Source organism: Dama dama, chromosome 8 (genome assembly GCF_033118175.1).
Source record: "Dama dama isolate Ldn47 chromosome 8, ASM3311817v1, whole genome shotgun sequence".
In the NCBI taxonomy this organism is placed as follows: domain Eukaryota; kingdom Metazoa; phylum Chordata; class Mammalia; order Artiodactyla; family Cervidae; genus Dama; species Dama dama.
In genome coordinates this window covers 27,484,327-27,624,441 of record NC_083688.1, presented here as the reverse complement: position 1 = coordinate 27,624,441, position 140,115 = coordinate 27,484,327, and the positions used below count along the sequence as shown (strand labels likewise).

At 52.4% G+C, this 140,115-nt stretch overlaps 3 protein-coding genes and 1 long non-coding RNA gene across 8 annotated transcripts; 3 read left to right on the top strand and 1 right to left on the bottom strand.

Moving 5' to 3' along the window:
- Positions 1-25,738: 25,738 nt before the first annotated feature.
- On the bottom strand, positions 25,739-35,717 carry DNPEP (aspartyl aminopeptidase). Of its 5 annotated transcripts, none has more exons than XM_061148674.1 (15): positions 35,680-35,717; positions 34,771-34,864; positions 34,596-34,684; positions 34,387-34,500; positions 34,088-34,213; positions 33,738-33,868; positions 33,351-33,426; positions 33,131-33,238; positions 32,068-32,145; positions 31,036-31,119; positions 30,175-30,335; positions 29,739-29,778; positions 29,513-29,614; positions 26,251-26,418; positions 25,739-25,877 (listed from the first exon to the last, which is right to left on the bottom strand). In XM_061148674.1, the coding sequence occupies exons 2-15, from the start codon at positions 34,856-34,858 to the stop codon at positions 25,827-25,829; spliced, it is 1,416 nt and encodes a 471-aa protein (XP_061004657.1). In that variant the 5' UTR covers positions 34,859-34,864; positions 35,680-35,717; the 3' UTR covers positions 25,739-25,826. The 5 variants fall into 5 exon arrangements, with proteins under 5 accessions (XP_061004657.1, XP_061004652.1, XP_061004654.1 ...); XM_061148669.1 differs by lacking the exon at positions 35,680-35,717 and adding an exon at positions 35,429-35,567; XM_061148671.1 differs by lacking the exon at positions 35,680-35,717 and adding an exon at positions 35,261-35,408.
- Positions 35,718-55,842: 20,125 nt separating this feature from the next.
- Positions 55,843-60,116, top strand: LOC133060427 (uncharacterized). The gene is made up of 3 exons (XR_009693766.1): positions 55,843-55,942; positions 56,068-56,153; positions 59,732-60,116. It is a non-coding gene; the product is annotated as an uncharacterized LOC133060427 (long non-coding RNA).
- A 5,557-nt stretch (positions 60,117-65,673) lies between these two features.
- Positions 65,674-72,745, top strand: DES (desmin). The gene is made up of 9 exons (XM_061148668.1): positions 65,674-66,329; positions 67,304-67,364; positions 67,485-67,580; positions 67,700-67,861; positions 68,033-68,158; positions 68,578-68,798; positions 70,078-70,121; positions 71,650-71,732; positions 71,951-72,745. Exons 1-9 carry the CDS (start codon positions 65,752-65,754, stop codon positions 71,990-71,992), a joined length of 1,413 nt encoding a protein of 470 aa, XP_061004651.1. The 5' UTR covers positions 65,674-65,751; the 3' UTR covers positions 71,993-72,745.
- A 13,940-nt stretch (positions 72,746-86,685) lies between these two features.
- Positions 86,686-138,045, top strand: SPEG (striated muscle enriched protein kinase). Its single transcript, XM_061148667.1, has 43 exons — positions 86,686-86,724; positions 87,718-87,760; positions 88,688-88,717; positions 89,287-89,376; positions 89,459-89,795; positions 92,601-93,901; positions 95,931-96,074; positions 96,456-96,638; positions 106,669-106,844; positions 107,078-107,166; positions 108,208-108,383; positions 110,864-111,124; positions 112,245-112,403; positions 112,505-112,694; positions 112,804-113,027; positions 115,440-115,559; positions 115,773-115,877; positions 116,736-116,942; positions 117,345-117,468; positions 117,582-117,757; positions 120,283-120,395; positions 120,686-120,854; positions 121,088-121,184; positions 121,286-121,486; positions 122,828-122,885; positions 123,459-123,536; positions 123,643-123,821; positions 124,325-124,351; positions 124,972-125,124; positions 125,301-125,343; positions 126,622-126,690; positions 126,933-128,934; positions 129,439-129,570; positions 132,586-132,702; positions 132,852-133,019; positions 133,118-133,240; positions 133,393-133,560; positions 133,688-134,303; positions 134,738-134,977; positions 135,060-135,283; positions 136,123-136,198; positions 136,457-136,606; positions 136,982-138,045. Exons 1-43 carry the CDS (start codon positions 86,692-86,694, stop codon positions 137,172-137,174), a joined length of 9,564 nt encoding a protein of 3,187 aa, XP_061004650.1. The 5' UTR covers positions 86,686-86,691; the 3' UTR covers positions 137,175-138,045.
- Positions 138,046-140,115: the final 2,070 nt, after the last annotated feature.

Here is a 140,115-nt window from a genome sequence, read left to right as displayed (position 1 = left end):
TATTCACAATATTTAAGCTATCATATTTGTTAGCATAAACATATTCATATTTCTTTATTATCCTTTAAGTAGCTATAGATATTTGAAGTAATTTCACTTTTTAAATTCCTGATTTTGATACTTTGTATTTTTCTGTCTTTTTATTCATCAATGTAGCTACAGATAAATATTATTGATCATTTTCAAGAACTGACTTTTGGCCTTATTGCTTTTTCTCTATGGTTTGCCCATTTTATTGATATCCATTCTTTATTATTATTTCCTTCTATTTTTTTGAGTTTCATTTATTATTTCCTAACTTCTTGAGTTGGTAGCTAAGATCATTGATTTAAATGTTTTCTTCTTTGCAATAAAGGCATGTAGATCTATACATTTCCCTTTAACCATTAGTTTTTCATGTTTTGACTATCAATAATTAATGTTTTCTGATTTTCCTTGTGACTCCTTGGACCCATGGATTATTTAGAAGGATGTTGCTATCGGGGATTTTTAAAGGTTTTTTGGCTATTTGTTTATTTTTTAATTAAATGTGGCCTGAGAACATGCTTCATATGACTTAAAAATTTCAAAAACAGGCTGTCCTGGAACTGCCCCTGTAGATAGCAAAGTGGCTGGCGGGGAGGACAGAAATGCTTCAACTAGCTGCAAAGTTTTGCTTGGAGAAGGAAATAGTTCAAAGAAACCCTACAGTGGTAGGAAACATGGGGTTCTCAATTCGTGTGTGTGTGTGCTATATCACCCCCTCTGAAATGTAAATTCCTCCTCCCCCAATAAAGGACAGGTTCTAATAACAGTCCTGATTTGCACAAGCCCTGAGGCACAGTGAGTCAGCACCTGCCCCACAAACTGGCCTCACCTTGGCGTCTGTGTTTGATCTTCTCTCCAGCCCCTTGATTTCCACTCCCCCCCCTTTTTTTTATAGCCAGTCAAGGACCCTCACCTGGAAAACAGCAGATTCTTGCTTGCAGACTTTACACCATGGTAACCAATTCTTATCATGGGGCTCAGTCACTCAGAGCTGATGTGTTACCCTAGCAACCGATCTGGGCGAAGGAAGCACAGTTGCCATGGTGAAAGGAGTCAGAAGCTGCTCCCTAGGTGATTGTGCAGGTCTGGATTCCCCCTGAGGCTCAAGCTCCTCTGGGTAGAGTTCTCGGCCAGCTGGAGGTGCTCAGCCTTGTGCAGTTGCCCAGTCCAAGCCTCCAGAGCATCCCTTGAGCTGAGACAATACTTCTAGCAGATCTATCTGTTCTACTCTTGCCGTCTCTCAGTACATTCTCCAACAGTGCCAAGATAGTCTTTTAAAATTTTTACATCATTATTCTATTCATTTCCTTAAAACCTCTGGTGATTTTCTTCTGCCCTTTGTGTAAGAACTAGTATTCTTTACTATGACATACAGGGACAAGAGAAAATGGACATCTTAGCTCAAGCAGAGAGAGAAAATTTGCCCTTCCTCCGTCTTTTTATTCTATTAAGATCCTCTCTGAATTGGATGATGCCTACCTGCATGGGTGGTCTTCTTTACTTTTTCTCTTTTTTTTTTGACTGTACAGGGTCTTCATTGCAGTGCTCAGGCTTCTCTTGTTGCAGGGCATGGGCTCTAGAGCATGCAGGCTCAGTAGTTGCAATACTAGGACTCTCTAGTTGCCAGGCACAGGCTTAGTTGTCTCAGGGCATGTGGGATCTTAGTTCCCTGACCAGGAATTGAACTTGAATCCCCTACATTGGCATTTCAGAGAAGGCAATGGCACCCCACTCCAGTACTCTTGCCTGGAAAATCCCATGGATGGAGGAGCCTGGTGGGCTGCCGTCTATGGGGTCGCACAGAGTCGGACACGACTGAAGCGACTTAGCAGCAGCAGCATTGGCATTCTTTACTCAATCTACTGATTTCAAATTCAGTCTCTTCCAGAGACACTTTCACAAGCACACTTAGAAATAACACTTTCCTAGCTGTCTGGGCATCCCTTAGCCCAGTTGAATTGACGCAGAAAATTAATCATCATAGTGAGCAACTGGAGTGAACCTTGCTGGGGACCCCTGAGGGTCTGTGTAGAACTTATTTCAGATCGACTCCCACCAAGGGAAGGATATACTAGAGCATTTATCAACCAAATTAAGTCCTTAATTGGTTGACGGCAGCCTCAGAGGGTGTTAATCCCTAAATATTTCAAGCCTGTCTTGAGCATAGGTAGGCAACTTCCCCAGGCATTCCAGAAAATCCACTGGATGAGAAGAAGCCCATGCAGACACCCTCCACCTGCAGCTACATGTAAGCACAGAGATGGGTCAGGGGACAGGAAACAGGGCTTCTCCGGGGTCAGCTACATAACTATTGTATGAATCTAAGACTCTCTTCACTGACTAGCCTTCAACTGCCTTGAGGCAGGAACCATGCATTGCAGTGGCCAGGCACAGTGAATATATGATGGGAAAAAGCAAGGTGGGTGATTGGGGTCAACCTAGTTAATAAGAACTAGATATAGAGAAACAGGCTGAGGGTTATGTTTAGCTATGTCCTTAGATGCGAAGATAAGATGGGAGGACGTGGTTGGCAGCATGTTTAAGCCTGTATTACAGAGTCACCTGGACTGCAGGGAGATCAAACCTGAATATTCACTGGAGGGACTGATGCTGAAGCTGAAGCTCCAATACTTTGGTCACCTGATGCAAAGGCGACTCAGTGGAAAAGACCCTGATGCTGGGAAAGATTGAGGTCAAGAGGAGAAGGGGGCAACAGAGGATGAGATGGTTGGATGGCATCATCGACTCAATGGATATGAGTTTGAGCAAACTCTGGGAGATGGTGAAGGACAAGGAAGCCTGGAGTGCTGCAGTCCACGGCGTCACAAAGAGTCGGACACGACCAAGAGACTGAGCAACAGCAGCAACAAGAGGAGTGTCCCTTAATTTCCTGGGCTATGTAAGTGGGCGAGTTCTATGGTCTGAAATCCTAACCCCAAAGGTGATAGTACTTGGAAGTGGGGCCTTTGGGAGGTGATTAGGTCCTGAGAGTTGAGATCTCATGAATGGAATTAGTGCCCTTATAAAAGGGACCCTAGAGAGACCCCTTGCCCTTCTACTACGTGAGGTTATAGCAAGATGGAGCCGTCTATAAACCAGGAAGCAGGCCCTCACCAGTCACCTGACCTGCCAGTGCCTTAAGCTTAGTCTCCACAGCCTCGAGAACTGTGGGAAATAATTTCCATTGTTTGTAAGCCACCAAGTTTATGGTGTTTTGGCATAGAAGCCTGAACAGAGTAAAACAGTGGGCTTGATACTTTCCAGTGTGCTACCATTTGTGAGGATCGAATGAACGGAGTATGAAGGTGCTTTGAGAAATTATAAAGCCCAAGGCATAAGACAGCTGGAGTTTGGTTGGGCTGATCTCTCCGCTCCCAGGGGCAAACTGGCCATAGGTATCAACCTGCTGAATGTGCAAAGCCTTGGCCATGTTATTCCCTGCGTGATTTCTCAGGGTCTAGAGGGAAGACTTTCCCTCCACAGAAGGAGGGCTGTGGGTGGGGATGGCGGCTGTTCCAGCTACTCTTCTACCTTGCCTTTTACCCGCCTCAGAAATGGTCTGTGGGAGGAGGAAGCGATCTGAAACCAGGCCTTCAGTGCTCTCCACACCCCATGCCCTGTGTTTGGATCCCACTTCTCTCACCTCGGAGACTCTGATCAATTCTAAACCCCACTTCCTGCCTCCAGACAAGCCTGTAGGAAGAGTTTGCTTGAAAATCGGCATGAATAATCCAAATTTGGGTCAGCCTGAAACTGCTTCTTGAAAGCATCAGGGAAGGTGTGGGGGTGGGAGTCTTCCCCTGAGGCTTTAATCAGCTGCAAAGTTGTGACTCAGAGTAGGGAACAGCTCAAAGACATCCTAAAATGGGAAGAAACTAGGGATTTTCAATGAATGTCATGAGGCAGGTGTTGCCACTTCCTCCCTCAGCCCCCCTCACCCCCAACCAAATTCAGAAAAAGTCTCAACAGTCGTCTAGATCTGAATAAGCTCTAGGACTAGTGACTCAGGAACTGTCAGACTGCAGCCCCTTCCCTTGTCCCCATATCTAATCCCACTTCCTTCTGGGGATTTTCCATTAGACACAGGGCTGGTCCATCCCCTGAGCCCAGAGGAGATTGGCAGCTCCTTGTATACCAACTTGGTGGAACCATGGTGACCAGTCTCCACCACAGGGTCAGTCACAGAACCACTGATGAGGTGCAGCAGCCAATCCAAGCTAAAGAGGCCCAGCTGCCGTGATGACAGGGATGGAGATCAATGTCTTTGAAAAGGGTGAGGGGCTGGAGCCCCTCTGAGGTGCTGGCTGCCTCCAGATGGAGCCCAGCTAGGACACGCCCAGCAATGCTGCCAAGGTACCAATAGATTCCACCTGGATAATTCACTAGCCCCACACAGGTTACTTGTCCCTACTCTTCTCTGTTTCATAATCTGTTTTCCACCAGCATCAATGTATCTTTAGAAAATGCTTGTATTTTCCTATGCCTTTCCTTTGAAATCCCCTGATGATTTCCCACTGCATTGTGAATAAAGCCCAAAAGCTGACTGAGCAGTCCTGGGCCTCATGTCAAGCTGTTTTCCTAAGAGCCCTACCATCATCACAAACCTAAAGGCAACTGTACTTGCAGTTCTCCCTGGCTTAGGGGCTCTTCCTCCAAATCTCCACTCTCTACTGAAAGTGCTATTCTTTCAGTACACACGAGGGCTGTTTCTTTGTGTCATTTAAGTCAAACTTTAAAGAGTCACCTTCTCAGGCTGTCCTTAGTGTGAAGATATCTGAGGTGTGAAGCAGCCCAACCTCTACGGAGGGGTCTTTTTGAGGAAGGGTGCAGCAGCACGGGGGAAGGCTGGGACTTGGCCTGGTCCTGCCCCACGCTTGCCCGCTCAGCTTCTCAGCTATGAAGATGGATGGATACCTGCTGGATGGGCAGGTATCTGAGCTCCAGAGAGCTCAAGGGTCCCAGGGAGATGTCTGAAAGCCTTGCTCGGTGGACTTCCTCCACACCACAGAGGAGAGCAAAGGGGAAGCCGAATGCGAGGGGCTCTGGGTACTTCGCTCCCATTTAAGGACAAAAACTTCTGGTATAGTCACACAATGTTTATGGATGGAGGGAGGAGGGGAGGATTAGGGTCATGTCATACTCAAGATTTTCTTAGAAAAGCAGAACCTGTATGTATATATATTTTTTAATTTAGGAAAGCTCTGAAGTAGATTTCTGCACGCGCTTCAGGCTCTGTTCCTATGCTTGATTTTACAGAGCCCTGGGCTGTTGGAGGCCCAGAGCCCCAGCATCCCACCGTTGATGAAATCTGTGTGAAGGTGTGTGAGACGAGGAACACGGGGCGCCCTCTAGTGGGGAGGGGCAGAATCTCCCTTAGAATCCGGCCACCCTGGCAGGCATTTTTCATCGTGGTTCAGTCGCTCAGTCATGTCCAGCTCTTTGGGACCGTGTGGACTGCAGCACGCCAGGCTTCCCTGTCCTTCACCATCTACACATTTTTCACACATCGTCTTTAATCCTCACAGCCACCTCTGTGAGGGTTGCCGTTACTACCATCCCCATTTCACAGCTGTGGAAGAAGGGACTTGAAGAGTTTAGATAATGGGTCCCAGGTCACAGCTGGCAGCGGCAGAACCAGGACTGGGTTGGCTCTGTCTGTACTGAAAGTGCTATTCTTTCCCATTCTCCAGGCCCTCTCTTTCAGAAGGCTCTCCATCAGGCTCAGAGGAGTCCTGTCTCTCCTTATCAACCAACATTCACCCCCTCCTGCCCCCTGCCTCCCTCCTTAAATGGGCTCTTGATGGGCTCAACCTTCCTGGTAAGGTTAGGCCGTCACCTGCAGTGAGGCCTTGGGTGGGGCCGGTCATCTCTTGGTTCAGGACCTCCATCCGAAACCACTTCTGAGTTCATGCTGCTCCCAGTTCACCCTGGTCCCTGGGGTCTGAGGGGAGGCAAACCCGGAGTCAAGGGTGAAGATAAAATGGTCAAAGAGCTCAGAGAAAAAGACAGGAGGCTCAAATGAAGAATTTCAAGATCCCTGAGTAAACCTCACCATAAAGAACAGCAGTAAATGGGTGCCAGGCTTCCCCAACCCCTCCCTTTGCCAAGATCACTAATGGCTCACAGAGTTGCCTCTGACTGAAATCAGACAAGCCTTCTCTTCATTCTGCTCACTGGATTTCTGACAGCGCCTACCTGCAGCCCTAACCCTCATCCCCTTCCCAGTGCTCTGCCTACCATTCATGTACAGCGCGGACAGAGCGCAGCCCTTCCCACACCTCAGCCTGGTGGTTTTGGTGGGAAAGGCTGCCGGCTCATCCCTTGAGCAGGACTCTGGGGCAGGGAGCTGGGTATGCGCTCCATCTTCTGAGTCTTCGCATATTGAGTGACATCATGGTGGAAGGATGGAATGAGCTGACACTTAGGATAGATAGTCTGATGGGCCCAGCCCCAAAGCCAGAGTGTGATAAGAATTTCTGCCTTCCCCAAAGTGCATCGGAACCTGAGGGCACTGGAGACTGGCTGGGGTACAGGAGTTTGCCTTCTGTCCACCTCAGTGTTTGAGTCCCTGTTCTTAGTATTGAATAGCTCTGTGATCCTGGAAAGCTTAAACTTTCCCAGCTTCAGTTTTCTCATCCATGAAATGACTAACCTCATAGGGTTGTTAAGAGTGGCAGGAAGTAGTGTGTTGACGTTTCTTAGCACAGTACTTGACACGTAATAAGTGATCACATGGCAAATTACTAGTGATGCTGTGAGAAGCAAATGAGGCTGAGGATGTAAAGAGTGCTTTGAAAACACTAAACATTACTTACACACTAGACACAGTGGTTATCAGCAGTAGTAATTCGAACTCAAAACAGAGCTCCCTTCTGAACCCTGCAACATGAAACTCTGCTTCCAGGAAGGCTTGTCACCCACTCTCCATGTCCATCTTTCATGTCTTCTATTTGCTATACACTCAGAGCTGCCCAATCCCCAATTCTGAGTCCAGGATATGTGCATGGTGTGGGGGAGAAGTTCTGGCTGGGGACCCCATGGTTTCTGGCTCTGGAGCACTTGGACAGCACTGCAGACTGGGCTAGTCCCAAGGAGATGGATGCAGGCCTCTTCCAGGGACTTCTAGTTGCCTCTACCATGCTTCTGTAAGGAGTCCAAGTAAAAGCAGCTGCCCCGTGAAGGCTGGGAGAACACTACCCCCATTTTGCCCAGGGTCTGGGCAGGTGAGGCTCCAGGGGTGGGTGTGATGAGCAACCTGGGAAAGGAGCTTTTAATCTTAGGTTGGAAGTTCCCTCCCTGCCTCTATAGCTAACAGGTCCAGCCTCCCTCCTCTAGCTCTTTCGGTCTCTCCTTGAGGCACCAGCTGCCGGGGCACACCTTGCCAGTATTAGATGGTCAGGTTGGCAACCTCTTGGTGGGGTCTGGCCAGCTGCACGTCCACCTGGCTCTGTCCCTCTAAGGGCACAAGAATGGCATCAGCAGAGACCTTGGTCAAAAGCCTTCCAAAGGTCCAGGTTGCACAGGAGAAGCATGTTCTCTACTGTCACTCCCAGATCACCTCCCCCTCCCCCCATCCATGCTCTCCCTTCACATCCATCCTTTGTCTCTTCATCCTCTGGCTCTCACTCACCCTTGGCACAGACTTGCAGGTGAGAGCAGTCTTTGGACAAACTGCCTGTAGACCTGTGGATGGACAGATGAGCAGAGCCCCAGATGGCTACAAAAACTGAATAGACAGACCAAAACAAAACAAAACAAAACAGGGTAGGGATAGGAGGAGAAATTAAGCTGCTTCCTGGGAGGAGAGCTGGAAAGAGTTCTGGAATCCTTCGAAGAATAAAAACATAGAACTTGGTTTCACACAGGTAGGGCTGGCAAGTCCAGGTTCTTTTCCTCAAAGCCACAGTACATCCAGCTACACAACGTGTGGTATGAGCTTCTACTACACAGACCCTCTTCAGTCCAGGTAGGTGAAGTGGAGTAGAGAAGCCTTTTTTTTTTTCCTTTTTATCCTGACTCTCTCTCCTTCTCCAGTTCACAAGCATATCCTAACACTGATACAGAAAGGTGAAGACCTCCATAAAAAGACAACCCAGTTGTTGTTTTTTTTGACAACCCAGTTTTAAAACAGAAAGAATCTGAACAGACATCTCTCCAAAGAAAATATTCAAATGGCTAATATGCACGTGAAAAGATGCTAATATCATTAGCCATCAGGGAACTGCAAATCACACCCATGATGACGTACCACTTCACACCCAAACGGGTGGCAAGAAGCAGAAAGACAGATAATAACAAGTGCCAGTGAGGATATGGAGAAACTGGAAGCTTTATACACTTCTGGTGGGAATGTAAAGGGCTGCAGTTGCTGTGGAAAACAGTCTGGTACTTCATCAAAAGATTAAATACAGAGTTACTGTTTAATCCAGCAATTCCCCTCCTAAGTACACCCACAAGAGAAATGAGAGCATATGTCCACACAGAAACCTCTACATGAATGTTCACAGCAGCATTATTCATAATAGCCCCAAAATGGAAACCTAAGTGTCCATCAACTGATGAATGGACAAATAAAATGTGGTATATCCACATAATGGAATATTATTCATTAATAAAAAGAAATGAAGTTCTGACACACGCTACAACATAGATGAACCTTGAAAACATTATCCTAAGTTTAAAAAAAAAAATGCCAATCACAAAAGGTTGCATATTGTGGGATTCCATTTACATGAAATATCCAGCATAAGCAAATCCAAAGAGACAGAAAGTCAGTTGGTAGTTGCCTAGGGCCGGAGGATGGGGGCTGAGAGAAGAGAATGGATAGTAACTGCTAAAAGTTACAGGTTTCTTCAAGAAAGGGATGATGAAAATGTTACAAAATTGATTGTAGTGATGGTTGCACAACTCCATGAATATGGTAAAACTATTTAAGTGGGTAGATTATATCTCCATAAAGTTATTATTTACAAGTCATCCTTAAATTTAGTTTAACAAAATGGAAGCGTTATAGCTTAAAACAACTTTTCCCAAACTTATCTTCTTGGCTTTCTCTTTTAGGTTGATTCATGTTTTTTATCTAAGTAAAATGATTTTAAAAAGAAACTTTGCCACTGTAAATGGAAAACCAGTATCCACTGACATAGATCGGAGGTGATTACAGAACAAAGAAAAAATTAAAAATGAAAGAGAGGGAGCCGTAAGGTGGCAACAGAAGGGGCTTGGGGAGGGGAGTTGGGCCTTTGAGGTAGAGGTCCCAGGGCTTACAGGTAAAGGAGGCACCCCAGGGCACAGTCCCTGCTCTCACCAGCACTGAAACCCTGGGCCAGGTGCGGCGGGGACTGGTCTGGAGGTGGCTGCAAGTTGGGAACAAGATCCCACCTGCGGGAAACAAAGAGTTCCTATGCAGCAACTAAGGATCCCACAGGGGCAGTGAAGAAGGAAGATCCCAAGTGCTGCAGCTAAGAGCCAGAGCAGAGAAATAAACAAGCAAATTAATTAATTTAATTAAATTTTAAAAACCTGTTACTGAACTTGCATCTTAGCTGGTTGCTTGGAGTACCTGACAACTTGCGCTGTGTTGCAGGAGCCTAGAATCGTGTCTGATACACTGTAGTTCTCGGTGAGTATACTCTTACCTCCTTAAAAGCTCTTAATAAGGCCCAGGGGAGCTTTCTAAAATTCAACTTGAAGCTCCTCACTCCCAGGTTTAATATTCCTCCATGGCTCTCCATTACACTTTCCAGTAAACACTAAACCCGGTATGGCCGGCAGTATCTAGCCTTGCCTTCCTCTCCAGACAGTTCTCTCCTCTCCTTCTCTGTGTTCCAGCCTCAGCAGCCTCCTCTCCATTCTTTGAATGCCTGAGCTCTTCTCAAAAGTGACCTCCCCATCCTCCATACTCTTTGTTTCCCTGTAGATCCCACCTTCTCAGAGAAGCCCTTGAATGTTTCTTCTCCCTATAATCCATTATTATTTCATTTCCTTAGACACTAATCACTATTAATAATGACTAATTCCTTTGTTTCCTTGTTTGTTGTTTTGTCTCCATTGGAGTGTAAGTCCCAAGAGGGCAGAGGACATGTTTGTTTCATTGATACATCCTCAGTGTCTACCTACCGGAGTGAATGAATATTCAATAATATTTGTTGAATAAATGAAAGATTTTGGGTCCAGAGACCCCTATGAAACTTCTCTGCCTCAATGTTCTCATCTGTTCATTGGGTACCTCATGGTGGTGACTGTGAACATGAATTGAAACGACCCTGTGAAAACAGCCTCTTGTTGTAAGAATACAAGGTGAGTCGATTTCTGCTTCACTTCAGCTTCACCCTCCCTGGGATTCTCAGACCTCAGCCCAAGCCCCATTAGTGGGTGAACAAACTGGAAGCCAAGAAGGTCAGGCGCGGTGTGGTGGAGAATCAGGAGCAGAACTCAGGAGTTTGGCTTCACAGCTCACCAGGGAGAAGCAGTGGGAGACGCCAGCTCATCCAGGAGAAGAGAGGCTGCCTCCTTCCCTGGTGGCTCAGATGGTAATGTATCTGCCTGCAACACAGGAGACTCAGGTTAAACCCCTGGGTGGGAAAGATCCCCTGGAGAAGGGAATGGCTATCCACTCAGTACTCTTGCCTGGAGAACTCCATGAACAGAGGAGCCTGGTGGGCTACAGTCCGTGGGACTCACAAAGAGCCAGACACACCTGAGTGACTAACACTTTCACTTTCACCCTGATGGGGCAAGGAGCCCCTGAATGAGTTGCACCAAAGCTGGACTGAAGCAGGCCTCAGCTTTGGAGGCTCCTGGGAGCTTCCTGCCTGTGGGTCAGTTTGGCTGAGAGGCGGTGAGTGACGCATGGGCCGCTGATATCCTCTTGGATACCTCAGTGGGAGATACTACCGTTGTGTTGAGGTCTGCAAGACCCAGGCCATGCCCTTTGTCAGGGAACAGGGTCTTCCTTCAAGGACATGATCATGTCTGATGGAGATCTCCTGAAAAAGAAGCAGCTTCTCAGAGCTGGATCAGAATTAGGAGGGTATCTGGATGATGAATAGCCCGAAGACTCTTTAAGGGGGCTTCTCAGAGACTTCCCTACGGTCCAGTGGTTTAGAATATGCCTGCCAATGCAAGGGACACCGGTTCAATCCCTGGTCAAGGAAGATCCCACACACCACGGAGCAGTTAAGCCCATGCATCACAACTACTGAGCCTGTGCTCTAGAGCCTGTGAGTCACAACTACTGAAGCCTGCATGTCTAGAGCCCATGCTCTGCAACAAGAGAAGCCACCGAGATGAGAAGCCTGAGCACTACAACACAGAATAGCCCCCGGAAAGCAACGAAGACCCAGTGCAGCCAAAAAAAGGAGAGAAAGGAGTACGTCAGGGCTGTCCACCGTCATCCTGTTTATTTAACCTACGCGCTGAGCACATTATGAGAAATGCCGGCCTGGATGAGTTCCAAGCTGGAGTCAAGATAGGCAGGAGAGAAACTATAAGCAAGGTGAAAAGACAGCCCTCAGATTGGGAGAAAATAATAGCAAATGAAGCAACAAAGGATTAATCTCAAAAATATACAAGCAACTCCTGCAGCTCAATTCCAGAAAAATAAATGACCCAATCAAAAAGTGGGCCAAAGAACTAAACAGACATTTCTCCAAAGAAGACATACAGATGGCTAACAAACACATGAAAAGATGCTCAACATCACTCATTATCAGAGAAATGCAAATCAAAACCACAATGAGGTACCATTACACGCCAGTCAGGATGGCTGCTATCCAAAAGTCTACAAGCAATAAATGCTGGAGAGGGTGTGGAGAAAAGGGAACCCTCTTACACTGTTGGTGGGAATGCAAACTAGTACAGCCACTATGGAGAACAGTGTGGAGATTTCTTAAAAAATTGGAAATAGAACTGCCATATGACCCAGCAATACCACTTCTGGGCATACACACTGAGGAAACCAGATCTGAAAGAGACACGTGCACCCCAATGTTCATCGCAGCACTGTTTATAATAGCCAGGACATGGAAGCAACCTAGATGCCATCAGCAGACGAATGGATAAGGAAGCTGTGGTACATATACACCATGGAATATTACTCAGCCATTAAAAAGAATTCATTTGAATCCGTTCTAATGAGATGGATGAAACTGGAGCCCATTATACAGAGTGAAGTAAGCCAGAAAGATAAAGAACATTAGAGCATACTAACACATATATATGGAATTTAGAAAGATGGTAATGATAACCCTATATGCAAAACAGAAAAAGAGACACAGATGTACAGAACAGACTTTTGGACTCTGTGGGAGAAGGCAAGGATGGGATGTTTCGAGAGAACAGCATCGAAACATGTATATTATCTATGGTGAAACAGATCACCAGCCCAGGTTGGATGCATGAGACAAGTGCTCGGGCCTGGTGCACTGGGAAGACCCAGAGGGATCAGGTAGAAAGGGAGGTGGGAGGGGGGATCGGGATGGGGAATACATGTATCTCCATGGCTGATTCATGTCAATGTATGACAAAACCCACTACAATATTGTAAAGTAATTAGCCTCCAACTAATAAAAATAAATGAAAAAAAAAGATAGGCAGGAGAAACATCAACAACCTCAGATGTGCATATGATACCACACCAATAGCAGAAAGCAAAGAGGATCTAAAGAGCCTCTTGGTGAGGCTGAAGGAGAGTGAAAGAGCAGGCTTAAAACTAAATATTAAAAAAAAAAACTAAGATCATGGCATCCACCCCTATTGCTGCATGGCAAATAGAAGGAGAAAAAGTGGAAGTAGTGACAGATTTCTTCTTCTCTGGCTCTAAAATCACTGCACATGGTGACTGCAGCCATGAAATCAGAAGATGATTGCTTCTTGGCAGGAAAGCGATGGCAAACCTAGACAGTTGAAAAGCAGAGACATTACTCTGCTGACAAAGGTCCATATAGTCAAGGCTATGGTCTTCCCAGTGGTCATGTACGGTTGTGAGAGCTGGACAATAAAGAAAGCAGAATGCCAAAGAATTGATGCCTTCAAACTGTGATGCTGGAGAAGACTCCTGAGAGTCCCTTGGACAGCAAGGAGATCAAACCAGTCAATCTTAAGGGAGATCAACTCTGCATATTCACTGAAAGAACTGAAGCTGAAGCTCCAGGATTTTGGCATCTGATGTGAACAGGTGATTCATTGGAAAAGTCACTAATGCTGGGAAAGATTGAAGGCACAAGGAGAAGAGGGCATCAGAGGATGAGATGGCTGGACGGCATCACTGATGCAATGAACATGAACTTGGGCAAACTTCAGGAGGTGGTCAGGGACAGGGAAGTCTGGCATGGTGCAGTCCATGGAGTCGCAAAGAGTTGGACACAGCTGGGCGACTGAACGAAAACAACAACCATATGCCAATGTATGTGCATGTGCAGTGTATTTATTTGCATTCACTATTTATTGCTCTATTACTGTGTAACAAAATCACCTCAAAGTTTAGTAGCTATGACAATAAACATCTGTCTCACACAGTTTCTGTGAACTGAGAATCTGAGAGAAGATTAGCTGGGTATTTCTGGCTCAGAGTCACTCATGAAAGTATAGTCAAGATGTCAGCCAGGGCTATATTCACCTAAAGGCCTGACTGGGCCTGATTCCCTCTCAATGGGGCTCACTCACCCGCTGGCAACTTGGTGCTGGCTGTTGGCCGGAGGCCTCAGTTCCTAGCCATGTCAGCCGCTCTGTATGACTGCTTGAGTGTCTTTACAAGACAGCAGTTGCCTTCCTCTAGGAGTGACTCGAGAAAGAGGGAACAGGCAGAAGCCACTGTGTTTTTATAACCTAGCCTCAGAAGTCACATACTATCATTCTATCACATTCTACTGGCCACACAGACCAACCCCAATACATCGTGGAAGAAGAGGGCACAGTGGCCCAAATAATAGGAAGTAGGATCCTTGGAAGAATCCTATCACTCCATCCATCCATTGCACCGGGTACCAAGTGCAATGTGTGCATGCAGGATTGTGTATGGCGTTGTGTGTGTTTGTGTGTGTATGTGGGCTTGTATATATACGTATATAAGTTTTGTGTGTATGTGGATGGATGAGTATATTTAGACATGCTTTATGGCAAATAGATGGGGGAAAAGTGGAAACAGTGACAGATTTTATTCTTTGACTCCAAAATCACTGTGGACAGTGACTGCAGTCATGAATTTAAAAGACATTTACTTGCTCCTTGGAAAAAAAGCTATGGCCAACCTAGACAACATAGTAAAAGGCAGAGACATTACTTTGCTGACAAAGGTCTGTCTAGTCAAAGCTATGGTTTTTCCAGTAGTTGTGTACATATGTGAGAGTTGGATCATAAAGAAGACTGCGCACTGAAGAACTGATGTTTTCAAACTGTGGTGCTAGAGAAGACTCTTGAGAGTCCCTTGGACAGCAAGGAGATCAAACCTGTCAATCCGAAAAGAAATAAACCCTGAATATTCATCAGAAGGACTGATGCTAATGCTGAAGCTCCAATACTTGGGCCACCTGATGAAAAGAGCTGACTCATTTTAAAAGACCCTGATGCTGGGAAAGATTGAGGGCAAGAGGATAAGGAGGCAACAGAGGATGAGATGGTTGGATGGCATCACCGACCTAATGGACATGAGTTTGAGCAAGCTCCAGGAATAGTGGACAGAGGAGCTTGGCATGCTGCGGTTCATGGAGTTGCAAAGAGTCGGACAAGACTTAGGGACTGAATGACAACAAGGGTGTGTGTATTTATTTGTGTATGTGTGTGCCGATGAGTATTCATTGTGCCTATGTGTGCATATGGTTGTGTATGTGCATTTGTATGTGTATATGTATGTCCGTGTATGTGTATACTTGTGCATGTGTTATGTTCATGTATGTGTGTGAGGTATGTACATGTGTGTGTACATGAAGGTGTGCATGAGCATGTACATGTTGCACTTGTGTGTATAAAGGTGTGCTGGCACACGTGCAAACAGAAATGTCACCCGTGTGGAGGAAAGCAGGAGCCAGGAGTGGGGGCACTAGGGAAGGAGTGCCTTTTACTGCTGAGACAGTACATGGACTGAAGGCATCCAGAGCCTGGAGAACAGGCTCTCGCTTGCTTCCAGAGTGTGCAGACTCTCTGTCCTCTCTGCCTTTGGATCCCTCTGCCAAGGCTTTATTTCTGGTTCATTTTTGTTTGAACATTTCAGTCTTCCCTGAGCGGTGCCCTAGGGAAGCAAAGGAAGGGCTGGCTCTCCTCCCTGGAAGCTGAGTTCAGTGGAGAGCAGCGCCCCCTGGGGGAAGCCAGAGAGAAGGGCCGGGGAAGGAGGTTTTCCTGACCCTAATTGCCCAGCTTGACTCTTCTCTGTCCAGGGCTGATCTTGAGTTTCGCAGGTTTATTAGGCAAAAAGAGGGCGTTTCATTACTTCTAATAATCCAGGCTTCCCTGACTGCTCAGTTGGTAAGGAATCCACCTGCAATGCAGGAGACCCTAGTTCAATCCCTGGGTTGGGAAGTTCCCCTGGAGAAGGGATAGGCTATCCACTTCAGTATTCTTGGGCTTCTCTGGTGGCTCAGCAGATAAAGAATCCGCCTGCAATGCAGGAGACCTGGGTTCGAGATCCCTAGGTTGGGAAGATCCCCTGGAGAAGGAAAAGGCTTCCCATTCCAGTATTCTGGCCTGAAGAATTCCATGGAATCCATGGGGTCACAAAGAGTTGGACACGACTGAGCAACTTTCACTTCACTTCACTTCTTCTTAGAAGCAACTCCTCTCCTCTTTCAATTTAGAATGTTTCTGATGCTAACTTTTGTGTTTAGAGGACTTTATGCTTTTTTCCCCCTTTTTAAGTAAGTATTTTACTTTATGATTGTGAAAGTACATATAAAGAAAAATGGGTAAAATATAAATGTGAGGCTCAACAGATTATTAGAGTGTGAATAACCATGTCAAAGTCTCCAGGCAAGAGAACATTGTCCATAACCCCAGAAACATCTTGTCCCTTCCAGATTACAACTCTTTCTTCTTTCCTTCATCCCAAAGTTAATCACTCTCTTGACTTTATGGGCATAACGTCCTTCCTTATCTTTGCTGTAATGTAACATAAATAAGTACACATTTCTAAAGAGTGCTGCTGCTGTTGCTGCTGCTAGGTCACTTCAGTCATGTCTGACTCTGTGTGACCCCCTCAGGCTCCCCCGTCCCTGGGATTCTCCAGGCAAGAACACTGGAGTGGGTTGCCAATTCCTTTCCAATGCATGCATGCATGCTAAGTCGCTTCATTTGTGTCCGACTCTGTGCGATCCCATCGACAGCAGGCCCACCAGGCTCCTCTGTCCACAGAATTCTCTAGGCAAGAATACTGGATTGCATATAGGGTTATCGTTGAGGGGGGATCGGAATGGGGAATACATGTAAATCCATGGCTGATTCATGTCAATGTATGACCAAAAACCACTACAATATTGTAAAGTAATTAGTCTCTGACTAATAAAAATAAATGAAAAAAAAAAAAAAAGAATACTGGAGTGGGTTGCCATTTCCTTCTCCATTTCTAAAGAGTAGTGTTTACAAACACGATTTTAAGATGTATTAGCTTCCTGTGGTGACTGAAACAAATTACCACAATCTTGATGGCTTAAAACAACAGAAATTTATTCTCTCACAGTTCTAGAGTCCAGAAGCAGGAAACCAAGGTGTTGGAAGGACTGAGCTTCCTCCAAAGGCTCTCTGGAGTAACATTTTTTTCCTTTTATACCTTCTGGGGACCCCCCTGGCATTCCTTGGCTTGTGGAAGCATAACTCCAATTTCCGCCTCTGTCTTCACATGGGCTTCTTCTCTGTGTTCAAACCTCTCTTTTTTCTTATAAAGACACTAAGCATTGGATTTAAGTGAAAGTTGTTCAGTCGTGTCTGACTCTTTGTGACCCCCATGGACTGGTCCATGGAATTCTCCAGGCCAGAATACTGGAGTGGGTAGCCTTTCCCTTCTCCAGCGAATCTTCCCAACCCAGGGATCAAACCCAGGTCTCCCGCATTGCAGGCAGATTCTTTACCAGCTGAGCCACAGGGAAGTCCAATTGGATTTAAGTGAAAGTGAAAGTGAAGTCACTCAGTCATGTCTGACTCTTTGCGACCCCATGGCCTGTAGCCTACCAGCCTTCTCCGTCCATTGGATTTTCTAGGCAAGAATACTGGAGTGGGTTACCATTGGATTTAAGGCCCACTCTAAATCTAGGATAATTTCATCTCAAGATTCTCAACTAATTACATCTGCAAGACCCTATTTCCAAAATAGGGCATATTCTAAGGTTCCAGGTAGGTATGAATTTGGGGGGAGACACTATTCAACTCACTAAATACAATATGTATTATCTTGTGCTGACTTTTTTTTCAACATTATGTTATAAAGAATCACCCATGTTGTTGACTATAACTATATTGAGTATAATAAATATACATTGTATTCATTTTCATTGCCTTCCACTATGTGATATCATTACATTGCAATTCAGAGTAGGATGTACTGTGAGGCTAACAGAGCTTCAGCTTTGGAAGTCTTCACCTTCATGGACTCTTTCCAAGGCTCTGGAAGAAGCCCCAGCTATGTGTTCACATGATCAGATCTTTATGTGTGATTTACAAAAGTAATACATTACATTTTCTCATTCCATTTACATCTTTTTCTTGCCTAATTGCCCAGGATAGAAGCTCCAATACAATGTTGACTAAAAGTGGGGAGAAAAGACACCCCTGTCTTGTGCCTGATCTTAGGAAGGAAGATTTCAGCCTTTCATCATTGAATATAAGGTTATCTGTGGATATCTCAAGATACCCTTTATCAGGTTGAGGATGTTCCCTTCTGTTTCTGGGTGCTGAATATTTTTATCATGAAAGAATGTTGGATTTTATTAAATTCTTTTTCTGCATCTGTTGAGATGATCATGTGATTTTTGTCCTTAATTCTACTAACATAGTGTGTTTCAGATGGCTTTTCATAAGTTGAACCAAGCTTGCATTCCTGGGATAAATCTCACTTTGTCATGTGTATAGTACTTTTACTTGTTGCTGAATTCAGTTTGCTGTTTTGCTGAAAATTTTTGCATCTCATTCATAAGGGATGACTTTCTTCCCTTTTCATGTGGTGTCTTTGTCTAACTTTGGTATCAGGATTGTACTCGTGTTGTCTTCTCTTTCACTTTTTGAGAGAGTTTGTGAGAATTGGTGTTAACTCTTCCTTAAATGCTCATTCCTTGTTCTAATTAAACATTTTCTTTCATACTAAAATTTTATTTGTAATTTTTTTCTGCTACTTAAAGAGGGTCCTCAAATTTTATATGTTTCAACTCCTACAAAACTAACATCTCTCCTATAATCTGCTGTGCTGTTTACGGGCCCTTGGGTTATTCCCAGTTTGGGATTCTCATAAACAGTGCTGCTATGAACATCCTTGCACATGTCTCCTGGTGCCCATGCAAATACATTTACTGAGGGTGTATGCCTAGAGTAGAATAGCTGGGTCAGAGAGGGCAATGCTCGTGTCCTAAGCTGTTGGCAAGTTACACTCCAACTAACCTTGGTCGAGAGTTTCTATTGCTCCACAGCCTCACCAGCACTTGGAATTGTCAGGTGAAAAAATTTCAGTTTATTATAATGAGTGTAGTGGTGTCTCAGCTTGGTTTCAGTTTGTGTTAGGTTAAACCAAATGACATTGCCACTTTGCAGGTCAAAATGGTCAACCACAGTTTATTTCACATTATTTAATCTAATATTTCTCTGATGACTTATGAAGTAGAGCATGTTTTCATGTATTTAATGCCCATTTAATGGATTGCCTCTTCTTTTATGAAATGCCTGTTCAAGTAGTTTGCTCATTTTTCTTTTGGATGTCTGATGTTTCCTACCTACCTGTAGGTCTTTATATACTCTGAATATGAGCTCTATGTCAATTATATGTCTTTCAAATGTCTGTCTCACTTCCCAACTTGTCATCTAATTCTCTTAATGATGTCTTCATTTTAATGAAGCAAAATTTGCCAATGTTTTCTTTTTGTTTAGTGTTCTTTGTATCCTGTTTAAACCTTCCCCTAACCAAGGTGGTAAAGATATTCTCCTGAAAGAGGAGAATGAAAAAGCTGGTTTAAAACTCAACATTCAAGAAACTAAGATCATGGCATCCATAACATCGCTTCACGGCAAATAGATGGGAAACAATGGAGACAATGAGAGACTGTTTTCTTGGGCTCCAAAACCACTGCAAATGGTGACTGCAGCCATGAAATTAAAAGACACTTGCTCCTTGGAAGAAAAGCTATGACCAACCTAGACAGCATATTAAAAAGCAGACATTACTTTGTCAACAAAGGTCCATCTAGTCAAGGCTATGGTTTTTCCAGTAGTCATGTATGCATGTGAGAGTTGGACTATAAAGAAAGCTGAGCACTGAAGAATTGATGCTTTTGAACTGTGGTGTTGGAGAAGATTCTTGAGAGTCCCTTGGACTGCAAGGAGATCCAACCAGTCCATCCTAAAGGAAATCAGTCCTGAATATTCACTGGAAGGACTGATGTTGAGGCTGAAACTCCAACACTTTGGCCACCTGATGCAATGAACTGACTCATTGGAAAAGACCCTGATGCTGGGAAATATTGAAGGCAGGAGGAGAAGGGGATGACAGAAGATGAAATGGTTGGATGGCATCACTGAATCAATGGCCATGAGTTTGAGCAAGCTCCAGGAGTTGGTGATGGACCAGGAAGCCTGGCATGCTGCAGTCCATGGGGTTGCAAACAGTCAGACACGACTGAGCAACTGAACTGAACTGAACTGAATGTTTTCTAAAAGTTCTATTAGTTTGTCATCTATATTTAGATGTAATGCCTACTTGCAATTGATTTTGTGTATTGTGGGAGAGAGGGTTCCAATTTAATTTTTGCACATGGACATCCAATTTTCACAGCACAATTTATTGAAAAGACCCATCTGAATTGTCACTTTTATCACAAATCAAATATCAGATATTCAATTGTCTCTCTTAGTTTTATTGGTCAGTCTATTGTTGAACCAACAATACACTGTCTTAATTACTACAGCTTTGCAACAAGCTTCAATAACTGGTAAGGCAGCCACCTTCAAAGATGTCTTAGCTGTTTCCATATTGTGCTTAGTAGCTCAGCTGTGTCCAACTCTTTGCGACTCTTTGGACTGGAGCCCTCCAGGCTCCTCTGATCATGGGATTTTTCAGGCAAGAATACTGGGTTGGGTTGCCATTTCCTTCTCCAGGGGATCTTCCTGACCCAGGCATTGAACCTGCATCTCCTGCATTTCAGGCAGATTCTTTACCCGCTGAGTTGTTGGGAAAGCCCTAGCTATTTCCATATAGTATATTATATATATTATAGAATCGGCTTGTCAACTCACACAAAAGAACAAGAAAAGCAAGGAGGAGGAGGAGAACCCATGACAGTTTTATTAGGGTTGCCTTGAATCTGTATATCAATTTGGAGGATAACTGATATTTTTACAGTATTGAGTTGCACATCCACAAATAACACATATCTTCCAAATTGTTTGGACCTAGTTTCATTTAATTTTCACTGTAGAGATCTCACATATTTTTGTGTTTATTCATAGGTTCTTGATTTGTATGCTTTGTAGGAGGAATTCTTTGAAAATTTCATTTTCTAACCATTCATGACTGGTATATAGAAATAGAATTGATTTTATATATTGAGTGTTCAGCCAGCTATCTTGATAAACTCTTACTAATTCAAATAATAGCGCTTTTGGATTTTTCTATGTAACAAATCATATCGAAAGGAAGTTTACTCCTCCCTTTCCAGCCCGTCTATCTTTTATTACTTTCCTCACTTTATCACCTCCCTAGGGACCTGCATACAGTACAGTGTGAAATAGAAATAGAATAGTACGCTGCTGCTGCTAAGTCACCTTAGTCGTGTCTGCCTCTTTGTGACCCTATGAATCATAGCCCACCAGGCTCCTCTGTCCATGGGATTCTCCAGGCAAGACTACTGGAGCGGATTGCCATTTCCTCCTCCAGGGGATCTTCCAGATGCAGGGATCTAATCCGCATCTCTTATGTCTCCTGCATTGGCAGGCAGATTCTTTACCACTAGCGCCACCTGCACCTGGGAAGCCCAGAGTAGGAGACTGCCTTATTCTTAATCTCAAAGGAATTCTAATTTAGTTTGTGTTTCCCCAGAAGCAGACCCTAGACAAGAATCTGAGGGCAAGAAGTATACTTGGGAGGTGAAGGAGAACATTGGGAGGGGTGGGAGACAAGGAAAGGAGGGTGGCTGATGAAGGGGTTTGTTATCAGGCTTCATTCTGGAGCTTAATTTTGCTGGAGAGACTCTGGGAGCCAGTATAAACCACACACATCAGAGTTACTTTACCCAAGACATGTGGAGCTGGGTATCCACACACAAAATCTCACCAGTCACTGGTTAAACTGCTCTGGGGTAAACTGTATTAGCTCCCTGGCATTTCCAACTGCCATGTGAGTGGAAAACTAGTTAAGCAGCAAAGGAAAGCCTGCAGGTAAAGAAGATCAGATACTGGTGGCTGGAAGTGGGGCCAAATGCACTGAAATGGGAAAAGTGAGACCCAGAGGTGGGTTACCCACAGTGTCTTTTACAAAAACCTTCAACTTTTTATTTCATTAAAAAAAAAATGATCTATGGTTCCAAATGTCCTCTATTTAATTCAACATTTTATTATCACAAGTAACAGTTGCAGTCCCCATAGGATATCAGCAGCTGCCTAAGTCCAAATGTCTCTGTGCATCCCTCAAAAGTCATACAGTTAAACAGAAAGAAGGAAATAAAATTACTCATTACTGGGGAATTCCCTGGTGGCCCAGTGGTTAAGGATCCACCTTCCAATGCAGAGGACACAGGTTCAATCTCTGGTCAGGGAAATAAGAGTCCACAGGCCAAGCAGCCAAAGGAAAAAACAAAAAACAAAAAAACAGTCATCACTCTAGCTGACAGCCTAATTAAGAGGCAGAAAATACTACAAACTTGGGCGGTAAAGTGCTGCCACCTGGTCTCTGCTGTTCTGAAACCCCGTTATCACATCCACACTAGGGAGTGACCCCTCTCATTGATACTGCCTGCCTCAGCCAGGGAGAGGCTTGGTAACTGTGATACAAGAGCAGGCAGCGCTCACCACCAACACTTAGCACTAACAAATATAAACAACTGCTGGTAGTTAGGAAAAAAATCTACGCTATTGGGAAACTACTGGCTAACTTAAGAGAAAAAAAGGAGAACGAACAAACACAAGAAAAAGAAGAAAGAGGAAGAAGAAAGGGAGAAAAAAAGGAGAGCGGGAAGAGAGGAGAGAGAAATTAAAGGGGAAATGATTAACCAGAGGGTGGGGGGAAATAGTAATGAGACCGCTTTAAACTAGGCAAATAAATGCAAACGGATAACTTGACTAATTTCTAAAAACATAAAATTCACAAAAATTAGTGCATAAATAAATAAAACCAGGAAAATGTCAAAAAAATTTTTATGAAGCAAGAGTAACATTAATAGCTAAACTTAACACACCAACAAACCCTGCAAATAAATCTTATTTATGAATATACATGTCAAAATCCCAAATAAAGTGAAATAAAATGTCAAATACAATTAATGATCCCTTAAAAAAGAACATGACATGACCAAGTGGGACTTGTTCTGGGAATATAAGTATGGCTTGATATTAGGAAAATCCATCAGCATAATTGCCTACATTAATTGTTCTAAGGAGAAACTATCAGCTGATGATACACCAGACACAAAAAGCATGTACTGCATGGTTCCTTTTAGGAAAAATTCCAAAAAATGCAAACCAACCTATAGTGACAGAGCAACTTCACATGAGGTTATCCAAATGGCCGATGAGGACGTGCTCAATATTACTTACCAGGAAAACGCAAACTAAAATCCACCACACACTTAACAGAATGGCTAAAATTAAAGAGACTGACAATATCAAGTGTTGGTGAGGGTGCAGAGCAACTGGAACTTTTCTGGTGGGTGTGTAAAATGGCACAGCCACTCTGTAAAATAGTTTAGAAGTTTCTTATAAGACAAGTAGACACCTACCCTATAACCTGTAATTCTATTCCTAGGTATATATCCAAGAGTAATGAGTATTTGTCCACAAATATACTTGCGTAAGAATGCTCACAAGAGCTTTCTTCATCATAGACAAACACTGGAAGCAACTCAAATACCATCAATAGGAAAATGAAGAAAGACACCATGGTATATGGTATATTTTGCTGAATATGGTGTTTATTATTTTATTATTCAGCAAAATATGGTATGTGTAAAATATTCAGCAAAAAAGGACTACTTCCACATGCAACTACATAGATAAATCTCAAAAATATTATGCTATACCTTTCTAAGAATTTGTCCATTTCTTCCAAGTTATCCATTTTATTGGCATAATCAAAATCTTGTTAATCAAAAGCCAGACAAGTTAAAAAAGAAATCTGAGAATTTGTACAAAAAGAGTATGGTTTCACATATGAAATTTGTGGAATTAAAAAAGCAACAAATCCATAGGGTTTTGTCAATCTTCTGTATCCTTTTATTTTGGCTGTGTCTCTTATAAACAGCTATAATTTTTTGAGTCTGACAATCTTTGTATTTTGACTAAAATAGTTTACTTGTTTTTTTAAATAAAAACTTTGAGATATGATACAATTAGTCAACTTATTAATGTTTTAAGTAGAGATACTGGGTTTCAGTCTACCATCTTAAATGGTTTCTACTGCTTTTTTCATTTCTCCTTTTAAATTTTTAAAAAACTTCCCCACATTTTTAGTATAAAAATGTTCAAACATACAAAATTTGAAAAAAAAAAAAATAGTACAATGAACACCCCCAGTCTCTCCACTTAGAGGCAATGCTTTTAAACTTAGAGCCAACCTATTTTACTATTTGATAGCACACACACACATATACATAATATGGTTTTGCTGAACCATTTGAAGCGAAGTTGCAGAATAGACCGATTATTTTTTATTATCCCATTTTCCTCACTCAATTAGTTTGAAGTTGCATTTGTTTCCTCGGGCTGCTGTAACAAAGTACCATGAACTGGTTGGCTTAACACAATGGAAATTGGTTCTCTTACAGTCTGGAGGCTTGGGAGTCTGAAATCCGGGTGTTGGCAAGGCCACGCTCCCTCTGAAACCTGTAGGGGAATCCTTCCTTGCCTCTTCCTAGTTTCCTGTGGTTTGCTGGTCATCTCTGACATGCCTTGGTTTGTACATGCAATACTCTGATCCTCCATTTTCACATGGCACTCTTGCTGTCTCCGCATCTCTTTCACTCTCTACATCTCTGTGTCCAAATTTCCCCTTTTTATAAGGACACAGTCCTGTTGGATAAGGGACCCCTATAATGACTTCATCTTAACTTGATCATCGGCAAGACCCTTTTCCCAAATAACACTGCATTGACAGATCCTGGGGGCTTAGGATTTCAGCATCTTTCAGGGGACAATTCAACCCCTAATAGAAGCTACAGACTCAAACTCTTTTAGTATCTTTCCTAAAAACTACAATATGTATCCTTGACTTCTAGTATTGAATTGATTCCTTCACTCTCCTCCTGAACATAACAAGACACTTAACAGTAAGTTTAAACACACTTAAGTTAGCACGCTTTAACATGTTTCTCTCTCCTGAGTTTTATGCTATTGTGGTTATACAGTTTAATCATATGTATTTTAAATCCTACAGGCATCATTATTGTTTTATGCATCGTACTGTTTTTTAAAACCTAATGGTCATATTTATATAAAAATTAATTTTTGCATCGGTAACCAAAAAGTTGGAAAGACACCAACTAGCACAATTATTTTGATAGAAGAGTTTACAAGCAGACTTGTGGACTTTTCCTATTTTGGCTTTTTTCAGTGATAATAGTTTCTTGGTCATATGTTAACAATCAAGTAACAGCTGCTGCTAAGTCACTTCAGTTGTGTCCGACTCTGTGCGACCCCATAGACGGCAGCCCACCAGGCTCCCCCGTCCCTGGGATTCTCCAGGCAAGAATATTGGAGTGGGTTGCCATTTCCTTCTCCAATGCATGAAAGTGAAAAGTGAAAGTGAAGTCACTCAGTTGTGTCCGACTTGTAGTGACCCCATGGACTGCAGCCTACCAGGCTCCTCCGTCCATGGGATTTTCCAGGCAAGAATACTGGAGTGGGGTGCCATTCCCTTCTCTGCAAGTAACAGCAGCGGCTGCTAAGTGAAGTGGTTGATGAAGGGCAAAGCTGAAGCCCAGATTCTGTCCCTCTCCTGGCAGTGCCTGGGAGGGGTGGGAAAGGGATGGGTAGAAAGGGGAACAGCCTGAGCTGCCCAGGGAGGCTCTGGGGGCATCTAATGCTGAGCACTCGGACCCAAGGGCCAGGCTGGGCTCCCAAACTATTCTGGGAATGGAAGGACTGGGGATCGGAGAAGATGTAACCTTCCCATTGTGAACTCACCCACCTCCATCCACTTAGGCATGAGCTTAAGAAAAAAGAAAAAGAGACTTGAAATCCAGTCTCCATGAGCTCTCCCAGGATCTGCAGCCTCCTCTACCTGTACCCCAACTTCCCCGCCTATTCTGCTTTCAGAGGTTTAAGCCAGGCCCGAACCCCCCCACCCCTCCAACCTCCAAATAAGTACAATGGAATGAGCTTGAGTGAAAAATCCACTTTAATAATCCAGCTTCAGCTCGGCTGAGAACTTCCCCTCTCACGTGTAAGAGAAGTCTCTCCAATAGGTCTCAGTCTACCAGGAGGTTACGGCTCAGAGAAGGGAACAGCTCAAAGAAGCCCTAAAAGAGAAGGCAACATGGGATTTGGGGTTAGTGGAGACCAGGTCGGGGGTGCCCCACTGCTCACTGGCCACCAACACGGCCCAGCAAGAGAGGAAGGCGTAGTTGCTTCACCCTCACTTGACCGCTGTCAAAGCCTTCTCATCCCCAATCTCCTCTCCAACCCTTTACTATCCTCTGGGAGCTGATGAGGGCCCCTGAGCTTTGAGAAGAAGAGGGACCCTTCCTTTCCTACATGGTATGAGGTAGCTGGTATGAGGCTCTAAGCCAGCCAGCCCCATGCACGGGCCAGATGGTGCCCCAGGACTGATGTGGGTACCAGATGGGGAGGGAGCCTGGCTCCCACAGTGACGGGGAGGGGGGTCAGAGTCACCTTAAAGAGAGTGAGGGTCTGGAGGACTCCTGTGGTGCAGGCTGTCTCCCGGATGGAGTGCATGGCCAGCTGGGGGCTGCCCAAATCCAGCACCCGCAGACCTAGCCGAGAAGCCAAGATAGGTCCAATGGTGGTGCCGCAGGGCGAGTCATTCCGAACCATGAGATCCTGCGGGGAGGAAGAGCCATTCATGAGCAACATGTAACACTTGTTTCTTAAGACCCAGGAGGAAGTACCTTAGAACTGCAGGGCTGAAAGGAGCCTGGTACCTCACCCACTCCGACCTCCCCAAAGAGTGGATGTGACCGGTGTAAAATCACAAGGCTGACACTACGGCAGGCCCAAAGGGCAGGATATTCTGAACTGGTCCCATTCTCTCCATCTGCACTACCACCACCTCAGTTCCAGCTACCTCATACTGCCTTTCACACAATCCGTTCCCCACACAGTGGGCAGGGGGACTGGAAATATACATGCACCCTTTATGTCCCCTTGCTTCATAACATGCACCCCCCACCCCACCCACACACAAAGAAAAATCACTCAATAATCTTAGTGGATTTAAAAATATGGCTATGGGCAGTTTTAAACTACTTGATTTGTATTCTGGTAAACAAAAGTAAATATATGATGGTAAATATACCATCATAATATGATGGTGGACATCAAGATTTTTCACATAAAAGAGAATTACAAAACCAAGTAAAGTAAGCAGTAACTGCTCTGTTTTTAAAAATGAGAGTCGCAGTATTAACTCACGGTTTTTAAAATATGTGCATTTTTTCCTAGCTATGTCCTTAGAAATGACCCCAAAGCATTCCTCCCCGCCACCCCCACAATAACAATGAACACTTATGACGCTAGACTAGCCTCTAACATCAATATCCATCAAAAGCCACCAAGTCTGGGGAGAGAAATGAGCAAGATGAGCCTGCAATTTCCTTTTGGGCCAAAAAGCAAGACAACTTCCCAGAGTCATGACAAAGAACACAGGAGTCACATGGAAAGGACTCCTGCTGGTCAAAGTCATGACAAATTGAGCGTGAAATGACACGACTATGGGGACCAGATCTACACTGAACCAACAAAAATCTATGATTCTAAATATACAATGATCATCAAAAAGAGAACCTTTTATTTGTTAGCACTTGAGGCAGCCATTAAAACACTTCACCTTGAAAGCTGGTTATTAAAGGGAACAGTAAGTATTTATCCTGACTTTCCAGGAGGAATCATACTTCACAATAACCAGATGGCCCTACTGGATGGGAGAAAGTTCTACTTCACAGAAGAATGATAGCTAATAAATGTAAAAGGAATAAAAAAAATGGAGGGGGGGCATTTTTTCAGTAAACACTAATGAAATTATGGATTTAGGCAAAGATTATCAATTGGTGCTAAAACTCAGCACTTGTCTGATTGATGGGAAGCTTATCACCTGTACAGGTTACTGTCCAGTCAAAGGAGGAATACCTCCATGAGGTGGAGGGACCGAGGGCAGCCCTCCCTTTGTGGCGATCAATCTTATTATCACTAAGGGTGAATTACCCAGAGTATGTGGATGATGCAAAATGAAGGACACACCTGTCACGATGTCTTCTGGCCCAAACGGTTTAACCTGAATCCATCAAGCCTTTAGATATGAATTCGAGATTACAGGAAATACACAGGCTAGAGGCTTAAACTCAACGATACCATGAGGAAGCACCCAGGAAAATCCAAAAAGGAAGACAACATCATATGGGATGATAAGCCTGGTTTCTTCAATAAGTCAACGTTATTTAAAAAAGAACAACAACAACAAAAGTAGGTGGGGTAGCTGTGCTAGATAAACAACCAGATATAACACATGGTCCTGAACTGGAAACCAAAGTGGGACAAACTGTAAAGAATGTTTTGGGGATCACTGAAAATGATCTGTGTATGAAATGAGACAAATTTACTGAAACTAAAATTTTCTGAAATAGAAAGATGGAGAATACTGAGTGAAAAGAGGAAACAAAAGATATATCCAAGATGATTTCATTTTTTAAACAAGACGTGTGTTAAGTATATACATAGAAAAAAATCTGGAAGAGTACGTACAAATCTCTCGGGATTAATGTTTTATTTTCTCACTTCCATTTATATTTTCTAAAGCACACATGCCCTGCTTCTGCTGTAAGCTGTTAAAGAGAAATCCCCCAATGTCCTCCTACTGCCTTAGAAGAAGATCCAAACACCCTTCCTGCCTAGGAGGCCCAGCAGGGCTGGCTCCTCCCCCTCATACTCAGCCTGGCTCTGCCACTGCGGCTCCAGCTGCTCCTAATGGACCAAGGTCACTCCTGCCCACTGGGGGCTTTTGCCTTGGGGCTTCGCTGGTGGCTCAGACAGTAAATAATGTGCCTGCAGTGCGGGAGACTCAGGTTCAATCCCTGGATCAGAAAGATCCCCTGGAGAAGGGAATGGCAAGCCACTCCAGTATTCTTGCCTGGAGAATTCCCATGGACAGCAGAGCCAGGCGGGCTATAGTCCATGGGGTCACAAAGACTCGGACACAACTGAGTGACTAATGCTCACCCTCGGGCAGGGATGCTATTTGCTCATAGCAGCCTCATTCTCAATGCTTAGGTCTCAGAAAGGCCTTACTGAGAATGAAACAATTCAGTTCTACAATGTGAGGTGGGGGAAGCTATACGGGCAGAGAGAGCCTGAGGCTGGAGTTCAGGATGCCAGGGTCCTAGTCGTGACTTATCAGGAACTCCCTGCTATGTCTATCACCAGACCACCTGGGCTCCAGCCCTTGAAACATATATTATCCTAACACAGATCTTAATCACTGCATATTTCTTCCTCCCTCCTTCTCTCTCTGACTAGATGGGCCGTGGCCAAGGCCAGAATGACAATGAGTTCCAGGTTTCCTGGCCCTGAACGTCCCTTGTGGAAGCCCCCAGGGAGTGTAAGAGAGACACAGGGGAACTGGAGGTGCTGGGAGGGAGAGTGGTAGGACTAACTCTCTATGTGCCATGAGGACACTGCACCTTTAACCCCATTTTCCAGGAGTGGAAACAAAGTCAAAGGAAATTAGGAGACGAGTCCAGGGTCACAGGACTAGCATCCTGTCAGAACCAGAACTGTTCCCGGCTCTGCCTATATCCAACCCCACCGCTCCTCACTCGACTAGGACCCTCCTCCTCTAAAGCCTGTCTATCAGGCCCCCCTTACTGGGGGACCACCTGCCTGTGCCCCCCACCCCACCTTCCCAGGCAGGGTCCACCCTCACCTGCAGGGGCACCCCGACATTGCTGGCCACCTCTCGGATCAGGGCCTCTGAAACCGCATTCGAGGCGTAGCGTTGCTTGCTGTTCACCTTGATCACAGGGCCCTGGGGAGAGGGAAACCAGGAGTCTAGAGGGAGGCAGAGATGCCTAACAGGTCCACAGGGAAGAGGACGGGGCCTGGAGCCAGCCAGGCCTCCAGATACCAGAGGAGAAGCAGGAGCGCCTCACCTTGTGGAATAGGGGCCTGTGGTTCTCCTCATGCTTGTCCCTGTAAGAGACCGAAAAAGGCCAGGGATGGCCAACAGCAGCTGTCAACACACACCAGTCGCTCATGGCAGACATCACCAATACAGCATTCTTTCCCACCCAGCCTGCAGGACCTCAAAGTCAAGCTAAACACCGGGCTCCAGGCAGCCTCTTACAACGAGGGGTGGGGGAAGTAAGTCTGTAGACAGAACCTATTTGGATGGGTTAGGCATGATGTGACTTTGACCAAGTCAGGCTACAGAGCAGTCAAAAGGAAGTCCCCATGGAACCTCCTGGCAGAATGAGGAGGAAGGGGAAGGGGAGAGGCGGAGCCCCAAGGCCAGGGCTGAGCCTGAAGCCAGGTCACGCTCCAGTCCCTGGCTGTGTGAGGCCTGTGTGCCCGGCGCAGGAGACTCACAGGTAGTTGGGGTGCACGGCATGGGCCATGTCTGCGCTGATCATGTAGGACTTGGGGATGGCTTCCTCAAAGGCCGTCAGGTGCTGGGGCGAAGCCGAGATCCGCCGCAGCACCAGCTCCGTCAGCAGTGACTGTGCCCCCTGTGCGCTCTCCGACCCCACCTGGTGATGACAGGGGCCTGGCTCTGGGGGTCTGGTCTGGGGGGCTGGAGCTGGAGGCCAGGAAATGGGGCCCACTGCCCAGACTGGCTCAGGATCCCCACTGAATCAGTGGGTGGGAATGCGGACTGTTATCAGCCACTTCCCCAACCCTATCCCACCAAAAAGCTGATGGTGAGCTGGGGCCACCGTCTAATGCTTGGCCATCTCCAGGGCAGAAAGAGAACTGTCCAGTCCACTTCCATTCCTGGCTGGCCTTCCTTCTCCCTGACCATCTGGGGTGCAGCCCAGGTGCCCCATCTCCCTGGTCAATCTTCTTTGGTGCATGTGACAGGAGCTGCTAACTCTGACCTGTGCGGTTACAGGAAGCTGTGTAGTTGTGCAGGCGTCTCAGCCAGCACCCTAACCCAAACACGCAGGGTGAGGATCCAGCCTGCACTGGGCCCTGGGGCTGCCAGTGTGAAAGGGCAAAGTCCCTGTCCTCCAGGAGCTCACCACGTGGCACCCGGAGACGTGGGAGGTGTCATCACACCAGGAGCAGGTACAAGCTGAGCCGGAGGGGACACCCAGAGCTGAGGAAGCACAGGCAGTGTCTGGCTCATCCTTGGAGCCTCCAGAGGAGCCCTGGCCTGTGGCAGCTGCTGGACACCACTGGCTGCAGAAGACTCCCCAGAAGAGACCCTCCCCAGAGCTCCCCACACACCTCTTCATTGTCGTAGAGGGCGATCATGCGCACGTGGGGATCTGCGGCCAGGGAGGCAGGGGCTGAGCAGGAATCGATCAAGGCCTGTTTGGGGAGGGGGCAAAAGCATCATCCTCCCCAGTCCACCTCCCATAACTCAGCCCACCAACACCTGGGAGGCTCACTTGCCCACCTCCCGCCATCACAGCCGGAGTGAAGCAGGTTCCAGTGGTCACCGGTCTGCATCTCTCAAGGTGCTGCCGGGTGGGAGGACACGTGGGGGGCCTTTTCGATGAGCTGAGGGAAAAGCTCCCTCTCCTCCCTCACATGCCTTCCCACACAAAAGGCAGGAGGGTGTGTAAGACGGAGGGGAAGGGCTGAGAATCCTGGCAAGTCAAAAGGACTGCACAGGTCACGTAAACTAGTTGGTCTCGGCATCGACACTGAGGTCCAAAGAGGTGACTGTGACTCCATTGAGGTGATGCGACTGGCTGGCTGGATGCGTAAGTGGCTCTGAGTCCAAGGTCTGGCTCTGGCCTCAGTTACAGCCCAAAGCCTGTCTCTGAGAACAGGACGGGGTGCAAACGGGGGAGTATGGAAACAACAGAGGGAGGAGCAGGGGTGAGAGGTGAGGAACAGGGGGAAGTGACCAGGATAGAAAGAAGGTGGGGAATATCAATGCAACCACCCAATGAGATGCCAAGGCTCAAAGGCAGCTGGGTGAGCTTAAGCCAGGGTTTGGGGGGGAAGGCTAGAGGAGGGGGATGATACTGCTATACAGGATACTAGGGTCTTTCCTTTAAGGCATAGCTTAACTTAAAGGAGAAGCAGGACAAGACTCTGTGAGGCCCTGAACAACTTCTCGGCCTTCTGCCGACCTCATCCCCCGCCCCGGCCCAGCCGGTGCAAAGACGGGGCCCGGAGGAGCGATGCTGAGGCTGCAGCATTTAGGCCTCTCCCCATGGTCCACCCGCATCAGGGGTCTTCTCATGACCCGTAGGACTCCAGGTGGTCCTCCTGCCCCGTGCTCCTGGGAGTGCCCCGGCTCCTCACCTGCAGGGCACAGAAGCAGCTGTGCAGGTTGTCCAGCCGAGGGGCAAAGATGAACTCCTCGTAGGCACCACCCAGGACCTAGACAGACAGGACGGTCATCCTGATCTTCATCCCGGCCCCGGGACTCAGCCTCTTCTCCCTGCTCCTTAGGGGCTGTGTCTGAACTCGTCTCCTTGGTTCCTTGCCCAACCTCTCCCAGCCTCTGGCCTAGAGCACTCAGCCCGCTATGCCGAGCTGAGTGGAGAACGGAGAAGGGCCAGGCTGGAGCTGAGGGACAGGAGGGTGCAGGCCTGCGGCCTATGGGGCAGGGCAAGGCAGAGACCAAACAAGAAGAGAAGAAAGCCGAGGAACTAAACAGAGGAGACTAGGCGAGAAATAGAAAGTTAGCACATGTTCAAATATGGGCGAGCATCCAAAGACATGGCCGTCTCCTACGGTCAGCAACTGGGAGAGATACAAGGACAGGCTCCAGGAAGGCGGGGTGGGGCACATCCAGGCCTCCTGTCCTCGGAGGTTGGGAGCCAGCACAGGTCAAAGTGGACAGGGACCCCAGTAGCAGAAACTCCTCCTGAAATTGTGGAAAGCTTACGCCCCCACCCCAGACAGCCCAAGCAGGCAGACCTGGCATGGGAAACCTGCCATTTTTGAGAACCACTGCCCTAGAAGCAGAGTGGGTTGGTATCTACTGGGAAAACAGTGAAGTGAAAGTGAAAGCCGCTCAGTCGTGTCCAACTCTTTGCAACACCATGGACTATACAGTCCATGGTATTCTCTAGGCCAGAATACTGGAGTGGGTAGCCATTCCCTTCTCCTGGGGATCTTCCCAACCCAGGAATCGAACCCAGGTATCCCGCACTGCAGGCAGATTCTTTACTAGCTGAGCCACAGGGAAGCCTAAGAATACTGACGTGGGTTGCTGATCCCTTCTCCAGCACATTTCCCTGACCCAGGAATTGTACTGGGGTCTTCTGAAGTGCAGGCAGATTCTTTACCAACTGAGCTATGAGGGAAAATATGTTGGGGCCAGCTAGGATCCCAGGGTCCCCACCCATGAGTTCCTCACCGCAGGTTGAGTGTCAGCGAGACACAGCTCCATCTCCAAGATGTCCTCAGGGCTCAGCCCCAGGTGGGCGCAGAGTAGGGACATGAGGACGGAGTGGTGACGCTCATCCTGCAGGGCAGGGGGTTGCTGAGAGGCGGGTCCACTCCCCGCTCTCTCCCCTTCTCTGGGAACCAGTCTCTTCCCCTCTGTGCACCCCTCCCCACGAGCAGGTGGCTCTTACTGCAGCATTGAGGGGGCCTGGCTCTGGAGTCCCCTTCTCCAGCTCCTCCTGGATGGATGTGGCAAGAATGGGGACCCTGTGGGGAGACACGTGAGGGGGGCGTGGGGGGAGGGCTGGAGGGCACAGCCAGGTGGGACACCCTGCATTAGGACCCTGGGCTCAGGCATCCCCTGATGGGGAACTTCCCCGGTCCCACAATTCCCAGGTCCCTCTCCAAAAAGCAGAGCTCTCAGGGCCCCTGGACATCTGCTGGGTCCCTGGGATAGAACCTGACTGTGGCCACTGTTAGGGAGTGGTCTCCCAGATCCCAGCAGGCCCCCCGCCTCCAATCACCCATGCCACACCCTCCCCAGCTCCGGGTCACCACCGCCTTCACCCCCATCTCACAAGTGCATCTCCATGTTGGGCCCAAAGTTCTCATTGACATTTCTCTGCAGATGGATGGCCAGGTGCGGAATGCGAAGAATGGGCCTGTCCACGTGCACCAGCCGCTGCTCCAGCCGGCCTGAGGTAGGGCACTATGGCCAAACAGACAGGGTCAGCCCAGGCTGGGGGGCCCTGCATCCGCAGCTGGTTAAATCCCCCACTTCGCCCAGACTAACCAAGGTGGGCCTCTGACCTGGGCTGCCCCTTCCCCCCTTCCCTGGGGGGCTCTCCAGGTTCCCTGAAGGGAGGTGACAGTCAGCCTTCAGGCAGCTGAAAGCTCAGGGCCTCCCAGATCCAATCCCAGGCCCCACCTTGACAATGACACGTCCAGCCAAGGTCAGGTCACGGTCAAACCAGGTGCTCCAGATGCCACCACCGTAGGTCTCCACACCAACCTGCTGGAAGCCCACCTGGCTGCGGCGAGACCGCCGCTTCACCTGAGAGGGACAGCGGGGAACAAGCATTCAGAAAAGGCCAGGTGGCAGGATTTGGCGCTGAGAGGACGGGTAGTGTGACCCAGAAGGGCCCCAAGTGGGGAGGAAGGAACTGACAAGTCTTCTCTGCACACCCCCTGATGCCTCCCCTCTCCCAGGCAGCCCCACTTCCTTACCCGGAGGCAGGGGCTGTCCGTGTGGGCCCCAATGAGGCTGAAACCATTGCCGGGAACGTACTGGCCCCCCACAGCAAATGCGATGATGGTGGAGGAGTTCCTGGTCAGGAAGTACTGGGGTGGGGGTTTAGAGCTGGATTAGCCAGAGCACGGGACTTCAAGCCCCAGCCCAGGTTCCTACCTCTCCGCCCCCGCCCCACCCCCAGTACCTTGCTCTCCGGCTTGATATCCCAGCTCTCGGTCTCCTTGAGTTCATGGAAGCCGGCCTGGAGGAGGCGGCTGCGGCACTCGGCCACCGCTGTAGGGAAAGAACCCTCTCACGGTTGATGGAAGCCGGGAGGAGGCACACCCGCTCCCTACCCGCCCCCTGCCCTGGTCACTCACCGTGGAAAGGAGAGGGGCTCCGGTTGACGAACTTGAGCAGTTCCCGGGCCGCGGCCTGCACCGCCTCTTTGCGGGCCCTGCCGCTCATGGCCACCTAGGGGACGGGGGGCGCTCATACGCCTACGAGGTCTAGGACGCCTGACCCATCTCGGCTTCGGGAACCTCCCCAGCCAATCCCCACCGAGTGAGGGATCGCCGCTCAGATCTCGGCTTCCGCCCCTTTCCCCCCACCAAGAGACGCAGAAGGCCGGGCTCCAACCCACCGGGAAGTATCACAACCCTCCCGCTGAGCTCCCGGCCCAGCTGGTCCCACACGGCCCGCCCCCTAATCCGAGTTTCAGTCCGGCCCCACCAAGTCCATCCCCACGTGACTGACCAGCTGGAAATCCCGGTCAGTTCCCAAACTCTGAGCCGGCCCGTACACCACGTCCGCGACCCCACCCCTCAACCAAAGCCCTGTCCCCTAGGGAACACCCCACCTGGGTCTCACCCCTGAACAACCCGGGAAAGTAAAGTCACTTGAGATCAGACTTTCGGTTTCGTTTAGGGTCGAGGGGAGCCCCCCACGTCAGCAAGCGCGCTGCTGAGCTTGGACCCGAGCGGGCACCTGGCCGGGTCTAAGATCGAAGTTCGTCCGGGACGAACAGAGGCCACCTACCTGCATGGCCGTACGCGTGGGCCTGCGTCCCGGTGTCCGGCCCCTGCGCACAGCCCGCCCCTACTCCCTCCGCTGTAGCCCCGCCCCGGGCCTGCGGCTCGCCCCGCCCCGCCCTCCGCCCCTTCCACGGGGGTGGCGGACGCCCTCTGCCGACCCGGAGGTGCTAGGACAGCCTGGAACCGCCTGCCCCGATTCTTGCACCCTCACTCCCAAGTTAGGGAGTACAGGAGAAAACGCCTCCGCCAGCTCACCTGGTCACCTGGGTGTTGTACAAAGTGCTCTCTCTCTCCACAGGCACTCTGGTGATAATAAAAGCAACATGGTTAATGTTCATGATAAGTTTTAGCTTTATAATAAAGCTTAATGAGCTAGGTAGTTTAATCTTCATTGCCCTTTCAACTTTATATCTTTACTGTCCCTGGTCAGGGAACTAGATCTCGAAAGCAGCTGTGAAGGAAAAAAAAAAAAAAAAAAAGACAGAGAAAGACAAACTCCATATGTTCTTGGAGGCAATTCCAATATTCCTATGTCAAGAGTAAGTAAGTAGTAATTTTTAAAACCCAGAAACACATTTGGTCATAATGGCCATCATTTTAAAATCTACAATCAATGCTGCAGAGGGTGTGGAGAAAAGGGAATCCTCTTACCGTTGGTGGGAATGTAAATTGGTCTATCCACTAGGGAGAACAGTATGGAGGTTCCTTAGAAAACTAAAAGTAGAGCTAACATATGGTATATGCCCAGCAATCCCACTCCTGGGCATATATCTGGTGAAAATCATATTTCAAAAGATACATGGGACTTCCCTGGTGCTTCAGTGCTTAACCAGCCTCAGCCTTCCAATGCAGCGGATCTGGTTTTGATCCCTGGTGGGAACTAAGATCCCACATGTTGCAGACAACTAAGCCTGTGCCACTACTCAGCAACAAAAAGATTCCACATGCCGCAACTAAGACCCAGCACAGCCAAATCAGTATTTAAAAGAGAGAGAGAGAGAAAAGATGCATGCACCCCAATGTTCACTGCAGCCCTGTTTCCAATAGCTGGGACATGGATGCTACCTAAATGTCCATCCATGGATAAATAAAATGGATAAAGAAGATGTGGTACATTACCCAGTCATTAAAAAAAACCAATAATATAATACCATTTGCAATGAAAAGGATGGACCCAGAGATTGTCATATTTAGTGAGGTAAGACAGAGAAAGACAAATATATGATACCACTTATATGTGGAATCTAAAAATATGCTACAAATCAACTTACTTACAAAACAGAACTAGAGTCACAAATGTAGAAAACAAAGTTATGGTTCCCAAGGGTGAAGGAGGGGAAGGGGAAGTTTGGAGATTGGGACTGACATGTAAACACTACTGTATATAAAATAGATAATAAGCACCTACTGTGTAGCACAGGGAACTCTACTCAGTACTCTGTAGTGATCTATATGGGAAAAGAATCTTAAAAAGGAGTGTATATATGTATATGTATAACTGATTCACTTTGCTCTACAGCAGAAAGTAACACAACATTGTAAATTGTACTACAATTTTTATTGAAGTATAGTTAATATTTAAAAACAAAACAAAAATCCAGGTGCTTGCCTAGCCATTGATTCTGATCAGGACTCTTGGTGGCTCCTAGGTTCAACACAGGGGCCCATTACCAGGGGTGTTATAAACATTCCAGGGATCACAGGTTGATGGAGCAATCTGCTGTTTATGTACTGGAGTAGGAATGTCCAGGGAGTGAGGAGTAGTTGGAAAGATCCTGCGGCCCTCAACTCAAAGGAATAGATATTATAATGTCGTATTCAGGAATATGGGCTTCCCTGGTGGCTCAGGTGGTAAAGAATCCACCTGCAATGCAGGAGACCACGGTTCAATTCATGGGTCGGGAAGATCCCCTGGAGCAGGGCATGGAAACCCACTCCAGTGTTCTTGCCTGGAGAATCCCCACGGACAGAGGAGCCTGGTGGGCTACAGTCTGTGGGGTTGCAAAGAGTCGGACCCAACAGAGCGACTAAGCACATTCAGGAATATACACACGAGGTGATGGGTTAAATTCATGGCGTTCCCTCATCATTCCCTGGAATGCCATTATGTATGAAGATTCACTGCTGAGTGGGACATGAAGGGAACATTCTTCCTCTCTGAGGAGCCAGAGGCTGGCTACTGGTGAAGGAACACATTCAAGGACAGTGACAAGAGCAAAATCAGGGATGCAAACAGGGTCAGGGAGGGAGCCTTAGCTCAAAACTCTTTAATGTTCTGATCACAAAAAAGAGTACTTGTTCACAATTGCAAATCAACTATACTTGAATAAAAATAAATAAATGAAACAATTCAAATAAAAAGTAAAACGTATCATGTTTTTTAAAAAAAGTACATGTTAATGTGAGCAATTCAAACATCAATAAAATGCAAAACTTAAAAAGTGAAAGTAAATGTTTGAAAAATTGAACATCCAGTCTTAATAAAAACAAAACCAGGGAATTCCCTAGCAGTCCAGTGGTTAGGACTCCACACTTTCACTGCCAGGAGTGCAGTTTCAAGCACAGCCAAAAGAAAAAAAAAGGAACCACCAAAAAACAAAAACAAAATCCTCTTAAGAAACGAGAAGAGAAAGGATAAAGGCTGTTTTCCAGAAATCTACAGCAGACATTAGTAAGGAAATATAGAAGTATCCCTGTTCAAATCAGAAGCTGATTAGCTGTTATCACTGGTAATCAATGTGGATCTGAAGTCAGAGCCAGTGCCAGAAAACAGTTTTATATGTAAAAGCACAATCTGTCCCTATTTGTAGGTTACATAATTACCAAGGGCTTCCCTTGTGACTCAGCTGGTAAAGAATCCGCCTGCAACACGGGAGGATCTTGCTTTGATCCCTGGGTTGGGAAGATCCCCTGGAGAAGGGAATGGCTACCCACTCCAGTGTTCTGGCCTGGAGAACTCCATGAACTATATGGGGTTGCAAAAGTCGGTCAGGACTCAGCAACTTCCACTTTCACAATTACCAAGACAATAAACTTAGAACTGTTAGAAGTGGAAGAAGAGGTGGCCTGATTTGAAAAATCATCGGCTTTCCTGTACAATAATCAACCAGAAAATATAATCATAGAAAGGTCCTATTTACCAGAACAAGAGAAACTGTTAAATTACTAGGAACGAGCATCTGTGTGACCCAATCTCAAGTAGACAGGGAAATGCATGTTAAAAGTGAAATAGCATTTTTGATTTGTCAGATTAGCAAAAATGAAAAAGATTGGTAATATCAAATGCAGGAGAAAGCCTGGGGTCATGTATGTCTTTCTACCCAATTTTTGTGGTATAAACACTCCCTATGGCTGATTCTAGACAGCCAACATGAACTGAAAGTAGAGTTGAGAAGGAATTTGGGAAAGCAAACCACTGTGTAGATATCTACCAAACGGATACAAGTAGACACAAATAACCTCAGGAACATAGATTTGTAGTAAAATAATTAAGAAAGTGATGATTTTTGAGTATTTATAACCTCTGTTTTAATATAATTTATTTGGTTGTAACTTTATACAATTTCATTTTTAGTGACTGCTGTGTTTAACAATATGATCACAAAATTCCTAGAAATTTGATGATCACTTCTCATGAGCTGGTCCAAGCCGATTCTAACACACCACTTCACCCATATTCTACACCTCTGTTCTGCAAGGTGTGATTGGTTGACTTGGGAATTTTTCAGAAATTCAGAATCTCAGGGCTTAACCCAGATCTACCAAATCAGAGCTGCATGTTAACGAGACCCCTTGATGATTTGTATTCTCATTAAAGTTTGAGACACAATGTTTCAGAGTACCATGTGGCATTAAGAAATAATGTAAGGGCAATCTTTATGTATTATGATAGGAAAAAAGGTGCCAAATATACTGTTGAGGGAGGAAAAGAGCAATTTCCAGAATAATGTTTATAGGACAAGAATATTTTGGTAAAACTCACACAATGAGCTAAATTTCTAGATTTTAAATAAATATGTAAGTAAATTCATGGCAATGTGTTTGGAAGGACAGTGGCCATCTCTGGATAAGGAAATGGCAATGGCTGTGAAGTGAAGAGTCAAGAAGGGACCTCATCTATCCAAAAAATGTCTCTGGGAATCATTCTTGCCTTCAGCCGCCTCAAGAAAATCTTCCCCACCAGCCCTTATCTGGTGTTTACAATGCTACCATTTATTATTTATCCTTTTGGTTGAACAACTGTTAAAGTGCAAATGCCTGTGTGTTAACACAGCAATCTATTACACATTTCAGTGTGAGTTGATTTGAAATGTGTGTCCTTTCTGAGCAGTTTATGAGAGACGGTTCCTAAGTCGTAATTTGTCACATAATGCATTTGGGATAGAAAAGACCAAAGCAATGCTGTAGGGAGGAGAAGGCATTTAGTGTGTGTGTGTGTGTGTGTGTGTGTGTGTGTGTGTGTGTGTTAGCCCTGGGTATCTCATAGCTGGTAGATATCTTGGTTGTTTAACTAAGTAAATAATTCACTTCCAGGTCTTGCATAACACGGTACAATTTGTTCTCTCATGTTGTTGTTGGACGGGCACTTAAGTTTCCAACACGTGTTTTCTGCTCAAGTCTTGTTTTCCGAGCAAGTGTAAGAACTTGCAAGAACTTTCCGAGCAAGCTGTGTAAGAACTACAAATCCCAGACTGCCTGGAGGAGAGTTGCTCATGCAAGATTATTATTTTCAACCAAGGTTGCAGGAGGGAGGTTTGAAAAAGCATTGTATTTAGTTAAAAAGAATGAAGTGCCTGTACAGGTACAATTTCCAAGATATATTATTAAGTGGAAAAAAAATGGTACAGAATAGCAGTTATGGTATGCTGTCATTCATGTGTATAAATATATGACTACATATCCTTATGTGTTTAATACATGTCAAGAAACACAAAAAATGGTAACTGACTCTGGGAAGGAGAAAAGTGATAGCTGAGAGTTGAGGGTAGAGGGACACTTCCTTTATCCTATAAAAAGGATTCCTATAAATCTTTTTGCACTTTTTGAATTTTTTTCTATGTGTGTACATAGTAAAGCTTTTAAAAAGTAAATAAGAAAAAGTGTTTTAAAAAACTAAAGCTGAAACTAAAAAGTAACAGGTGGCAAAATAATCTTTGAGTACTTTCTGTGACTAAATTTTTGTTGTCTTCTGCACCGTGATTGAGTAGGTAAGCATTTGTTGGTTGAGGTTTAACCCTACACCTTTCAGTTTAAAAAAGCCCCACTTGGGGCTTCCCTGGTGATCCAGTGGCCAAGACTCTGCACTCTCAATGTAGGGGGCCTGGATTCGATCCCTGATCAGGGAACTAGATCTCACATGTCACAATTAAGAGTTCCCAGGTCCCAACTAAAGATCCTGCATGCCACAACAGAGACTGAAGGTTTCACACGGTGCAACTAAGACCTGGCACACTGTAATAAATAAATAAATATTTTAAAAAATAAAAAAACACCCCCCCAAAGCTGTATTACCCTCTGATATGGAAATGGTTGTCTTTTGATACTGATATTTTAAACAAAAAATAAATTGGGAATGAGACAGGAAAACCTTCAGAAAAATGTACTCAACTCTGTCAATTCCTCACCTGCACAGGAGCTAAAAACTATTGATCCTACCTCTTCCCTTTTCCTCACTCCCCTCCTCTTCACTCCCCTCCAACTCAGTACAACTCATCTGCTCCATCATTGTAATCACGCCCTTGCACACGCCTCCAGTCCTTGGTTCACTCTAGGTTTGCTTACTTGCCTGGTGAAAACTCTGACTGACTCAGCCAGTTCCCCATGCCTCATGTCTGTACCTGGCACATAGTAGATGAATAATGAATATTTATTAGGTGAATTAATTTTTTTTTCTCTACACTATATGGCTTGTGGGATCTTAGTTCCCTGACCAGGGATTGAACCCTGGTGCCAGGAGTGAAAGTGTGGAGTCTTAACCACTGGATATTGATAACTGTGTGCATGCTCAGTCGTGTCTGACTCTCTTTAACCCCATGGGCTGTAGCCTGCCAGGCTCCTCTGTCTGTGGAATTCTCCAGGCAAGAATACTGGTGTGGTTTGCCATGCCCTTCTCCAGGGGATCGTCCTGACCCGGGGATCTAACCCAGGCCTCCTGTATTTCAGGCAGATTCTTTACTGTCTAAGCCATCAGGGCCTCTATCCTGTTATACAACAACTCAATCCTTAACACTTATCTTCAGGATTGAAATGGAGGTACACAAATTCAGATGTAAACTACTTTTTCAGCGTGGTGTCATTCAGAATAGTGAACAACTGAAATAACTTGTGTCCAACTACAAATGACTGGCAAAATTATTATATAGCCATGTGAGAAAATATTCCTCAGTCTTCTAATTATTGTTGTTGTTTAGTCACTCAGTTGTGTCCAACACTTTTGCAACCACATGAACTATAGTCCGCCAGGCTCCTCTGTCCATGGGATTTCCCAGGCAAAGATACTGGAGTGGGTAGCCATTCCCTTCTCCAAGGAATCTTCCTGACCCAGGGATCAAACCCTTGTCTCTTGCGTCTCCTGCAATGGCTGGTGGATTCTTTACTAACTGCACCACCTGGAAAGCCCCTTAACCACTGGACTGTTGGGGAATAAAATTTTTGTTATTTGCAAGAGATGCCTCTCATCCCACCACATGGAGAAGTCCTTGGGCCACAGCTAGAGTAAGCCTTCGCACCCCAATGAAGCACCCACAGCCTGCAACTAAGACCCAGCGCAGCCAAAAAGTACTAACAAGAATTGGTCCTCATAGAATAATCCCCAGCAATAAAAAGGAACAAACTACTGCTAACCACAGCAACTTGAATGGATCGCACAGGCAATACGCTAAGCAAAGAAAATGACAAAATTATAGACTTAAAGAACAAAGGAGTGGTTGCCAAGGGCCAGGGAAGGTGGAGAAAGGGATGGGCGTGACTCTCAAAGAGCACCACAGGGAACACCTTGATGGTGGTGGAATGGTTCCACACCTTGATTATGATAGTGGTTGCATGATTACACATGTGATAAAGTTAGAGAGATACCTGTTAAAACACAGGACACCCGGTGAAGTTTGAATTCCAGATAAACAAAGGATAACTTCTTAATCTAAGTGTGTCCCAAAGAGTGCATGGGATTCCCTGGGGGCTCAGACAGTGAAGAATCTGCCTGCAATTCAGGAGAGCTGGGTTCATCTCTGGGTTGGGAAGATCCCCTGGGGGAGGGCATGGCAACCCACTCCAGTATTCTTGCCTGGAGAATTCTATGGACAGAGGAGCCTGGTGGGCTACAGTCCATGGGGTCACAAAGAGTCGGACACAATCAAGCAACTAACACTTGCATTTTCATATTTTCACCAAAAACAAGTTTTTAACTGAGTGTCCTGTATTTGTATTTGCTATATCTGGTAATCCTGGATAACATGGCATAGAAATATACACACACACACTTCACCAACGTCACTGGCCCAGTTGTGGTATTGTACTGCAGTTGTGTAACATGGAACCACTGGGGGATATCTGGTGAAGGGTACATGGGGCCTCTCTGACTATTTCTGCGAATGTATAATTACTTCAAGATAAAAAGGTTTTTTTTCATGACCCTCCAAAGAAAACCAACTGTTTCTGTTGGTGATTAAAACAAAGAGATACAGGGAAGCGCTGCTTATTAACCTTGGGAGCTTTATGGGGCACTGTAAAACCAGAACTTCACAAAGGTCTTGAGGTGTTTCCCTCTCAAATGTCAGTGATCTTGTGTAGTTATTGACAGTATAACAGTGGTTATGTGCGAGGGCTCAGGATCAGACACCCCTAGATTCAAGTTCTGGCTCCTCTGTCGACTGGCCATTTGCAGGGCTGTGCTGGAGGCAGCTCATGCTCCCACCCCTTCCAACTCCACATTCAGTGACAGCAGGCTGGTGGCTTGAGACTGGCCTAGGAGTATCCACACTACAGTGATTGGCACATCCTACAAATCAGGGCTTTGTTTTTTCCTCCAGAAAGCAAGCTGTTAAACATTTACCATCATACCAACATCAACAGATGTTGAACCCCAATTTCCACATCTGTAAAATGGGAGAAAGTGAAAGTGAAAGTCATTCAGTCATGCCCGACTCTTTGTGACCCCGTGAACTGTAGCCTACCAGGCTCCTCCATCCATGGGATTTTACAGGCAAGAGTACTGGAGTGGGTTGCCATTTCCTTACCCTACTATATAGAAAGTAGGTAACAATAAGGACCTAGTGTATAGCACAGGGAGCTATATTCAATATCTTGTAATAACCTATCATGGAAAAGAATCTGAAAAGGAATATATATATTCCTTTTATATGCCTGCCTGCCAATGCAGGAGACATAAGAGACGCGGGTTCGATCCCCAGGTTGGGAAGATTCCCAGAGGAGGGCATGGCAGCCCACTCCAGTATTCTTGCCTGGAGAATCCCATGGACAGAGGAGCCTGGCGGGCTATAGTCCATAGGGAATTCAGTCCATGGAATATATACAGTCCATATATTATATATACTATATATATATATATATAACTGAATCATTTTGCTATACACCTGAAACTAACACAGCATTGTAAATTAATTATATTTCAATAGAAAAAAGATTAAGAAAAAGTTGCGTGCATACTAAATCACTTGAGTTGTGCCCAACTCTTTGTGACGCTATGGACTATAGCCCACCAGGCTCCTCTGTCCATGGGATTCTCCAGGCAAGAATACTGGAGTGGGCCGCCATGCCCTCCTCTGGGAATCTTCCCAACCTGGGGATCGAACCCGCCTCTCTTATGTCTCCTGCATTGGCAGGCAGGTTCTTTAACACTAGGACCAACTAGGAAGCCCAAGAAAAAGTTAGCTATTATTATTTCCTCAGTCTTATCTCTCATATTAAACTGTGAGCAACTTGAGAGCAGGTTTATGCCTTACTCACCCTGATATCTTTAGTGACTGGCACAGGGCCTGAAACACAGTAAGTGTTAAACAAATGTTTGGGAAATTAATGAACAAACCACAAATAGTAGTGACTTGAGGTGCTATACCTCCAGAAAATGTACATTTTACCAGAGGCCTTTAATCTTGGAGGTTTCAGGCCCTGTGGCAGGCTGCCAGGAAGTTCTGGGAAGCACTCACACCCCCCAAGACTACTGTCTGCCCTTGGAGACCTGGCCCTGACCTCCTAATGTCCCACCCTGCCCCCCACTGCCCCAGCTGATGCCCCCAGGTGGCGGGGACAGGCCCTTAGCTCCCCTTCTTCTAGGAGCCAAGATGGAGTGAGCATTGCTGGCTCTGAGCCTCTCTGACTAGAGGTCATTTAATCCTTGCTGGATTTGTCCTGTTTATTTTAGTGAACAGGGCTGTTTACTTTCAGTTCGTATTTCTAGGGGTGCTGCTCATTTTGCTTCCCTATTATTTACTCTTTGCAAGCACTTGGGTTTGAGTAAATATGTCTATAAAGTCCCAGGGACTGGCTTATTCTGTGTCTGGTATTTTAATGGCCTTTAAACAGGGTCTGCTCAGGTAAGCATTTTATAGATGAGTCGAAAAGATAGAGAATTCTGTTCTCAGTGGCCGCTGATTCCTTCCAAGTGACGGCTGGCCGCCAGTAGCCTCTGAATCATGGCTTTTCATCAGTAATACAATATCAAAAGCTGACACCCATCTCTGGACAGAGAAACTAGCCAACCCTGGTCAGTCAGATATGGGACTCGGGGGCTCTGGTAGGTATTTCCACCCAAGGACAGTGCTTAAGGTAAGAATTACTGAGAGTGTTTTTTAAAATGCAGATTCACGAGCCCTACCCTTGAAAATTCTGCTTTGGAAGATTTACGCGAAGGCCCAGTGATATGCATTTTTAACCATGCTGCAAATAATTCTATCTTTAGACCATTCTGAGAAACACTAGATTCTCCAAACCAAGAGTGTCAAGGGCAGCCCTTGAGCACAGTGTCATGCTCAGGGATGACATGGGAGAAACCAAGGGAACAGATCGGGCTGTATGGAGTTATTTCCGTTTTTTTGGCCATGCTATGAGGCTTTTGGGACCTTAGTTTCCCAACCAGGGATTGAACCCACACCCTCAGCAGTGAAAGCGCTGAGTCCTAACCACTGGACTGGAGTGATTTTCATCACCACTTAGCACACTGCTCCGCCCAGGTTAGCCAAGAGGACAGTGATTATGTTGTGGTAAGCCACTTGCTCAAGGTCTAGTTTGTCAGCAACTTGAGGGTCCCTGCCCGAAGTCCTGGTCATCTTTTTATCCCCCGGGGCAATGCATGGCTCACAGCTTGGCGCTCTGCACTGGCTGGGGCGCTCCCACCAAGACAGCCCTAGAACACAGGCCTGGTTACCTCAGGGTAGCCTGGGAGCCAGTTGTTGGGAATGGACGTGGCAGAGAGGCTGAGTGCCATGGTCACCTGCTGCCTCCTCTGGAGCTGAAGCTAGGTCTGTCGGAGGTCGAATGGACACCACCAGCTGCTTCTCCTGCCTTGGCTCCTCTGCTCCGACCTGCAGGGTCCTCGGTCCATCCCACAGGGCCCATTATGACATCATCAATGCAATCTGAAATAGTAAGGGCCTCACAGCACCCGGGCTTCAGGGGGTAGCCTACTGTGGCCCAGGGTCTAAAGGATAACCCTTGACCTGGAGGAGGCTGTCCTGTATTCCAGGGGGCTCCATAGGTCTGTATCCAACCCCCCTACCTGCAGAATGTGAGCTCCAGGAGGGCACAGCCCACATCCACTTTGTTCAGGCTGAGTTCTTAGTATCTACTGACACATAGTAAGCACTCAAAGATTTTTCTGGGTACAAGAGTATATGAATGAGAGGACTGGCTGGCTCCAGCCATCCACTCTTTTATTCACCCGACAAGCATGTTCTGTGGCATCTGTTGGAGGTCAGGCTCTTGTCTATCTGAATAAAACTCCTTTCCTGCCCAGAGGAGCTCCCAGCCCGCTGGGAGGATGCCGGAGACACATCCTTTGTGTAATGTTCCCTGACAAGGGTTCTATCTGAGATCTAAGGGAGATGGGGTTGTAGGGAGGAGCACACACAGTGGCAATGACAGGTCCTGAAGACAGAAAAATGGTATGTGGTCTGGCAGGATTTCCCCTGCCTGAGTCTGAAGCCTCATCTGCCCCAGGCCCCCGTCTGTGCTGACAACCAGGCTGCTTGTTTCTGCTAATATTGCAGCAGGGTGCATCTATAGAGGCAATCTATAATACACCATTTACAGCCATAACGAAACCACAAAAATCAATTCCCAGCGCTCACTCCCATCAACAAACATGCTTGCAGGGCCTCGCGAGTGTGGTGCACAGCTTTAAGGAGCCATGGGAGATACAGGGATGAAAAAGTGAGAAGCCTGACCCAGGAGGCTTCGAATCTCTCTGGGGAGACAGGACACATGGAAATGAGATGATGAACCACACCAAGTGAAAGAATGTATGCCGAGACGTAGATGAAGGCTCTAGAACTGCAACACACTAGCCACTAGCCACCTGAGCACCTTGAAATGTGGCCAGTCCGAATTCAGAGGTGCTATACATATAAATAATGTGTACATTGGATTATGACAAAATATATCTCTCAATTTTTGAACACTGCTTACATGTTTGAAATAATGTTTTGGATGTATGTGCATGCTTAGTTGCGTCCGACTCTTTGTGACCCCATGGACTGTAGCCCTCCAGACTCCTCTGTCTATGGAATTTTCCAGGCAAGAATAATGGGGTGGGTTGCCATTTTCTCCTCCAGGGGATCTTCCTGACCCAGGGATCCAACCCACATCTCCTGCATTGGCAGGTAGATTCTTTACCACTGCACCATCTGGGAAGCCCAATGTTTTGGATACATTGGGTTAAATCTATTATCAAAATTAACCTCACTGGTTTCTTTTACCATTTTAAGATGTGGCTACTAGAACATCTGAAATGACACATGTGGCTCCCTTTACATTTCTGTGGACGACACTGGTCTAGGAGTTGAGGGGACCCAGCGAGGGACCAGTGCCCTGTGCAACTAGATTTGAGAAGAATTCTGAGGAAATGCAACAATACGGAACAAGCAACAGGACACTGAGGGGGGGTGTGGGAAGACATTTGAGCAGTTTGATCATGAAGGAGGGAGCATGACAGCTGAAGGAGGCAACAGAGGTCCATGAACAATGCACACATCACTGACCCCCTGACCCCTCTCTTCCTTCCGTTCCTGACATCTTCCAAAAATGTGTGGTACCTTCAGCCACCCTCCGATGCAGTGACTCCAGAAGGCTCCTTTCTCTCCATCCTGGATAATGGGGAGCTGCTCTGTGAATGGGGTTTAGATGCTAACTATTGGCTGACTCCCAGCCCTGGGGAAAAGGGCAGTGGTGGGGGGAAGGTAAGGGAGCTTGGGTATCCCCATGCTGGTGATGCTGGGAATGTGGTCAGTGTTTGCTATGGGAAGCAGTGTGGCCTGGGAGGAGGAAGTCAGCCCTCAAATCTGGCCAGACAAAGCTTCCACTGTGGACACATTTCATTAGAGGAAATCAGGCAGCCTGGATCTGATGTTCCTGTGTCTGCCCTCCCACTCAGCCACACAGAGAAGCTATAAACACTCAAATGCAAGGATTAACTCTGCGTGTGGTGTCTGGGACATTGTGAACAACTCTTGGTGGCTGTGTTTCTGTCTCTGTTAAGATTGATCTTTTTAACCCCCAGCACCTAGGATGTGGGGCTTGCTACACAGCCAGTGTTCAATAAATATCGATGGATGGAGGAAGGAAGGAAGAAAACAAGGTGGGGAGTGGAGAGAGGGTGAGGGAGGAAGGAAAGATAAAACACGCATCTGTCACAGCACAGAAGTAGATAGTTGGAAGGGGTACACATGTTCTCCCTTAGAGTTTTGGATGTGGGCAGCATGAGGGGGTCTCACAGGCCAGATCCCATGTGTCCAGGTCAGAGAAGAACAGATGCTCTCCACCACCCTACCAGTCACAGGGCCTTGGGCCTGCAAGCTTTGAGAGACAGTGTCTGTCCAGGCTGTAACCTTCCTGTGATAAAGCTCTGCTCCTAGTCTCTTAAGGCCTATGTAAAAAGAAAGATAATGTGAAGACATCCAGGACGGCTGAATAAGCCTGATCTGGAGGTAGGGCTGGCTTGAGCTAGTTCCTGGGCCAGCAAAGGAAGGACCCCCCCCACAAGCACACCTGAAGCCTGCAGTTTTTCCACATGGCCACTGGAGGGCACTTGGACCTTAAAATAGCAGTTGTCCGCCTCGAATCTTTGGAGAGCCCAGATTCAACAAACGTTTTAAAATGATCACAATAATGATAGCTCTCCCGGCTGAATATCCAATGAGGGCCTCAATGCCTTAAACATATATCATCTCATTTAATATTCACTACGATTATTGTTAATTAGCTATTTAGTAAAAATCGAGGCTTAAAGGAGCCAAAGAATTTACCTAAAACCCCCTAGCTAAATGCAATTTGGGAATAAGAACTTGAACCCAAGGTCTTGGACACCCATCATAAACAATGAATATACATGAAGCTGAAAAGGAAGCTGGACAGAAGCAGAGAGTCTGCTACACAAATATTGTCATTGAACAATTTACACATACATGAAGTTGGAAGATGGCTTACAGATACTTTGTACATTTTACATGGTATTGTTCCTTTTATTCCGCTGGAAATAATGTTATTAAATAAATGAAGTGTTTCACAATTTATGATGTCTTAACTTGGAGGAAATGAAGTCATTGTAATACAAGACAGTTAAAACTATTTTCATCAAACACTTAAACAGCACTTACCATTCACTGGGAACTGTTCTAACCACCTTGTGTCAAGTAACTCAGCCACTCTGTGAGGGATGCACTATTATGATCCCCATTTACAGATGAGGAAATGGAGACCTGGAGAGGGAAGCAACCTGCCCAGGGCCACATGGCTGGTTCCAGCCAGACCTGGGGTCAGCGGCCCAGGCAGTCTCTGGAATGAATGTGGGAAACCAGGCTGGAGCTGGCCCTTGAGAGAGGAGAGGGTAAGAGTTTCCCAGGAAGTGCTCTGTGGAGGGGAGGGTGTTTCGGGCCGAGGGAATTAGCACCACGCGAAAGCTCCGACTAGCTGGGGAAACAGGCGGTCAGCAGTCAGGATCGTCTCAGGCCTGGGCTACAGAGGCCAGATGGTGAGGCTTGCTCAGCCAGAGCTCCCTGGGGCCTCCTAAGGGCGGGGAAAAGAAGAGGGGTACAGCAGGAGTGCCTGGGACGGGGCCGGGACGGGGGTGCTCCGGTGCAGGGACGAGCCGAGCCGCCCTGCCCCCACGCCACCCCTCTCCAGGGACTAACAGTTTGGGAAGTGCGGCGTGTGCTCAGGAAACGGTCGGATTGGATTACAGGGAAGATTAAAGGAGCTAAATTGGGCTTGGGGCTGGGGGAGGTGTCGGAGAAGGGAGCTGCGAAGGGCCAGCGGCTGGACTACCGGGAGAGGCTGCCGGGAGCTCGGGGTGGGGGCAGGGATCCCACGTCGGGCCGGAAGCCCTCTTGACCCCAGTAAGGCTGGAATGTGGGATCACCAAGCCAGGGCCTTCTCGCTTAGATGGAGCTGGGGGAGGGGAGGGGCAGAGACCGGAGAACCGGGGACGGAGCTGGCGGGCTGAGCCCCTGGGGGATGTGGACACAGACCTAGAGGTCGAGGAGGCGGGGAGAGAAAGAGGAGTGACCTGGAGGGGAGGGAAGGCGAGCTGAGACTAGAGATGGGGCCGGAGCCGGGGCGGGGGCGGGGGGAGCGGAGACCGCCTGAGCTGAGAGGGCTTCTAGCGAGTCCAGCTTGTCTCGCTGGCAAGCAGGGGGCACAGGTTGCCGGTCCAGAGTTGGTGGGGAGCCCGCTGCACTCCCCCAGAGAAGCAGCTGGCCATGGCCTGGGGCCCCCGGAGCGCCCTCCTGCCGTCCTCACCCCACCTTTTCCATCCTCTACCCCAGTCTGAGTGGCAGCACCGGCTGTGGCCCCTCCTAGCCCCCAGGGCAGGTGGTCAGTGGTCTATTCTGGTACCCAGGGTGGCTGGGGAGCCTGGAGAAGGGCGGAGAGGTTGGGGTCGGGGGTGGGGGAGGGTGTGCTGGCCCTTCTTTTCGAGGCTAGATGGAAGGGGGCAATGGGGAGGGCTCTTTGGGACAGCAGGGGAGGTAGATTTCTGACCACTGCTGGCTGGGGAGAAAAAAAATTGTAGTGCTCTGTTTTCAACAAATTGTATCTCTCAGGCCCTTTAAAATTGGAAAGCAGAGTGTATGCGCGTCCTGAGAGCTTGGGCAATGGGAATCCCCAAGCAGCTGACAGTGGACCCCAGACTTTCTTTAGAACTTTGAGGACACAGGACCCAAGCCCAGCCCCCAGTCCCAGTCTTCCAGGCAGCCTCTCCGAGAGAATTGTGGGTGCTGTTGTCCCAAGCCTCCTCCCAGGCCAGTGGGGGGCAGTCTGGGGCCAGGGTGCACTCAGGGGAGCCTCTCCAGCCTGTGGGGGAGCCCCAGTGCCTGATCGGCCTCAGGGTGGCACAGGGCAGGGTGGCCCCTATATTTCCCAGATAGGAAACCTTTAGTGCCCACCTCCCCAACTCCTGTGTGATGAAGGCCAGAGTCCTCTGCTGCTCTTTCGAAGCCCAGCCCCCTATCTGAGGGCAATGGGGTTGGGGAGAGAAGCAGGGCAGAATGTCGAGACACACTTGTCAACTGGACAAGGGACTTTTCAGTGGAGATCCCCAGCTAGGGCCAAGTTAAAAGGGGAAGGACCTAGAGCTGAGCCTGCCAACTCGGTTTATGGCAAGGCCTTACTGACCACACAGAGAAATGAGCTGGGTTTCTAGGAACCATGGGCAAAGATTTGAACCTTAGTTCAAATCCAGACTTTGATTTTACTTCCTGTGCAACCTTAGGGAACTAACCCAACCTCTCTGAGCATAATGTCTATAACTGCAAAATGAGGTTAATAGTTACTTCCCAGTGTCATGAAGATTAGAGATAGTGATTTTACATAGCAGGTATCCAGAATATGCCAAGTATACAGTTCAGTTCAGTTGCTCAGTTGTGTCTGACTCTTTGTGACCCCATGGACTGCAACACACCAGGCTTCCCTGTCCATCACCAACTCCCGGAGCTTACTCAAACTCATGTCCATCGAGTCGGTGACGCCATTCAACCATCTCATCCTCTCTCATCCCCTTCTCCTCCCACCTTCAATCTTTGCCAGGATCAGGGTCTTTTCCAGTGAGTCAGGTCTTCGCCCAGGTGGCCAAAGTACTGGAGTTTCAGCTTCAGCATCAGTCCTTCCAATGAAAATTTAGGACTGATTTCCTTTAAGATTGGTTGGATCTCCTTGCAGTCCAAGGGACTCTCAAGAGTCTTCTCCAACGCCACAGTTCAAAAGCATCAATTCTTCAGCGCTCAGCTTTCTTTATAGTCCAACTCTGATATCCATACATGACTACTGGAAAAACCATACCTTTGACTAGATGGGCTTTTGTTGGTAAAGTAATGTCTCTGCTTTTTAATATGCTGTCTAGGTTAGTCATAGCTTTTCTTCCAAGGAGCAAGTGTCTTTTAATTTCATGGCTGCAGTCACCATCTGCAGTGATTTTGGAGCCCCCCAAAATAAAGTCTCTCACTGTTTCCATTATTTCCCCATCGATTTGCCATCAAGTGATGGGACCAGATGCCATGATCTTACTGTTCTGAATGTTGAATTTTAAGTCAACTTTTTCACCCTCCTCTTTCACTTTCATCAAGAGGCTCTTTAGTTCTTTTTCACTTTCTTCCATAAGGGTGGTATCATCTGCGTATCTGAGGTTATTGATATTTCTCCCTGCAATCTTGATTTCAGCTTGTGCTTCATTCAGCCTGGAATTTTGCATGATGTATTCTGCATATAAGTTAAATAAGCAGGGTGACAATATACAGCCCTGACATACTCCTATCCCAATTTGTAAACAGTCTGTTGTTCCATGTCCAGTTCTAACTGTTGCTTCTTGACCTGCATACAGATATCTCAAGAGACAGGTCAGGTGGTCTGGTATTCCCATCTCTTGAAGAATTTTCCACAGTTTATTGTGATCCACACAGTCAAAGACTTTGGTATAGTCAATAAAGCAGAAGTAGATGTTTTTCTGGAATTCTCGTACATTTTCAATGATCTAATGGATGTTGGCAGTTTGATCTCTAGTTCCTCTGCCTTTTCTAAAACTAGCTTGGACATCTGGAAGTTCATGGTTCACATACTGTTGAAGCCTGGCTTGGAGAATTTTGAGCATTACTTGGCTAGTGTGTGAGATGAGTGTAATTGTGTGGTAGTTTAAGCATTCTTTGGCATTGCATTTCTTTGGGATTGGGATGAAAACTGATCTTTTCCAGTCCTGTGACCACTGCTGAGTTTTCCAAATTCGCTGGCATATTGAGTGCAGCATTTTCACAGCATCATCTTTCAGGATTTGAAATAGCTCAACTGGAAGTCCATCACCTCCACTAGCTTTATTCACAGTAATGCTTCCTAAGGCCCACTTGACTTCACATTCCAGGATTTCTGGCTCTAGGTGAGTGAACACACCATTGTGGTTATCTGGGTCATGAAGATCTTTTTTTGTACAGTTCTGTGTATTCTACCACCTCTTCTTAATATCTTCTGCTTCTGTTAGGTCCATACCATTTCTGTCCTTTATTATGCCCATCTTTGCATGAAATGTTCCCTTGGTATCTCTAATTTTCTTGAAGAGATCTCTAGTCTTTCCCATTCTATTGTTTTCCTCTATTTCTTTGCAATGAACACTGAGGAAGGCTTTCTTGTGTCTCCATGCTATTCTTTGGAATTCTGCATTCAAATGAGTATATCTTTCCTTTTCTCCTTTGCCTTTAGCTTCTCTTCTTTTCATGGCTATTTGTAAGGTCTCCTCAGACAACCATTTTGCCTTTTTGCATTTCTTTTTCTTGGAAATGGTCTTGATCACTGCCTCCCGTACAATGTCACAAACCTCCGTCCATGGTTCTTCTGGCACTCTGTCTATCAGATCTAATCCCTCGAATCTATTTGTCACTTCCACTGTATAATTGTAAGGGATTTGATTTATGTCATACTTGAATGGTCTAGTGGTTTTCCCTACTTTCTTCAGTTTAAGTCTGAATTTGGCAATAAGGAGTTCATGATCTGAGCCACAGTCAGCTCCCGGCCTTGTTTTTGCTGACTGTATAGATAGAGCTTCTCCATCTTTGGCTGCAATGAATATAATCAATCTGATTTCAGTATTAACCATCTGGTGATGTCCGTGTGTAGAGTCTTCTCTTATGTTGTTGGAAGAGGGTGTTTGCTATGACCAGTGTGTTCTGTTGGCAAAACTCTGTTAGCCTTTGACCTGCTTTGTTTTGTACTCCAAGGCCAAATTTACCTGTTACTCCAGGTGTTTCTTGACTTCCTACTTTTGCATTCCAGTCCCTTATAATAAAAAGGACATCTTTTTCGGATGTGTGTTCTAGAAGATCTTGTAGGTCTTCATAGAACCATTCAACTTCAGCTTCTTCAGCATTACAGGTCAAAGCATAGACTTGGATTACTGTGATATTGAATGGTTTGCTTTGGAAATAAACAGAGATCATTCTGTCGTTTTTGACATTGCATCCAAGTACTGCATTTCGGACTCTTTTGTTGACTATGATGGCTACTCCATTTCTTCTAAGGGATCCTTGCCCACAGGAGTAGATATAATGGTCATCTGAGTTAAATTCACACATTCCAGTCCATATTAGTTCACTGATTCCTAGAATGTCGACATTCACTCTTGCCATCTCCTATTTGACCACTTCCAATTTGCCTTGATTCATGGACCTAACATTCCAGGTTCCTATGCAATATTGCTCTTTACAGCGTTGATTTTACTTCCATCTCCAGTCACATCCACAACTGGGTGTTGTTTTTGCTTTGCTTCTGTCTCTTCATTCTTTCTGGAGTTAGTTCTCCACTGATCTCCAGTAGCATATTGGGCACCTACTGACCTGGGGAGTTCCTCTTTCAGTGTCCTATCATTTTGCCTTTTCATACTGTTCATGGGGTTCTCAAGGCAAGAATACTGAAGTGGTGTGCCATTCCCTTCTCCAGTGCACCACATTTTGTCAGAACTCTCCACCTGACCCATCCATCTTGGGTGGGCCTACATGGCATGGCTCATGGTTTCATCGAGTTAGACAAGGCTGTGGTCCATGTGATCAGTTTGATTAGTTTTCTGTGATTGTGGTTTTCATTTTGTTGGCCCTCTGATGGGTAAGGATAAGAAGCTTATGGAAACTTCCTGATGGGAGAGACTGACTGAGGGGGAAACTGGGTCTTATTCTGATGAGTGGGGCAATGCTCAGTTCAGTTCAGTTCAGTCACTCAGTCGTGTCTGACTCTTTGCCACCCCATGGACTGCAGCATGCCAGGCTTCCCTGTCCATCACCAACTCCTGGAGCTTACTTAAACTCACGTCCATCGAGTCGGTGATGCCATTCAACCATCTCATCCTCTGTCTTCCCCTTCTCCTCCTGCCTTCAGTCTTTCCCAGCATCAAGGTCTTTTCCAATCAGTCAGTTCTTTGCATCAAGTGGCCAAAATATTGGAACTTCAGCTTCAGCATCAGTCTTTCCAATGAATATTCAGGACTGATTTCCTTTAGGATTGATTGGTTGGATCTCCTTACAGTCCAAGGGGCTCTCAAGAGTCTTCTCCAATACCACAGTGAAGTAAATCTTTAATCCAATTTTCTGTTGAGGGGCAGGGCTGTGTTCCTTCCCTGTTGTTTGACTTGAGGCCAAACTATGGTGGAGGTAATGAAGATAATGGCGACCTCCTTCAAAAGGTCCCATGCGTGTGCTGCTACACTGAGAGCCCCCGACCCTGCAGCAGGCTGCTGCCCACCCACGCCTCTGCCGGAGACTCCTGGGAACTCACAGGCAAGTCTGGATCAGTCTCTTTTGAGGTCACTGCTCCTTTCTCCTGGGTCCTGGTGCACACAAGGTTTTGTTTGTGCCCTCAAAGAGTCTGTTTCCCCAGTCCTGTGTAAGTTCTGGTGGCTCTATGGTGGAGTTAATGATGACCTCTTCCAAGAGAGCTTATGCCATACCCAGGTCTGTTGCACCCAGAGCCCTTGTCCCTGCAGCAGGCCACTGCTGACCCAAACCTCTGCAGGAGACACCCAAACACAGTTCTGGCTCAGTCTCTGTGGGGTCTCTGGGTTGTGGTGTGCCCAAGGTTTGTTTGAGCCCTCCGAGTGCGGGTATGGGTTTTTATTCTAAAAGCAATTTCGCCCCTCCTGCCATCTTCCTGGGGCTTCTCCTTTGCCCTTGGACGTGAGGTATCTTTGTTTGGTGGGAATCCAACATTCTCCTGTTGATGGTTGTTCAGCAGGGAGTTGTAATCTTGGAGTTCTCACAGAAGATGTGCACACGTCCTTCTACTCCATCATATTCCTCTGAAGTATACAGTAGGCGCTCAATAAGTGGTATGTGTTCAGTTGTTCAGTCCTGTTTGACTCTTTGGAACCCTATGGACAGTAGCCCACCAGGCTCCTCTGTCCATGGAATTTTCCACGGAGGAATTGGAGCAGGTTTCCCCTTTCTCCTCTAGGAAATCTCTGTGACCCAGGGATCGAACCCGAGTCTTCTGCATTGACAGGTGGATTCTTTACCACTGAACCACATGGGAAGCCCTCAGTAAGTGTTAGCTATGCTATTATCAGAGGCAGCATAGCCTGTGATAGAGAGCTTTGGAGTTAGGCAGTCTTGGCTATGAATCTTGGCCTCTACCTGCTGTCCTAAAGCAAGAACTCAAGCCAGACCTGGACCTCCAGGAATTCGGTCCAAATGGGATAAGATATTAGTAATGGCTGGCACTTACTGAACACTCAGTGTGTGCTAGGCTAAGTGCTAAGTGCTTTATAGTCCGTTTCTCATTCAGTCTTCCCCAAACCCTATGTTATTATAATCATTTTACAGATGAGGAAACTGAGGCTCAGAAGGGTGAAGCAACTCACTTGAGAGTGGTAGATCCAATTTGAACCCAAGCAGTGGCCCAGGAGCTGCTCCCCAAATTCCTCCCTTTGTCCCATATCCCCGCAAAGTCAAATGGAACTTAGGCCATTGGCTGGCTGTCTGGACAGGTGTGAGAAGATTTCTATCTGGGGCTATAAAAACACTGAAGGTTCAAGAATGGGTATCTTCTGGGACTTCTCTGGTGGTCCAGTGGTTAGAAAGGCAGAGCCTTTCCACTCAAGGGGCTCAGGTTTGATGCCTGTTCAGGGAACTAATCCTGCATGCTTCGTGCGGTGCACCCCTCCCCCAATTAATTAGTTAATTTTTAAAAATGGCCATTTTCTGGAACCCAAGACTCACTTTCATTGTGTACTTGGAAAATTTGGAGAATAAGCATCTGACCCAGCAGTGAGAACAGCTCAGGGTGCTGTAATGGGCTGTGGTCAGGAGTGGCAGAGAAGACCCTGGGGTCTGAGTGGACCCCAAGCTGACTGTGACTCAGCTGGCTGGAGGAAGAGGAGGATGATCCTATAAGGCTATAGATAGCAACTGTGCATAGTGGCCCCGTGAGGTCATTGCCAGCTTGCTCAGGCTCTGTTTAAAGCACTCCACAGCCTCAGAGGGATGTAGGAAACCTGGAAAGCGCCCAGGACAGCAGGGATATGACCAAACTGGAGGGGTTGAAACCAAAAAAAGCCTATGAAGAAAGATAAAAGGAATGGGGATAAATCAGGAAGAAGAGAGGGCTGAATGATGAAGAGAGGTGCTGAATGATGGCACTAAGAATGGCAGAGAATCCCAGGGAAGAAAGGAAGCTCTATTTCTCTATCTGGGTTAAGGTCCAAGAAAGAAGGAACTTATATTTGAGCAGACAGGTTAGAGTTAGGCCTTTAGCGACTCTCTAGGGTATGAGTCCGTAGGTAGGTAGAGAAACCCATGAAATCTCCTTTCATGGAGGTTGGAGCAGGGCTGGGTGCCACCCTACACCAGCTCAGCTGCTCCTAACTCACCCTGACACCTTCCCACCCCAGTTCTCACACCCCTGCCCCTCCTCCACCCTGATAAACCCTAGTCTGATCAAGGAGAGTTTTCTCTTATTCTCCTTGAGTTTCAGCTGAGGGGACAGTGCATATTTGTGTTGGGAAGAGAGGGCTCCCCTGCCTCTTCAGGAAATGGCTCAGGACTAAGGGGACTTGGAGAATTCAGGGGTGTCCTCCCAGACGGCTGGGAACTGTGGGGAGGTGGCTGGGGGAGCGATGTGCTGGGGGAGCAATGTACCAGGACAGCTGAGATGCCAGGAACCCATGAGGAGGTGGGGGCTGTGTCTGTTTTGTGGGGCAGGACCAGGTGCTCACACAGTGAGGACAGAGCCAACAGAGACAGCACGGGCAGGAGGAACCTGCAGGGAGGGAGAATGTGTGTCTACGGACGAGGCTGATTCCATTTCTACTGGCAGGGGTAGCCACCTCTCTTCAACACATGGTGGGGTTGGGTCTGTTCTAGGCATGCGCCAATGTCTGGATTTGGCTTGATAGGAGCCTGTCTGAGCAAAAAGGCTTCAGACGAGCAGCCCAGGGAGGCACCTTTTCATAAGAAAGGGCCTCTCTCCCTCCTCTTTTGGGGGTCAGGATAGGTAGGGACGTCCAGGATATTTCATTTTAAGCAAGGAGAAACTGCAACCCAGAGAGGAGATGCAACCAGTCCAAGGTCACACAGCTTATCTGGGGCTGGCCAGGACTCTGGCCTCCTAAACTTCCAGCCATATGCTGCTCCCAGGGCACCAGGATGCCTTCCTGGGGACCTTCCCTTCATGCTAGCAAAGCCCCCTCCTCTTCCTTCAACATGACTTCCTGTCTCCATCCTCCTCGCCTCAAACCTCTTACTGATTCCAATAACACCTGAAATCTACCTGATGCGCAGAGTCCACAAAGCACTTTCCCCTCCATCTACTAGCTCCTCCCCTTGAGGCTCAGCTTCCCTGTCCCCACCGCCTCCTCCCCAGCCTGCAAGGCAGCCTATTTGGTGGAAGTCGAGAGCTGGGAGGAGGTGAGATCAGCCTCAGACTTCTCCTACTTTGGCAGAAAACCCGCAGCACTCCATGTCTGTAAAAGGAGTGTGGGGCAGGAGGGGGTTGGAGCCAGCCTGTGGGGCCTCCCCAGAGAAGGAGCTAGGTCAGGGGTGTGGGGGTGACGAGGAGGAGGTGTAGGAGGAATTTATAAGAGCTGGGGTGGGGGTGCCATGAAGGAGGGGTCCCAAGGGAGGGTCTGGGGTCAGAAGGTGGAGAGAGGTGGGAGAGGGAGGCCTGGAGGTCTTAAACCAGTGAGATGTGGAGGGTGGCGGATGAGAGGGGTGGATTGCTGGCTGAGCCAAGGCCAGGGGGGCCAGTGCAGGGGGGAGGCCGGGGTGGCGGGGGATGAGTCTCAGGGATAATCCTGACGCCGCCGTTCCAGCCGGGCCCCCCAACTCAACCTCCCCCCTGGTGATATCAGGAAGAAACAATTGCCTCTGGACATTCCTTCCCTTTTACAGTCACTCTGGCTCCTCAGCCGCCTGTGGAGGTTAAGCAGCCCTACAGCTGAGAGGAAGGGGGCCGGGGTGGGGGGCGGGGGGGAGCGGGCAGCATGGAAGGGACTGTGGAGGGCTGGGGCTCTGGGAGCACTGAGGCGGGGAGGGCTCTGCCAGGGACCACTCAGTGTCCCACCCCCTGGGCCCAGAGACTCAGAATGTCAGAAGCTGAGGGGGCTTTGGAGATGACCGGACCTGATCCCCTTTCACACCTGGACATGCGGGGCCAGGCAGGAAATGGGACTTGCCCAGGGGGTACAGATGGTTAGTGGGTGAACCTCCATGCTAAGCAGCCATATCTTAGCCTCTGGCTGACTGCCTCACCTCCAGACCCCCTTGCTTGGGTCTCCTACCTCCCCACCAAGTGCTGAAGCTCAGGCAAGAGCCAGGGTCCCAGAGTCCACACCTGCCACACTGTCCCCAAGCTCTGACGCCGCGGCTGTCTCCTGGCCCAACCCAGCTTGGGATGGAAGCACAGAGATGCTGGGAAATAGAAAGAGGAGGAGGGGCCCTGGGCAAAGGGCCAAAGGCAGCCCTGGAGGTGGGGGTCAGCTGGTGGAGGGGGGCGCGTGGTGGGGAGGCACCCGCACTGCCTTGCGTCTGGCATCCTGGAGTAGACCGGGGCTGGGGGATGCTCCCAGACAGGGCAAGGTGGAAAAGTCGCTTATGGCTCTCTCCTTCTTGACCTTTTTCAGTTTTTTCCTCAATTCAGATGCCCTGTGGTGGCCAAGTCGGTGTCCGCATCCTGGTGATTCATCCATACCAGCTACCTGCTCCCTATCCATGCCATCCATGGGGCCTGGGAGGTCCTATGGTACCAGGGCCCTTGTCTTCTAAGGCGCCCTCCATGAGGTTCAGAGATCTACCCAGGCATCCACAAGCCCTCAGTCACTGAGCTTAGAGGAAGGCAGGGAAAAGCTTGGCAGTGTCAGCCAACAAAAAAGAGGCTGTGTGAGGTGAGCCCAAAGGAGAGGTGAGTGAGCTGAGGTTAGCAAGATGGGCAGGGCCAGTTCTGTGGGGCTTTGGAGGCTATGATGAATTTGGGTTTTGCTGGTCCATTAGTTTAGGGAAGGGAGAGAAATTGGGAATGGTGAAATAGGCAAAGTCTCCAAAAGACGTGAGCACTACCCCCAAATATTTGAAGTTGAAATATTCTGAAAGGGATTTCTTTTTGCTCTGTTTGGCTCCCAGGGCGGAATAATAGGTATAGCAGAGACATCTCCTGGGTTCAAATATAAGGAAATGTTTTTGAACAGCAGGGCTGTCTGTTGTCCCATGACCAAGGCATGTTAGTTACCCAATACTCTTTGTGGAGTGGAGTGGGCACCCTGGAGACACTGCGTCCCCAGGCAGTAGAGGGATTCAAAGTGGAGCAGTGCTTGCTGGAGTCACAGTAGAAACATTTTAAGCCTTCACTGAGAAGTGGGAGTGTGGGACTGGTTGACCTCATGACCTATGAAGTTACTTCCAACCTTAAGTTTCCAAGACTCTCCAAGGTTAGAGTAATGTGGGAAGATTTCAAGCAAACATCAGGACTGACTTCCTTCTTTAACGAATTCAATAAAATATATTGGTAATGTGCATTGTATTAAATACAAGGGACTGTACCATGAACACACATTTATAAATTGTCCCCCTTTTCTGGCAAATGATGGATGAAAAGGTCTGTCTTGGTGGACCTTCCCATTTCCAATATCACTTAGCTCAGGTGAGAGATGTGACCATAAAATAATGTGATACCTTACCAAAATAATAAAATGCCTTCAGTTCAGTTCAGTTCAGTTCAGTTCAGTTGCTCAGTCGTGTCCAACTCTTTGCGACCCCATGAATCGCAGCACGCCAGGCCTCCCTGCCCATCACAAACTCCCGGAGTTTACTCAAACTCATGCCCATCAAGTCAGTGATGCCATCCAGCCATCTCATCCTCTGTCATCCCCTTCTCCTCCTGCCCCCAATCCCTCCCAGCATCAGGGTCTTTTCCGGCGAGTCAACTCTTCGCATGAGGTGGCCAAAGTATTGGAGTTTCAGCTTCAGCATCAGTCCTTCCAATGACCAATAAAATGCCTTACCAAACTTTATATATTCAGAAGTTTGTCCTGGGACTTCCCTGGTGGTCCAGCAGTTAAGAATCCAGCTTGTAATACAGGGGACATGGGTTTGACCCCTGATCAGGGAACTAAGATCCCACATGCCAAGGAGCAATTAAGCCTGTGTACCACGACTGAAAAGCCCCTGCACCACAGCTAGAGAAAGATCTCTCACGATGGAATGAATATCCCATATGCTGCAACTAAGACCTGTCACAGCCAAATAAGTAAATAGGTATTTTGTTTTGTTCCAAGGATGTTCATACCAGCATTGTTTATAATAGCAAAAGGTTAGAAATGTTTATCAATAAAAAATTGGCCAAAGATGGTAAGTACATGCAGTGAAATAAAAATGAGGATATTAAGAAGAATGATTAAGAAGAATGACTCAAAATCTCCCAATAAAGAAAAGAGTAAGACAAGATGGCTTCCTTGTTGAATTCTACCAAACATTTCAGAATTAACACCAACCCTTCTCAAAATCTTCTAAAAATTTGAAAAGGAAGTATTTCTTAACATATTCTATGAGGCTAGCATTAGTCTGATACCAAAGTCAGACAAAGACATACAAGAAAATAAAGCTGCGGATCTATATTCCTTATAAATATTGATGTTAAACTTCTCAACAAAACACTAGCAAAGCAAAACTCAACAGCATATTAAAAGGATTATATACATGATGACATGGGACTTTTTTCTGGGATGCAGGGTTAGTTTAACATATGAAAACCAATCAGTATAATATATCACATTAACAGAATAAAGGGAAAAGCCCTTATTATCAACTTCGTTTACAATAGCATCAAAAAGAATAAAATACTTAGAAACAAACATAACTAAGGAAGAGTAAGGCTTGCACATTGAAAGCTACAAAACATTTCTGAAATAAAGAAGACACAAAAATGGAAAGACATCCAGTATTCATTGATTGGAAGACTTAATATTGTTAAGCTTTCAATACTACCCAAAGGAATCTGCAGATTCAATGCAACCCCTGTAAAAATCTCACCAAATTTTTTTTTTAAGAAATAGAAAAATTCATTCCATTTAAAATTCAAAATGGAATCTCAATGGAACCTGTATAGCCAAAACATCTTGAAAAAAAAACAACAAAGTTGGAGGAGTCACACTTCCTGATTTCAAAAGTTATTACAAAGCTATAGTAATCAAGGCAGTGTGGTAGTGGTGTGAGGACAGATACCTAGGCCAATGGACCATAACAGAGAGCCTAGGAAAAAAACACTTTGCATATATGGCTAAATTGTTTTCAATAAGAGGAAAAGGACAGTCTTGTCAACAAATGGTGCTGGGAAAATTATCTATCATATAATATTCATATAACATTAATATGAAAAAGAATGAAGTTGGACCCTTAACTTATACTGTGTATGAAAATTAATTCATAATGGATCAAAGACATAAAACTGTAAAGCTCTCAGAAGAAAACACAGGGGATAACATTCTTCACATTAGATTTGGCAATGATTTCTTGGATATGACACCCAAAGCATAGGCAATAAAAGAATACATAGATGAACTGGACTTCATCAAAATTAAAAACTTTTGTGCATCAAAGGATACTATCAAGAGAGTGAAAAGGCAATCCACAGAATGAGACCTTTTGCATTTTATGCTAAGTTCATTACCCATCCAGATAAATTATCATTATTTTTAGCATGTCTAGTTCTAAGAAGTCCCAAGGGGAGTCTAAACTCTTACTTCAGTGGTGCTGCCTGGTTCAGAACATGCTTTGGAATGCTCCTCTTTCACCTGCCCTCCAAGCCTTCTAGTGTTGTTTTGCTGCCCTCCATGGTAGCAAATCCTTAGGGGCGGAACCACATTTTGGAAACAGCTCCAAGTGGTTCAGAGCCAAGTCTGGTAGATGTTGATTTTGACTAGAGAATAGATGGTATAATTTATTTATTTGCTTTCTGTCTCATTTCACTAAGGAACTGAGGCCTCAGGCTGGTCCAAAGGGCAATTTCCTTATGTGGTCTGGAGACTGTTCACAGAGAGGAGTCCCAAAAGTGTTCTGGCCTCTTTAGTGTTGTGGAAATGGGCGCACAGTCTCCTTACAGCATATTAGCCAGGGTTGTTTTGATTACAAATGGCAGTAGCCAATACCAAGTCTCTTCAGTTGAAAAAAAAAAAAAGGAAAGTTTATTGGCCCCAAACCCAGGAAGGATACTGGGGGAGCTCACAAAATAGAGAACTGAAGAACCAGGGTCCCAGGAGATGGAATTTAGGACTTCCAGCCTCACATTCTCCTTCTATCTGGGTGTCTCTGCTTCTCCCGGAACGCTGACCTCTTTTTCTTCCTATGCCAGAAAGACCTCCCCAGTGGGCAGGAAACATGGTTGCCAGAGGGTCCAGTTTAGTAATCCCAGTTCCGTGTATAAATTCCAGGGTGGGTCTCTGATTGGCCCTGGTCAGGTCCAGGCCTGCCCCTTGAGCCAACCGCTGCAGTCAGAGGGATGCAGTTATAAGAGTGGCTGGGATCACCTGTCCACTCGTGGACAGGTGTGTCTCATGGATGTGTGTGTTTGTGTGCACGCAGCATATGTTAACAAAAGAAGGGGATGGGAAAGAAATCTTGCAGGCTACTTTGAACAAGGACAGTGCTGCCTGTCCAAAGGGACATGCAAAAGAGTCACATGGTCTCCCAAAAATTCTCCAGGAGCCTACAATCTAGTATGGGAGACGAGACACAAAAATAACCAGAACACAACAGCTTGCACTGACTCGAAGGCTGGATAAGAATATCTGGAACTCCCCACCCACCTCATAAGCTTGTCTCTGGGATAAAAATTAGAAACTGAATGTGAAAGGGCTTTGCAAAGACAGCAGCCACAAAGCTCTTTGCAGTTAACCTGGCACATTCACACATACCCTGGGGACAAGCATGGGCTCTGAAGTCAGGCTGCCTCAGCTTCCTGAGCTGCAACATGGGGTGTCAAGAGAATTGGGGATCATGGATGGGGAGCGCTTAGCAGAGTGACACACGGTGGGTGCTCAGAATACACAAGGTAGTATTATTCGCATATTGTTACTTGAGCCTCTTCAAACCCATAGCCGGTAGACACCGCCAGGGTGACCATTCCTACTTTATAGTGAGGACTCAGAGAAGGGAAGGACTTGCCTGATTGTAATTACATCTTCAGGTGATGGCAGAGCTAGGATAAGACCAGACCTCTATTCCCAAACTTTGCATTCCTAAAGGGTCAAGGCCGAAGAGAGACCTGAATAGTGCCAGGTGGAGGTATGGAGAGACAGCCAATATTCATGGAGAAGCGGAAATGTCCTTAGGGGTCAGCCAGTGCCTTGTACTAAGGAGGAGACCTGTGAAGGGATGGACAAGCCCTATTCGGGGCTTCTCTGCTGGGGGCCTGGAGCATGAAGTGGGTGGGAAGTGATTGGGGCTCATCACCTCAAACCTTCCTCCACCATCTGACACCCATGTCTCCTCAGGTATCCCACCCTCCACCCCCCCAGAGCGCCTCTCCTGTGTGCTTGTTCCCCGGACTGATGCATTCTCCTCTATAAATACCAGCTCTGGTATTTGGGGTTGGCAGCTGTTGCTGCCAGGGAGATGGCTGGGTTGACATGAGGCTCCTGACAAAACAGAAACCCCTGGTGTGTGGGGGTGGGGGAGGAAGGGGGATGAATCAGAGAGGGGGTGGGGTGCGCTCAGGGGAACAGAAGCCCAGAGAAGTTGGCCCTGTGGGGGTGAGAGTGTACAGTTATAATTGTTATAATTGGAAACTGAGAGCCTACCAGGCCCTTTCTGGAAATCACCCTGCTGTTTATAAACTTGAGGCTGCACCCTCATTGGTAGGGGTGGGGTGGAAAAGGGCCTTCAGGAATCCAGAGGGAAACTGAGGCTGGGAGCTGGAATGCAGGTGCTAGTGGACATGCCTGAGGAGGTGGGCTCCAGCGGGGATGGCTGCCGGCCCCAGGGAGGTCTTCCCATCCTCCCTGCCTGTCAGAGACCCTCCTCCACTAGGCCTGGCTAGGGCATTCCTGGTCTTTGCCTGAGCCCTCCTAAATGTTTGCCACTTTCAGAGACTCTTTAGAAAAAAAGAAAAAGAAAAACAAAGGTGATTTGGAGACTGTCTTGGAAATAGGCCTTGGCTCTTCAGGAAATGACCCGAAGTATCTCCTTGGAGCCAAAAGAAACCCCCTCACACTAAATGGAAGCCTCTCCCCAGCTCTCTCCCCTGACCACCCCAGGAGGAGGCAGGCACCCAAAGACTGAAAGCGGTCTGGCCGGGGGCTCCAGACACGCTTGCGCCCCGGTGAAGCGGCTGGCAGGCCTGCCCAACCTCTGCCCTCCTAGGTCCGCCAGCCTCTCCCACATCCCGCAGGGGCCCCCACCCACCCGCCCGCTGAGGGGCTCAGGCCTCTTGCGGGGGAGCTGGCCTCCCCGCCCCCACGCCAGGGGCCGCCCTTTCCTGGCAGGACAGCGGGATCCTGCAGCTGTCAGGGGAGGGGCGGCGGGGGCTGATGTCAGGAGGGATACAAATAGTGCGGACGGCCGGGGGCCCTGTCTCCCCTCGCCACATCCACTCTCCGGCCGGCCGCCCGCCGCCTCCTTCTCCGCGCCGCCCAGCCTCGCCCGCGCCGCCACCATGAGCCAGGCCTACTCGTCCAGCCAGCGGGTGTCGTCCTACCGCCGCACCTTCGGCGGGGCCCCCAGCTTCCCGCTCGGCTCCCCGCTGAGCTCGCCGGTGTTCCCGCGCGCGGGCTTCGGCACCAAGGGCTCCTCGAGCTCGGTGACATCCCGCGTGTACCAGGTGTCGCGCACGTCGGGCGGGGCCGGGGGCCTGGGGGCGCTGCGGGCCAGCCGGCTGGGCGCGACCCGCGTGCCCTCCTCCTACGGCGCGGGCGAGCTGCTGGACTTCTCGCTGGCCGATGCCGTGAACCAGGAGTTCCTGACCACGCGCACCAACGAGAAGGTGGAGCTGCAGGAGCTCAATGATCGCTTCGCCAACTACATCGAGAAGGTGCGCTTCCTGGAGCAGCAGAACGCGGCGCTTGCCGCCGAGGTGAACCGGCTCAAGGGCCGGGAGCCGACGCGCGTGGCCGAGATCTACGAGGAGGAGCTGCGCGAGCTGCGGCGCCAGGTGGAGGTGCTTACTAACCAGCGCGCCCGCGTCGACGTCGAGCGGGACAACCTGCTGGACGACCTGCAGCGGCTCAAGGCCAAGTGAGCACCCGCGAGCGCCCCCAGAACCCCCTCCCTCTCCAGGGGCCGGGCACGGGCTAGGCCTGGGGCTGGGTCCAGTGGTCAGTACCCCGTCGTACCCAGGGTGAGGGTGGTCTAGCTGTGTTCCCGGGAGAGGGGGGAGAGACGCCTTGCCTCTCTCTCCCTGTGCTCTCAGGCTGCAGACGAGGCTACGGTCCTAGTTTTCTTGGGGACATCATGGAGTGGTAATGGGCGACCTTGGGAGACCAGGTGCTTCTTAAAAGCATCTTAAGATGCTGGGGTGATGTTTCTGGGTTCAGGTGGGCACATGGAAGGAGAAAGGAGGCCCATAGGCAGTGGGAGGGAGGGGACAGGTTGGTAGGAGACAAGGAAATCTGGGGCCTGCAGTAGCTCTCAGTTCATCTGTGATGAAGCCCTGTGGTTCCGGGTAGAGAGGGGATCTTGACCCCTGGGCCAGACTTAAGCTTTACAGGGAGGGATGGATAAGCTGGAGGAAAGGGGAGAGTGAGTGGGGGTGGGAGGTTGCAGCCCTCAGACAGATTGGAAGACTGATTGTGGGCTCCACCAGGCTCCCTGTGCTTCAGGCAGCAAGAAAAAAGCAAATACTGGTGGGTCCTGCTTTTCTGCCCAAGTGATCACTGGCCTACCACCCAGGTCACAAACATTAAATGAGCACCTACATGGGCCAGGCTGGGGCTGGGGCCCGGGAACCTGGAGGTGGATAAAATAAGAACCCTGAGGTGGATAAAATAAGACGCGGTTCTTAATCCCAGGGAGGTCACAAACTAGCGAGGACGCGGACTTCCAGGGTGTGGTTCCAGGGCAGAGATTGGAGCCACTTCCTGTCCCCTCCCTGTGTGGGCGGGCCCTCCTCACTCTATTCTGAGCCCACTCCCTGGGCAGCCCCCAGTCAGTCTTCTCCCCAGCCCGTTTGATCCTCACCATCTGTCTGTCCTTCTGCCTGTGTCTGCCAGGCTGCAAGAGGAAATTCAGCTGAAAGAAGAAGCGGAGAACAATTTGGCTGCCTTCCGAGCCGTGAGTCCTCTTGGTTCTCCAGCTGCCTTACCCCTTCTGTCCCCTCTGTGTCACGCCTGGTCTCCCTCTGCCCTGCCCGGGTGATCAGTGTCCCTTTCCCTCTTGCTTGACCTTTCCCAGGACGTGGATGCAGCCACTCTAGCTCGAATTGACCTGGAGCGCAGGATCGAATCTCTCAACGAGGAAATCGCGTTCCTTAAGAAAGTGCACGAAGAGGTACTATGCCCTGGTGAAAGTGGCTGGAGTGGATGGTGGTGCTGCTGGACTCTGGGAGTTGGGGTGTGAGGCTACGTATGGGGGCTGGTTGGGGACTGAAGCCTAGCCATACCCTGCAGGAGATCCGTGAGCTACAGGCCCAGCTTCAGGAACAGCAGGTCCAGGTGGAGATGGACATGTCGAAACCAGACCTCACTGCTGCCCTCAGGGACATCCGTGCTCAGTATGAGACCATCGCGGCCAAGAATATCTCGGAAGCCGAGGAATGGTACAAGTCAAAGGTGAGACTCTGGCGGCTCCTCTGGCCCCCTCATTCCCAGTTTGGAGGTATTTCCTATGGCTCCATCCCTGGGGAGGAGGGTGAGCCCAGGGTCTCCATGCTTCCTTGCCCACCCCTTCCGGTATCCTGCATCCTCCCTGTCATCTCAGGGACCCTCTCTCTTTGCCCTTAGGTGTCCGACCTGACCCAGGCAGCCAACAAGAACAACGACGCGCTGCGCCAGGCCAAGCAGGAGATGATGGAGTACCGCCACCAGATTCAGTCCTACACCTGCGAGATCGACGCCCTCAAGGGCACCGTGAGTCCCTGCCCACCTCACCTGGCCCAGCCCTTCCCATCTGCGGCTCATGCTCTGTGACCTCCAGCCCACCACACACCCTCTCTGGGCCTCTGTCTCCTCATATCTACCACAGGGGTAGAAACAGACAGGTGGACTCCCGGGGCAGGGGGATGCTCTCAGGAATCGTGGGACTCCTGCGTGGAGGCAGGGAGGGTGGGCAGCCGTGCTCCCTTGTATCAGCTGTATTCTCTGAGATTCCACATAAGGCTTCATTTGAGTTCCGAGTTCCCTGGCTCAGAGGACTCTGACAAGTCCTAGGCTTGGCCATCTGGGGTGCCTCGCAGCCCAGAGACTGTGCCTCTCTCCATCCTGGGCCCTGCCTGTCCCCCCGACCGCCAGCACAGCCCATCCTTGACCTGGGCACCCCTCCCCTGCAGAACGACTCACTGATGAGGCAGATGAGGGAGCTGGAGGACCGCTTTGCTAGTGAGGCCAGTGGCTACCAGGACAACATCGCCCGCCTGGAGGAGGAGATCCGACACCTCAAGGATGAGATGGCCCGCCACCTGCGCGAGTACCAGGACCTGCTCAATGTCAAGATGGCCTTGGACGTGGAGATTGCCACCTACCGGAAGCTGCTGGAGGGCGAGGAGAGCCGGTGAGGGGCGAGGCAGAGGCTGACTGTGGGGTCCTGGAGGGGGTTGTGGTGAGGGCTCCTTCCTGCCCTGAAGCGGGGCTCAGGATCACCATCACAAGATCTAGAAACAATATTATACAAGAGGCCACCACTCCGCTAATTATAGAAAATTAACCAAAGCCACCTGGGTAAAAAGTGATTTAATTAATAGCTTTTATAAAAAGAGAAATATAAGTATTCCCACATCCACCTTCAGAATTAAGAACCAGCAGCATAAAACCATATTCAGCAACTAGTAATAAAACATCACTGCCAGTCAAGGGAGAGATAGAAGCAGAGCCGGGAGTGATGAGGAAGGAAAGGGAGGGGGCAGAGAGAGATGAATGGAGACAAATGGAGCCGGGACGTGATAGGCTAGGAGAGAAGGTGCAGAGACTCATGCTCAGAGGGTGCACACACACGCACCTGTACACACACACATATGCTCACAGGAAAAGATGCAATGACACGCTCAGAACAAATCACCTTTAGACACAAGAACATCATACAACCAAAAAGGGACACAAGGGAACCTTCTTTGTTGATGGAAATATTCTATATCTTGATTTGGACTGGTGGTTACTTGGATGTAGACACTGATCAAAACTCACTGGATTGAACTGTAAAGATCTGTACATTTCACTATGTAAACCTAATGTCAATTCAAAACAGGTCATTTACTCAACAAAATGATGCCCACTGATGCTCACAACAATGATAAAATCTGAAGTTTAAAAAAATCAGCTGACATATTTAGATACAGATTTATAGAGAGGAAGATTTCAGATACTGTAGAATAATATCCACATATAATGACCCCTTGAGGTAGCTAAGGTCACATTGCATTTTCCCAGCTCTAGGCATAAACAGGGGTGGCAGTTCCTGGAACTTGCCTTCATGTGAGTGGACCAGAGATTCCCAGAGTGACTGGAGGGTGGGCACATGCAGTGGATGTCATCTACAGCTCCTGTTGATACACCCTGCAATGCCAAGGGCAAGAAAGATATCCGGGTACAGTGGAGGGTGCAGTGGGGGTCCTGGTGTTACACCAGCAGGTCAGAGATGGACTGGGTGATAGAAGGGACAGTTCCTGGGACAGCTCGAGTTGGCCTTTGGCCCCATGCCCCAAGCAGTGTTGAAGTCAGTGGGACTGGGACAGCTGAGGATGGTGTTCACAGAGGATCAGGGCAAGCTTTGAGGGGTGGTGATGAGAGAGATGGAGGGTCCTAACCCTTTGGGGGCCTGGTCTCTCTCCTTTTAGGATCAACCTCCCTATCCAGACCTTCTCTGCCCTCAACTTCCGAGGTGAGTGTGTGTTAGCAAGTGGAGGCTGGAGTGGCAGAGGGTAAGAGGCCAGCATGGGCACTGCCCAAGGCCAGCCAAGAGGGGAGGAAACACCACAGGGAAAGGACTGGGGTCTGGGGAACCGAAAGGGGGCTGCTACAGGAGAATGGGGAAGTTTAGGTAGAGGCATCTTCTGACAAAGGAAGATTTTTATTTTATTTTTTTATTTCATGGTGTTGTATTGTATGACCATGTCCCCTGCATCTTCTGGGCATTTTAAGGGGCCAACAATTTCTTTTTTCTAATATATCCAAACTCTGAGGAGGTACTAGCGGTATCCTTGGGGACCTGGCAGCAGAAGCATCTAGAACCGTATGCCTGAGCTACAAGGCACCCACCACTTACTGTCTGTTTGATAAGATGCCAAGCACCCCCCACTGCCCTCCAGCTGCTTGTTGAATATTTCCAGCTTTCTGGAGCAAGAAGTTGGGTGCTTGTTTTAAAAAATGAAGCCAAACCTTAGCAAAGCCAAACAATTAAAAGAACGAACTCCTAGGGCATTCTGCCATTCTGACATTAGTAATATGCAGATCGAGTGGCTTTCCAACCCCGGAGAGCAGAAAAACACGCTCTAATGATACATTAGGAAAGCAAGTTGGAGTCCTTGGCAGCTTCGCCTTTCCTAGATCAAATCTTTTATATATTCGATGTTCATTTCCATCAGAAAAAAATACATGCCGTGCTCCACCGAGCTGCAATGTTCATCACAGGCTGGCTGACTGCTAAGGAGATTTATGAACACCAAACTCATAACACCAAGGACCTAAATTTGACCCTTCCAATAAAACTCAGAATGGCTCTTTTCCGTTAGCAGTTTATGCAGATACCAAGTGTGAGCCTTGCATTTAAAATCGCTTAATGCTTTTTCAAGTCAATAGTTCTGGGCCATGACAGGGCAAGTACCGCTGCTACCATTTATTTCACAGTGGGGAAACTGAGGCATGGAGGGGCAAGTGACTGGCCATCCGCACAATACATCAGTGACTGATTCCTGTCCATCTTTCTTTCATTAAGACATCAAGTTGTTCATCCGGAGACAAAGGGGTCTGGGGACCATGAGATCCTTCAAAAGAGTGCCTTGGTTCTGGGCTCTAGGGTCCTAACTGTCAGGGTACAAATTCCTGCAGGGATCTCCTGGGGACCAGGGGTGGAGAGGGAGCGAGGAGGGGTGCCGGTGGGGGTGGAATGCTGGGTGGCCTGGGGCCTAGGTGATCCCCCAGCCTCTTGAACCTGCCAACACCTCAAGCACACCTGTTGGCTCCTCGTCTTCTCTCAGCCCTGGGACAGCCCCTTGGGTCTGCAGAGCCACCTACTGGGTGCTGGGCACCAGGACAGGTGAAGATGTTTTGCTGAAAAAGTAACAGGCCCATATTGAGGGGGTGGGCGTCTTCCGGGCTCTGCCCGGTGAGACCAGGGAAGGACTCCCAGCCACAGGAACAGGCCGGGTCTGGCCTGGGTCAGGCTGAGTGTGTGGATGAATCTGTTACAGAAACAAGCCCCGAGCAGAGGGGTTCTGAGGTCCATACCAAGAAGACGGTGATGATCAAGACCATCGAGACCCGGGACGGGGAGGTGAGTGGTCTGCCTGGTCCCCTTACCCCTGAGGTGGGGGGAGTCTGTGGGGTGTGTCTAGGGGGGCTGTCAGCCAGGTGTCTTCTACCAGCTGTGTTGGTTCTGCCTGGGGGCAGAGGGGTCTGCCACGCTGGGAACGAGGCGTTCTGGGGTCGTGACTCCATCCAGTCATGACTCCGGCCAGCCCTGGGTTAGACTGGGTTTCTCTTCCTCTCCAGGTCGTCAGTGAGGCCACACAGCAGCAGCATGAGGTGCTCTAAAGCCAGAGACCTCTCTGCCACCAGAGACCGTGCTCACTTCTGTCCTCACTGCCTCCTAAAGCCAGCCTCCCTCTGTCCCAGGGCACCACCCCCAGCCACAGTGCTCCCCTCACAGCCTCTGACCCCTGCTCACTGCGACCACCCCTCCTGGTCCCCACAGGGGACATGGCCCAACCCTCCCAGGCACAGGGAGCCCCTGCTATGTGAGGTCTGGATGTTGAAGTGAGGGGGCCTGGCCCTGGGCCGCCCCTGGAGTGTGCTGGGCAGGGCCAGACTGGAGCCAAGACAAGGCACTGACCCTGCCCTTCCCACCTCCATGACCTCAGGCTCTAGCGTGTGGCTTTGGAGAGGACTCCAGAGCAGGACGTAGGAACCCCTCAGGGTCAGGTCAAGCCCTGTGGACCTCCCCACTGCCCCCTCCCCAGCCTGAGTCAGAAAGGCAGCATCCTTAGCAAGCCGGGCAGGTAACTGGGGACATAGACCCCCGTGGGGACTGGGGGGCTTGAGACTGACCCCGTGGTCCCTTACTTTCCCGAGGTGGGCTTACAAAGCAGGGGCTGCAAGAGAGAACCCCCGAAGGTGCCAGATGTGGGAGCAGGAGATGCAGAAAGAGAGAGGGTGGGCGAGATGCTGGAGAGAAGAGGAGAGAGGAGAGAGCGGTCTCAGGCAGGTGGCAGGGGGGCCCACCTCCCCGTGCCTGCCCCTTCCCTGCTGCAGGGGCTCTGAACAGAAACAATAAAAAGTTAAGCACAAGCCTAGTATGGCCCCTGCTGTTTTGACTGCCAGGTCTTCTCTGAGAGAGCCTTGTTGCACTACCTATCTTTTTTTTTTTTTTTTTTTGGCCACATAACACAACATGTGAGATCTTAGTTCCCCAACCAGGGATTGAACCTATGCCCTTGCAAGGGAAGCATGGAGTCCTAACCACTGGACCACCAGGAAATTCCTTGTATCACCTCTTGAGGTGGACTGTGTGCTGCCCTCCTGCCCAGCCAGACTGTCCCCCAGGGCCTGTCACCCCTTCGGTTCCCAGAGCCTCGCAGCCTGGCTGTATGTGTGTAGCATATGGTGGGGGGAGCTTTTGTTGGGGACTCACACATACCTCTTGCTAGGCCCCATTACCAGGACTGCCCCCACGGACTTCTCTGAAGTAGGGCTCCTGTGGTCCTTGCCTAAGGTAGCTTACACCCTCTTCCCACTAAACCTGCATCTTCGAAGCTCAAAGGCCAATTCAGTAAAAATAACCTTGTTAAGAAAAACAGAAAGCTCTATCTCATCCCTGGAGAAGAAGACTCACTGCTCTAAAGATGTCAAGTCACCCTTGACATCTTTAGCTTATAATTTCAGTGTAATACAATCTTAACTAAAATACCAAAGGGAAATTTTGGGAGAATTTGGGAAGATAGGAGGGAATGTAGGACGTATGAAAAAAAAAAAAAAACAACCCAGAAAATCATAAAATAAAATATTAACATATATCTTAAAGGTTTCTGTGGGGAAACCTTAATTATTCAGTACTGGGCATGGTAGCTATGGACTGGGGCAGCGGTGAAATCTGTCTTTTCACTCCTTTCAAAAATTAAATTCCAGGTGGATCAGAGATTTAGGAAGCTTGATAGATCCATGTAGGTCTCTGTCTTCCAACCACCCCTCAGATTTAAGAGGTTACCCTTTAGAAGCAGGAAGAGGGTAGAGATCACAAACATGATAAATTCGGACATTTTGTAAGGGAAATAAATCCAATAGAGATTTAGTCCTAAAGTCCTTAGTATGCTGTTCCTAACTGGCTTTTCTCAGAAGGTTCCAAAAGCCTTTCTGGTGTCTCCTCCCCCTTCTTGGATGCAGCCCTGGCTCATGAGTTGCCAGGCTCCCCCCGTAACTTGTGTGGTCCCTCCCTCCAGGGCTCCAGGAAGGACCCCCTTTTCAAGGTATGCTATCCTTCATCTTGCCCTGGGAGCATCTGGAGTTAAACCTCATGTCCCTCACCCTCCCTTCCTTTCCCCCCAATCCTCCAGCAGAGTGAACCCTGCAGGCCCTAGAACACTCCATCCCCCCAATTAACCGGTGGTGGACCCCCAAGAAAAATAAGCAGGAGCATTTCCTGTGCACACTGGGATCGAGGCGGGTGGCACCTTCTTATCCTGAGCCTATGGGGGGCCCTGGAATCTGAGCTCCTCTCTGTGTGAGAGAGACTCCTGGGTGAGGTGGGCCCACGTGGATGTGGTGGTGTACGTGTACCTGTGAGTAACCTCCGGAGTCTCTCAGCTTGCTCTTCCCCTTGAATGAGTTCTGAGCACTTATCTACCCCACAAAGGATAAAGGGACATGAGGTCAGAGAAAGGCTTAGAGGCTTCCCTACCTTCCCAAAAAAGGCTTAGGTGCAGACTGGTCACTAGAAGGAGAGAGTGGAGGACTCTAGACTGGCAGATCCAGACCTCAAAGGCCCCCAGACCATGACTTGCCCCCTGGGGCCTTGCCCCACATCTTGACCAGCTGTCCTCAGGCTCCGCTTGAGTGTCTCTGGGGTCTAAGAACACACTGCCTCTTCAGGGGCCCCTTCTTGCTGGGACAGCTCTGAAGATCAGAAAGCCCTTCCTTCTCACACATGTCCCTGTGATGGCTACCCATCTGTCCTCAGAGAAGGGAGGAGGCCCAGGGGAAAGCATGGTCTGAGTTGAGCCTTCCTGGACTGGGGTTTCTGGTTCTAAGCCCTCTGCTTTGTCCGTCTCCCTGGGAGTTGGACAGTGACCTAGGAATCTGGGGCAGAGGAGATGCATGTGGCCTGATCCCAGAGAATAGACAAAAATAAACTGAAAAAGATCTGGGTCTCCGGTGGTCATACACATACACCCAGATCTTCAGGTGCACCCACGCACACATACACCCCACCCCCTCCATGGCTAAAACTCTCCCTACTCCTTGGGAACTGGTGTCTGAACACTGAGAAATAAGAGGGTTCAGAGGGCTGACCAGCTTCCCACCATGGGAGCAGTTCCAGACCAACTCAGGCCCCACCTGAGCACTTGGAATGGGAAGGATTGTGGAGGCAAACATGTCCATAAGCCAAGAACTGACGTCTCAGCAGGCCGTTTCCTATCCTGTCTGTCCACTCTGGCTATCCCGCCACCCCTGTGCCTGGAGACAAAGCATTCCACTCACTCACCACTTCTCTCACTCCTCCTCTGACCACCAGCCTGCCCAGGACTCATATGCAAATCACTGACCTTTGATTCAACACCTAAAATGTCAGCTAACCAAGGACAAGGTTTTCATTCATTATATTCACTACTCCAGGTGCCCGGAAGAGGGCTTTGTCCATAGAAGGTGCCCATCAAATATTTAAATACTTGTTGAATGAATACCCACTGGGCACTTTTATTTACTTTTCTCTAAATTAAATATTTACCAGAAAGGTTGACGGTCCCCACTTCATTCACTGATTCATCAGTAAGCTTTTGCCATGTGCCAGGCACATGGTGCCTCATTATGACTTGGAGGAATGTCTCCACGGCCCAGAGAGATGGGTGGACTGCCAAGGTCACACAGCGTATCATTGGCAGAGGACGGGGGCCCCTGCTCCTTGGCCTCCAGAGCGCAGATTTCTTTCCATGACACCACAGGCTTGTGATTGCAAAGCAGGGCAGACTGGCAGCACACACCAGCCGGGCGCCAGGCCTCGGGGCACGGTGGGGCCGCTCTGAGGGACAGATGAGCGCCTTGCAGCCAGCTGCTCTGGGTGAGGGCCCTGGCGAGGGCAGGAGGGTTTCCGGCGTCACAGTCAGTGCGGGCTCCTCCAGGAGAGGGCGCCCGCGACTTGCCAGGGCCTGTGCCCTCCTGACCCAGGCCCGCACACTCCTGCCCACACCTCAGCGAAAGCCCCCATTGTGGTCATTCAACCAGGAGAGGATGAGCGACGTTCCAGGCTCTGTGCCAGGCCCTTTTAAATAGTTAATATTTGTTTTAATATTTAATATAATAATTTAAAGCCATCACAACAACCTAAGTCAGATCATGTAATTCCTCGGCTCAGAATCCTCTGAGATGGCTTCTTGTTTCACTAGGAATAAAAGAGTCATGGCCTACAAGATGCTAGGCTATCTGGCCCCTGCTGCCTGTCTGACCTGTCCCTCCAGCTCCCCCACACTGCCCTCAGCCCTGCTCTTCTGGAGCCCACAGGGTATATGCTTCCTGGAGCAGTCCTGCCCAGACTTCTGCTCCCTCTGCCTCCTCACCCCTTCAAGATTGGCTCAACTATTCTGCGTGAGGCCAATTCCTACCACTCTGTTTCAAAGTGCAAGCCCCTCACCACACTCCCATCTCCCGTGTGTGTGTGTGTGTGTGTGTGTGTGAAGTCACTTCAGTTGTGTCCAACTCTTTGTGATGCTGTGGACTGTAGCCCACCAGGTTCTCTGTCCATAGGATTCTCCAGGCAAGAATACTGGAATGGGTCGCCATTTCCTCCTCCAGGGGATCTTTCTGACCCAGGGATCGAACCCGAGTTTCCTGCACCTCCTGCATTGGCAGGTGGTTCGTTTACCGCTAGCACCACCTGGGCAGTACTCCCCACTCCCATCTCCCTTATCCTGCTTCATTGCCTCAGAATACTTATCTTCTACTGATCTTTATAATTTGTTTCTCTATAGTTGTCTCCTTCCTTGAATATATGCAACACGGGAGTAGGAAGCCTTGTCTGTTTCTTTTTAAAAATTTATTTATTTTTGGCTGTGCTGGGTCTTTGTTGCTGTTGCAGTCTTTCTCTAATTGAGGCAAGTAGGGGCTACTCTCTAGTTGTGGTGCATATGGGTGTTTCCTTGTGGTGGCTTCCCTTGTTGCGGAACACAGGCTCTGGAGCACAGGCTCCGGTAGTTGTGGCATGGGATTAGCTGTCCTTCGGCAAATGGAAATCTTCCTGGACTAGGGATCAAACCCATGTCCCCTGCATTGGCAGGCAGATTCCCAATGACTGGACCACCAGGGAAGTCTCCCTTGTCTGTTTTGTTTGCTGCTATTTCCCTAGTGGCCAGCACAGTGCCAGGCACACTAGAGGAACTCAAAAATGTCTGTTGAATGAATGAATAAACCCTGAGTTGGGCTACTCCCAATTTATAGTTGAGGAAACTGAGGCTTAAAGATGTTAAATAACTTGATCTAGATCACAGAGTTAATTTATTCAACCAACCAGCCAACGTTTACTTGCAGACCACCTACCACATTCCATGCAAATTGTTGAGGTATAGTGCTAGGAAGTTTTGGGTTATTGGTTTTTTAAAAATAGTCTCGAATCTTTCAGTCTTGGTGTTCCGTGTGCTTACAATGTCTTCCTCCCCTCCCCATTTTTACTTTATAGAATTCAATTTACGTTTGAGAATTCAACATCAGTGGTTGCCTGAGTTGGTGGAGGGGGCATGGTTGACTATGAAGGAGAAGCTCAGGCCCATCTTTAGGGTGATGAGACTGTTCTGTACCGTCCTGGGGAACCAGGGGCACAGTCGTCTGCATTTGTCAAAACCAGCAGAACTGCACAGCACGAAAAGTAAGTGTTAATATATGTAAACTAAAGCCAAAGATTTCATTCCGCAAGGCTCTCGTCCCTGTAGACATAATCCAGTGTTTACATGGTTTCTTCTCTGCCCTCTCAGTGTACACACACACACAAGCACACTTTGACTTGAGCCTCCCAGAATGACATTAGGGGTGGGGAGGGTTAGCTTCCCCGGTGGCTCAGAGGGTAAAACGTCTGCCTGCAATGCAGGAGACCTGGGTTCAATCCCTGGGTGGGGAAGATCTCCTGGAGAAGGAGGGTTGGCAGGGAGGGATAAGGGAAACTTTCTCCATATAATGACTCCCAGCTCCTCCCTGCTTTTCCCAGGCTTCTTCCCTCAGGGCTCAAGGTCAGGTCTGGGTCTCTCACCTAAACGTTTTTTAAGCTTTTTATTTTGAGATCATTGTAGATTCACATGCAGTTCTAAGAAACAGTACAAAGAGATCCTGTGTATCATTCATCTGGTTTCCTCGAATGGTAACATCTTAGATAATTCTAGTGCAATATCACAGCCAGGAAACTGCCATTGATACAGTCCACCATCTTCTTCAGATTTTATCAGTTTGTGCACTCATTAGTGTGTGTGTGTGTGTGTGCAGGTATTTGGTTCTATGCAATTTTATTACATGTGTAGATTCACATGACTACCATCAGAGTTAAGACACAGATCGTCTCATCATAAAAGTCTCACTTAGACTTTTAAAAGCAATAATGTCCTCGCTTGACTTTTCTCAAAGTATGGCTCTCAGGTGCATCAGAGTCACTGGGCTACTGACGGGCCAATTCTGGGGCCTCCAGGGCCCCATACTTTACCTGCACCTCTGGGAGTGGAGCTTGGAAAGCTGTGCTTTTAACAGAGGCCCATGGACAGGGGAGCCTGGTGGGCCATGGTCCATGGGGTCGCAAAAAGTCGGACACAATGGAAGTGGCCTGGCACAGTACACAATACTTTGAGAACCACAGGTTCTAACTGGCTTCCAAGTCTCCCAGCTCGAATCCACCCTCCCCACTGTGGCTGCCAGAGGGATCCTTCTAAAAAACAGCTCTGACCATATTATCCTACTGCTTAATGCCCTGCAGCGCGCCACTGCCCTGCCTTGCCCTAGGCCATCAGGATAGAGACCTTATCAAGCAAATGTCCTCCTGTCAGGTCCCACCTCTCACCTGGCCCACTGAGGCTCAATCCTTGCAGACTCCTCTGATTCTCCTTTTGGCTTCGCTGGGTGGCTTGTGAGATTTTCCTTCCGCTACCGGAGCTCGAACCCTGTGCGTTTGGCAATCAAAGTGCGGAGCGGAGTTCTAACCACTGGACGGCCAAGGAATTCCCCAGACTCCTCTCATTATTAGCACACATCATCTACTTTCATCATGCTCTGATTTTGGTCATGCTGTTCCCTCTGCCTGGAACGTCCTTCCCACTCTTTTCTGCCTGTTGCAACTCTGTACAACGACTCAGTTCTTACAAATGAGGATGTGGAGGTTGAGAGAGGTTTGATGTCACCCAACAAGTAAGGGCAGGGACTAGCTGGGCGCCGGTCCACCTGACTCCCTGCTCCAGGTCTTTCCGTTCACCACGGCCGTCATGGAGGCTGGGGGAAGCCACTGGTCCCTCTTCCCCAGCCTCTGCTCACCTCCACTTGGGCCTGCTTGCCCACCCGGACCTTCTCTCTCTCTCTCCCCCAGCCGCGTGGGCCTGGGAATCAGAGACCCAGGAGGAGGGAGGAAGGGAAATAGGATTTAGCCCAAGGGTAACCCGACTCCATGAGTGGGTGGCTGGGGGGCGGGGCACACCACAGGGTAGAGGGCTTGGAAAAGGCCTCGGGGACCCCTGTAAGCCAAGTGGGGGGGCGACGGGGACTCCTAAAGGGGGGAGAAGAAGCAGAGTCGAGTCCAAGTCCCCTCCTCTGCCGCCCCCTCCCCCCACTGCGCCCTCGCAACCCGAGCCGGGGGGCCTAAAAATAGCCCCCGAGGCGCAACCGCGGCCGCCCCGGTGACCTTCTGGGTAGCACAGGCCGAAGGCGGGCGGGCGGCAGGAAGGCAGGGCGCCGGCCCCCCAGGACTCATCTCCCAGGGCAACATCCCCCGGGTGCCCCCGTGGCCGTCCAGTTCCGGCGTCTCCCCAGCTCAACTCGCAGAGGCCATGCAGAAAGCCCGGGGCACACGAGGCGAGGACGCGGGCACCAGGGCACCCCCCAGCCCCGGGGTGCCCCCGAAGAGGGCCAAAGTGGGGGCCGGCGGAGGGGCGGCGGCCGCGGTGGCCGGGGCGCCGGTCTTCCTGCGGCCCCTGAAGGACGCGGCGGTGTCTGCGGGCAGCGACGTGCGGCTGCGGGTGGTGGTGAGCGGGACGCCCCAGCCCAGCCTCAGCTGGTTCCGGGATGGGCAGCGCTTGCCCCCGCCGGCCCCCGAGCCCAGCTGCCTGTGGCTGCGGAGCTGCGGGCCGCGGGATGCCGGCGTGTACAGCTGCAGGGCCCAGAACGAGCGGGGCCAGGCCTCCTGCGAGGCGGTTCTCACTGTGCTGGAGGTCGGAGGTAATGGGGAGGTGGGGGCCAAGCCGGGGGGAGGGGGGTGCTCACAGGTAGAGAAGGTTACCGGGCCGGGCCGCCGCTCGGTGGAGGCGTCTGTTCATCAGTCTTTCTCCGGGTGCTCTGGCTTCTTAGCTGTACTGACCCAGGAGTGCCCGTCAAGAGGAAAGTGCAGGAAAAGCGGGTGTCAAGGTCAGAGGTTAAGGGTCAGCGTTTGGTAAGCCAAGCCTGAGCCCCACTCAGGCCTCTCTGAGCATTGCATAGTGGGAACCCTCCTAGTTTCCCTGTAGAGAGGGGCATCCTGGGGAAACTGTTTTCACCGGCTCTCATAATTTAGACTCGGAATCTGCCTCTTCAGACGTGCCTGTATGTCTTAAGGAGGAGACGGGCTCCCCTGGTCTGGCTGTGGTGTTGAGGGGATGGGTCAGAACTCCTCAAAGTCCATTGCCAGGGTAGGTTGGTGTGGTCAGCACTAGGCTGGTTGGAAGGGGCCAGTGGGTGGACAAGTACGGAGAAGGTGCAGAGCAGCAGGCGGTAGAGCCTGGGTTGGGGGTTCCCAGCACAGATGGAGGGGAATGCCTGAGAATCCACACGCAAGCACGCCCATGTGCATGTGCACGGGTGGGCAGTGCAGGGGTCTGGTGGTGCCAGCAGATGAGGGGTTTGTGGAATTGGTATGGGAAGTGCATGGGCCATGTCTACCCGAGGTTCAAAGGGCATGGAAGGGGGCATGGCCCTGCCTGTGTGTGTGAAGGGGTGGGTGATGGTCCCAGGTGGAAGGGAAGGGGCATAAGACTTGGCCCTGTGCTCAGGGTCCTGCTGGGGCTGGTATGGGTGCAGGCCAGGGCCGAATCTCCTTGGGTCAGTGTTTTAGGCTTCCTTTTTGACTTCCTCGGCCCCTCAACCAGTTCTTCTCTAGGCTGAAGACAGAATCTCAGCAGACTGAGTCTTAAGAAATAGACTTCTGAGGAAGAAAACTGCAATTGAGGGAGATGGCAAAGAGCTTGGAGATCATGAGTTTGTCCTGGACATTTTCAGGAGGGAATTCTCGCTCTGGCTGGGTAGTGTCATATAGGGGGACATGCTGAGGGGCTGAAGAGGAGGCATACCATGCTCTCCGGGTATAGCGGGCTACATGGCTCTAGCATCCTGAAGGAACTCAGCAGCCAGAGGGTAAAGAAGGCCGTGGGGTGCAGCTGTCAGGAGCTAGAGCAGGGGCTCGGCCTCCCTCTGCCAGTATCTCCACTCTCTCCCTAGCTCTGCCCTGCCCACCTTCCTCTTCAATGACCGAGAAGGCCAAGGCTGGCTTGTTTTGGTTGGCTTCACACCTGGCCAGGTACAGGCTTTCCTCGCACCCACTCTGGGTTCAGGGGCTGGGGCTCGTCCTGGCAGAACTCTGAGCTGGGGAGGGATCAGACTCCTTGGGGGGGTCTGTTCAGGGGCAAAGGGGGCTGAAAACAGAACATAAATAAAGGCACAATCTATAGGTTGATGAGAACACACTTGGAGGAGAGAGATACGGGGCAGAGCGAAGTGCTGAGAAGGAGCTTGGTGTCATTATGTTTGTTTAGAGTCAGAAAGAACCACAGAGAACTGCACGTCCTAAAGGCTGCCTTTTACGGGTGAGGATGCTGTAGTCCAGAGCAGAGGGGGAGGCCATGACTAGCTGTCTGCTTAAAGACAAACAGCTAGTTATGCCCATCCCAGATCTCAGAACCCAGTCCTCTGAGTTTGGGCTCTGGGGGCCTTTTTACCTCTTAAATTCTGGAGGGAGGAGAGAGAAAAGGGAGGCGGAGCTGTCCTTTGTATGGAGGGGAGGGCCTTTCTGAAGATGAGAACCTCCTTGGTCCCCCAGAGTGGGGGGAGTGACAGGATGCTAGAGCGCCCCCAGCCCCTCTGGAATCCAGGTAGCAGGGTCAGCAGAGCTGAGCCCTGGCTGGGCATACCTAGCCAGAGGCCAGGAGGCCAGTCTGCAGGCTGCTCTAGTGGAATTGCATGTTTGAAAGGCTGGGGTGAGGAAAGGACCCTGGGTGCTGGGGGACTGGATTGGAGACCTTTTGCCACTCATGTCAAAACAGGAAGAGGGTTGGGCTGCAGCAAGTCACATCTGAGAACTTTTTCATACTGATAAAAGCTTTGCCCCAATAGCAGCTTTGCAATTATGATTCACTGGTAATAATTCTTAGTAGCAATGAATTGTAATATGCTGCTGTGTGGCAGGCAATATGCTCTTGTACCCTTTGATGTATCATTTAAGTCCCACAGCAGCCCTAGGGAACCTGAGGCCCAGAGGGATTAAATGAAGCATCTTGGTTGTACTGGTAGGAGGTGGCAAGGCAGGGATGGAAGCCTGGGTCTGTCCCACTGCCAAGAACCACGGACTTGACTACTATGCCCCTCCCACCTGATTGGTGAGGGAGGGGCTTTGCTTTGGTGATGTTGGCTGAGTCTGGCTTCCTCCTCTTTCTACTACCCACCTTCCACCAGTTCCTGCCCAGCGAGAGGTCTGGTCAAGGTCAGTTGGGCAAACAGCTCAGCATTGCTCAGACTTCCTCATGGAAAACTTTCTTGGTTGGGATCAATACCAGGAGGACTTCAGGGTTCTCGAGGAAGTCCAGCCAGGATCTGGCTGCAGAGAGAAGGAGGCAGTTTCCTGGCTGGGATTGCCATCTGGCTCGGCAAGACGGGGTGATGCTAAGGTTCCTGGCACTTCTGAAGCCCAAGATGTTAGCTCAGGGATAGAGGGATATTGGCATGGTTGGGGAAGCTGGGGCCTTGAGAAGACAAGAGGGCTGCAGGCTGGAGAATTTGGAGGATGCAAAATAGGAGGGTGGGATTTGGGGGTATAGAAATGAGGAAAGACTAGGAATAGTGAAGATGGCAGAGATGCAGGATACTTGTAGAGTATTTAACATGTGTAAAGCACCCTGTCTTATTTCAGTATTTAGTCTTCTAAGTTCCAGGTTACTGTTATGACCATTATACATAGAAGAAAAACTGGAGTTCAAAGAGGGAATTTACCCAGCGTCACATAGCGAATGAGGTGACAGAGCCAGATCTGAGTCTAGGTCCACAGTGCCTGTCCTCAGAAAGAGAAGCGTGGGAAGACTGAGGCTAGGATCTAGCAATTATCCCTCTGTCGGTATCCCCAAGTATCCCTCTGCCAGCATCTCCACTCTCTCCCTAGCCTCTGCTGTCTCCAAAATAGGCAGGCATTCTTCTCTGTCAAAACATCAGGCTCCCATTTGGATGGGCTGAGAAACTATGTGCCAATCAAGTAATCAGGGCAAGCGCCACCCTCAAAGCTTGGGGCATGTGTGACTGGAGAGGGAGGCCTGTACTGAAGGGTGGGGGTTAAGGAGAAGAGAGGACAGCCAAGGGAAGGCACAAGCTGATGATGCTCACCGTGTTTGGCAGTCAGAAGTCTCATAGGCAGGGCCTGGGAGACCCCAGTGCCAACCAGAAGGGCCAAAGGTTAACAGATGGTAGTAAACCATGCAGGAGACTTGAAGGCATGGAGAGGAGAGATTAGAGAGAAGGAGGGAAGGCCAATTTAGCAAGAGAAAGGTTGGGGACTCCAGCAGGAACTGCCTGCAGCTGGATGATACAGTATCATCTATTTCACCTAGAATGTGGACAGTGTGGAAGAAAAGCCAGGAGGAAACCAGCATGGAGTTGGGAATGGGTATGGAGAGTGGCCCCCTCCATTCATGACAAGTCCTAACTAGGGAGAGGGGGAGGGGCCAGATCGGGAGCAGTGAGGAGCCCTGGAAGGGGAGAAAGAGAACAGAGAGGCTGTGAAGTCAGCCAAAGCCCACACAGGAGAACTTTCCTAAAGGGAGGGCAGCCCTCCCAGGAAGAAACAAGATGGTCATGTCTCCAGTTTCTAGAAAAGGGTCTGGGTCAGAACAGAGATGGGAGGAAGACTGGAGAATGACCTGCTCCAGCAAGATTCATAGTCCCCATCGCCCCACCCCCATCCTCACCACCAGCAGCTCTGTGCCCCCTCCCATGTGCCACATGTACGGAGTGTCCACCGAGTGCCCGTCACTGTGCTAGGTGCTTGAGATTTATGAGTCGGGGGAGGGGGGAAGACCAAAATCCCTGTCCTCTTAGAGATGACATTCCAGGGAGGGAACACATTATGTATGCAATAATCATAACTTTATGAAAATTATATAGTATGTCAGAAAATCAGAGCAGGGTGAGCAGGAGGAAGGAAGGGAGAAGGCTAGAGCAAGGCAGGAAAGAGGGGGGTGTGGGTGTCTGGCTCAGTGGAGGGTCTTTGTGAGAGATGAGACGTGGTATGATGATGGCTTTTCTGTGGTTAAGGGGACATGCTGGCGGGGCAGAAGTTGGAAGTCTGGTTTGGAGAAATGGCAAGGCGGCCCAGCTGCCCAGCCTTGGAAGAAAATGGGGCATTCAGGGGCCAGCTCGGGGAGGCCCACCCTGAGAGCATGCCCCAGGCTGGCCTGTGTGGGTGAGCAGTGCGAGCCCAGAGCAGGAACCGAGTCTCATGTGCCCCTCTTCAGCCCAGCTGTCCCGTCACTCACGCCTGCTGCCCATTGGTTATTTTTGCTATGGAATGTGCCAGCCCCTCGGATTCTCCTGGGGAACAGGGGCTCAAGTTACCCCCTCTCCTTACTAAGCTCACCCATCTGTGAGTGGGTGTGTTGGGGGGTGGGCAGGGAAATTGCCTATGTGTGTCCAGAGTCCTCCGGCTGGAACTGATAAAGACATACACGTGTCCCCTTCTCATTGCACGTCCTGTGTGTGTGTCTGTAGGTGCAACCTCTGCATCTGGGGGTCTGGGTAACAGGACTGCCTGAAGGCACTCAGAACATACAAGACATGACCCTAAAACTTTAAAGAGCCACAAAACTCAAACAACTTCAGGAGCCAAGTAGAAACTGAAAAGGAGAGGGGTGGTCTTGTCAGCAGTTGAATTTGAGCAGGCTTGCCCCACTTAAAATATTGTGCAGGCTGAACAAAACTCATCAGTTGGCTCAGTATTTATTTTGGACCCATGCTTTAAAGAAAAAAAGTTAGGGTCCTCCTAACCAATCAGCATATGAGGTTTTATGGCATGGTGGTCAGTAACTCAGTCACGGTGCCTGGGTGAGAATCCCTGGCTCCCAACTACAGGCTCTGTGACCTTGGGCAAGTAACCTCTCTGTGCCTCTGTGCACAGATTGAGTTTATTCATATAAAGTGCCTAGGCCATTGCTTGGTAAATACTAAGTATGCTGTCAGTGTTAATGATAATGACTTTGTAGTCACATCTCAGCAACCAGGATTGGCACCACTTGTGCGTACTGGGGTGGGGATTCCGATCTGGGCAATCATGGAGGCACAGAACCTGTGCGGCTTTGGCTAAGTGATAGGACTTGTCTGAGCCTTAGTCACTTGTTGATTACATGGAGTCAGTTAAATGTTCATGAGAGTTTCAAGCTCACAGGGTTGTTGTCAGTGAGGTAACGTTTATAAAGTGCCTGAAGTTGCTCAGTCATGTCTGACTCTTTGCGACCCCATGGACTGTAGCCCTCCAGGCTCCTCTGTCCATGGGGTTTCCCAGGCAAGAATACTGGAGTGGGTTGCTATTCCCTTCTCCAGGGGATCTTCCAACCCAGGGATCAAACCCAGGTCTCCTGCATGGCAGGCAGATTCTTTACCATTTGAACCACCAGGGAAGCCTGATAAAGTGCCTGGCACTTAATAAATGTCTAGGAAACTTAGTTATAATGACTGTGTGTGGGGGTGGGGAGGGGTAGCGTTTTGTGCAGGCAAAATATGCATGGTACGAAATGCCAGGAGGATAAAGAAAATTTGATGTGTGCTCACCCACGAATGAGAAGTTGGGTTATATTTGTGAATAACAGGAAAATCTTTGGGCACCTTAGCTCGTGTGTGTGTGTGTGTGTGTGTGTGTGTGTGTGTGTGTGTGTGTGTGTGTATGCCAGGGTGCAGGGACAGAGGACCTAAAATAAGGGAACTTGAGGGCCTTCTCTGACCTTCCTGAGCAGCCTGAGGGGGTTCGCGTTCTGGGTGCAGGTCACTAGGAGGACCGTGCCCTGTGTATGATCCGGGCGCCCCCGCCCGGCGCCGCGGCCCTGCGATGTGTTGGGTACTGCCTTGCAAGGCGGACGGGCGCGCATGTTTGTGGAGTGAGCCAGTGGAGATGCGGCTGACCTTCTGGAGCGGCCCCGCGGGAGGCGGGCGGGGTGGTGTGGACGCCGCGCTGGGCGGCCAATGAGCGAGTGGCCCGAACTCTCCTAGGGGCCACTGCACCCTTTTCTGTGCCTCAGTTTCCCCATGTGCCCAGGACCCAAGAGGCCGATGCGGGGTGGGGGAGCCGCGAGGCAGGTGATCGCCGCCCCCGGGGACGCAGGGCAGCCAGCAAGGGAAGGGGCTCCTGGGGGGGTGCGGGCTGGCGGGGGAAGGGCGGACTCCGGCCGCCGCCGCCGCCGCCGTCGCCGTCTTCCCCCCGCCCCGGCTCCCGCGGCCCCGAGGCTCCTTCCGCCACCGGCGCCGGCCCCCGCCAGCTCCCCGCCTCGCCCCCGGCCCCGCCTCCGACTCCGCCCCGCCCCCGCCCGTCCCCTCCTCGCCCGGCCGCCGGCCCGGCCCCCTCCCCCGCCATGAAGAAGCTGTGGGTGAAGAAGCGTTTCCAGGTGAGGGCTCCGGGGGCGGGCGGCGCCGGGAGGGGGCAGGAAGGGCTGGGCGCCCCGGAGGGAGGGCGGGTCGCCGCGGCGGGGCCCGGGGGAGGGGGCGCCAGAGCCGAGCCTGCCCCACCCTGGCGGCCGAGGCGGCGGGCAGGGCGCGCTCCAGGGGGCTCCCCGGCCTACGTCAGGCCCCTCCCCGCGCCCAAGGGCAGAGCCCCCCGCCCCCCCAACCCACAGCACCCGCGATCGCCGCGACCCCCGGCCCCCCCCCCCCCGCAGCCGCCCTCGGCGTGGAGCGCCCACGGGCTTCTGTACCACCTCTCGCCGCTGTCCAACCCCTCCGTGCCCCTGGCTGGCTCTCCCCAGCCCCCCACTCCGGAGCCTTCCATCTTCCGGGGCTCCTGGAAGCAACGGCGCAGGGATCCGCGCTGAGCTCAGTGCATTCCACTAGCCCTGCCCTGTTCTCCGTGGACCCGGGCCTTCTTCTTGCTATCCTGAGGCTCACCGTCCTTTGGGGGACCTTGCCCTCTGCCCCCGCATCACCCTCCTGCCCTCTTGACACCTATCTCAGGTGTCTGTCCTTCCCCGCCTCCCCAGCAGGAATCTGTGTCCTTGTCCCTCCATCTCCCAGTCATCCAAGCATGCCCCCCCTCCCAATCTCTTCCTTCACATCAGTCATCCTCTCTATCTCCGGGAGTGTCTCTCAGGTCCCCAGTCCTCTGACCAGCGTTTGACCCTTAGTCCTACCTCCTTCCTCCCCAGCTCCTCCCCAGAGCCTCGCTGGAGCTCCAGCTGGGAGGGCTGACAAGCAAGGAAAACGGGAGATATTTATTCCCTTTAGGGGAAGCTGGCTGCCGGGGTCTTTTCCACTTCTTCTGCCCCCAGTGGCCCCTGGGCCGAGTTTCTGATTGATACAGAGGTTTGGATGAGAGGTATAGGGAGGTCGGAGCATCAGGAGTGAAGCCTTCCCCTCAACTCCTCATTCTGGCTTTTCTCTTTCAGAAAACCGGCCACTCCCGCCGGGCCTTTGGCCGACTCACCCATGGTGCGTGGACCGTGAGCTGCCTGCTCTAGCCCGTGCACACTCCTCCTCTTTGTCCATGTCCCTTCATGAGGCACCCAGGCCTGAAGACGGCCCATGAGATACAGGACCCCCACAATCCCCCACCCACCTACCTACCTAACCACCTACCCACCCACCCAAGAAAGCCCCTTGCAGCTGAGAAAGGACCTAGCAAAAGGGATGGGGGTTAGCTGGCACACTCCGTCATGGGTCCCGGGCTTATTATTCTTCATCTGTGGGCCAGGTGGGGATGAGTTAAGTGCCATGCTTCTACAACCAGCACGTGGCTCCTGCTTGTCATGGCACTCAGGGAGAAACTGAGGCACAGAACCTGATAGAATCTGGGAAAGTTAAAAGAAACATGCCCAAGAAACTTTGCTCCCAGCATGACCGCATTTTTGAGGACCATTCAGCAGTAGCAGAGAGGGTTTGGGAAGAGGGTGCAGGTCACGTCATGATGCCGAACAGATGGAAAGGTTCTTTTGAGAGGTCGAAGCACAGTGCAAATATTGTACCAGAAGGTGGGCCTGACCCCTAATGGGGGGCCTGGGTCTGTGGCTGGGCTGAGTACAAGTGGGTGTATGTGTGTGTACGTGTGTGTGTGTGTGTGGCCAGTGGGAGCACCGGTGAAAGTGCAAAGGGTGCAGAATCACTGAGGTCATTGGAAGAATCCCCCAAAGATCTGGCTCCCCAGTGTTGGGCCCACTGGGGCCGGCAGACAGGCAGCGAATGAGATGCTTTGCTCATCCCAGGTGTCTCCCTCCCCCGACCCCCATCCCCACAGGGCATCTTTGGGCACCGGGTACCCTGATGGCCCCTCTGTCCTGCCTACCCACCATGCCCTACCCCACAAACGCTCTGATAACAGTCTGTCCATGTCTCTCTCCTGCTGCTCCTATGGAAGCGAAGTTTTCCGCTCCTGCAGAAAGCAAAGTTACGGTAGGAAACTGGCTCCTGCCCTAGCCCTCCACTCCCCTGCTTCCCTGCCCGGCCCGGCCTCTCCTCACCCTGCCTCAGCTGCACCCTGATGTGTTCCGGCTGGTCTGGGGTGGAGGACAGGCTGGCCCTGCGGTTGGTCAAGTGCCCTGACAATACGACTCTGAGGTGACTCCCCTTTGTTCCTGGGTACCAGAACCCAGACTTTAGAGCCTAGGAACCTAGGATCTTGTTATCTGGGGGGCTGTGCGGGAACTTAAGTTATCACTGACGGAGAGGAGGGGGAGGGGCTACAGCCCTGCAGTCCATCAAGTGGCCGGGTGGGGGGACTACAGGTAGCTTTGAGGGCACTACCACGGAGGCAGGGGTGAGGAGCCAGAGGACCGGCATGGGAGGGGTGACCCCGAGGCTCCCAGGATGGGCAACGGGACTTTGGGAGCTAAAAGGGAGAAAAGATAGATGCTGGAAGTCCTTCTGGTGGCGATGCGGGAGCCTGCTGCGGGGGAGGCAGGAGGGAAGAGTCGGAGTCAGGGGGAGGAGAGCCCTGCCCACACAGACCCCTTCTCCTCCAGACTCGGAGACGGGCGAGGATGACATCAGCGACGTGCAGGGGACCCAGCGCCTGGAGCTTCGGGATGACAGGGCCTTCAGCACCCCCACGGGTGAGCTCTCTGGGGTGCACACAGAGCCAGCAGGTGGCCTTCCCTCCAAAGGTGCCTGGCTTCACCGTGTTCCTCTCCCTAGGGGGCTCTGATACCCTGGTGGGCACCTCCCTGGACACACCCCCGACCTCCGTGACAGGCACCTCAGAGGAGCAAGTGAGCTGGTGGGGCAGCGGGCAGACGGTCCTGGAGCAGGAAGCGGGCAGCAGGGCTGGCACCCGCCGCCTCCCGGGCAGCCCAAGGCAAGCACAGGCAACCGGGGCCGGGCCACGGCACCTGGGGGTGGAGCCGCTGGTACGGGCGTCTCGAGCTAATCTGGTGGGCGCAAGCTGGGGGTCAGAGGATAGCCTTTCGGTGGCCAGTGACCTGTACGGCAGCGCATTCAGCCTGTACAGAGGACGGGCGCTCTCGATCCACGTGTAAGTAACGGCCTTACCTGGGCCCTTCACTGTCCCACCTCACCATGCCGTCCCGCACTGCCCCTCACCGTCCGTCAGCGTCCACACCCCACGTCCCCTGCACCATCCATCCCTCTGTGCACTTCTCCACCCCCCCATTGCTTCCTCTCCTGGCCCCAGCTGCCCACTCTGTCTTCCCACATAGCTCCATCCTCCTCCTGTTCCATCACCACCCACATGCTCCCGCTCCCACCTGTCCTGGCTCACTGTGTCATCTCCATGGTCTCGTGGACCCCTCTCTCCCTTCCTTATCTCCTGCAAGATTTCCACTCTCCCGGGGGCCCTCTCCCGCCTCACCCATTCAGGCTCCAGTTGTCCCCAGGATCCCCACTCCCCCCCCCCCACCAGGGGCCCCTCCGTGCCTGCTGTCTCAGCAGCTGCTGCCTTTTCATCTCTGCACATTCCTGTTCCCATGTGGGCCTTTTTCTGGGAGGAACGGAACCTTTCTGCACGGCAGCTCCCGGGAGAGCAGGAGGGAGCGAGCGAGAGCACAACCAGGAGACAGAAGAGAGCGAGGTGGTCAGGGGGTTGTTGGGGCCAGGGGCCTGGGAGAGCAGGGGGATGTGAAGTGTGTGGGCGGCAGGGGGCTGGGGCAGGGTGGGATGGAGATTGGGGGTTGGGGGGCTAGGCTGGAGGCAGAGGGCTCGGAGTGATAGAGGTGGGGGCATGTGAGGACCCCATGTGGGAGACGCCTCAGGGTGGGGTTGAAGGTGGTCCTGGGAGGCCATGGTGAGGCGCCGAGGTGTTGGGAGTGAGGCATTGGAGCCGGTTTTGGAGATGTGGGACTGGCAGATACAGAAGGGAGTGCTATGGTAGAAGAGGGGAGTGGCTGATGAGAGAGGTTATCAAGGGGCATTTGGGGAGCTGAGGGGGGCCTGATTTGTGATGGGTATGGGTGTGTGGGGGGGAGGTACCATCATGGAGGAGAAAGAAAGAGCCTGGTGGGGGGAGGCCTTTTTGCGGGTGGCTGAGGTGGCTGGTGGTAGGCAAAGAAGAGGTCTGGGGGCAGGTGCAGAGGAGGCACCCTTGCTTTATCTGGCTGGCATTAACCAGGCGCTCCCATGCCCTGGACTTGCCTTTTCCTTCCCTGCCTTTCTTTGCCAGGCCCCAGCCAGAGCCTGGAGTTGCTATGGCAACTTCCGAGGAACCCATTTCCTTAGTGATGTCTGTGGTACACAGGCTGGCCTGGAGCTTGAAACTGCCAGCAAGAGATCTCCTCCGCTGTCCCCAATTTCTCTCCCTGCCTCACCCAGTTCCCACAGGCCATTCCTCAGGGCCTCTGCTGTCCCTCCCCCAGAGTAGACTCTGCCTCCCTGCAGGTGGCTGGTTGAGGTTTTTCTTCCTAGGGCACTCTAGATTGCATGCCCCCCATCCCCACCCCACACCCTGCTGGAGGTGAGGTTTGCTGTGTAGGTGGCTGATCCAGGTAGCCTGACACTCAGGCACCGGAGAATTTATGCTCATGGCCAATACCATACTATTTCTTCCCTCTCTGTGCCCCCAGAATCCTAGACATTTTGGAGGGAACAAGGGCTTAGAAGCCAGACCACTGGGGTTTCAATCTAGCACCAACTATTTCCTAGCTGTGTTACCTTGGTAAGGCACCTCACCTCTCTAAACCTCAGTTTCTTCATCTGTAAATGGAGATAATAACAGTCCTTGTCACAAAGGATTGTTGTGAGGATTAAATGACTCAATGCATTTTAAGCATTCAGTACATGCCTGACACACAATAAGTACTCAATGAGCCATTTCATAAGTTTTTATTAAGCTCTCTCTAATGTGTTAGGTAGGACGCTAATATCTCCAATTCCTTTTCTTGCTAATCTCTATGTTTGGTGTGCCCCCAAGAGTCCAGATGGGGGAAACTGAGGCCCAGCTCTTGGGCATCAAAGTTCTGGAGGTGAAAGGGGCAGTCTGGGGCTGCCCAGCTCCTTCCTTCCTCCTCTTCTCCCACACCCACTGTTCAGGCCCACGCAGTAGTTATTTTGGAGCTGAGTTATTCCTGAGCATACCCCTTTGGGGAGCTTCTGTGTTTCTCAGGGGGTGGTTTCCAAGGACTCAAGGTAACTTTCCCAGGGGCAGGACAAAGTCAAAGGCCTTGTGCCGGGGGCAGATTGATCAAAGGGCAAGGGAACCTGGGTACCCTGGTCTCCCACTCCAGGGACCTCAGCTGTCACCTGCTGTCAGCAGTGGTGGGGGCTCAGGTCTGAGGAGGTGCTAGGCAATCCCGGGGATGAGGGCACTGCTCCTGGAAGGCATGTGTCTGTTCTTCCTGGGGCACAGTGAAGGGGTATGCCCAGCTGAGGAAGGGCAGGGCTGTGGGGGCCAGCTGGGGGCAGGAATGAATGGGAGGCTGAATTCCTGAGAGGGCCCCGCCCCATCCCACCCTTCCGCCTTCCCTGCCCACTTCATCTTTTGGGTCTTCAGCCTCATCCTTTTATTTCCCCCCACCACTCAGTTTCTGTTTCTGCTCTTTCCCAGCTTCTGGGGCAGGGGAGAGGGGGCTGGCCAGAGCCCCTGGGGCTGAGTCTGTTCCTGGACCCAGCCACCAGCCCAATCTTCCGGGGCCAGAGCCGCCAGCCTCTCCCCAGCACCTGCTCTGGCTGTGCCTTCCTCTTGGGGGGTTGGGGGGCGGAGGAGGGGCTGGCCGATGTCACCCCCAAGCCTTCCCAGCATGCCCACCGCCCGATTTCTGTCACGACCCGAAGGTCTAGGAGGGGAGGCCTCCTGAATCTCCTGCCCCTCTTCGTCTTGGTCCCGCAGCAGTGTCCCTCAGAGCGGACCGCACAAGGAGGAGCCTGACCTTCAGCCTCAGCCCGCCAGCGAAGCCCCCCGTCGCCCAGCCCTGCCGCCCCCCTCCAAATCCGCGCTGCTGCCCCCACCGTCCCCTCGGGTGGGTAAGCGGCCCCCGCCGGGACCCGGCGGCCAGCCCCTGACCACCCCCACGCCGCCCCACCGGCGCTCTCGGGAGCCGGTGCCGCCCGAGGACGCCACCGCCGAAGAGAAGCGAGGGAAAAAGTCCAAGTCGTCCGGGCCCTCGCTAGCGGGCACGGCGGAGTCCCGGCCCCAGACGCCCCTGAGCGAGGCCTCGGGCCGCCAGTCGGCGCTGGGGCGCTCCCCGAGGCTGGTGCGCGCTGGCTCCCGCATCCTGGACAAACTGCAGTTCTTCGAGGAGCGCCGGCGCAGCCTGGAGCGCAGCGACTCGCCGCCGGCGCCCCTGCGGCCCTGGGTGCCCCTGCGCAAGGCCCGTTCCCTGGAGCAGCCCAAGTCCGAGGGCGGCGGGCCGTGGGGCACGCCCGGGGCCTCGCAGGAGGAGCTGCGGGCGCCGGCGGGCAGCGTGGCCGAGCGCCGCCGCCTATTCCAGCAGAAGGCGGCCTCGCTGGACGAGCGCACGCGTCAGCGCAGCCCGGCGTCCGACCTCGAGCTGCGCTTCGCCCAGGAGCTGGGCCGCATCCGCCGCTCCACGTCGCGGGAGGAGCTGGTGCGTTCTCACGAGTCCCTGCGCGCCACGCTGCAGCGCGCCCCGTCCCCCCGAGAGCCCGGCGAGCCGCCGCTCTTCTCCCAGCCCTCCACCCCCAAGACCCCGCGGGCTTTGAGCCCCGCCGCCGCCCAGCCGCCCCCTGCGAGCGTCGCGGACAAGCCCGGGGATGAGCCAGGGAGGCCCCGGGGCCGCGGGCCAGCGGGCAGGACGGAGCCGGGGGAAGGCCCGCAGCAGGAGGTTAGGCGCCGGGACCAGTTCCCGCTGACCCGGAGCAGAGCCATCCAGGAGTGCCGGAGCCCGGTGCCACCCCCCACCTCCGAGCCCCCCGAGACCAGGACGAAAGCTCCCCCGGGTCGGAAGCGGGAGCCCCCGCCACAGGCCGTGCGCTTCCTGCCCTGGGCCACGCCGGGCCAGGAGGGCGCTGCTGTACCCCAGACCTTGGAGAAGAACAGGGCGGGGCCCGAGGCCGAGAAGAGGCTGCGCAGAGGGCCGGAGGAGGACGGTCCTTGGGGGGCCTGGGACCGCCGAGGGGCCCGCAGCCAGGGCAGAGGTCGCCGGGCCCGGCCCACCTCGCCTGAGCTCGGTAAGGCTTCGGGGAGGGTAGAGAAGGTGCTGACTGAGACCTGGGTGGGAGCATGTCTGGAAAGAGCGAGACTGCTAGGCAGTTGCGAGGGTGTGGTTTCAGAAGAAAGGCATGGTCCCAGGTTCCAGTTTGAGTGAAAGATTGTTGAAGGCCCCTTGTGTATGACCTGTCCGATGGTGAGAGTGAAGAATGTTTTGATGGAGGCTGGGCGGAGCCGAGATGTGGGCAGAGATCCCATGCCCCATGCCTTCTATAATGTTTCTTGGGTCCAGTGGCCTGCTGAGCTGTTGGTTCAAGGATCTAATGGTGGGGGGAAACCCTCCACACCCCCACTGGTCTGTGGGGGAAGAGACCAAAGTCCATCTCGGTAAATAATTGGTCGTGTCCCTCTTACTGTTGAGCTTAGGGCCAGCCAGCTCTCAGTATTGATCTTCTCATCCCCACAAATCACCTGACCCATCAGGGCTACTAAGATCTCACCCAGCCTCCCTTCTAGCCTCATCTCTCCTATCTTTTGAGTCCCTGCGTGGCTTAGCTGACTGTGATCACATGCCAACCAGTGTGTTGTCTCACACTCCTATGGATGGTGGCCAGTACCCCAAATGCCTCTGCCCCTAACTCTGCTCAACTGAACATCAACTTGGGGCCACTTCTGGTGCGAGACTGCGGAAGCCATCCTCAGCTCACTCCTGCCTCTGCTGTTTTTCCAGGCCAGATATGTCTACCCTTTGCACTTAAGACACATTGTCGGTGTCTCTTTTCAGTGCACTTACATCCCCCCTTTTTTTCATCACATTATTCTTCATTTTCATATTATTGTCTCAAAATCTTTACAGATGATTAGGCACCTGTTCATCATTCTATTAGCCATGTTATTGCGTGTCCACAGCCATGTTCCAGGCGTTGTGTGAACTGGGTGTGTTACTTTATTTTAATCTACATGCCAGTTCTCTAGGATGTTGGGTGTTATTTTTCAGCTCCATTTTACAGATAAAACTGAGGCACAGAGATTATCTAATTTGTCCAAGGTTTTGTAACTAGAAAACAGCGTAACTGAGATATTCATGGCTCTTTTGGCTGCAGACACTGTGTGTTATCTAGCTCGTGTATTGTGTTAAGTCACTTTAGTCATGTCCGACTCTTTGGGACCCCATGGACTCTAGCCTGCCCAGGCTTCTCTGTCCATGGGATTTTCCAGCAAGAATACTGGAGTGTGTTGCCATTTTCTTCTCCAGGGAATCTCCCCAACCCAGGGATTGAACCGGCGTCTTTTAGTTCTCCTGCATTAGCAGGCGGGTTCTTTACCACTATCGCCATCTGGGAAGCCCGTTATCTAGCTTATAGGATGTCAGAATTAGAAGATACCCAGAGAGAGTCACGACTGTGGAGTTTTATGGTCTCTTCGTGTGTTCGAGCTTCCTGTAAGCAGGGACTGCCTCTTATTTCCTGCTGTGTCCCTGGTACCCATACAGAGTAAGCAGTGAGTGCAGTCTTACTGTTTGGTGAATGGACAGTCAAAGCTGACCTTCATGAGGCCTCTCCTGGCTACCGGAAGCACTTGCTGTCCCGTTTTTAATCCAGTGGCTTCATTAGTTTGACAGTTTACCACACATTGCCCTGTCACACTAGCATTGCTTAGGTCTTGGGTTGCTATTGGCTTGTTCTCTGTGTGGAAGCTTATGAAGTCGTGTGCCCCTCAAAGCACCTTGCACAGGGCCTGATCTACGATCATTGATGACTGATTTGTGTAAAGACACACACAGCGCAGTCCCTGTCGTCCTCCACAAACCGGCCCCCTAACTGTGGCTAAAATTAAGTAGCCCAACCACCATAGAGTCTCGCCGCCCTGTTCTGTTTGAGAACTCCCTTCTGTTTTCCTTTCTCCCCTGTCTCAGGAGGTTCGGGAGAGAGACCCTTTGCTCTCCAGCCCTTGCCTTCCAGAAGGCCCTCTCTCTGGGTTTGCCCCCTCTCCCCCGAGTCATCCCCACAGGGACGTGTCCCCTCACCCTCTCGCCCACGTGTCCGGCAGAGTCTTCGGATGACTCCTACGTGTCTGCTGGAGAAGAGCCCCTGGAGGCCCCCGTGTTTGAGATCCCCCTGCAAGATGCAGCGGTGGCCCCGGGGGTGGACGTGCTGCTCAAGTGTATTGTCACCGCCAACCCCCCGCCCCAAGGTGAGCGCTAGGCCTGGGCTCAGGTTAAGACTGAGAGAAGGAGGGGAGATTCCCCCCTCCCTGCCTCCCACCCCAGTCCTTGGGGGGAGGGGGTATGGGGGCCAGACGGGGAGATCATCCATTCCATGGGGCTGGCTGGACTACTGTGTCTTGTGTGTGTGTGTGTGTGTGTGTGTGTGTGTGTGTGTGTTAGGGGGTCACAGTCCCTGGAGAGAGGGGAAGGTGGGCCTGGATTTTTGTGACTGAGGGGCCAGTCCTCAGGATTCCCTGGGGTGGGGAGAGGAGTGCTGTGGACCCTGTGTGGGGTGGGGTGGGGGGAGATTGGCCCCAGTGGGCCCCTGTGGGCAAGGACAACCTGGTCACCCCGCTGCTTCCCCACAGTGTCCTGGCAGAAGGATGGGTCCCCGCTGCGCAGTGATGGCCGCCTTCTCATCCGGGCAGAAGGCGAGCGGCATACCCTGCTGCTCCGGGAGGCCCGGGCCGCTGATGCCGGGAGCTATGCAGCCACTGCCACCAACGAGCTGGGCCAGGCCCGCTGTGCTGCCACGCTGGCCGTGAGACCTGGTAGGGAGCCCGCGGGCCCCGGGGCTGGGCGGGGTGAGCAGTGACCCTTCCCACTCCTAGCCTGGTGCTTGGGCTCTCAACCAGTGTGCATTCTAGTCCATTCTCCTGTGTTGGCTGCTCTAGTGGAAGCATTTTAAATGGCCCTGGCCCCAAGGCAGTGGCCAAATTCCCAAGGCACATGCCAGAGAGGCCAGTTCATGAAGTCATTGAAGTGTGTCTTTCGACATCCTCTAAATGCCCTCCTCCCATGGCGTGTCCCTGAACTGGGTTCTGTGGGGAAAGCAAATTATCCTTGAGTCTCAGAGATAAAGAATCTCCCAGCTCAAAGGGTTTAAAAGCCATCAGGAGTCTTCTGAGGTCATTTCCTTTCTAGAATGGCCACCCTGATTCCCACCTCTTGTAAAAACAGATGCTTTTAAGTGCCACAGCCTTCCTCTGCTCCCTTGCTCCTTCAGTTGAACCCAGATCCCAAAAGAAGATGCATCTGAGAGTACCTCTTGGGACGTAGCTGAGGCTGCCTCATTTTCTATTTTTATGAAAGTCCTTTCTTGGTGTCAGACTACTTCCTTTGGATTTGAGCCCGGTTTCTTTGAGGTTGAGGAGTGGTGTCGGTGTGCATGGCCAGTTCAAGTCATTCAGGTTGCTGGGCTGACAGAGTGCTGGCCCTGGGCAGTGGGGGGGTGGGGTGGGGTGGGGAGATGAGAGAGGGTAGGGAGTGTTTCAAAAGGAAAAGTCGCACATGGACTGTAGCCTACCAGGCTCCTCCATCCGTGGGATTTTCTAGGCAAGAATACTGGAGTGGGTTGCCGTTTCCTTCTCCAGGAGATCTTCCTGACCCAGGGATTGAATCTGAGTCTCCTGCATTGTAGGCAGACACTGTACCATCTGAGCCAGCAGGGAAGTTCATTAAGGAGATTACCACTGGGTAATCAACCTAGGTCAGTGGACCTGGGATAGAGGACAGTGCAGGGCAGATGAACCTGGTCCCTAGACTGGCCAAGCGGTCTCTTGGTGTTCTGAGAGCCTGGACTGAGAGACATCAGAGCCCTGAAGGAGCCTGGGAATTAGACGGGTAGGGGGAGGGGCTGGGCGTGCCTGGACGGGGAGTAGTATGCCTTGTTCTGTCCTTCACTTTCACTCAGTTCTGCCAGAGACAAGATTACAGAGCCCATTTTGCTGTGGTCCTGGGTCCTCAGCACCTTCATGATTAGAGAGATTAGGGAGTTCTTGGCGGTGTCTGACCTGCGTCCCAGTCCTGCATTAGGTCCTTTGGGTGGCACCTGTCTGGCTTTGCAGGCCTGCAGGCCTGCCTCTTCCTTAGCTTACATCCCCCTCCCAGGAGCCCACGTGTTAGGTATTCTCCTGCTGCTCGCCCCTCCCACCACGCTGAATCATACCCATCCCTCCACTGCATGCTTCCATCCTTCCATCACCTCCGGGATCTGGCTTCTGACTCAGCTCCCTGCTCCCCTTAGGGGGCCCAGGCCTGGCTCCAGGACTCCGGTCAATACCTGGCTTGGGCTGAGATTTGGCCGAGGGTTGTTTGTGCATGGTGGGGGGGGGGGCGGTGGGGGTGCGGTTTGCCCCAATACTGGCTCAGGGCCATTTGAAAGCCTTTTAAGGTTGGGAAGGAGGCTTGGGGCAACTGTCAGCACTTGACTGGGAGTTCTGCGTTCACCATACTGAACCTCCCTGTACTTTAGTTTCCTCGTTTGTAAACCAGAGATAATTATACCAGCCTCACGAACGAAAGCAAATGTGTGAACGAGCTTTATGAACTGTAAAGCTGTAGACAAATGTTAGTTGTTAGCATTATTAAGGGGTGACGTTGAGCACAGGAACATGGGTTTCCAGGAGGCTCCCAGGAAACTGCCTCTTCCTTTTCTGCCCTTCCTTCAGCCTATCTGTGCCTTGGGGACTCCTTCCCTGCCCTCCCCAGGCCTGCAGCCCACAGCCCCTCTGTATTTCCCAGTCCCTGGGTCTTCAGCCTGCCACAGCATCTCTGTGTCTCCTCCAGCCTGGGGAGCCAGAAGGCTTCATCACATTAGTCAGCCGCACCAGACACTGTGGCCAAGGAGCAGTTCCCATAAGCCAGGCCGGCTGGAGGGCCCCCAGGCTTGAGGGACAAGCACGTGAGTCTAGACGCGGCTGTCGTGGAGAAAGCAGATTTTCTTACCCTACAAGGCGCTGTTTGGTCCAGAGCAGCTGGACAGGGGCCAGTGGACCTAGAGAGCAGCCGGGATGGGCGGAACCTGTGGGTGGCACAGACATTTGGCAAAGGAGGGGGTCCCAGGCCTGGAGTCTCTGGGGATGGAGGGGGTGGGGCAAGGGTAGGGTGTCAGGCAGTGTGGGAGTGGGTTGAGGGAGGGAAGGTAGGGTGTCTTGTAGGAAGAGGCCTCTCGGAACCACCTTCCTTTTTCTTGCTTCTTTTTGCTCCCCCTTGGTCACCAGGGGTGGCTGCCCAGTGCCCTCTTGGGGATCCCCCCCTCCAACAGGACAAACTTTTGAGATCCGACAGATCTCAGTTCCTGGCTGGGAACTTCGGGATGGGATAACTGAAGAACAGAGTTCCCTGGGTGCTGGATTTGCAGGGCAGAGTCTGCCCTCGCTGCCTCTGCAGCCCCACCCCAGCCCTGGTTCCCTCCCCAACCGCCCCACCCCACTGGATAACTCTGTGGAGACCCAATCATGCTCCCAAGGGGTGTGTGTTGGGGGTGGGGGGCGAGTGGTGGGGGTGTGTGGGAGGTGTGCCTGACTGAAGCTAAGCATTCTCAATGCTGCCCGCATCCATCAAACACGCATTTACTGAGCACCAACTGGGTGCCAAGTACTTCATGTCTCTGAGCAGTTTCTTGTGTTTGGAGAGTGCCAGATACTTTTTTCCAAACTTTCACATTTCTCCCTTCACTTAAGCAGCATCCCACCACATATACCCCTTGGAGAGGGACATCTCAGGGAGTAACATTGCCGCTTTATAGACGGGATGATGAAAGGGTAAAGTGACAGAGTTAGCACAAAGGCAGCAGCCTTTATTGAGCATCTGTAATCTGCTTCAGAATGTTAAAAGCAACAGGTGATTTAGAGCGATGGAAATACTCACCCATGAAACAAATAAACTTAGCATGGATGGCAGAATAAGGTAACATATTATTATTGTTCAGTCAGTGAGTTGTAGCCGACTGTTTGCAACCCCATAGACTGCAGCATGCCAGACTTCCCTGTCCTTCCCTGTCTCCTGGAGTTTGTTCATACTCACGTCCATTGAGTCGATGATGCCATGCAACCATCTCATCCTCTGTCACCCGCTTCTCCTCCTGCCCTCAGTCTTTCCCACCATCAGGGTCTTTTCCAATGAGTCGGCTCTTTGAATCAGGTGGCCAAAGAACTGGAGCTTCAGCTTCAGCATCAGTCCTTCCAATGAATATTCAGGGTTGATTTCCTTTAGGATTGACTGGTTGGATCTCCTTGCTGTGCAAGGGACTCTTCAAGAGTCTTCTCAAGTACCGCAGTTTGAAAGCATCAATTCTTCGGTGCTCAGCCTTGTTTATGGTCCAACTCTCACATCCATACATGACTACTGGAAAAACCATAGCTTTGACTATACAGACCTTTGTCAGCAAAGTGATGTCTCTGCTTTTTATGTGTACCAGGTGTTGATTGGGTTCTCACATGTAATCCCACCCTGGGAGGTAGGCTTTATTACTATGCCCCTGTCGTTGTTGTTGTTCAGTTGCCTAGTCATGTCTGACTCTTTCCGACCCCATGGACTGCAGCACGCCAGGCCTTTCTGTCTCTCACCATCTCCCAGAGTTTGCCCAAGTTCATGTCCATTGCATTGGTGATGCCATCCAGCCATCTCATCCTCTGACGCCCTCTTCTCCTTCTGCCCACAGTCTTTCCCAGCATCAGGGACTTTTCCAGTGAGTCAGCTGTTCACATTAAATGACCAAAATAATGGAGTTTCAACTTCAGCATCAGTCCTTTGAATGAGTGCAGGGTTGAGTTCTTGTAAGACTGACTGATTAGATCTCCTTGCTGTCCAAGGGACCCTCAGGAGTCTTCTCCAGGACCATAGTTCGAAGGCATCTGTTCTGCTCTCCGCCTTCTTTACGGTCCAACTCTCAACATGAGTTGGGAAGACCATGGCCTTGACTATATATGGACCTTTGTCAGCAGAGTAATGTCTCTGCTTTTCAGCACACTGTCTGAGTTTGTCATGACCATGTTACAGATGAGGAAACAGAGACTTGGGAAGCCTTAGCAAATTGCTCCAGAGCATCACTGATCATAGAACTTCCTGTGATGATAGAAATGTTCTTACTTGCTCTAATAGTGTAGCCACTAACTATAGGTGGCTGTTGAGGACATGAAAGGTGGCCAGTGTGACTGAAGAGCTGACTTTTTTGTTTTATTTCATGTTAGTTAAAGTGAACTGAAATTGTCTCAGCCAGCGGGTGGCTACCCTGTTGGGTGCTCAGCTCTAGGAGCAGAGGCCGCTGGAGGCCAGATCATGATTTGAAGCTCTGTCCCTGGGTCTCCCAAGCTTGTCCTCCTAATCACTGCACTGTACCATCCCCTCTTCCGCTACCCTAAAGGGGTCAAGGCTCGAAGCACAAGGTTAAAATTGTGCTCTGGAGCTCCTAGGGCGGGGGACAGAGACTGTCCATGCCCGCTATGGGTGGGTCAGCCTGGGGGAGGGCCTCTGTCCTTCCTCTCTGAGTCCCCACCTTCCCCATCGCTATGATGCTGCTTTGTTTCCCTGCGTACCTGGTGGCTGTACTCAGCTCTCCCCCACTGCAGGCTCTGGTCAGGAGGAGGGGAGACGCGGGGGATTCATGCACCCAGGCCTCCATCCAGCTGCCTTCAGCCCTCCTCTCAAACACAGGTCTTCTATATTTGAGTCTAGGGTTCTAGCATTTTTCAGCTGAGACCTTGGCCCTAGCTAGCCGCGTGTTCTTGTCTACAAAGCAAGGGTCACTTTGTAACTCCTGGGCTACTTTCCTTGGGAAGATTTGTGAGGCTCTGTGGGGCTAATGATTAGGCTAAGGACATTTGGGCCAGAGGATAAGGCTTAACAAAGCTCATTCTGGTCCCACTAATAGGACCAACACTATCATAATAGGGAAGAAGTGGTTTATTGGAGGTCATGAGTGTAAAAGGAAAGGAAGAAGAAATCATGGCACCAACATCCGCCCCCCCCCCCCACCCCTCCTTCTTCTGGCCTCTGGTCTTGGCCTGTTGCTGCAGAATCACAGGTTTTTCCTTGGGAAGGCAGAAGCTGCCCATGGATGGGACCTTGAAGTGCCACACGGCCCTTTTGTCCATCTTTGCTGGCAGTTTGGACAGCATCTAAGCAAGCAGTGTGGTCCCTTGACCTGACTCAGCCCACCCCCACACTGCTCTGCCGGAAGCAGGTTGGCCCACAAAAGCTGCTATCGCAGAGTGGGACTCATCACACACAGCTGGCAGAAGAATGAGGGGGTGGGTGTCCAGTGGTTAGGACTTCGTGCTTTCACCACTGAAGGCCCTGGGTTCGATCCCTGGTTGGAGAACTAAGATCTCACAAGCCATGCGGTGTGGCCAAAAAAGAAAAAAAAAGAATGGGGACCTCATCCACCATTAGTGCCAATTTATCTAAACCTGCGGCAGCCCCAAGTAGGGAGTTAACCGCTTCCATGGCTAGGCCAGGCCGACCACGTGAAATTCTCTCCACTCCCAGGTCCATTTTAAGCCAAAACAGAAACACTCTCAGCACAGTCCTTCTCCTTCTCTAAGGGGGGACACTTCCTGGCAGCGCCTGTGGACGCTGCCGGCTGCAGGCCAGCCTGTGCCCTCCCTCCCCTCACTTCCACGGCAGGGTTACCCAGCAGACACTTAGAGGAATCGCCTCTAGAGGACCTCCCGAGACAGTGCGTGTGAAGAGCGGGCTGTGAACAACCCGACCACATATGTCAGTGCTGTGAGCCTCCGGCACCTTACCCCTTCCTCAGGCACCTCCCAGAGGTCCCGTTTGCCCTCAGAGTGAAGGCCGCACCCCTGAAGCAGACCTTGACCACCTGGGCCTGAGCATGACCCCGCGATGGCCAGAGACACTGACACTGTCACGTCCCACTTCTTTCTTCTTTACCTAGTTTTGAGCCAGAAGGATGAGCTACAGCTCACTGCACACGCTTTCTGCCTTTGAGCATTTGCTCAGCTGGTTTCCTCTGCCAGGAATGCTTTTCCCTACTTAAACCAAACTATGAATTCTAATAACCACCCTTCCATCAGTTCTCCCTTCTTCCCTGAGCCGCACGTAACATCCTGTTCTCTGTATTCATCTGGCCCTTATCAGTAAGCCCCACTCTTGCCACCTTATTCATGCTTGCTGTTATAGTCGTGTGTGTATCTGGTTTGTCATCTCAACCAGCTGGAAGTTTCCTGAGGACACCACTCTTGTCTTCACCCCTGCCAGCCCTTCCAGTCGTACCTGGAGGCCCTCCTGGACAGCCAGGGCTGGAGTGGTAGAAGTGGCAGTGAGGGTATAAGCTTTCACAAACCCCTGGAAAAGCCTAGGTCACATGCAGAGGCTTGGTGGGATGTGAATCTGCCAAGGGTAATGAGGATCTGCCTGAGAGTGGAGGTTGGGATGGCAGTAGAGACCATGGAATAGTGGTCCCCCAGGTGTGGACCCCAGACCGGGAGCATCAGCATCAGCTTGGGGATGTGTTAGAGATGGAGATAACAGCCCCAGCCAGACATACAGCATTAGAAACTCGGGGGCTGGGGCCCAGCGAACTGCAGTTTAAGGAGCTCTCCACACGATTCTGGTGCCAGGTGAACTCTGAGAAGCACCACCATGAGTCAGGGGCCTTGTGCCAGGTGAGAGGCCAGTGAAGCCAGTCCTCCAAGGTTTGGAGCTTGGCCTTGAAGTTTGTTGGCCGGCTGAGGTGGGACTTAGTGATCTCACTTCTTCAGGTTGTCCTCATCTGCTGAGGGTCCTGGGGTCCCTAAATGTTTCTATGCATAAGAATCTCCCTGGGGACGTGCCATTTAAAAAAATTTCTCCTGTTTCAGGAAATCTTAATTCTTCAGGTCAGAAATCTATAGTTTAAATAGGCTGTCAGGTGGTCCTGATATGGGTGGTTCAGGACCACTTTGAGAAGCCCTGATATAGAGGCTTTTCATGTAGGTGGCTGTGACTGTATCTATACCAGCGACACCTCTGGGGATGTTGAGATGCACTGGTCTTAAGAGAGAGAGCTCCCCGAATTGTGGGCTTCCTAATTCCCAACCCAGGAATCGAACTGGGGCCTCCTGAGTTGCAGGCAAATTCTTTACCAGCTAAGCTACCCAGGAAGCCGCTAAGGGACTTGAAAGTGAAAGTCGCTCAGTCATGTCCGACTCTTTGCGACCCCATGGATTATAGAGTCCATGAAATTCTCTAGGCCAGAATACTAGAGTGGGTAGCCTTTCCCTTCTCCAGGGGATCTTCCCAACCCAGGGATCAAACCCAGGTCTCCCACATTGCAGGCAGATTCTTTACCAGCTGAGCCACAAGGGAAGCCCAAGAATACTGGAGTGGGTAGCCTACCCCTTCTGCTGCGGATCATCCCCGCCCAGGAATCGAACCAGAATCTCCTGCATTGCAGGTTGATTCCTGAGTCACTCTATCACCCCATGCCCCAGGTGCTATTCCCCCAGCCACCACCAGGGGTCCCAGGCTCCCTGCAAACCCTTCTGGTCATGCTCTAATCTCTGCAGTCTCTCTTTGGGCACTTGAGCTGCCTCAGTGCTGTCCAACCTGCCGGTGACCCCAGAGGTCACCAGACTCCATGGAGGGGAGGGGGGACGTCTGCCTCCGGGGCCTAGGCCTGTGATCTCGGCATCAACTAGTGGTCAAACTCTGAGCAGATGCTCATCAAGTGCCGTCCTGACTTCCCTCTGCACCTCCATGTCAGGACAGCCAACCTGAATGGTGGGCCCTCCCCCCTTCTTCACTGGCAGTGCTGGGAAACACAGGTCATAGCTTGGGAATGTGGCCGCGGGGCGGGGGGGTGATTGCAGGCGGGAGAACACCATGTGACCTCTCCTCAACAGCTCCCCTGCTCTGCTGCTCTGTCTCCAAGCCCCATGCCCATCCAAGAGCAGACTGGCGCTAGTGGTGAGGGGTCACTGTGGGCAGCGGCCTCTGTCCTCCTGACCTGTTGGCTCTGGTGGGCAGAGAGGCTGAGGGATGTCGCTGACAGGTCCCTGGTAGAGCCTGTAGAGGAGGGGGCTGGGTGCAAAGCTCAGGAATCCACGGTCGCTGCGGGGCCACACCTGCTGTGGCAGGACTGGGGAGGCAGAGGGGGGACTCCGGTCCCCTCAAGTAGAAGTCAAGGGTCCTGACAGCTCTCTGATCCTCAGCACCAGGGAGGACGGGTATGGCCCAGCTCTAGCAGTTGAGGCTTGGTGGTGTGGATTCCAGCGTCAGGAGCTTGGCCATTTGGTCAGGGAAAAGGGCATCATGGGGGCCGTTTGCTGTCAGTGCCTCCTGTGGTGGACACTGCAAGACAGATGGGTCAGTGCAGGTGTCTTGACTGCTGCAGCCAACTGTCACTATCGTCTTCCCCTGGGGACTGAGTGCCCCCCCACCCTTTGAGCCGAGACACCGTTAAGGGGGCTTCTTGTTTGTCAGGGTCCAGAAGCCGTAGGGAGAGAAAAGGCAGATCCCGCCGCTTGGGAATGAGCAGGGTGGCTAAATAGGGAGGCTGCTCTGCCCCTCCCCTCTCCTCCTCCTCCGCTCCAGGGCCCAGGCACCACCTCCCCCGGCCAGCTGCCTGCCTGCCACCCAGCCTGTCCCAGCCAGGCCAGCCCCTACCTCCTCCTTCCCCCTCCCCAGGCTCCTTCCCCTCCCCCCGGACCTCGTGCAGAGCCTCAGCAGAGTGAGTGGGGCTGGGCAGGCTGGGCTCCGGCTCCCTGGGGAGCCGGAGGGGTAGGCACTGGGCAGTGGGCAGGCTGCAGGAGGCCTGGTGCCAGGACAGAGCCTTCAGGACAAGCGCCGGCTGGGGTCCGTGTGCAGAGTCTCGTGGGGTAAGTTGGGGTGCAAGCCCTGCCCCTGGGCGAAGCCAAAGGGGCTTGGGGTGGGGGACCAGGAGGAGGGGCCAGGGGGCTGTGGCAGATTCATGTCTGTATTTGGCAGTCGGATTGGAGCCAGCTCAGTGAGGCTGGGCCCTTAGCCAGTTGCAGGGGAGGGCGTCAGGGCCCTGGGGACACCCCTCTCCCAAAGCAGTGCTGGCGCCCCCTCCTCTTCCCCTGAGCCGCCCTTCTCTGTGGATGACTCAAAACTCTGCCTTCCCAGCCTCTGAGAGTTTAGGGGTTTGTGCTCCAGGGCTGGGGCCAACAGGTGCCCCTGGGGTATCTGGGGCAGGAAGCTGAGAAGGGAGTGGGGGAAGGGCTGGCTGGACAGTGCCGCCTCATGGGCCCTGGCACTGAGGTCAGGATGGGGCTTGTCCGAGGTGTGTGTTCCTCTGCACCAGGCCCAGCTCACCCGAGAAACGGGTGTCCTGATTGTACCACTCTGGGGTCCAGAGACATGAAGCACCTGTACTGGGGCCTGCAGTTGGGTGCTGGGAATGCAGGTTCCCTGCTCTGGGGGAATCCCAAGTCTCCTACAAGGTCTGGGAACGGCCCCTCTGGGGCCCGAACTCTTTGCCCCAGGCCATTCCCTATGGTTGCTGCACTCAAGAGGATCAGCAGGGTCAGGGCTGGGAGTGTCTGGCAGATCACGAGTCCAGGGCTCTGGGACAGGAAACACCTGGGCAAGGTCACACAGCGAGTGAGTAGGAGCCCCGGGATGTGAAGTCAGGGCAGGGCTGGCCTACGGAGCTTCCTTGGCTCCTGGGCCTTTACAGAGCTACTGCAACTCCTGGGCTCTGTGACTTTGCAGACCTTATCAGGTCCTTGACCCCAGACTATTCCACCAGCTATCTCAGTCTCCCTGCCCACCCCCCCCCCCCTTCTCCCAGACAGTCTCTATGCCACTGTTTCTCCTCTGTCTCTTCTCCAGGTGGGTCTACATCTCCTTTCAGCAGTCCTATCACCTCTGACGAGGAGTATCTGAGCCCCCCAGAGGAGTTCCCAGAACCTGGGGAGACCTGGCCCCGAGCCTCCACCATGAAGCTCAGTCCTGGCCAGAATCGCCGTTCCTCGGACACTGGCTCCAAGGCGCCCCCTACCTTCAAGGTCAGACCCCCTAAGGCCAGCCCCCAGCTCCCTGTTCCTTTGTGTGGCCCTTTGTTCTTGGAACCACACCAGGCTCCAGCAAGCCCTGGGGCTTTTTGTCCCATCAACCCTTCTTATCCAGAGTTGGCCTCTGTCAGACTGGTGTGGAAAAGACCTCTGACCCAGGGTTCCCCCCCGCCGCTAGGAGCCAAAGCTGGGCCCTGTCTCATTTGACACCTCGGGGTCCCCTGCAGGTCTCACTTATGGACCAGTCAGTAAGGGAAGGCCAAGATGTCACCATGAGCATCCGTGTGCTGGGAGAGCCCAAGCCAGTGGTCTCCTGGTGAGTAGCAGCCCCTGACTACCATCTTCCAGCTTTGCTCACTCCGGGCTGGGCCCTGTGAAGCCTGGCTTAGGGTTGGGGGGCAGTGAACCCTTTGTGGACTTCAGTCTGTCTGAAGGGGCATCATCCCAGGCACAGTGGGATCCCAGGCTATGTGCACCATGGCCCCACCCCTGCCCTGGTGTTCACACTCACTCAGGGCTTCCCCTCTGAGAGGGGTTTGGGTAACAGATGGTCTCCTGTCTGTCTGCTTGGCATGAATGACCAAGTGTCCTTTCACTCCTGAAGAAGCCTCCCAACTCCCATCCCAACCTCAGCCCTGTGGTTGACAATAGGGTGACTTTCTGAGGCCTGTGCCCAGCCCTGCACTGGGCCCACACTTAATAATTTGTTTCTGAGCTGTCAGCACCCAGAGTTAAACCTGGGCCTTAGCTGCAGGTCTCATCCCAGGTGCCATTTGATGACTCATTTGATTTAGCTTTCTATTGGTTTGGGTTCTCTTTTTCAATTTTAAATGATTATCTAGTCCCTAGTGTGGTTTTTTTTTTTTCCCCAGTGTGGTTTCTTAACTCTGTAAGTTATTTCCTATTCCTTTTGGGAAGTGAGAAAGCTATCTGTCCATTAACATAAGTAAAAACAAGACAAAATCTAAGGATTATCAAGAGCTGAATAGCTTAAGGTGTTACTCTTAACTGCAATTGCCCGGAAAACCCCATGGACAGAGGAGCCTGGCGGGCTACAGTCCTTAGGGTCAGAAAGAGTTGGATGCCGGTAAGCACACACACACACGGACACACAAGTGCAGTTAGGTTCCAAGAAGGGAGTGACCCAGGTGTGCAGAGGGTGTCTGGAAGTTCCTGGGGGGGGCATGGTGGTGGGATGGCGAGTCAGGGTGAAAAGCAAGCCCTGTAACTCAGGGGTACCCATGCCCAGTGAGACATATCTGGGGAGTGGACAAACGATGTTGGGGTGGGAGGCCTGCTTGGCTCTGCAGCCCCATGCTCACGAGGCCCGGGGACTGAGTTCTCTCCCTCCCGACAGGCTGAGAAACCGTCAGCCCGTGCGCCCAGACCAGCGGCGCTTTGCCGAGGAGGCGGAGGATGGGCTGTGCCGGCTTCGGATCCTGGCTGCTGAGCGGGGCGATGCGGGCTTCTACACCTGCAAGGCGGTCAACGAGTATGGCGCTCGACAGTGCGAGGCGCGCCTGGAGGTCAGAGGTGAGTACCTCATGCTCTCTACGAACCCCTCACCCTGGCCCCGGCCTCATCCCTGCCCGGTTGCCAATTTTCACACAAGCTTAGTTAATGGTGTACCACAACTGAAAGGGCCTTCGAGGTCCCCAGGTTCAGCTGCTCATGCTGTAGTGAGTAAGCTGAGACCCAGAGAGGGGAGGCAATTTGCCCGAGGTCACACAGCAAATTGTTGAGCGCTCAGCTTACTCCACAGTACTGCCCTCCCCACGCTCCATCACGCCTGCTCTGGTGCCAGCTGGAGAGATCCTGCTTCCTGTCGCCGGCGGGCCTCATCTCACACTCTTCTAGGCCTTGGTCACCTCACCAGGCCCCTTCCTCACACCCACTCCCTGCTCCTCTCTTGCCTCTTCCACCCATCCCATCGCTGTGTGGGCGATACCGTGGTTGGGGGTGGCAGTGGGGAGTGTTTGATAGTCGGACCCGTCCGGAGGGGCCCTCGGAGTGACTTAGGCATGGAGCATTGCAGGGACCCCGGGGTCACCAGGGTGAGCAGAGCTGGGAAGAGATGGAGAGCACTGGGCCCCTGGAGTTGGGGCATAAGGGCAGGTGGCCTCTAGGCCTCAGGGACTGCAGGCAACCCTTGGGGCTGATGCTTTTCCTCCCTAGTGCAGGCCGTCTGCCTTACCTTCTACTCCCCCCCACTTCCCTGTGGGCAGTTCAGGGCCAGGAACCCCTCTCCCCAGCTCCACACTCAGCCACCACCCCCTCCTCCTGGCAGAGGCCAGCTCTGAGGAGCCCCCCAGCCCCCTGTTGGAGCCTGGACCCTGAGAGTCATGGTCACCTCCCCGGTCCCCACGTGCTTAGTGACCGACCATGCCCATGCCTGCAGTGCCTAGGGCTGCCACCTCTTACATCTCTTAATTCTTTAGCTCTCCTCCCACTCACACCCTCCCCAAGCCCAGCCCCCTTCCCTGTCCTGCTCCTTCCCCGTCCCCCCACTCCCCCACCCCCACCCCCAGGGCCTGGCTCTGCCTTGCTTTTCTGTGTTAACCCACGTCTCTCGGTGCTTCTCTCTTTGGGATTCCTCCCAGTGTCCCCCAGGCTGTGGGGGTGCTCCTGACGCCTAGGAATGCCTTTCTCTTGGTTGCCCAGGGCCTCTGCCTGCCCAGGAACCCTGGAGACCTGGCCCCTGGCTGACTGCCGCCCCCTCCCCCCAGGGCCGACCTGGGGGAAGCCGAAAGTAGCCATGCCACCTTGGCAGTCTTAAGAGGGGCCCTAGCCAGGTCTGCGTGCGTGTGCGTGCCTGTGTGTGCGTGTGCGTGTGCTGCACTAACCTGCCGCTTGCTGACTGAGGTTTTTGTCTGTACACAGGCGAGTGAGCTCAGGGGGCCGCCTGCGCTCCCCCCGCTACCCTCCGAGCCGCGCCCCTGTCTCAGGCACCTCTCGGACCTCGCTGTGTTTCACTGCCTCCTGCCCACAGACCCTGCCGGCCCGGACCCTGTCCCAGCCTCCCCTCCCCTCCCCACCCACGCAGCGTCCTGGGACAGCCCATGAGCCCCTATGGACCCTCCCTCCCCAAGCGGACACGTGGTCGGGCAGGCTGGGAGCTCCCCCACGGACTGGGTGCCAGGAGGGGGGGGCAGCTGTGAGGGGTATCAAGACCACCCCCCAGTCTCTCCCCGAAGGGGAGCACCCAGCGAGTGCATGTGCTGCCGCTGCTATAGGCCCTGTCTGTCTTTCTGTTTGTCTGTCTGTGTGTCTGTGACAGTCAGGGAAGGATGCCCCCCAGCTGGCGTGGTGTCAGGCAGAGGGGGAGAGGACGTGGCCTGGCGTCCGTAGGATGGAGGGAACCAGAGGGGCAGGGGGCTGTGGGCAAGGGGCTCAGGGGGCACTGACCATTCCGGAAATGGGTTTCAAATGGCACAATCCTTTCTATTTCACAAGAGACCAAAAACCAGAGGCCCTTCCTTGGGCCCTGTGCTGATGAGGAGGCCTGGCTGAGGCCTGGCCCTGGGCGGCAGGCTTAGGGCCCTTTGGGGCTCCCTTGTTCACCATCAGGGCCAGGATGCTCTACTGAGAATGACAGTTAGCCAGGCTTGGCGCAGGAGTAGGGGCCTGCTGTAGCGGGTGTGGACGTATTCAGAGATACCTGTTTCTTAGTTCAAATAAAGTCCAGTTTGTACCCAGCTGGTGTGCTGTGTCTTCTTTTTCCGCCGCCGTCTCTGTCCCCATGTGGCCCTCTCGGTTTTCATGCCCTTGATTCTCTCCCGCTTCCCCTGAGTGCCCCCTCTCCGGCCCAGGTGGGATGGCCATGTGGAAGCCAGGCCTGGGAGCTCCTTGCTGTCTTGGCCTGCTGGGCGGGCGGGCTTTCCTTGTCTCCAAAGGAACAAAATGCATCTCTTTCTCTGTGTCTGTCTGTCTCCCTGTGTGTGTGCGTGTGTGTCTCCCTCGCCCCGTGTTTCTCTGCTCCGTGTGTGCCCCCTGTGGCCGCTTCCCCCACCCAGCACACCCTGAAAGCCGGTCCCTGGCCGTGCTGGCCCCTCTGCAGGACGTGGACGTGGGGGCCGGGGAGATGGCGCTGTTTGAGTGCCTGGTGGCAGGTCCCACCGACGTGGAGGTAGACTGGCTGTGCCGAGGCCGCCTGCTGCAGCCCGCACTACTCAAATGCAAGATGCATTTCGATGGCCGCAAATGCAAGCTGCTGCTCACCTCTGTGCATGAGGACGACAGCGGCGTCTACACCTGCAAGCTCAGCACGGCCAAAGGTAACTGCCCACTTGGGCCCGAGGGCTGCCGCCGGCTCCCAAGAGCTGGAGGGAGGGGAGTGGAAGTGAAGGAACCCCGATGGAGCTGGTGTCGAATAAGACGACCAGAAAATGGGCCTCCATCTCCAGGGAAAAGAGCCATGGGGTGGGAGAGAGTGCAGTACATCTGCCTCCATCAAGTCAGCACAAAGCAGTGTTTGACACGGTGTCAGTGTTCACTCTCATTCCTGTTGGGGAAGCCCACTGCCAACGTGTAGCAACCACACCTGGACGGGGGTTCCAGGTCTTGCCCTGCCACACGGCAGCCACGTAACTGGACAAGTCACTTCATTTCTCTGAGCTTCAGGCCATTCGGCTGTAAACAGGGATCGTGATAATGCCTGCCTCGTAGGAGGAGCACTAGGACTAATGAGATAATGTATGGATGGACAAAAGCTGAGCTCCTGGTGAAGGATGGTGCCTGATGAATGTCTGCTGTTATTATTATTAATGACATCTCTGACCTGGTCCCCGTCCTCGTTTGAGGAGCTGAGATCATGCCTCATCTGGTTGTGGTGACGTGCACCTAAAGGGGATACTGAGGCCTTTATAAGCAGGAAGGGATCAGGTCAGCGTCAGAGGCTGCTGTTTTCCCCAGAAGATCCTGCGTGCCGTGGTAGTGTGGGGCACAGGGGCATGTGCTCTGGGTCTGGGATGGGGGCGAGGGAGTGTGGGCATGACCTGGGCATAGAGGAGAGTTCCAAGGGTAGGGGGAAGGGGTGTCAAGGACGGAGTGGGCTTGGCTTTAGGCCCTTCTCTTAGAGCTGTGCTGAGGTTCACCCTGGGTGGGTAGGACAAGGTAAGGAGGGGAGAGCCAGGCCATGCCCTTGTCTCCCACGTGTCCCCACTGCCCCAGCAGCCTGCTGCCTCCTCTCGCTGCCCACCAGCCTCTGGAGATGGTCCAGCGTCTCGATCTTGCCCGTGGCCTCAGTCTGGTGCCCCGGGACCTGGCTGGGCTCTTTGCAGGCTCCAACTTTTGTCCGAGCTCCTTTTACCTGCCCAGCACGAGGGCGGGACTGGCAGGTTGGGGTGCCAGGGCTCCACAGCCTTCCCTGCCCCAGTGCTGACCCCTCCCCGCCAGATGAACTGACCTGCAGTGCCCGGCTGACCGTGCGGCCCTCGCTGGCGCCCCTGTTCACGAGGCTGCTGGAGGATGTGGAAGTGCTGGAGGGCCGCGCGGCCCGCTTCGACTGCAAGATCAGCGGGAGCCCGCCCCCCTCCGTTACCTGGACTCACTTTGGTATGGCCCTCCACCCCGCAGATGTTGGGGGCGGGGAACTCCCAGGGGTCAGAGGGCAGGGCCCCTGGCTGAGGCTGCCGCCTGCCCCCTGTCCCTCGCAGGCCGCCCCGTGGAGGAGAGCGAGAACGTGCGGCTGCGGCAGGATGGGGGCCTGCATTCGCTGCACATCGCGCACGTGGGCAGTGAGGATGAGGGGCTCTACGCGGTCAGTGCCGCCAACACCCACGGCCAGGCCCACTGCTCGGCCCAGCTTTACGTGGAGGAGCCTCGGACAGCCGCCACCGGCCCTAGGTACCACCCTGGGCACCCCCGCCCCATGGCCAGGGCTGCCTCTGGGGGCCCCAGCCCTGTGGCAGGAGGTATGACTCTGGGCCCCTGGGCCACTGTGTGGTTCTTACAGCTCCAAGCTGGAGAAGATGCCCTCCATCCCTGAGGAGCCGGAGCAGGGTGAGCTGGAGCGGCTGTCCATGCCTGACTTCCTGCGGCCGCTGCAGGACCTGGACGTGGGACTGGCCAAGGAGGCCATGCTGGAGTGCCAGGTGACCGGCCTGCCCTACCCCACCATCAGCTGGTTCCACAACGGCCACCGCATCCAGAGCAGCGATGATCGGCGCATGACACAGTGTACGTGTCCGGGAAGGGACCCTGGGACTGTCCCCTCCAGCACCCTCTTTGCTTGCAAGAGCCCATCCCCTCTCCCCACCCTCAGGCCTTCCTTCTCTCACCTGGTCAGGGATGGGGGTGCCTGGGAGCCCTGAGAGGCTATGGGGTCACAGCCTCCTGCCTTGAGCCCACCCGGCCCCCATCTGCTAGGTCACCACTCTCGGCCTCAGAGGCCCATTAGTACTTACTGGCCCAGCAGTCCAGCCTGGTACTGACTGTGGGCAAGTTACAGAACTCTCCAGGCCTTAGTTTCCTCATCTGTGGTAGGCTTGTTGTGGGAATTGAATCAGTTAATACACAGAGAGCACTTAGGGCAAATAGCAAGGGGCCAGTGAGTGTTAAGTGTCACTGTTATGGCTGCTGTTGTTACCATTACCATCATCCTTGTTGATAAAGTGATGCTGCTCACACCCTCCTGGAGAAATTCCAGTGAAAAACCCGACGTGGGTAGCGTCTGCATCAAAAGGATGCTTGGTCCAGGGTTGTTCAATAACAAATAAAGAAAAAGCTGTAGGAAAATTACAGAGGAACATATTTGGGATGGTGCCCTCCTAGCCCGGGGTATTTTCTCAAGGAGTAGCTCAGTTCCATCCTTGAAGGAATCTGAGCCTCATGTGAGAAGGTCTACCTACACTGTCTCAGACAGTGCCACCCCACGACCCATGATGGGTTCCTCTAACTGCTGCTGCAGTGTGACAAAACTCGCCTTTGGTAAGCACTTCTTGAGTGCCAGACCCTGATGCTAAAGGCCTGACATGAGAATCCCACCTTCCTCACCACAGGCCTGTAAGGCAAGTATTATGGTCCCTGTTTACAGATGGGAAAACTGAGGCTTACAGAGGGAGAGATTTACCTAAAGGCAGACAAATACCATCTGACTTCCTAACCAGGACATCTCCTGTCACCCGTGCTCTACTCACCCCTCCCTTCCCCAGTGTCACCGCCTTGGTGCTGACCCTCCCCTCCATCCCCATCCACTGCTGTGTTTGCTCAACCCACAGGCTTCCCATCTCCCAATCTGCTCTGAGGCCCAGGCTGAGCATCTGTCTCAGGGTCTGAGCCGGCGCCTCTGTTTCTGTCTGTATCTGGAGTCAGCAGTGGCCCTGGGCTTCTCTTCCTTTATAAATAGTGTCAGCAGAGATAAATGAATGGGTGGCTGTTCTGGGCAGAGATAACCTCTAAGAGTGGGGAGGGGTGTTTGGGGACGGCCCTGACGTCGAGGAGGAAGGACAATGCAGGTCTCTTCCCCTTCATGTCCCTCCGGGGGATGGCCTCCTCACCATCATTCAGGAAGCACGGTGTAGAGAGAGACCTTGGGAATCAGAGGGAACCAAGTTCGAGCCATGGCTTCATCGTCTATTAGTGATGTGACCTTGGAACAAGTCTGTTAATGTCTCTGACCTCATTGGTAACATGAGGACACTCTTGCAGGGTTGTTGAAAGGATATGGAGAAAGAAATGCACATCAAATATCTGGCACGGACTGGGCACAGTGCTAACAAATTTTATTGTAATTTATAATCTAATGTATTTGGCATTTACTGCATGCAAGGCATTCAATTCTGAGCCTGGTAGGACAAATCAGCTGGCAGGAGCTTACAGGAAGCAGGACACGTGCAAGAAAAGAGGAAGGACCACCTGAAGCAGTGGGCTGGGTGCTGGGGGTCCTGGGGAGGGAGTCAGAGATGGAGGTGCAGAGGGGACCAGGGACATGGAGAGGAGTGCCCAGGGCTGACACTCACTAAACTACATCTTGAAGGAGAAGGAGGCCTCAGGTAAGAGAAGAACAGTCCAGAAGAGAGGAATTTTGTGAGCAGAGACCTGGAGATGGGTCTCATGTGGCTTGTTCAGGCACCTGATGGTGGGTCAGGATCAGGACATGGAAGAAGAGCAGGAGACAGGGGTGGATGAGAGTTTGGACTGAGGGCTTTGGAGGCCACCTGTTTGGCAGTAGGTGCCATGAAGGGCCTCAGAAGGAGAGATCACACGTGATGCGGCTGGTAGGGTGTGGACCACACAAGTGGAGGCTTTCATGGACTCTGCGCTTGAGATGGGATGGACAGTGGCGCTGAGGATGGAAAAGAGAGAACTGTCCCGGGTAGGAACCTGCAGAGGGTGAAGTGTTGTGGAGGATGATGAGAAGGTCTGGGCCTGAGTGCTGGGGGACTGGGAGGGAGGGGCAGGGCCGCAGGTGTGGACGGGCAGCCTGGACCTAGACTGTGACTCCCTTCTGTGTCTGCCCTGCCCTTCCTTCCTGCCTATAGCGGGTTGGGCGGGAGTGGACGGTGAAGGGCCAGGCCTGGATGGCGTGGGTCCACCCTCCGGAGTATCCTCCCAGCTCAGGCCCAGTGTCATGTCCCTCCCCGCCCCCAGACAGGGATGTCCATCGCTTGGTGTTCCCCGCCGTGGGACCTCAGCATGCTGGCGTCTACAAGAGCGTCATCGCTAACAAGCTGGGCAAAGCTGCCTGCTATGCTCATCTCTACGTCACAGGTGAGGCAGGTACCCTCCGGTCAGCTGGGTACACAGTCTGGCCTCTGGCCCACCTGGGGACCTGGGTGAGGGCAGGGCCTCTGCACCAGCTCTCTTTCTCCTCCGTTCTCTGGGGAGCCACCTGGCCTTGCCTGTGCCCCCGGGGCTTGGCGATCCCATGGGGGCTGTTGGGCCCTAAAGGACCCCCACGGACGCTGGACCTGTGGCTTTCAGATGTGGTTCCAGGCCCCCCAGATGGCGCCCCTCAGGTAGTGGCTGTGACCGGGAGGATGATCACACTTGCATGGAACCCCCCCAGGAGTCTGGACATGGCTATCGGTGGGTTCCGGCCACAAGGGGCCATGGGTGGGGAGGTGGGGCATGGACAAGACAGGCTCAGGCAGGGCACCCGGGGGGCCAGGAGAGGAAGGCAAGGCCCAGGGGGACATACAGGTCGGAGTGGGGGTGGATGGAGCATTGGGAACAGGACAGAAGTGGCTTTGCGGGCCCCCTCCCCATGGTCGACAGAGCCCTGGCTGTGGGTCAGGGGAAGAGACAAAGCGGGGGCTGCCATGTTGCCTTCTCGTCTCAGAGGGACTGGGTGCCTGGGTTGTGGTTCTTCCCCTTGCACAGTTTCCTCCTGCTCTGCACCTCAGTCTGTCTACCTCGGGTGGTAGCAAGGAATTAGAACTAAGTTAAGCTCCCTCCCCTCCAGGACTCTTGCCTGGTAAATCCCATGGACGGAGGAGGCTGGTAGGCTGCAGTCCATGGGGTCGATAAGAGTCGGATATGACTGAGCGACTTCACTTTCATTTTTCACTTTCATGCATTGGAGAGGGAAATGGCAACCCACTCCAGTATTCTTGCCTGGAGAATCCCAGGGATAGGGGAGCCTGGTGGGCTGCCGTCTATGGGGTCGCACAGAGTCGGACACGACTGAAGTGACTTAGCAGCAGCAGCAGTAGCTAGCTCCCTCCCTGCCTATAACTGGACTGCATGCCTGACACCTCATGGTCTCTGAGCCTTCCCCCACCTGTGGTTGGGCAGGAGCACGTGGGGGAACGGGCAGAAGTGACAGGAGAAACTGAGGCAGGTCCTCAGACCAGACTGATGATGAGTCCCTGGGTCCCGAGCCAGCAGAACGGGGGCGGGGGGTGCCCCAACCAGGCCCGCCTCTAGCAGCTGCCTCCCCACCAGACCCAGACGCCCTGACCTACACCGTGCAGCACCAAGTGCTGGGCTCAGACCAGTGGACGGCGCTGGTCACGGGCCTGCGGCAGCCCGGGTGGGCAGCCACCGGGTTGCGAAAGGGGGTCCAGCACGTCTTCCGGGTTCTCAGCACCACCATCAAGAGCAGCAGCAAGCCCTCGCCCCCGTCTGAGCCCGTGCAGCTGCTGGAGCGTGGTGAGCCTGGTGTTCCTGGAGGGAGGGGGCAGGCGAGAGCCATCGGGCCAGGGGACTGGGTGTCCGTGGAGGAGGCTCCAGGGCTGGTGTGGATGCAATAACTGGCAGGATTGGCATGGCTGCACACACCCCCTGCCTGTCAAGAGTGCTTCCTTCTCCCTCCTGAAAGCTGCACGCACTGTGGTTGAGGCTGAGGCTCTGGGTCAGAGGAGCTGGGGGTCCAATCCCAGCTCTGCTGCTCCTGGCTGAGTTCCCTAGACGAGTTGCTAAACCTCTTTGAACCTCAGCTTCCTCGTCTATAAAAAAAATGGAGCTCACATGGTGATGGGGAGGGTTCCAAGAGCAGTGGGTGCTGAGGATCCGATGTCAGGCTCAGCACTGAGCCAGCCCTCCTGTTCCCAGGCCCACCCCTGGAGGAGGCACCTGCCGTGCTGGACAAGCCAGACATCGTGTATGTGGTGGAGGGACAGCCCGCCAGTGTCACCGTCACCTTCAACCATGTGGAGGCCCAGGTCGTCTGGAGGAGGTGGGCCCTGCCTTGCCTGCCCTACTCCTCACATGAGGTGCCCGGCTCCAGCCGGCCAGGCTGACCTCCCTGGGGCTGGATCCTGGGTGACCGCCCCGTCCTGTGTCCCTCAGCTGCCGAGGGGCCCTCCTAGAGGCCCGGGCAGGTGTGTACGAGCTGAGCCAGCCGGATGACGACCAGTACTCTCTTCGAATCTGCCGGGTGAGCCGCCGGGACCTGGGAGCCCTCACTTGCACTGCTCGGAACCGCCACGGCACACAGGCCTGCTCGGTCACCCTGGAGCTGGCAGGTGGGTGACTGCGGCCTCTTTATCTCTTCCTGCTCTGAGGCCCGCAGCCCTCTCCTCATCCCCCAGGGGTACACACCCACCTGACCATCCTAGGTGCCTCTGCTCAGATTTGTCCATCTACTGACCAAGATAACTGCAGTAGTAGTAAAAATAATGGTACTAGTACTAATAAGATATTTATTGAGAATTTATTGAGTATGTGGTAGGCTCGGTGTTGAGTACCTTACATTTATTATTCATTTAATGTTAGATCAACCCTGTGAGATGGAGTTAGCTATTATCTGCATTTTACAGATGGGGAAACTGAGGCCCAGAGAATGTGCTAAGTAACAGGCCCGGAGTCACACAATGTAATAAGTCAGGAGCTAAGATTCAAGCCTGGATGCCCTACTCCAAAGCCAGACAGTGTTCCTAACTCCTGTGTTAAACATAGCAGGAAATAGTACTTCCAGAATAACAAACTGGGGTGGGGGCGGGGGCGGGGGTTGGAGGAGCGTGGGGGTGGGGCAGGGCGGGGATGAAGGTGGAGAAAAAGGTGCAAGTGAGAGCATTTTATCATCAGACTCCCAGCTCTGGGATCCTGGCTGCTGCCCTTTTGCACAAACCTGTTTGACAGAGCCTCCCAACCTTTGCAGTGAGGTTTCTCCTTTCAAGATGGTCTCTCAGACCGTAGCCTGCATTAACTAGTAATTGTCTTGTTTTCTGGTTTGTTAATTAACTCCAGACACATGTAACTGCCACTCAGAACTTCGGATCAGCGTGAGCAAACAGTTACCTGCTGAGTAGATAAGATTCCAAGCAAATGCAAAGAAAGTGACATTTTAGTTAGCACAGGCCATCTTATCACGGGGTAAATGTGCATCTTATGGTGCTTTAAAGAAATTGTTGAAGTCCACTTGAAACTTTCTGATCCTTTTGACCTTCGTAGACTGACCCCTGCCACCACCTCCATCCCATACCCAGCAGACTAGGGACCAGATTCCTAGAGGGCAGGACAGGCAGCTTTAAAGTGGGAGAGAGGTGGCCATAGGGTGTGTGAGGAGGAGATATGGGGGCCCTTCTGGCCCTGCTGTGGACAGTGGATGGGGTGGAGCCACTGATGGTCTGGGTCCCTGGTTTCCGTTTTCTGTCTTCCCCTCTGCCCCGCATCCTCCCACCCTACCCCACCCCGGCACTTCCCACTCAGCCACCCCTTTGCTTCTTGGTTGTGATTTTTTCTGTTTTGGGGGAGGTTTTTTGGTCATACTGCATGACTTATGGGATCTCAGTTCCCCAACTAGGGATCAAACCTGAGCCCCAGGAAGCAGAGTCCTAACCCCTAGACCACTAGGGAAGTGCCAACCACTTGCTCCTTGTTAGTACCACCTGTAGGATTCATCTTTCTTCCCAGATGTAGGAGGAGCCCAGGGGTTTGGGGGGGCCCTGGACACTGAGAGAGCAGCAGCCAGCCTGGGTGGGGCAGTGACTGAGGGAGACTGAGTCCCATTTGCCAGAGCTAGAGCAGGCCTGGGCTTGGACCACACCCCTTTCTGTTGTGCCCACCCCTGTCCCCCAGGCGGGTGGAGTGGTCCCTTCCCTCCACACCGGGCCGTGGATGCATTTTCCCCAGGATGCTGCCCCTTTTGTTCGGTGCAGAAGTCGAGCTGTGTGCCTGCGGCTGGGCGGTGCTCCCCGCCCAGCACCCCTGCTTTCCCCCCTACACCCCTTAAAGCCCAGATCCTCCAACACTCTGAAAGGAGGGGGAGGGCACCAGAAGTTTCTCCAAAAAAACACAAGCACATTGGAATATGTATTGAATTCCGTCATGAGAATTAGGAGCTGCTTTAACCAGGAAATAACATGATATGTGTGGAGAATAAAATCAGTCACATGGGGGAGAACTAAACTGAGAATCGGTGACTATTCATCTTGCCATCTTCCAGATGGTAGAAGGCCCCTTAAATATTTAAATAAGATTCAGAGAGAAAACCTCAAGATGGAGGCTGTGCCATCCGTGAACTCCACGCGGGGTCACAGACTGAGCCGCCCACCGGCCCCGGATGGGTACAGTCAGAGAGGCCCGCAGCAGGACTGTGCTGAGGGCCACCACCCACAGGGGGCAGTGTCGGGCCACTCCGCAACAGCCCATTAATGCAGTGAGGGAAGCAGCTCAGGACAGCCAGTCCTGTTTTTTCCAATAGAGGCAGGAAATCCAGATTTCTTTTGTGTGTGAAAATCTCCTAATTTCAAAGCTGGCCAATGAATCCCGAGAGCCCAACAAAGCAAGCCTGCACCCCCTGGCTGAGGTTTCCCGAGATTTGCAGAACATCACGTTTAGATTTACAGGGAGAGTGCTTGGTTCAGGCCAGGAATTCATGTTCTTCGGGCCAAGTTTGAGAGCCCCAGGGTGGGGTGTTGGGACTCAGAGAGGTGTGGGAGGGGGGTGGGATCTGATGTTCTGCCTGAGGGAAGGCTCAGAGAGGGGCTGAGGAGGGAGGCCCTTGTGACCCCCACGTTCTGTTTCCCCACCACCGCCCCTGTTTCAGAGGCCCCTCGGTTTGAGTCCATCATGGAGGATGTGGAGGTGGGGGCCGGAGAGACCGCTCGCTTCGCCGTGGTGGTGGACGGGAAGCCCCTGCCGGATATCATGTGGTACAAGGTCAGAGGCTGGCTGCGGCCTCCTTCCGAGCATGGGTGGAAGTGGGGGGAATGGAGGGGTGACTTCTTGAGGGGTGTGGAGGGGGTCAGGGAAGCCTGGACAGAGAGGAGGAGGAAGTGGGACCCAGAGGCGTTGGTGACGCTGGGAAACAAGGGTGGCACCAGGCCCCTAGGGGAGCTAGCGCTAGGCCCTGAGGGCAGGGTGAGACTATGTCTCTGGTGTGGAGGTAGAACTGGGTCCCAGGCAGACAGGAAGCCAGGCCTGGGCTGGGGTGACGGCCACCTCTGCAGGACGAGGCGCTGCTGACCGAGAGCAACCATGTGAGCTTCGTGTACGAGGAGAACGAGTGCTCCCTGGTGGTGCTCAGCGCGGGAGCCCAGGATGGAGGGGTCTACACCTGCACGGCCCGTAACCTGGCTGGCGAAGTCTCCTGCAAAGCAGAGCTGGCTGTGCAGTCAGGTGGGCTGGAACTCAAGGGGAGCAATGCCAAGTGCTCACCCAGGGATCCAATGATGTGGGCCCCCGACCGGGAAACATTCACCCAGCCCTTCAATCTAGACCATTCCCTCCTCCAGCCCCAGCTCCAACATTAGCGCTTCTCTTCTGTGCCCTCCGTCTGCCCCTCCCAGGCGAGTCTCTGCCCCGTCCCTTGTCTTGTCCTCCCCACCTAACACCAGGCACCTCTTCCTTAGCCCAGACAGCTATGGAGGTGGAAGGGATTGGGGAAGACGAGGAGCAGCGAGGAAGGAGGCTCAGCGACTTCTATGACATCCACCAGGAGATCGGCAGGTGTGGGGCTCAGAGTGGGTATGGTGTCTGGGGGCCGATAGAGGCTGGGCCTGAGGCTCAGCAACACCTGAGCCCCGTCCTCTCCTCGCATCCTCACCCAGGGGTGCCTTCTCCTACCTGCGCCGTGTAGTGGAGCGAAGCTCCGGACTGGAGTTTGCAGCCAAGTTCATCCCCAGTCAGGCCAAGCCAAAGGCATCAGCGTGGCGGGAGGCCCGTCTGCTGGCCCGGCTCCAGCACGACTGTGTCCTCTACTTCCACGAGGCCTTCGAGAGGCGCCGGGGACTGGTCATCGTCACCGAGCTGTATCCTGGGACAGGCTGGGCGGGTGGGGGGCATGCGGCCTGAACAACTGGTCCTTGGAACAGCCAATTAGCAACATGTTTTACACTTTACAAAGTGGTCCCGTCGACAACTGGGATTTCTCGAGGCATCTTTATTTTTTTTAATTTTTATTTATTTTTGGCTGCACTGGGTTATTTTGTGGCTGCGTGCAGGCTTTCTCTAGTTGCAGCGAGCAGGGGCTACTCTTTGATAGAAGCACAGGCTTCTCATTGCAGTGGCTTCTCTTATTGCGGAGTACAGGCTCTAGAGAGCATGGGCTCCAGGAGTTGTGGCACACAGACTTAGTTGCTCGGAGGCATGTGAGATCTTCTCGGACCAGGGATCAAACCCGTGTCCCCTGCACTGGCAGGTGGGTTCTTAACCACTGGACCCCCAGGGAAGTCCAAGACATCTTATAAACACTTCACAGACTGGAGAACGGAGACGTGTGTGAAGACCAACATTTTTTAGCTTAAATTTACAAAGTACTTGATGTGTGCCGGGCAGTGTTCTGGGAGTTTTACCAATATCTGTTTCATCATCATATATATTTATCTCTCGGAATTTTACTTTCCCCATTTTATAGATGATGAAACTAAGGTGTAGAGAGATAAAGTAACTCACCCGAGATCACACAGTTGGCAAGAGGCACATGATTTTTATCATGAAATGCAGTACAGTCTATCCAAACATTTGCAGCAACCGCATTTCAGATACATGTTAATACTTGGTTTTATTTGGGAGGCTCTTCTCATACAGACGGATTTTATTCTTTCATAAGAGCTGTAGTTAAACAAAGTCACACTGAGGTAAGGATGCTAGTGGCTTGTGACTGCCACTAGCAGGGTGACCATGTCTTACACACTAGCTTCCTAGTCTGCACTGTTAGAACCCAGACCTCAGCAAAATGACAAATTACTATGTGTCATGGGCCTTCTGGGTCATTCTCAAACAGAGTCAAGAGGTTCCATCCACAGTCAACAAAATGCTGCTCCAACTTGAGCCTTACAGACACTTCACAGGGTAGGTGAGAAGAACATTATCCCTATTTGACAATGGCAGGAACCTAGGCTCAGAGAGCTTAGGTGACTTGCCTGAGATCCCACAGCAAGTGAGAATTCAAGCAGGGTTGTCGCATCTACACACCCGGATGACAGGGGAAGGGGAAGATGCAATTGATAACTGGTAGCAGATGTGCTTTTGGGGGGAAAAGAGCCCTGTGCTGAGCTGGGACCCAACTGGAGCTCTGGGAGTGGAGGGCACCGCCTAAGGTGGGCCCGGCTGTTGGCACTGGTCACTGTTCTCCTTGATCCAGGACATAGCTGCACAGAGGAGCTTCTGGAGCGAATGGCCAGGAAACCCACCGTGTGTGAGTCTGAGGTGAGGGCAGTGGGTGGGAGGGGCCAGGCTGGGCACCAGCGTTCACCCACCTGAGCTCTGAGACCCGAGGGGTGCATCCCGGGCATGCCATCTGTGCCCATAAACAGGCCAGGGTGGTGTGGATAGCACTGTTAGGCAGGCAGCAGAGCCTCCTTCCCTGCTCAGAGCAGACCCCCACGCTGGGACTTGCACTGTCTTCTGTAAATCTCAGCACCCACCCTGGCCCCCAGCTCTGTTGTTTTTCAGCCTTCCTCACATAAAGGTCACTCAGACGTTACCCCAGAAGGAGCCCCATCCAGACTCATCCAGTCTCAGTGCTGTCCTGCCGTGTAGGGTTGTACAAATTGTGCACTGCACAGTTCTCCTTATTAGCATGTAAATGGTGCCCTCCTCTAATTGTGCTCTGCTCGGCCTATGCAGCTGTCCATGGAAACCCTGAACCTCAGTAACCCCAAGCCTGTGTTTCGGCCCCCTCCTGAAGGCCACTTCCCAGGCATAGCCTGGCTTCTTGCCACAGCCCTGGTGGTGATCAAACATAATACTCCCCGGACTCTGGGCCTCCTGTCTCCACAGATCCGGGCCTACATGCGGCAGGTGCTAGAAGGAATAGGCTACTTGCACGAAAACCACGTGCTGCACCTGGATGTCAAGGTGAGATGCAGGTGGCGGGTGGAAGCAGGCAGCACCTGTGGGAGCCAGGCCCTGGGGTGTCCTCCCCTAGGCCCTCAGTTCCCATGTCTCGCTTTGTGTCCTGCAGCCCGAGAACTTGCTGGTGTGGGATGGTGTTGAGGGCGAGGAGCAGGTGAGGATCTGTGACTTTGGGAACGCTCAGGAGCTGACACCGGGAGAACCCCAGTATTGCCAGTATGGCACACCTGAGTTCGTGGCGCCCGAGATTGTCAACCAGACCCCTGTGTCTGGAGTCACTGACATCTGGTAACGTTGGCATGCTGGGCTGCTGGGGTGGGCCGGGGCAGCTTCCCCCCATGCCATGCTGAGGACTCACTCAGGGGCAGAGAGGAGCTTTACTAAGCCCGGATGCCTGCCTTCTCTGACAGTCAGCTGCTGACCTTGCTCACAGGTCTCTTGCCCTTGTTACTACCTCCCTCTCCTCCCGCAGGGCCGACCTAACCACTCAAAGCCTCAGGCCTGTAGTCCTGGGTGCTGGGCCTCCCCACCAGTGAAGCAGGCACAGTTTCTTGGTCCCCAGATTCCTCTAGACTTCCTAGGCCAGCCCTGCTATGATCCTTGAGTCCTCCAGGCATGTCGTGACCTCTGGGTTCAGGGTCTCCCCCAAAGGAGGCGCCCCTGTGCCCGTTTGTCCATGGCAGTGTTCACAGGGAGGACCCTTCCTCAGTCAATCAGCGGTAGCAAGAGGATTGCTCACTTCTGGTGGGGTGGGGCTGCCCTCTTACCCGCTCACTTTCCTTTCCCCACAGGCCCGTGGGTGTCGTCGCCTTCCTCTGGTAAGAAGCCCTCTGCTCTCAGGAACCCCGTCTCCTACCAGTTTCTCATAGCAGGTCCAAACGTTAGCAGAGCCTGGGGTAACAGAACATTTGAGGGCTGCAGCCTGCCCCTTCTCTTCCATACCCTGGCTGCTTCCTGCCCTGGAAGGGGCCTCACGAGCATAAACGTGGACACCCTGCCTGCGTGCCCAAGCTTTGTCCACCACCACGTGCCTCCATGAGGGGCAGACACACTGATAGCATGCTTGGGAAGGCCAGTGCTGACTCAGTGCTATTAAGACAAGGGACCAGTCCAGAAGATGGGCTAGAAAGGGAAGGGCCAGGCTCCGGGGACATATCCCCTTGGCACAGACTCCTCGCTGCAGGGACAGGCTGCGGCTGGGGGAGGGCTGGCACAGGTATGCTAGAGCATGGGCCGAGGGCAGGGGTCTGGCTGCCCAGGGCGCAAGGCAGTGCTGCCATCAGGGGGACGAGTAGGGGCAGGACAGGCACGATTCTGCCCGGATTCACCCAGCCTCCCCCACCCCCCGTCCCCAGCCCTGTGCTCCTGTGGGCATCCTACTCTGTCTCCTCTCAGCCCCAGGCCCCCCCTCTCACTCCAGCCCTCTCCAACCCTGCAGCCTGACGGGAATCTCCCCGTTCGTTGGGGAAAACGATCGGACGACACTGATGAACATCCGAAACTACAATGTGGCCTTCGAGGAGACCACGTTCCTGAGCCTGAGCAGGGAGGCCCGGGGCTTCCTCATCAAAGTGCTTGTGCGCGACCGGCTGTGAGTACAAGGCCCTGGAGCCTCCCTGCTGCAGAGCTCCCTCACGCAGACCCTGCTCCAGCCCAAGGCTTTGCCTGTAGACAGTCAGTCCCCCAGCTCCTTAGGGGCCCCATTTTCCCAAACATTTACTGAATGAATGAATGATAAATGCCTTTTTAATGCTCCTTCCTTTACAGGAGGCCTACTGCAGAGGAGACCCTAGAACATCCTTGGTTTAAAGTGAGTCTTGTCTTGCGAAACAGTGGTAGAAGAGGTGGAAGGAGAGAACATTATTAGCAGCTCCGTTTATTGAGTCCCTCCTGTGTGCAGTAACCATGCTATGCATTTTATTTACGTATAATCTGTTACAGATTACGTATAATCTGTTAGCCTCACAATAGCTCTATCACTCCCCTTTGGCTGATAAGGAATCTGAGGCTCAAATTGGGGTATCACAGACTGTAAGGCACAGGTCTGACCCGCCCCCCCAACATCCTAGGCATCCTCATGAGAGTTCTCCTTGGCTCCTGAGACCAGTCCTGGGTGTCCTCACTCCTGGGGCTCACCTCTGTCCTGCCCGGGTCCTGCATACTGTGGTTGGTGGGTGGCCTGACTGGTTTGTCCTCTTGGTTTTGAATTCTCTGTGGGCAGAGTTCTCACTCATCTTCAGACCCCCAGCACCGCAGGGCATAGCACCAGGCAGAGAGAGGGGTTCAACAAATGACCCAGTCAAAGCAAACTGTTCAGGGAGAACTGTGCTGGGTCAACAGAAGGCTGAGGTCATTCTGGTATCTGTGCTTGGAATACAAGCCTGGTCACTCAGATCAGAAATGAGCTCTGAAAAGGACAGCCTGGGTGGGTGGCTGAGGAGAGTATCTGAGGTCTGGCCCACCAAGGCTGCAGATGTCTGGGGCTCTGGCTCTTCAGGAAGACAGCTGGTAAACTGGGGAGCAGGTTTCAAGTGAGACGCCTGAGCACAGGCCTCCCAGGGCAACCAGTGTACCATGATCGGGCCTTGAGCCGTGGCGTACGGGCTGGAGTCTGGAAGCCACCGATTTCCTCTCTCGGTACTTGCATGTGCTCAATAGCTTCAGTCGTGTCTGCCTCTTTGCAACACTGTGGACGTTAGCCCACTAGGCTCCTCCATCCATGGGATTCTCCAGACAAGAATACTGGAGTGGGTTGCCGTGCCTTCCTCCAGGGGATCTTCCTGACCCAGGGGTTGAACCCACATCTCTAATGTCTTCTGCATTGGCAAGCAGGTTCTTTACCACTAGCACCATGTGGGAAGCCTGAGGTGCCTCTCCATTTAGGTTCAGGGGGGAATTTGTCCACATGTGGGCACCTTGATGGTGGGAGTTGTTGTGACAGACCCCCTGGGAAGGGAGCCTCAGGAGCCCAGACTCGATGCTGCTGTATCTGCTGTCCCCTCCTGTAGACATTATCTCTGCACTGCCAAAGCTGAAGGGTTAGGGTTGACGGAGGACTTTCCCTCAGGCCCTCTTTCTTGGTTTACAGGCACAAGCAAAGGGTGCAGAGGTGAGCACGGATCACCTAAAGTTATTCCTCTCCCGGCGGAGGTGGCAGGTGAGCTTGGCTGGGCCCCGCCTCTCTGTCTTCATCTTCGACATTCTGCAACTTTCTGTCTCTAATGCTGCCTTTTCTGTTAGATGCTCTCACTTCTGCGCATCTGTCTTCATCCACTTTTTAATTCTCTCAGCTGCCACATCTGCCTGTGTTAAGCCTTCTTCCCTGGGGCTGAGATGGGCCCGAGTGGTCCGTTTGGCCCTGGAGGGCCCTCAGGTCTGACTCTGGCACCCTGTCTCCAGCGCTCCCAGATCAGCTACAAGTGCCACCTGGTGCTGCGCCCCATCCCGGAGCTGCTGCGGGCGCCCCCGGAGCGGGTGTGGGTGGCTGTGCCCCGAAGACCACCCCCCAGTGGAGGGCTGTCATCGTCGTCCGACTCTGAAGAGGAAGAGCTGGAGGAGCTGCCCTCTGTGCCCCGACCTCTGCAGCCCGAGTTCTCGGGCTCCCGGGTGTCCCTCACTGACATTCCCACCGAGGATGAGGCCCTCGGGGCCCCGGAGGCTGGGGTGGCCACCCCCATGGATTGGCAGGAACAAGGAAAAGCACCCTCTCAGGACCAGGAGGCCCCCAGCCCTCAGGCACTCCCCTCCCCAGGCCAGGAGTCCCCGTCTGGGCTCAGCCCCCGTCGGGGAGAGCTCCGCAGGGGCAGCTCGGCTGAGAGCGCCCTGCCCCGGGCCGGGCCGAGGGAACCGGGCCGGGGCCTGCACAAGGCAGCGTCCGTGGAGCTGCCGCAGCGCCGAAGCCCCAGCCCGGGGGCCACCCGCCTGACCCGAGGAGGCCTGGGCGAGGGCGAGTATGCCCAGAGGCTGCAGGCCCTGCGCCAGCGGCTGCTGAGGGGTGGCCCCGATGATGGCAAGGTCAGTGGCCTCAGGGGTCCCCTGCTGGAGAGCCTGGGGGGCCGGGCTCGGGACCCCCGGCTGGCGCGGGCGGCCTCCAGCGAGGCAGCACCCCACCACCAGCACCCACCTGAGGCTCGGGGCCTGCAGAAGAGCAGCAGCTTCTCACAGGGTGAGGCGGAGCCCCGGGGCCGGCACCGCCGAGCGGGGGCACCCCTCGAGATCCCCGTGGCGCGGCTGGGGGCCCGCAAGCTGCAGGAGTCCCCCTCCCTGTCCGCCCTCAGCGAGGCCCAGCCACCTAGCCCCGTGCGGCCTAGTGTGGCCAAGCCCAGCACCCCTAAGGCTTCAGAACCTCCTGTGGGCACCCCCAGTGAGGCTGCACAGCCCCCAGCACCCCAGCCTGCCCGAGAGAAGGCCCCAGAATCCACACCAGAACCAGCCCGGGCCCCTAAGCCCGCACAGCCCCCGACAGCTCTGCAAACCCTGGCGCCTCCGCTCACTCCCTACGCCCAGATCATGCAGTCGCTCCAGCTGTCAGGCCAGGCGCAAGGTCCCCCGCAGGGCGCAGTCGTAGCTCCTGCATCTCGGTCTCCGGCATCTCGGTTGGAGCCCAAGCCCCACCCGGCTGTGTTCTCCAGGGTGGCCTCCCCACCTCCGGGAGCCTCCGAGAAGCGCCTGCTCCCGGGAGCCGGGGCAACCCCAGGGCCAGCCGAGAAAGCCCGGGTCCCTGCGGTGCCCCGCAGGCCAGGGAGCAGTCTCAGCAGCAGCATCGAGAACCTGGAGTCGGAGGCCGTGTTCGAGGCCAAGTTCAAGCGCAGCCGGGAGTCGCCCCTGTCGCGGGGGCTGCGGCTGCTGAGCCGCTCGCGGTCGGAGGAGCGCGGTCCCTTCCGCGGGGCGGAGGAGGAGGACGGCATCTACCGGCCCAGCCCGGCGGGCACGCCGCTGGAGCTGGTACGACGGCCCGAGCGCTCGCGCTCCGTGCAGGACCTCAGGGCGGTCGGGGAGCCGGGCCTCGTGCGCCGCCTCTCGCTGTCGCTGTCCCAGCGCCTGCGGCGGACTCCGCCCGCGCAGCGCCACCCGGCCTGGGAGCCCCGCGGCGCGGACGGCGAGAGCTCGGAGGGCGGCAGCTCGGCGCGGGGCTCCCCGGTGCTGACGGTGCGCCGGAGGCTCAGCTCCACGCTGGAGCGGCTGTCGAGCCGGTTGCAGCGCAGCGGCAGCAGCGAGGACTCGGGGGGCGCTTCGGGCCGCAGCACGCCGCTGTTCGGCCGGCTGCGTAGGGCCACCTCCGAGGGCGAGAGTCTGCGGCGCCTGGGCCTCGCGCACAACCAGCTGGCGGCCCAAGCCGGCGCCGCCACGCCTTCCGCGGAGTCCCTGGGCTCCGAGGCCAGCGCTACGTCCGGCTCCTCGGGTGAGAAGGGGCCCCCGGGGGCGAGTGGAGGGTGAAAATGTAAACAGGTGTGGTGGGATCTGGGGATGCGGGGCTGGGATGTCAGGTGCGCTGAGAAGGAGAGGGCCAGGGACTCCCAGCGCAAAGAAGCAGAGATTTCTGGAGGCCCCCAGGACAGAACTGGCAGGACTGGGGCCGCGGGAGGCTGAAGGGTAGAGGCTCTTGGAGGAGTCGGCCAGAGTCGAGGCTGTGTGTTAGTCGCTTCGTGTCTTTGTGACTCTTTGGGACCCTATGGACTGTGGCCTGCCAGGCTCCTTTGTTCATGGAATTCTCCAAGCAAGAATACTGGAGTGGGTTGCCATGCCCTTCTCCAGGGGATCTTCTAGACCCAGGGATTGAACCCTGGGTTTCCTGCATTTCAGGCAGATTCTTTACTGACTGAACCACCAGGGAAGGGTCAGGGCTAGAAGTCCTCTGTTCCCTGTTAGAGGCCAGGCAAGTGCTCACAGGCTTGGTTCTTCACAGCTCCTGCAGAAAGTCGAAGCCGCCTACGCTGGGGCCTCTCTCGGCTGCGGAAGGACAAGGGGTTGTCACAGCCAAACCTCTCTGGCAGTGTCCAGGAGGATTTGGGTCACCAGTATGTGCGCAGTGAGTCAGGTAATCCAGGCCTGCTGGATGAGTAGCCCCCTGCGAGCCCCAGGGAAAAGATATAGCCGGGTACAACTTGGCTACAAGTTGTAGCTTGGAGGACCCCTGGCAGTGGTGGAGGGGCCAGGAGAGAACAACAATGATCATAATAGCTTCAGCTGTCATTAATTAGTAGCACCAAGTGTCCTTTAAGCGGTTAACAAGCATTGCCTCACTCACCTCTTGCATGTTTGCTTAGGAGCTAGTCTTGTCATCTGCCCATTTTACAGGTGAGGGAACAGAGGCTTAGCCATGCTAAGTAGCTTGTCCAAGTCACAGAGCTGGTAGTAAGTTGGACTATATGACCCTCTGCACCCAGAGCCCAGAAGTGCCTTTGTGACATTGTACTCATGCCTTTCTTTGGCCAGCTACCCTCTCCCCAGAATGTCTCTGTCCCTGGGTGTGGTTCTGAGGGAGCTCAGGATCGGACTCCCTGCCCCTCAGCAACCCCTGATGCTATGTGTACATGGGATTGTTGTGTGTGTTCTCATTTGCATCCGACGCTTTGCGACCCCATGGATTATAGCCCACCAGGCTCCTCTGTCCATGGAATTTTCTAGGCATGAATACTGGGGTGGGTTGCCATTTCCCACTCCAGGGGATCTTCCCGACCCAGGGATCGAACCCTCGTCTCTTGAGTCTCCTGCATTAGCAGGCAGATTCTTTACCCCCTGAGCCATCTGAGAAGCCCATGAACATGCTCCCAAAGACACTCTTTCTCTCCCAGCCTAGAGGCCCACAGTCTGGACTGTGCCTTCAACCTTCCATTTTTCTATAGCCCCAAACACCTGATCGTCCCTCTCTATCCCCTCTGCCCCCACTGAAGGCTCTGCACCTAGACAAGCCTCCTCCGGGGCTCTTTGCTGGGGGGAGCAACACCTGGGATATGCCCTGGTCTATCTCTCTGCCCACATGTCCCAGGGCTGCGGCGGGGGAGGTATTTCCTCCCTGGGTCACCTCAGTCCTCCACTTGAAAGTGGGGAGCATTACTCATGGATGGCAGAAGTTCAGGAGGCCAGGGTTTCCAGACCAACCTGCAGAGAGGAGCAGGCCCACCACACCAGGCTACATGCAGGGCCTTTATCAGTCACCGATCTCTTCTTCTCCAGTTTCCGATAAAACTCAGAACTGTTCCAGATGCATCTCAGCAGGGCTCGTGACTGAACATGTGACCTCGTCCCTCCTTGGCCAGAGGGAACCTGGGCATCTCACTCTAGGCAGTGGGTGGAGAGGGCTGTAGTGAGGGAAGAGGAGGGAGGGAGGCCAGATGGCGGGGGCAGGGGCAGTGAAGGAGGTGCGGGTGGGGCGGTGTTGCGTAGAGAGAGAAACCAGCCCGAGGCCTGGGGACAGTTTATCCCTTCCCATCTGGGGCCCCCCTCCTGACTGTTTTGCTTGTGCAGCTGGTTTCTTGCCAAGGCTGTGTCTTCTTACTTCAGCCTCTGCCCTTCTCCCCTCGGGAAGAAGGCTGTCCCACGTCCACCTTCCCAAGTCGGGCTGGCCCCTGGGAGGATCGTGAGTGGGACTGGCAGAGCTGGACCAGGGTCACCTTTCATCTCTCCTTCTCCTTGGCTCCCTCTCTCTCCCCACTACCCAGTATCCTCCCTTGATCTGAAGGTGGTCATTGACAAAACCATATTCCCTTTATGTTGATGGCACCTGGGTGTGGGAGCCCTCCTAGGGGAATGCTGGGGTACAGTGGGGAAAGGGGCAGGCTGACGTCCTGTCAGCCTCTTCTGTAGATCCTCTTCTCCCAGCTCATCCACACCCCGCCCCCTGCTGGTTCTGCAGACAGGCAGGAGCCAGGGCTCCCAGGTGTATCTACCTGTCAGTCCACATGAAAGAAATCCACCTCCCCCCACCACCACCACTACCATCCCCAGACCAGGATGGGATTTTTCTAAAAAGACATTCCCAGGGAGCAGGAGTGCAAATCCTTAGGGCACTAACGAGCCACAGGCCAGCAAAGACCTGGAGCAAAGACAGTGGCCATCTGCAGCCCTGCCGTGGGCCCATTCACCAGCCTGCTGTGAAGCCAGCTTTGCTGAAACAGCCTCTTTCTCTGGGGGTCTGTGCCTGGCTTCTCCACCGGGCATGTTAACGAGATAATAATCACAGCAATAGAAGCTAGCATCTATGAGCGTTTATTATATGTTAGACATCTGCTAAGTGCTTTACTTGCCTCTTTGAATGCTCATGACAACTCTGAGCTTGGTGTTATTATTTTCCTCAATTTACAGACATGGTCCAAGGTCATGCAGATCCGGTGTCCTTCCATTTCAAAAACTCTCGCCACTTAGCTGATCTGCGGGAGGGTGTAGAAGGTCTGGGACAGGTGCCCCAGACCCTAGGGGGGACAAGGGATGGGGGAGACTGACACACTTTGGGGGTCTGCCCCAGGTTTGCCTTGACTTTAGGTCTTTTGAAATTGCACATTTTGATTGAACATATGTTCAGTCTTGGGAGTCTCAGGTCAGGTCACCAGCTCCTGTCACTTGCCCTACGGTACCCCAGAACGAATGGGTATTGCAGGAGCTTAACCATTGTAGTTTTTCAATATTTGTTTTCATCTTATTTAGCAAGTGCTTATAGCGAGTTCAATCCCTGGTCGGGGAACTAAGATCTTGCATGCCGTGCAGCATAGCCAAATAAAAATAAAACAAAACCAGGTGTTTGTAGAGCACTTACTTAGTGCCAAGGTGTGCTTAAAGTGACTTATAAACATACGAGGTAGCAACTACGGCATGTCTTCAATAATCAGTGAAAGGAAAAGATCGTTCTACACACAGCAAGTGCCTGGGAAAGTGATGCTTACCCCAAAGGAAATTCTCAAAGGCAACACCTCCTTCCCTTATCTGCCTGAGAAGAGATGGCCTTTCACTGTGCTCTCTGCAGGCAGCGCTAGCTCTCGCATGCCTCCTCCCCTCCATCAGCGGTGAGGGAGCCAGGGTCCCCACAGACCCATGACCATCTTTGCTCTTACTCCAGACTTTCCCCCAGTCTTCCACATCAAACTCAAGGACCAGGTGCTGCTGGAGGGAGAGGCAGCCACCCTGCTCTGCCTGCCGGCGGCTTGCCCTGCACCCCACATCTCCTGGATGAAAGGTGAGGCGATCACGTCTCCCCCAGAGAGAGGGGTAGGCAAGTGGCCCCATGGCCAGGGGATGTTCAGTGGGAAGTGGCAGCTGAGGGGGCCCAGAGGACACGTGTGCTGCTTCACTCTGCAACCCCTCCCTCTCTTCCTTTGCCCACAGACAAGCAGTCCCTGCGGTCAGAGCCGTCGGTGATCATCGTGTCCTGCAAAGATGGTCGTCAGCTACTGAGCATCCCCCGGGCGGGCAAGCGGCACGCGGGGCTCTACGAGTGCTCCGCCACCAACGTCCTGGGCAGCATCACCAGCTCCTGTACCGTGGCTGTGGCTCGTGAGTCCAGGGCAGGGACCCAGGAGGTAGTGATGCGGGTGGTGGGACAGGGCTCGATGGGGTGCAGGGGCTCACTGCGGCTCCACTTCTCTTACCAGGTACCCCAGGAAAGCTGGCTCCTCCCGAGGTGCCCCAGACCTACCAGGACACGGCACTGGTGCTCTGGAAGCCGGGAGACAGCAAGGCACCTTGCACATACACGCTGGAGCGGCGGGTGGATGGTGAGGGACTGACAGGCTGGTCAGGGGTAGGGGGCCAGTGGAGGGTGGAGAAGCTGGGGAGACATGTACCTTCCCTGAGCTCCTCACAGATGGCACCGGGAGCTTGGGCCACCTCTTCTGTGGCCTCAATCCCTGCCTCATGCTCCCTGCAGGGGAGTCTTCCTGGCATCCCGTGAGCTCGGGCATCCCCGACTGCTACTACAATGTGACCCACCTACCAGTCGGCATGACTGTGAGGTTCCGTGTGGCCTGTGCCAATCGTGCTGGGCAAGGGCCTTTCAGCAACCCTTCTGAAAAGGTCCTCGTCAGGGGCGTGCAAGGTCAGTGGGACAGGGCGGGAGTGGCCAGGGAGGGCAGGGTCACTGGGCCCAGGGTCCGGCCCCTCCTTGGAGCACCTGGTTTTGCCCCCAAGGCACCAGGGTGATGGTTTTCTCTGTCTCTACTTAGATTCCTCAGCTCTGCCATCTGCTGCTCACAGAGATGCCCCTGTTACCTCAGGGCCAGCCAGGGCCCCGCCTCCTGACGCTCCTACCTCACTGGCCCCTCCACTGAGCCCCTCCCCAGCTCCTGCTCCCCCAGGCCCCCAGGCAGCCCCTCTCAGTTCCTCATCTTCCCCAGCACCCCCCAGCCAGGCCTTGTCCTCCCTCAAGGCTGTGGGTCCACCACCCCAAACCCCCCCACGGAAGCACCGGGGCCTGCAGGCTGCCCAGCGAGTAGAACCTACCCCACCCAGTGCCCAGGACTCCCCAGGCGAGCCCAAGTCTTCCGTCCCTGACACTGGGACCCCCACCCCTGCCTCCACCCCTCAAGTGGTGAAAACAGCCTCTTCCTCAATGCCCCTGTATATGGTGACCTCCTTTGTGTCTGCACCACCAGCCCCTGAGCCCCCAGCCCCTGAACCCCCTCCTGAGCCCACTAAAGTGACTGTGCGGAGCCTCAGCCCGGCCAAGGAGGTGGTCGGCTCCCCTGGGGGTGGTCCCCCCAGGGCTCCTGGGCCAGAGGGCACCACTCTTCGACAGGGCCCCCCTCAGAAACCCTACACCTTCCTGGAGGAGAAGGCCAGGCAAGCGGGAGCAGGGTTGGGGGAGGGAAGGAGGACAGAGGTGGGGAGTGCATGGAGCTTTAGCAACAACGGGGATTCAGAGAGAAGACCAGCCCGCCAGGGGTGTTGGGGTGCCTGGGGAGATGAGATCTGGGTCCTTAGAACAGTTAAGTTCAGATTTTCTCTGTGCCAGGCATCATGCCCAGTGCTTTGGCCACGTGACCTTAATTTTCACAACTGAGAGGGACGCTGCATTATTCCATTCCATGGATGGGTTGGGGAGGTTATGGGATATGCCTGAAGTGACGGGCAGAGCTGGGACTCAAACCCAGGTTCCCACCCTGGGAACCATAGCATCCTTGCTCCCAGGGGTCCCTGCTTACCCTCTGCTTAGCCGGCACAGTGCAAGTGTCCCCTCGCTCCTCTGAGCCTATGATATGCCCCCTGATGCATAGGGGTCGCTTTGGTGTGGTGCGTGCCTGCCGGGAGAATGCCACCGGGCGAACATTCGTGGCCAAGATCGTGCCGTATGCGGCCGAGGGCAAGCGGCGGGTCCTGCAGGAGTACGAGGTGTTGAGGACCCTGCACCACGAGCGGCTCATGGCCCTGCACGAGGCCTACATCACCCCGCGCTACCTCGTGCTCATCGCCGAGAGCTGCGGCAACCGGGAACTCCTCTGTGGGCTCAGCGACAGGTAGCTGGGCGTCTGGGGGAGCAGAGAGCAGGGTGTGGGGGGAGCTGGGCTCGGGTATCCCCTGACCGTCCCACCCCTCCAGATTCCGGTATTCAGAGGACGATGTGGCCACCTATGTGGTGCAGCTGCTACAAGGCCTGGACTACCTCCATGGCCGCCACGTGCTGCACCTGGACATCAAGCCAGACAACCTGCTGCTGGCCCCTGACAACGCCCTCAAGATCGTGGACTTCGGCAGTGCCCAGCCCTACAACCCCCAGGCCCTGCGGCCCCTGGGTCACCGCACGGGCACACTGGAGTTCATGGGTGAGGGCACCATGCCATCCAAGGGGGGGATGGGTTACTGCCAAAAGGGCAGCAGCCAGGGCTCCACCCACTTCACCCACATACATGCCATTTATTGAGTGCTTGCTGTATGTAAGCAGCGAATTAAGTCCTTTTCATGGGTTTTTTTCAATTTTTCTTTACAATAGCCCTGGAGATTGGCATATTATCTCTATTTTACAGATGAGGAAACAGAGGTGCAGGGAGGTGTTTGTTCAGTATCAGTGTACATGGTAGACCCAGGATGTGATAAAGTTGAAAAGACAGGGGAATTGATTATTAATTTATATAAATAAGGGAAACTAGCTACCATTTAGCTACCTGCTAAATACTCTGTTCATCATCTCTATTCCCTAGAATAACTGTGCAAGCCACACTTTACAGAGGAGGAGATGAAAAGCCAGATAGGTTTAGTACATTGCTCAGGGTCCTGTCACTAGAAGGGGCAGGCTGGGATCAGAGCCAGCCCGGCTGATTTCAGAGGCTCTTAATCTCGGTGTTGACCACACTCTTTGTGAATGGGTGCCCACCTTTGGAGCTGACCTGAAAGAGCTTGTGATCATCTGCTTCTCAGTTCCTCTGTGGTTCTGGGGATGCCCCCCCCCCAACATTCAGTGCCTGGGCTGATTCCTCAGGTGTCCCAAGTCTCCCTTGGGGGCCATGCAGCTCACCAGTATCTGGGGCCTGCTGCTCTGCTTGTACCCATGGTCTGGTGACCTGGGCACCGTCCTGCTTCCCAAGCCCCCAGGGGCATACTCTGCCTCTCTCTGCTCCCTTGCTACCCGGAAACTGGTTCACCGTGGTCTCTTATCTCCTGTCAGCTCCTGAAATGGTAAAGGGAGACCCCATCGGTTCTGCCACGGACATCTGGGGAGCGGGTGTGCTCACTTACATCATGTGAGTACCCCCAGGCCCCGCCCTCTGCCTGCACCCCCCACCTCCCCAGCCACACGTGCATGTGCACAACTTGTGCACACACACACACATGCATGTGCATAACTTGTGCACACACACACACATGCATGTACACACACAAGTATGCAAGTAGCCTTGTCCCTGAGTGCTGTGCCCCTAGAAACCCCCACATTACTATCCTCCTGGACCTGTGAGTTGACCCTCAGTCTGCATCTGTTAACCGAACTGTCTCCTCTATAGGCTCAGTGGACGCTCCCCATTCTATGAGCCAGACCCCCAGGAAACAGAGGCTCGCATTGTGGGGGGCCGCTTTGATGCCTTCCAGCTGTACCCCAACACATCCCAGAGTGCCACCCTCTTCTTGCGAAAGGTCCTCTCAGTACATCCCTGGTGAGTGGGTCTCACACCTGCCAGCCTCCCAGCATGACCTTCTCCTAGCCTCACACGGCCCTGGCCCAGCCCACACCTAAGCCCCCCGAACTCCCACCCCACACCAATAATACGCTGCTGCTGCTATTACTACGGTTACTACTCCTACTTCTCCTAAGTGGCTGTTCTACCACCATTTAAAGTCCATAACAGCCCTATGACACAGGCAGAATCATTGTCCCCATTTCAGAGACTGAGAAACTGAGTCCCAGAGTTGTCCAAGCTCACTCCCTAGGGGTGAATCCTGGATTGGGAGTCCTGTCTCTGGGAGGGTGGAGTCTGTCCTGCTCCGGAAGCCATGCCTCCAGGCTCACTGTCCCTGGCTTGGCCTGGCAGGAGCCGGCCCTCCGTGCAGGACTGCCTGGCCCACCCGTGGCTGCAGGATGCCTACCTGATGAAACTGCGCCGCCAGACGCTCACCTTCACCACCAACCGGCTCAAGGAGTTCCTGAGCGAGCAGCGGCGCCGCCGGGCCGAGGCTGCCACCCGCCACAAGGTGCTGCTCCGCTCTTACCCAGGCAGCCCCTAGTGCCTCGGACCACAGCCCAGCCACGGGCTTCGACTCGGGGTTCCCGCTGACGCCCCGGGACATTCCAGGGTCCCCGCGGAGCCGGGTGGGCCCGGGGGGGCTTCGGACACCACCAGCAGCAACATCCGGCCGGGCTATTACCTCATGGACCTGTGGGGACAGAGACCCTGGGCTTCAGCCGATGCCACCCAGCTGGAGCCAGAGCGGGAGACCCATGGGCCAGGCTGGGTGGGGTCAGGATCAGGTCAAGAGGGACAAGGCGGGAATGGGCAAGTGAGGGAAAGAAGCCGAGGCATAGGGAGGGGGAGACTCTACTGAGGTTCTGGGGGAGGGAGACAGCATCTGGGGGAGAACCAACCCAGAAGGGTGTGAATGAATGGAGAGGAGGAAATGTGGGGAGCCCAGGGTGTCTACAGGCCAGGGGCTGGGAGTGTCACTGAAGTAGGGACAGGACGTGGAGACAGTGTCAGGGAGCCAGAGGCAGTACGTGAGAGAGGGCAGCAAGGTGGGAGAGGGAGAGGAGAGAGGACTCAAGTGGGGGCGGGCGGCCAGCTGCCAGCCTCCCCAGAAGGAGAGGCGTGGAGGGCTGAAGGCTGGAGGCGGGGTCTCTCAAGCCAGCAGCGCTCTCCTCTATCCTGGTGAATGCAGCGCTGGGCCCTCTGCACTGGCCCGAGGATGTCCCCGCCGCCTCTCTGTGGCCTTCACCCTCCTTCTCATTCATATTTATTTATTTATTGACTTTTATGAAGTCTCCCTGCCATCCAATCCCTCTTGCCTATGTTGTCCTGACCATCCCCCCCCAGCCATCCAGCTGTCTGTGCAGCTGTCTGTCTGTCTGTCACAAGGAAAATAAAAACGGCAAGCAGCAGGACCTATGTGTGTTGTCTATGGGGAGGGATGGCTGGGGGTACTGCGCGTACACGATGCTGGGGTACTGGGACAGGACATTCCAGCCTTTTCTGGGCCAGTGAGAACTGAGGTATATCACCTAGCACCTTAGGACCTTCCTCCCCTGCCCCCTGACCCTCCTGGCCCCTCACCTGTCCCTAATTCCTTGAGAGGAAAGATGTGGGTCTGTTTCTCCCTCTAAAGTTTCTGAAATCCTGGCAGGACCACTGAATCCCCACCACCAGCCTCTAACCATACAGGTGGCCCCCACCTCTTCTCACATGTTCCATCATCACAATGGGAGGATGCTGGGCTCTGGAAGGGACCAGCCCACACCCCCATCCTGGCTCAGCCTTCTTCACTCTGTTCAGGGGACAGGGCAGCTCTGGTCCTGACCCCTGGAGCAGAGGGGGTTTCATCATGATGATTGGTGAGAGCAGATGGTGAGAAGAGCTGTAGGGGAAAGCAGGACAGCCTCACGAGCCCACGCTCTGAGTCAGAGCACCAATCAGGACACACGGGGCATCTGTGAGTGCTGCAGTCAGTGCGCCTGCTGTGATGGGGCCATAGATGAGGACTTTCCTGGGGCCCAGGGACACTCAGCCTGGCCCTTCTTATTCCCACTGGGTGCTAAGGTGCCTTGACTCTAGCTGACCCCCTGCAGTGCCACAGAAGGGTCACTGGGTCCTGTAAATGGGCTGCCCTGCCCTGAGGTGGATGGAGGGGGAGCCAGTTCTTTGTCCAGAGGGACTGTGCCCCCCTGTCTCTCCCCAGACTGAATATTCTGTTCTTGGCAATGTAAAAGGAATAAAGCCTTTCACCATGAGCACAGGGAGCTGGGGCTGGTGTGTTGCTGATCAAGGTTGAGGGTCCCTTGGCTGTAGTCCAAACCACCTTTTGCCCAGCCCAGCCTCTCTGGCTTCTCAGAACACCAGGGAAGAGCCAAACCCCATCATCATAAAATAACAGGATGTTAGGGCCAGCTGGAAGGGGCCAGAGAGCCACCTTTCCCACCTGCCATTTTAGCAATGAAGATATACAGGTTGCCTGTGAGAGTCTCTAATCCCCTACACACTGCAAGTGTTTTCATATAAAAATGAGGTGCCTGAACTCATATCTTGATAAATGGTAAAATTCTTCTCCCGTCCCCCCTCTGATCTTGAGCTTCCCTCTCATCTCCATTGGAAATGGCATGTGAACTGCTTGTTCCAAACTCGGAGGAGCAAAGGTAATTTATGTCAGCAGAGCCGTGTCAAAACTGCTCTGATCAAAAGCTGACAGCACTCTGCACCTGGGCAGGCAGTTACAGTGAAGGGAAGAAAGGCTTACCTAGTGTCCTGGCCTGGGAGGACTGGACTCCAGGCAAATCTCAGAGGAGTTAGCCCCTTCACCCCTGGTGGTCTGATGCCCCTATTCACCAGCTTATGCCCAGGGAGGGAGCTTGGGCAGACCTAGAGTGTCAGAGTCAGGGCCAATCTCCAGGGACAGTGTAGCCCAGCCAGACCCTATGATGTCACATGGAGGGGAGTGTGGGAATGGGGAGGCAGGAGAGGATGCTGTTCTCAAAAATCCTTAAGGTCCCTTCTAGGTTTATCTGTTCACCACCAGGAGGCACAGTGTGGAAATGACAACCCTAGACTCCTGGGTTGGGGGGAGTAAGGTCTTTCCAGATTGGTCCTGACTGCCATGTGGGCCCCTCCTAATTGGCTAGCTGGACAGTGAAGCCCATCGCCACTATGGCTTCATTCAAGGGCACCTCCACAAACACTCACACCCCTTAACTGACTGTGTCCAGGAACGATGTGTTGTTCCTCTCTCTAGGGACTGACCTGAGTGTAAACTGCCCCAGCAGGAAGCTGAGTCTCCTGTCGACCTGAAGCCGTGCCTAGTTGTCCTGGGAGTGAGATGGAGAGCCCCTGCTCTGGGAAGGGGATGGGGCCACGCCCAGCTGCCCAGTTCTCTTGGTGCTGACGTGTGGTGCACCCCAGAGCTGCTCAGGTTTCCCCTGGGGACTGCCCCAGTGGCTGAGCTAGCATCCCAGGCATCCTCAGGC

What these genes read in the sequence shown, in the direction of transcription:
- DNPEP (XM_061148669.1), bottom strand. An exon ending in ATATCAAGCCGGAGAGCAAG is followed by an intron (nt 34,501 to 34,595) that starts GTACTGGGGGTG and finishes CCCCCACCCCAG; the next exon opens with TACTTCCTGACCAGGAACTC. An exon ending in ATGTCGGGGTGCCCCTGCAG is followed by an intron (nt 26,419 to 29,512) that starts GTGAGGGTGGAC and finishes TCCTCCCCGCAG; the next exon opens with GATCTCATGGTTCGGAATGA.
- DES (XM_061148668.1), top strand. Translation starts at nt 65,752, where the DNA reads ATGAGCCAGGCCTACTCGTCCAGCCAGCGGGTGTCGTCCTACCGCCGC. An exon ending in ATTTGGCTGCCTTCCGAGCC is followed by an intron (nt 67,365 to 67,484) that starts GTGAGTCCTCTT and finishes GACCTTTCCCAG; the next exon opens with GACGTGGATGCAGCCACTCT. An exon ending in TCGAGACCCGGGACGGGGAG is followed by an intron (nt 71,733 to 71,950) that starts GTGAGTGGTCTG and finishes CTTCCTCTCCAG; the next exon opens with GTCGTCAGTGAGGCCACACA.
- SPEG (XM_061148667.1), top strand. Translation starts at nt 86,692, where the DNA reads ATGAAGAAGCTGTGGGTGAAGAAGCGTTTCCAG. An exon ending in GGTCACCCTGGAGCTGGCAG is followed by an intron (nt 117,758 to 120,282) that starts GTGGGTGACTGC and finishes CCCCTGTTTCAG; the next exon opens with AGGCCCCTCGGTTTGAGTCC. An exon ending in CCACCGTGTGTGAGTCTGAG is followed by an intron (nt 122,886 to 123,458) that starts GTGAGGGCAGTG and finishes CTGTCTCCACAG; the next exon opens with ATCCGGGCCTACATGCGGCA.